The sequence below is a fragment of the Erpetoichthys calabaricus genome, chromosome 7, assembly GCF_900747795.2.
Source record: "Erpetoichthys calabaricus chromosome 7, fErpCal1.3, whole genome shotgun sequence".
NCBI classification, from domain to species: Eukaryota; Metazoa; Chordata; class Cladistia; order Polypteriformes; family Polypteridae; genus Erpetoichthys; species Erpetoichthys calabaricus.
The window spans coordinates 146,364,027-146,508,205 of NC_041400.2; the positions used below are offsets into that span (position 1 = coordinate 146,364,027).

The following is a 144,179-nucleotide window of genomic DNA, read 5'->3' on the forward strand; positions in this document are numbered from 1 at the left end:
GTTTTTTATCCAGGACACTTGCAAGCCTAGACACTCAGACTCCTCGTTGAGTCTCCTGAGAACCCCAATCAGAGCCTCCATTGACTCTATGAACATTACAGCATCATTGGCAAAGTCAAGATCTGTGAATCTCTCTCTTCACCAGCAGATGCCCCACAGCTGCTGGACCCCATGACCCCAGTCCATGCAAACATAGAACACAGTAGGAGCAAGAACACACACTAAGAGGTCAGACTGGTTTAAATGATTACTATTTATAATTTATATTAAAGACAAGGACTCTCCATCAATTAGTAAATTTATGAAATTTACAGATGACACTAAAACTGAAGGGACAGTGATAGAAGTGGCAGTAAAATCTATTCGAAATTTGGCAAAAACTTGTAAAAATGTAGTTTAATGCAGACAACTGCAAAGTGCTACACACAGGTAAATGGAAAGTCAGATGTAAATTGAAGAAGCATGACCTGGTGCAAGACAGGAAAACAGCCCATTGGAGGGGACACTTTATTGCAGACTTTATTGATACACACACAAACCTGACACACTTGCCCTTAGGATGTGGGGAGGAAACTGTAGTACACAGAGAAAAATTCACACACATGGGGTGAACATGCAAACTCTACACAGGCAGCAACGAGCCTGTAATTCGAACGCATTCCCTCTGGTGCTGTAAGGCAACAATGAAAACCCAAATACAATGTGTTGCCGCCACATGAGTAAGCCTTTTATTCACCTACTGGATGTTCAAAGCCGTTTATACTGAGTAAGGTTGAATAACGCATTTAATACATGCACTATCGTCATGCCATGTCACTTTTTAAACCGCTTGATCTATACCTGGGTCAAGGGATTGGGTGTCTGCAGCCAATTCCAGCTACCACATGGCGCTAGGCGGGAACATGGCGCAAGGCGGGCGCCAAACCATGGCAACATATTATCTAGAAAATATGGCAAAAATTCATTGAATTAAGCGTTCGCGGTTTAAAAAGAATCGATGGCGTTATCATTTCATTTACAGCACTTTCGTAACTGGTAGCCATTCCAGAAGTTAAAAAAACCACGGATTTTACAGGTAGCTGGTAAAAGAGCAGATATCGAGAAAGTACGAAGGCTCGCGGCGCGCCAATGTCATTTGTATCCAACCAATCACCTATAAGAGTTTGTTACCTCCCAGATTACGTAAGCAGTTTGACAACGAGGCGTATCACGTGATTCCTAAACCGTCATGTGACTTTGTTTTCATGATGGCGGTTTACTACACTGACCAGGGAATCGAGTTGAAGAAACGAATCTTGCAAATCGAAAACAAGTGCTCCAGCCTCAGCGAGGAAAATCAGGGTAATGCTTTGTTTGTAATGCACGTAAAACAGAGAATAGTGGCCATTTTGTTCTGTTGTAAATCTATTTAATATTGGCTAAAATGATTGTCTGTTTTCTCATATTCAAAAGACATCTGTCGTTGTTTGTTTATATTTAAGTAAACACTGAACAAAACGCGTCAGACTGCATCGGTTAATTAAGTTGTTCATTGACTTTATACTATTTGTTGTTTGCTAAATACTTAAATTTTATATGTTAATTTTGGCTTTTTTCTGTTCGAGACAGACTGTATACCCTTTTAATATTTAAGTAGCAAAGGCATACGGTTATCTCGTATAATGCTTTTCATTTTGCAGCGCGAAGCGATAGTTTTTTCAGTATGAACTCGTCTCTACTTCTTGAACGTCTTCTATAAATTCGGAATGTCTGTTTGCAGTACCGATTAACCGTGATCACCCGCAAGTACATCCTGTAGTACTTCGGACGTTGTTTGACCGTTTAGGCCATGTATGTGTGTTTTTACGTTTATATTTATATTATTTATATCCATCCATCTTCAAACCCGCTTACCGAGTGTAGCCACCCGGGAAAGCTAGAGCCTACCCCAGCCAGCAATCATCGGACGTAAATCAGGGATAATCCCAGGATAGGGCGAACTCCCCCGCACATACACGGGCCACTTTAGTAACGCATATGTATAATATAAAAACCTATATACACTAATTTCCAATTTTGTAACTTCTAGTGATATCGCTAATAAAATCTACCATAAACATTGACTTCTAAATTATAACCATATGTGTATTTAGTGCAAAATATATTATCTGCTACCGTGTTAAAAGTTATTTCGCGATTTAAAGTATTTAAAAATAACGTTTTTATTTTGAGATCCTACCAACGCTATTATTCCTAAAAACGTTAAGACAATATTCGGTATTGCATTTCACTGTCTTCCCGTTTGTCTGCTTATTTAATGGTCACGCGTTTTATCAGGTGTAATGTGCTTGCAAAACAGAAGCTCCTGACATGTCCTTCATTAAAACTGTAACCATTGTTTTCTTTCTAGTGTAGTATTTTCTATTTAAGTTTCATTTAATTATCTCCTGCATTATGTTGGCTCAGTCATATAAAGTGGTTAGTGATGTTAGCAAGTGGTTTTGTGAAGGTAGCGGTCAGAACAACATATTGTAGAGAAGCGAAGCCCAAAAATTAACACAATTAACACAATTTTCATTAACAGTAAAGCCAAAATCTGTTGTTAATCCTTTTCACCTAGTCCACAACTGAAATACAGATTATAAAAACTTGTTGGGGAAAATCATCCTTAATAAAATTAATACTGTACTTACATTTGGAAAAGAATATACTAGAAAACAAAGTGTTTTTATATAAAGAAATGCCTGTTTAACTATCCATGAACCCCAAGATGCAGTCCATATGTAAAATAGTTTTTATTAGAAAAGACAAAATGAAAGGCATCAAACTATAAACTGTAGAAGAGTCTCTAGGTTGGGGATGTTGTAAAAAGCCCAGTGTATTTATAAATAAGAATAAAGCAATTGTGGAAGCCTTGCGTCTGATGCTTGCTGGGATAGGCAGATGCATCCCAACAACCCACCTCTGGAGAAGCGGGTTTGGAAGATGGCTGGAAGAAAGCCATTTATGATCAAATGTTATCAATAGAAGTATGTATTAGTTCAGTTTCTATCTCGTAAACTTATTGAAGGCTATTCAGATATGGTTTTCCATTTTTTATCACTGGTAACTTTGACTTTCATTTATTGAGCCTTGGCAGCATTCAAAGTCATTTCTCTTAAAAAGGTCCAACATTCCATGCAACCTCAGTTACTGATTAATTTACTGTTTCAAACTGACCTTGAGAGGTTACTTTAAATTGTATTGCTGGCAAAACACATTTCCAATTGGAATGCCATGAGAGTGGCATGCTTCATCAGGAACTTGCTGTCATCTCAGCTAGTTGCACACACTTGGATGGACTTCAACATGCATTTTAACTCTCCAGCAGTTACTTCTTTGAGAACCTGTCATGTTTTAGAAGTATTAATTTCAATTAGCCACAGACAGTCCACAACCAACAACTAATAAATACTACATCAAGTGATGCAATTTTTACATCCCTTGACTTGGAATGTGGTGGTGTTGAAAGCTGTTTCAGACACCACATGTCTTATTTGGTTTAATGCATTAACTAGATGATATTGTAAAATGCTAATTAAAAATCTGTATTTTATATACTTACTAATAGGGATAACTTCATTGTACTATCTTTTATTTCAGAATAAGAGGTATTGCAAAAATTTAATATATAAGAGTGTGATATTTCTGTCTTTGGTTAAGTAAACAAAAATTTAAAAAGCTCCATATTTTCCAAACTGTTAACCAAGTCTCTGAATACATGGACATGGTGATCATTATAGTTATCACTTTTACTTTTAATGACCAACCATCTGTTAATGCAATCCATCCACTCCCTTCCGATTTTATAACCAAACATAACACTACTTAACTTCACCAATAGAATGAATAAAAAAAAAAACTAAAGGCATTGCCCCAAAATACACACATACAATTTTACACAAGAAAAAAGTAACTTGTATATAATAGTTGTAAAATTTACTTATGCCATTAAAACAGAGTTCTCAAAATGAATGGGAAATGGTTCAGGCATTAAAACACATACAAGATATCTTGTTGTATTCCTAATTAGAGATGGACACTTCTGATGAGACAGTTAATATTTTGTTATGTTGACAGTGTGCACAAATTAATCTTCTTACTACCAACAAGTTTGGAGATCATGTGTCTACTGTCCATATGTAAGTTAATCTTACTGGTCACCAGCACAATTGATGAACTGTCATTTCACTTGCCGTTAATAAAGGACACTGATTTTTAAATTGTAAACTTGTCTACTGCCTGTGTTCTTCTTTTTGACTGCTTATGTTTTGGCTTCATCTGGAGTTTAAATCAGCTACTTTCCAGAGTGAACAGTTAAAAACATTCAATTTTACCACATTAAGCAAACTCATTATGTAACAAATACATTAATTGCAGCCATTTATTGATCAAAATAAATATTGCAAACATGTTAGTTTTACTTATAGAGCACATTTAAACAACAGGTTGAACAAAGTGCTAAGCAGCTTCCATAAATACAAAATACCCCAAAATAAATAAGTAAAATATAAAAAAGTACTCTCATACAAGTTTAAAGCTAAGGCAAAAAGATGGGCTTTCAGGTGGGATTTTAAAAGTCATCAAAGTTGGTGCTGACCTAAGATTACATGCAGGATCCCAAATAAGATCAAAAGGCGCAAAACACAGAATATCTCTATTTGTTTGTCATTTAAATTAAGATAATTTATTTACCTCTATTTTAATGTCTTTCTGACATTCTAATAAAGCTTTAAGAGAATTTGTTTTGATCTGTTTCAGTGGAAGATCTATCTGTGTATCATCTGCGTAGTATTTTTTTATTGCTATCTTTTTTTTTTAAAAATGGATCTTAAGGGCAGTATGTGTAGTGAAAAAAGAATAGGCCTCAGAAAAGATCTTTGAGGGACCCTACAGGTGAGAGGGGCCAAAGAATAGGAGAGATTAGTCAGGCTGACTAAAAAGCTTCTGCCTGTGAGGTATGACCTGAACCATTCCAGAGCAGTTCCTCGAATACCCACATACTGCTGAAAATGGGCACTAAGGATGTCCTGATCAACTGTATTTAAATGCTGTTAGATCTACAAGCAACAGGACAGAAGAATTCCCAGCGTCACTTATTAATAATGGATAACTTTGAACCCTTTAAAGTGCAGACTCTGTGCTGTAGTGTGTCTTGCAAAGCAGACTAAAATCCTTCAGAAATGCCATTTTCGTTTAAAAAGGTTGGTCTGATTACTTATGTGACATAGGTTGAGAACAACATAACAAATTCTTTTAACAAGAATTTAAAAATGATAGATTGATCTTCAGTTAAGGTAATTCATTTCACCAAAAGAGCTTTAAAATGGAGATAAATGTAAAAAAAAAAAATGTGTGAAATTACAAATCTAAAGTGTCAGTAGTTTAAGGCTTTTAATAATTTGTAATAAGACCTGCCTATTAAATGTTACTTTACAGTATATGAAGTGTTTTAATAACCTGACAAAGTGACATGTTGACAAACCTGATTAAAAACTATGTTGTTACAAAGTCAGTTTTATCAAGTTTTGATAAATGAGATGTTATAAATGGAAGTATCCTGACTAATCTTCATATTACTGCTTCATGTGAACCTGGTTTGATAAGGCTGGGGTTTTGATTTTGTTAGTGTTCATTCTAAATATTACTTATTTTTCAGTTAACAAGTAGAAAATATATATTAATGAATCTGGTATTTACACATAGTAACATAAATTAGGTAATCCATGATCATCCCCTTAATCTTTATAAAGTCCATGTTGAAGTCTACCACCAGCCATGGAGCAGAAGTCCCAACTCTGTGAACAATGAAATTCAATCCTTATACTTTTTAGATCATTTGTCTTTTTTTGTTTATACTGTTTCTTGTATATTATTATTTACATTATAATTATGTTGTATTGAATTGTACTGTACTGAAAAAAGAATCAGAAGATCAATAAGAATCTAAAATGCAATTTTAAAAGTATATAAAATATTTGCAACCATTTTTTATTATTTAAACCTTGACTGAAGGTTGAGACTCTCCACATCCTTTAGGAGTGTTAGATAGCCTTATTTTAAAATGATTATGATGGTTTTCTCTTTTAACTGTTTTTATAACCAAAATCCCAGGATTATTTGTTCATGATTTAACATGCATAACTGTGTGTTATATAATTTTAAATGTCTTTAACGACTGTGTTTTATCGCAGTGCAGTATCAAGTAGTTTTAAATTGCCATCTTGTCACTAAGCTCTAAGACATAAAAGCTGTTTGTCTCTCTTCATTTTTCTCTTTTAGAAGATGATTACTTACAAAATGCCTGTGCAACAGTTAAAAAGCTAACAAACTATTACACACAAGAAGATGAAAATGTTACTCTGTCAAAACTACTACAGGATTACACACAGGTAATAAACAAATATGCAAACTGAGTTTATTTTTGCTTTTTACTTAAATTAGTAGTCATTTAATTCATCTACTGTTAAAAAAAATTTAAATATTGTTTAGTTTTCAGGGTTTTTAATAGACAGCTTTTCTATTTCCACACTTTTTACCCATTTATCCTGAAAGTCAATCTACTTTTTACGAAAAAGTAAAAGTTTGAGAAGTTAGCATTAAGGGATTTCAGTGAATTTAGTGAAGGCCTGTGTCTGTGTGCATCTGTAAAACAAAAAAAATGTACAGGTTAATTTCCATCCTGAAAAAAGAAAAAAAGTCAGAGAGACCTTTGTGGCTGTGTAGCCTTTATTACACTTGAAAGTTAAAATGTTGTCTCTAATCCTTTTTTTTTATTGTGAAATAACTTTTATTGATTTCTTTATTTTTGAGTTATATCATGAGTTTATAGGCAAAATGTTCAGGTGCTTGATATAATTGCATTTGTTAAATTTTGTTGTTTGTCAAAGCTCAAATGCACATATTGGACTTTGTTATTGAGTGTGGGAATGAATACCCTGTACATTTTTTTTCCCCTTTGCTCATGCACACTGGCCTTGTCCTTCATTAACTCCATTGAAATATCTCTTTCTTCTTACAACTATTTGTTGAGATTTGGGCCATTATTTTCTAATTAATTTTATTATTGTAATCTACTGTTTGCTCTGTTGCAATGCTATTTGCTGTCAATATTGATTAAAATTATGTTCATGAGTGTAGCAGCATCTGTGATTATGCCCTTAGCTGGACAAGCTCAGTGTCCAGGATTGGTTTCTGCCTTGCAGTTATTGTTGCCAGGATAGGATTCACCCCATTATATACATACAGTAGATACATACAAGATCTGTGCTTTTATTTGGTGTACCCAAATGGTTTTCTCAATTTTAGGTAACTTAAAGTGGGTATTATTCACATTAAACATGAAAGATATTAATGTTGTACTTTAGAGTGAAGTATTTTAATGACTGACTCTAGTCTCATAGTTGTCATTATTGTTTTCCCATTTTCAGTAATATCAGTATTTTTTGCCAACATAGTTTCACACATTCTAATAGTGTTGGCCAAGTTTAGTGATGTGTGTAAAGCATTTCATATTCTGCTTCATGGCTTCCAGTTCTGTTCTTATCTATGATATCCTATGGGACTCCAAGCAAGTAATTAACCTGTCTATGCTCCAAAGAAATGTAAACAATTTTGTTTCTTACTTATAATTGCCGCCAAAGTACAATGGCCTGGAGTGGATTTTGCTATGGAAAGTTCCTGTATAAGGTACAAGTTGGTTGATTTGCTTTAGTTTCTAAAAGGTAATTCAGCCTATACAATAAAGAACATTTTGTAAAGTCATTCACAACCCCAAGTAACTTTTCTTTTTCCCCATCTATAGTATGTCATTTTTTTCCAATCAGTGCCAATTTGTTAGAATACCTAATTTTGAATGCCATTAATCTGCTTACTTCTGAAAATTGCAAAGCTGGGATAGACTGACCATGAGGTGGCTAATGGTACATTGTTTGTATTAATAAGAAGCTCAGTAATCCATTAAAGTAATACAGCTATTTAATGGCTTAAATGGCTGGCAAAGGGGTAACATTGTAAAAAAGAAAACGGGTACAGGAATCGGTAGATGGAACACTTAATTATGAATAAACCGAGCTGGAGACAAGAGGGTATTTCTGATTGTCAGTAGATTGTAAATGGAATATGATGTTAATTTAGTTGCACAAGGTGTCATCGAAGTATCTCAAGGAGAGCAAAATAAAAAATTGTGGGTAACTGGCAACTCTCCATTTTTGAAGAACAGGTAGCACAGAAATATTTTTGGGCCATTGTTTAGCTCAGGGGTGTAGTTTTTCCAGCATCCTTCAGTTGGTTTTGTGATATGGAGTTAAAGTAATATTTACAACTGAAGTAACCTTCCTTGGGGTGTAAAGCCTACTCACTGTCAGCTTGTTTGTTAGGGCTTGGCTTGCAAAAAGCCATTTCTAATGGTTAAACAGAAGCTGATACATTACCTACTTATGCAGCTCTGGTTATGTGTGTATGCGTGTGTTTTTTATTTTTTTCACCCCCTTCTACCATCAGTGCTGCAGATAATACATTTCATTCTACATTGGTTTTAAAACTTGCTATATGTGACACAAATTAAATGATTAATTATTAAAGTGAGGTTTTGTGTGTGTCAATCAAAAATTATACTTGTAAGAATTTTAAATCTGACCGTTTCTCATTTGACCTCAATCTGTTGTCTTCTGTAGGAAGCTGAAGAAATTCTAAACAAATCAAGTTAAGCATTCTCCTTATGATGTTTCACCTTAAAAGTTACTTTAGCAGTGTAATATTTTAATAATTTAACCTGTTCATGTGCTTCTTTCAGGTTGTGCTGGATGTCACATTTTATGAGGAAAATAAACTTGTAGATCAAGAATTTCCAGAAGACATTTCCCCTCAGAAGATCCATGAATTATTACAGGAGCTTACTGAACCTGAACTGCTTGTGGGAATGCTTGCAGGAGGGCAAGATGTATGTTTAGCAGGACATCAAAATAGTGTTGTTTTGCACTCCTTAAAGCTAGTCACATGCGTTTGATAAAATATATGATGTCATTCTCTATAGTTGTATAAAACTGTATCCTATATATTAGGGATGTTGCTGAATACCAAACATATTTATTATCAAACATTAATTAACACAGTTAATTGCTTCCAAAGTTTTTATATATATATATTATAATATAAATAAATTGTTCTGTTTGTATTAATTTAATTTTATTAATTTAATGGTAATAGCTACATAAACATATAATTTCATCTAGTACTCTGCCAGTATTTAATCATGTTTTGAAAAATATCTTCTGACTAGGGGGCTTTGCTCGCCAACCTAGGTCTGCGCAACGCACCAGCCACTTCGCGTTTATGCCGCTTGTGTATGTAGATATCACTTTCACCAAACAACAAATCTTTTAATTCTTATGGATACGCCTCTTCATTGGAAAAAACACTACTTTTCCCTGATGGCAACACGAATTAGCCTATCTTCAAGTCTCCGACTTAAAATTTAAATCGAACAATATATTCGCTGTTCTGTTATTTCACCAAGTAATAATTTCCGTTTGCGCGAATGCGATCTTTACTATCATTTTTTTTGAGACTTTCGAATTTTAGTACTTTCATTATCTCTAACCTGCTCTGCATGTGTATCACGACGTTTTTGAATTCTTTACGACGTTCTACTTTGTCATCTACTCTTTGTCTTTTATTTCTGGCCCCAGGCGTGGTTAAATCTCTTGGCACAAAGTCTCAGCTTGCGGGACATGAAAGTATCTCTCTGAAAAAGTCACATTTCGTCCTAGGATTTTTTTTATTATAATAGAGAGAAATATAATGATATTTAAATTCTACTTATACTTATGTTGTGTTCGTTTATTGAATAAATATAATTTTCTCATGAAAATGCTTCATTAAATTAAACTTCCATATCTGAAATATGACTTAAGGTTGCAAAAAGTAAAAAAACAGAGACACTAGTAGTTGCAGTTTTGTTTTATAATTTAATATAAACACTAGGTGGGCCAAGCTCCCTGGTGCCCTCAGCTCCCAACCCCCAGTTGTGGCCAGAATATTAGTAAAATCTGAAAATGTAAAAAAGAAAAATTATTTATTGGAGTCAAAATCACGAAAGTCTATTAATATATAAAAGAAAAATTCATTTTTATTTAATGGAGTCAAATCATGAAATGAGAATAAAATATTTTACTCTGTTTACCGATTTGGAGTATTCCCATTAAACTGAGGTCCACTGTGCTTGATGAGTATTTATAAGAGACTAAATAAATACAGTAATCCCTCGCTATATCACGCTTCGCCTTTCGCGACTTCACTCCATCGCGGATTTTATATGTAAGCATATTTAAATATATATCGCGGATTTTTTGCTGGTGCGGATTTCTGCGGACAATGGGTCTTTTAATTTCTGGTACATGCTTCCTCAGTTGGTTTGCCCAGTTGATTTCATACAAGGGACACTATTGGCAGATGGCTGAGAAGCTACCCGGCTTACTTTTCTCTGTCTCTTGCGCTGACTTTCTCTGATCCTGACGTAGGGGGATTGAGCAGGGGGGCTGTTCGCACACCTAGACGATAAGGACGCTCGTCTAAAAATGCTGAAAGATTATCTTCACGTTGCTATCTTTTGTGCAGCTGCTTCCTGAAATGACATGCTGCACGGTGCTTCGCATACTTAAAAGCTCGAAGGGCATGTATTGATTTTTGATTGAAAAACAAACTCGGTCTCTCCTCTTCCTGCTCCTGACGGAGGGGGTGTGAGCTGCCACCTTCAACAGCTTTGTGCCGCGGTGCTTCGCATACTTAAAAGCAAACAGCCCTATTGATTTGTTTGCTTTCCTCTGTCTTTCTGACAGACTCTGCTCCTGACGCGCACTCCTTTGAAGAGGAAAATATGTTTGCATTCTTTTAATTGTGAGACGGAACTGTCATCTCTGTCTTGTGATGGAGCACAGTTTAAACATTTGAAAAAGAGACAAATGTTTGTTTGCAGTGTTTGAATAACGTTCCTGTCTCTCTGCATCCTCCTGTGTTTCTGCGCAAATCTGTGACCCAAGCATGACAATATAAAAATAACCATATAAACATATGGTTTCTACTTCGCGGATTTTCTTATTTCGCGGGTGGCTCTGGAACGCAACCCCCACGATGGAGGAGGGATTACTGTAATCCATTCATTTTTAATTGACATTGTTATAGATGATAAACTTTTTTTGTAAAGAATGACTAATTTAAATAACAGGAAATATCATGTGAAAGCAAAAGTGGTATGCAATGGGTCATTGTAACTCGACCTTCAGCTAACTAAATCACCTAAATACAACGTTGGTGTTATGAATAGATAATTTTTTTTTAATAGTTTGTTCCTGTGAAAGAAAGTTTATTCAATCAAAAATAAAAACCATGAATTTCTTGATATTTTAGTTTATAATTTAAAAATGGAATAAGAATCTGAAAATCTAAAAACATCACATTAAAGTTCGATACATTCTGAAAAGAGTGATACCAAACATATATATGTATGTTTTAAAATAAGCCCGATTTAAAGTGTGGCCAAAAAGTGACATAAAATTGTTGCACAAAATCGTTGCATTTTCAGACTTAGGATTATTTTATATAGATATATATATATATATATATAGATAGATAGATAGCTTTACATTATGTTTATAATTCTAAACACTGATCTACTCTCTATCACTATAATCACTTTTTCCTGTTTCAAAGACTGCAATAAATATTTACTCTGGACAATTATGTTTGATCAGGTTAGAGAAATAGTTTTCTCAATATTTCTGTTACTTTCCCGTATCAAACAGACTTAAGAATTAGTGCTTGGGATTGCACAATGTTGCGATAATTTTAAATACTATGTATTCAATTATGTACATTTTTTTATTCATTTTGCATTATTATGCTTTATTTTGTTTGTTTTCTTTTATCTTTTCAATAGGTGCTTGCAGTTCTTGGCAAAGAACTTTTGGAATGTCTGTATTGGAGACGAGGAGCTTTACTATACATGTACTGTTACACTCTACAACAAAGAAAGCAGTGGATTAAAAGTAATATTCCATCTTTTCTGAAGGTAAAATATGCCCAAGAAAATACGCTTTGACAAATTAGGAAAGGGGAAGTGTCTGTATTTGTTCATTTAAGTGTTCAACTAAGCAAATACTTGTTCATTTACAACATTGTTTGCATGTTGTTTTATGTATAGTTTTGTCTTGAATAAGGATTATAGTTTTCATGGGCAGAGCAGGGCATGCCCTGGTTTTCTTTTTCTGGGCACCAATCCCAACTCTTTTTGGAAAAATACAGCACCTTCTAGGCTAGCCAGAAGAGAGAAATACTTCCATCTCTGTCCTGAGATGTCAAATAGCTCTGGCAAAATATAAAAATTGTCCATGGTTACACAGTAACCTTGATCCAGCAAAACATCTATCAAAGTCAGCACCGATGACCTAGCAATGCAGTACTGATTGTATTTCTGATCGAACATTTGAACATTGTCCCTTTCCCTGTGTATAGAACATTATTCCAAATGTATTCCTTTTTAGATTCACAAAGCTCGTAAAGCTTTATGCTAAATTTTGCTCTTTTTGATGTGATGTACTGTATCCATGACAGACTGCACTTATAAGCCATGAGATTTTTATTGATGTTGACATTGTGGTCTGAAATTAAACGCTCCGAAATTTCACTATAATTGCCTGGTACATCTCCCAAACCAAATGTTCTTCATTTTGGAGCTGGATTGGTATTCTCATCAAAGTCTTCATTGTTGATAAAGTGCAGATATTTTATAATTAATGAAAACCTACACTGAGACATAATCTCTCCAAAGAATGACAGCACTTTTACAGCCTGAGTGATTCTCTGTTCTAATGCTTACACAAGACACATCTGTACAGTTGCCTGATTGACACTCTGGGCTAACGCTTTTAGCATGGTTTTTGCAGCCAGAGTAACCCTGTAGTCTAATACTAAGGAGGCTACTAAGCAAATATTTTCATCCATTATGATTCTGAAGAAGTTAGACATGTAAAATATTAATTCTACAGGTATTATGACCTACATGGTATTTGAAGATTTATTACTTTCATCTCCTGTACTAAAACAGTTCTTTAGTTTTGGGTAATTGTTCCGATTTGTCATTTTGGTTGGTTTTTCCACTTTCCCAAAGGATGCAACAGAAACATAGATGAAATTGTAAAGAAAATAAGAAAATTGTTTCAAAAATTACATTGTGCTTTCTCCATGTGTTAGCTGGGTGTTGGAATGTGAATTTCATGGATATGAGACATTTTACATTTTGGGTTGTTATTGCAGTTAAGATTGAGGTCAAGTATGTAGAGAAAATATCCTTTAGTTGGATTCAAAGGTCTACACAGCATTAAAGTGAACAGCACTCTAATCTTTCCACATTCCTGTGTTTAAATGAATGTTCCAGATATTTTTGAGAATTTTAAACATTGTCATCTCTTGTTTGTGCCCCTTTGTTTCTGTTGATTAATAAACTTTATACTTTTTTTTTATATTTTTATTTTATTAATTTTCATTGTAATCATTCCATACAAACAGATCAATTTATAACCCAACAAAATTGAAGACAAATCAAACTTTATACTTTTAACCACTTGTGTTATGTTGCACGTATATATATTAAGATAAAAATATTCACCTCTTCATTTTGTTATTATAGCTTGTATTGTTTAGCCCTGGAGTAAGTCTGTGGACTTTTTAAACAATGCATATATTTGTAATGTGGAGACAAATACTACACTGTGTTCCAGATATGGTCTAATAAACATCGTGCATATGTAAAATATTTTTGTTTGCATGTTTTATGTATTTGCAATTGTTGATACCCCTAATGTCTTAATTCATTGCTTTTACTTATTTATTTTTTTATGCCAACCAACCCTGATAGAGCTGTAGTTCAATTACGCACAAATTTACATTTACTCCTTATAAGCATATCTTTATGATATTGGAGAAAGGTGGACATGGGGGAAAATAACCAAACTCTTCACAGAAAGTGGCTGGGCTAGGAATCAAACATGGGTCTCTGGAGCTGTGAGGTGGTGGTGCTACCTACTGCAAAACCATGCCACCCAGCAGTGCATACATCGGTGTTAATATAATATTACAATAAATATAATTTCATTATAAAAAAAAAATCTTTAAAAATAGATTGACAGTGGTTGTTTGTGCATAAATAAAACTTGATTTTTACAACAATTCCTTTCACTGCTGACTTAGTCCATTATATAACTTGTGTATCTTTTATATCTTGTATAGAATTTTGATTCCACTTTTTGTGCTATGTTTTTTAGAATAGTAGAACAAGTTAATTATGTGATTTCTAACAGGGCAGTTAACAGAAAGCTTTAACCCTTCTTTTGTGACATTTTTTTTTCACTGTGTGAAGCTTAACACTTTTGTTTGGGACATTACTGTTTATAACTATTTTGTAATATACTTTATCTTGTTTATAGACAATATAATGTTGAGTTTTAATAAAAACATATTGTATTTACTGTAGTGGCTTCACGAAGGTGTCCATTTCTTGATGAGGATGCTGCAAGTGAAAAACAGTATACAGCTCAGTGATGGTGTTGTTTTTCATGATTCATCCACTGCAAAATTGCTTACAGAAGGTACAAGTTTCTGTTCATAATAATTATTACATTTGCTAGCTTTCACTGAAAGGCATATTAAAATAAAAACAAAAATTCTCAACCATGAATATTCTTTATTGCTGTGTACATGATGCAAGTGCCCCTATACTTTCGTTCTTATGAAATACTTATTTTTTCTAAGTTTAAATAATGTCAGGGAGATGTTTATTTAGCCTCTTAATATCCTTAAATTAATTATGTGAATCAATGAAGAATGTCTCCCTTTATTGTTCTATTTCTACAGAAATCTTCAACATTATTGTTGCTTTATTTATTTTATTATTTTGTGTGTCCTACCTCCTTTACCGAGTGAAGATAACAGTTTTGTAGGCTACTTTCAAGAATTAATTTATATCACCAGCAGTAAAATTTAAAATAGCATGTTTTGGTAGTCCGTTCTGAAACTGGTAACACAGGCATTCATGTGCAAATATATTTTAGATATTAATTTACTTTCATTTTCTCTTTTAAATATTAAAAGTAATATTTAGATATTAACAAATGTAGTAAAATTTTGAATAGAGTAATGAAACAAATTGTTTTTATTTTTAATTTGGACTATTTCAAAATACAGCTATAAAATACCACCTTTTATAGCTTGTAAATAAAATTTGGTCTGGTTTTCATTTTTTAGAGAAAATGATTTCACAAAGTATCTGCCAAACAATACAATACAAACGTATTGCCTGAAAACCAAAAACTGAACAAAAGAGACATGAATTGTCATGGTGGGTAGCACTGCTATATCCTTCATCCTAGGGTTGAATCCTACAGCTAGTCATTGTCTGTGTCAAGCTGGCCCATTCTCCTTGAATATATATTTTTTTTTTTGTCTGCCAAATTCCCAAAGGCATTTTACTAATGTGTGTATGAATGGGTCCAGCGATTAACTGGGTCCCTGTTCAAGCTTGTTTTCTCCTTTGCGCCCAGGCACCACCCCAAGATTTTAAGTCTGACGATATTAACTTTGTAACATAGATAACTATAGTAGTACAGTAATCCCTCGCTATATCGTGCTTCGACTTTGGCGGCTTCACTCTATCGCGGATTTTATATGTAAGCATATTTAAATATATATCGCAGATTTTTTTCTGGTTCGCGGATTTCTGCGGACAATGGGTCTTTTAATTTCTGGTACATGCTTCCTCAGTTGGTTTGCCCAGTTGATTTCATACAAGGGACGCTATTGGCAGATGGCTGAGAAGCTACCCAACCAGAGCGTGTATTACGTATTAAATAAAACTCCTCAAATATATTGTGAGCACGGGGGCTGTTCGCACCCCTAGAGGATACGGCCGTTCCTCGATATACGCTGAAAGATTACCTTCACATTGCTCTCTTTCTTGCTGGGCTTACATATGGCTGATTTGTCAAGCGATATGCTTCCAGCACGGTGCTTTGCATACTTAAAAGATCAAACAGCACATATTGATTTTTGATTGTTTGCTTTCTCGCTCTGACATTCTCTGCTCCTGACAGAGGGGGTGTGAGCAGGGGGGCTGTTCGCACCCCTAGACGATACGGACGCTCGTCTAAAAATGCTGAAAGATTACCTTCACGTTGCTCCATTCTGTGCAGCTGCTTTATCAAGCGACATGCTTCCTGCACAGTGCATTGCATACTTAAAAGCTCGAAGGGCACGTATTGATTTTTAATTGTTTGTTTGTTTTTCTCTCTCTCTCTCTCTGACATTCTCTGCTCCTAACGGAGGGGGTGTGAGCAGAGGGGCTGTTCGCACACTGACCTAGAGGATACGGACGCTCCTCTAAAAAATGCTGAAAGACTACCTTTACATTGTACCAGCAGTGCTTCGCATACTTAAAAGCCAAACAGCCCTATTGATTTTTGTTTGCTTTTTTCTCTCTCTCTCTCTGACATTCTCTGCTCCTGACGCGCACTCCTTTGAAGAGGAAGATATGTTTGCATTCTTTTAATTGTGAGACGGAACTGTCATCTCTGTCTTGTTATGGAGCACAGTTTAAACTTTTTAAAAAGAGACAAATGTTTGTTTGCAGTGTTTGAATAAAGTTCCTGTCTCTCTACAACCTCCTGTGTTTCTGTGCAAATCTGTGACCCAAGCATGACAATATAAAAATAGCCATATAAACATATGGTTTCTACTTCGCGGATTTTCACCTTTCGTGGAGGGTTCTGGAACGCAACCCCCGCGATCGAGGAGGGATTACTGTACAGTTTTTGTCTTCATTAACCAAGTGTAACCATTTTAAATCATAAATGTGAATATGTAATACGCTCATAATAATTTTCAAAGTAAACTCTTTAAAAGTTTTAGGAATGATCAACACTAGTATTAAAAATTTAACTTAAATTATGATTGCAGTATAGGTTTTCACATTGTCACCCAAAAAATGTTTCAGATCGATAATGTCTTAGACATGTTTGCTGGTGGTTTGCAGAACAATTAGAATATTTTCACTATTGTACTGTTTAAACCTAAAACTAAACTTTACATTAATATGACCTGTGAGAAACTGAGAAATGTAGTCTGTAACCAAGAATCGTGTACAGTGAACCCCCGCTATATTGCGGTTCATCGATTGTGCCCCCGCTACATCGCGGATTTATTATTATTATTACTTGGGGGCTCTGCCCCCTACTCGCTTCGCTCAACCACCACCAGGTTTGGTTTACTGGGTAAATAATTTAAAGAGATTATTTTCAAGGGAATCATTACATATGCATTATTTTCATTTTTACTTTAAAACTTTTGTAAAAACAATATTTGTCCTTTAATTCCTGGCCTGGGCGTGGTTAAATCTCTTTCTTGCAGTACTTATAACTCTGCTCGTGTTGTGAAGGGGGGGGGGGGGGGGGGGGGTCGGGGGTCTGAACGCATGCTAAAGAGATGCGATCGGTTCTGCTGGTGTCTTGGTGCTGCTGGCCAGCTGTGTGTTGTGCTTGTCGCACTTTGCATCAATCACTTAAAAGCCTATACAGCAGCTATCCTTTTGCCACTTCGCGTCTCTGCAGCTAGCGTTCTGAAGGGGGTGGGGGGATGTGAGGGCTGAACGTACACTAAGAAAGATGTGCTCAGATCATCTGATGGTTAGCTGCTGCTGGCAAGCTGCATGTTCTGCTCGTCGTTGTTTTAAGAGCTGGGAGCACCTGGAGTTTGTTTGCCAAAAGCATTCCTACAACTGCTAGGTTAGATGTCCATGAACTTGTTTTAAATTGTTTGTAAGTGGGGCATGACGTGCAAAAGTCACTGTCTCACTGGTTTTGGTTCTTAAGGTAGTAATGTCTAGTCTTGCGTATCGTCAAAGTGTCTCTCCGAGATGATCTGGTCTTGATCGCTACGCTCCTGCCACATCGCGTCTCTCCCACCCGCTCGCTTTGTGAAGGGGGCGAGCTGAACGCATGCTAAGGAGAAGTGGACGGATCAGCTACTGCCTTTGTGCTGCTTCTGCTAAGATGCCTGTTCTGCTTGTCGCTCTGCGCATCGATCATTTAAAAGCCTGTACAGCAGCTGTCCTTCTGTCTCACTGCCTTCTCGTGCGTGACGTTAAATTGTCTTTTCGCTGGATGTCGAATTGTCTTCTGAGAAGATCAAGCCTCGTCTCCCTGCCAAGATTTTTTTTTATAATAGATGTTACTCATATCCTTAGCCCAAAATCCACATATCATATGTGTTTACAAAGTGTGTTTTAATAAGTTTACATGTGTTTAAAGCGTGTGGGAGGGGTATTTTAAGGCTTAAACTATAAATAAAAAATGTTTATTTATATGGTCTTTCTATATTGCGGATTTTCACCTATCGCTGATTGGTCTGGAACGTAACTTCCGCGATAGGTGGGGATCACTGTATTCCATTTGAGTGATTCAGCTTAGTTTCAGATTAATGACATGACAAAGATTTTTGTCATGTTTGTCATAAGATTAAATGACTTTTTAGAACTTTCTCAAGAGTTGTAACTGTGACCTTAAATAATCCATATTACTAACCAAGAATGTTAAACCGGATGGACGCAGGGACATCCAGCCATGGGCCGTGGATGCAAAAGACGTACTGCGCAGGCGCCCCAAGAAATACGTACTGTGCAGGCGCCCCAAGAAATGAGGCGCCGCGACCACAGAAAAAAGGAGTCAGCACAGAAAAAAGGAGTCAAACGCCGGCGACGCACACAGCGCCGCACGAAACCCATTGCACACGAAACTAGCACACAAAAAAAAAGAAGCCGCTCGCGCCCCACAAATCCCACCCCCCCTACAATCAACGGACGGGACACACACAAAGAGGAGGATTCAACAAGCCCCTGGCACACAAAAAAAAAAGAAACCGCACCCCCGCCCCCCCCCCAACAAGCAACGGACGGGACACACACAAAGAGGAGGATTCAACAAGTCCCTGGCACACAAAAAAAAAGAAGCCGCTCGCGCCCCACCAATCCCACCACCCCCTCCAAGCAACATCCCCCCCGCCCCAGACGCCGGCAAAGCACACAGCGCCGCACGAATCCCATTGCACACGAAACGGGACGCACACAAAGAGGAGGATTCAACAAGCTCCTAGCACACCAAAAAAAAGAAGCCGTGACCGCCACACAAAACCCATTAGACACGAAACGGGACAGACTACGGACATAGCACACGAAACGTTCACAAAGACGATGATTCAGACCCACAAACACACTAACATCAATAAGAAGTGACACCCAAAGCCCCATTTCTGAAGGAACCTTCCGTATTAAACATACGTCATCTCAACACCTTCACACTATGCAGCATAGGTGGATCTCCTTACACTGAAGCACTATTAACCGTTCAACTGCAGAAAAGGCTCCATATTAACAGTGAGTGCGATCCTCCTTATTACTTATCCATATTTCTCACGCTGAAGAACAAACAAGTCATGAATACACGATCACAGGTACAAAACGATACGGCTCGGATAACGGGACCAAACACACGAACCCGCATGAAAAAACAAAATACACTGCGGCGCATACAACGCGCTTCTGAACCTCCGGAAGAAAAAATATCTCGGCTCTAAAAACGCAAAGCTCAACTAACACATTAACAGAAACGAGCGCATATGGACAGACACAATGAACGTACACGCATACAGCACGCGTCTCAAAGTGCTGCATCGAAACAGGCACAGATTCAAAACGAAACCCCTCCCGTCTCAGACATACAGAAACGGCAGCGAAGGGACAAAATAAATAAACGCAGACGTCTACACCGTGCATCTGGAATGCCGAAAAACAAGCAGGCAAGGCTTCAAAAAGAGAAAGCTCAACTGACCGACATACAAGAACGAGCAAGGCTCAATATAAACAATGCACGCAGTAGACTACAACGGGCTTCTCACACAGCACAGGCAAATCGATTACAGCTCCAAAACAACACGTCCCAAATACTACACATACAACAACGCGCCTCTCAAACGGCACAAGCAAAAGATACACGTCACGGACATCAACGACAGACACCTGCTAAACACTTGCGCCAGTTAGCTGACAACACGTTCAATAATGAGTCCACTATTCAGGAAAATTCATTGGGATTAATGAATGTCATTTGCAATCATTATCATTCACTTAACTTCCCTGAAGAAACAACTGACAATACAAGTAATGAATTTACACGTTGTTGTCAAAAGGGTCAAATTAGACTGCCTCCTTTACATTCATATCCTGAATATCTACAGAACCTTCTAACTAACGATGTACCTGAAAGTGAAAACTTTATGAACTGCATTAGATCCTACAAATCGGTATCCACTATGAACATAAACAGTGGCACTGCACATGACATCCGTCTTGCAAAACTGTTAATTATTGATGAATGTACAATGGCATCCAATCACTTACTCAACACCATTCATAAACTTCTACAAACGTTGATGAATAATATTCCCTTTGGAGGAAAGGTACTTTTATTAGGAGGAGATTTTAGACAGTGCTTAGCTATTGTTCCACATGCCATGCGCTCAGCTATTGTTCAGTGCACCTTAAAATACGCAGACAATTGACATTGCTTTCAAAAGATACAGTTAATACAAAACATGTGATGTCCAGATCCAGATCATAACAATTGGTTATTACATCTGGGAGATGGTACACTCACCAATACAGATAGACTTCACCCAGATATTAGTACAATTCCTCAAGCCTTTATCTGCGACGACTTAGTTACAGAGATATTTGGAACAGCAATCTCATTAGACCAAATGCCCCTTTTAACACAACGCGCTATATTATGTCCAAACAATATTAATGTAGAAAACATAAATACCCAAGTCATTGCATTACTTCCTGGAGAGACACAACTCTTTCTAAGCTCTGACAAAGTTGACTCTGATCACGACGATGACCATCTTCATTGACCTTACAAGTTCTGACCTGAAATTACCTTTTACACTTAAAAGGCGTGTACAAAGAAATATTCCAATAACCCTTTACACTGTGCCACACACTTTATTGTTTGCTTTCTATTTGCATCATCTACACCTTCACACTATTCTATATCTCATTCATACATCACGCTCTTTGTCATTTCCCAACACCAGGGGTTGGCGAGCGAAGCGAGCAGGGGGCGGAGCCCCCTAGTACTTTGAATAATATAGACAACAGTCTGGATATTTAAGTTGAATTGCAAGATAAATTAAAACATTTTTACAAAGATTTCTAATTTCGCTCATTGTCAATTTAGAATAACAATGATTTATTACTCTTGGAAAAATAGTTTGTTCTATATGTACATATGTTTTTAAAAATGTGAATACACGTGTTAACTGTATAGCCAGCTGGTTTTATACTGTTCACTGAATTGTCTAATGAATCAAGATATTCTGTACTTTTCCAGATGCAATTATTTAAATAGCTAATCTTAGCAATAGTCAAAGATTATTCTTGCAGATATTTTACTTTTAACTCCATAGATACCACTAGGGGGAGATTGCACTGAAAATTAAGTAACATTTCACTTACAAAAGTTGCATTAGAATATTAATGTTTTCCTTGCAGTAATTGGGGGGAAAAAAATAGCAAACAGAGTGCAATAAATTATTTTTTTTATTTCAGCACACAATATTCTGTTTATCTAGCAAAGGGATTCCCTACCAAGGGTAAAATTTACCCACATGGGGTTAATTTGCTTAAAAAAAAAGCTGAAGTTGAGAATATTTTGATTAGTTTCCAAAAATGACATGAAACTTGCTCTTTCAACAACTGCACACAGGATATTCATAATCATAGGGGAAAAGCAACAGTGTCTTACTGATTGTTCTCATCAACTCAATGTGTTTTGTTCTGGTGTAAGAGTATCTGCTAATCATTAGTTGAAAGTGAAATAGCAATATAATATGCCATTAGTCTTGTTATTTGAACTTAAAAATGTTAAAAACAGTATCTTAAAATTTCCACTTTGTTAATAGCTTTAATGGTAGAAGTATAAACTCAAATTACTGAACAAAACAACTTGGGGGTAACTTTAGAAAAGTTGCCACAGGGTGGAAAAGCTTGGGAACTCCTGATCCAACATCCCTGTCATAGTTATACATTTGCTAAAGGCTTTACTTTTTTAATTGGTCAAGTGTAAATGAATAGCTGTAATGCTAGTGTAATGCTACCATGTGTAATCCTGACTCTGATCTAGTTTATTAACACAAATCATTTTTCATCATACAATGTTCAGTATGTTGCATTTTATATTAATAAATTGATGATGTTTTCATATGCCAATAGCATAGTGTGGAGTGAAATCACAGAGGGTTTTGCTCTTTGAAGCATAATGACAACATTTTAATTGACATATCAATATAGAGTAAATAAAGTTAAAATTATTCATACTGAAAAAGAAATGAAAGAGTGAGCAGTGTTTCTCCAACCTTCTGTATTTTCACAATGGGAATTTCCTTTACTTCTTGTCTACCTTTTGCAAATACATCGAGTTCCCCTGTAGTCTTCCATTAATACCACAGTATAATTAATTACCATAAGAAGAAAAACATTATGGTTTAACATTAGAGAAGATAATAGCTCTATTTTGATATTTACTTATAAGAAAGATAATAATTATAGGGATTATTTAAAGCACAGAGATCTTTAAAATGTAGAATTGTGCATATTTAGTTGTGAACCACTAATGTTTAGGAAGTGGTAAAGGTAAGGAAAACCAAAATATAATATACAAGATACTGTGTCACCAAAAAAATCACTTTATGGAATTAAAATACTTTTCTATGCATTGTCTTTTTGTTTCATCTCTTGTTATTTATTAAACGTTGATTATACTGAAGACCGATTCAACCTTCTCAAAAATTAGCCTTGAATTGTATACCAGTGAAAATTTTCCACTATAATGTTACTTGTATGTCTAAATAAAATCTTAATTTTTATGAAAATAAAAATATAAAAATACCACAAATGAATACAAATTTAAACCAGAATTTTGTCTTGTATTGAATATAGTGTATGTTGGAGCAGTGTGGTGGTGCAGTGGTTAGCACCAATGCCTCATGGCATTTGGAAACTGGGCAAAGATTGGCATCTAATCACTTTCTGTTTGGATTTTGCCTATTCTCCCAGGATTTAGATGTATTTTCCTTTTCGTATTCAACATTTCCTTCCATATTAGAAAGACGAATGTCCTTTGATTTCATCCATCCATCCATCCTCTTCCGCTTATCCGAGGTCGGGTCGCAGGGGCAGCAGCTTGAGCAGAGATGCCCAGACTTCCCTCTCCCTGGCCACTTCTTCTAGTTCTTCCGGGAGAATCCCAAGGCGTTCCCAGGCCAGCCGGGAGACATAGTCCCTCCAGCGTGTCCTGGGTCTACCCCGGGGCCTCCTCCCGGTTGGACGTGCCCGGAACACCTCACCGGGGAGGCGTCCAGGAGGCATCCTGATCAGATGCCCGAGCCACCTCATCTGACTCCTCTCAATGCGGAGGAGCAGTGGCTCTACTCTGAGCCCCTCCCGGGTGACTGAGCTTTTCACCCTATCTTTAAGGGAGAGCCCAGACACCCTGCGGAGGAAACTCATTTCAGCCGCTTGTATTCGCGATCTCGTTCTTTCAGTCACTACCCACAGCTCATGACCATAGGTGAGGGCAGGAACATAGATCGACCGGTAAATTGAGAGCTTTGCCTTATGCACCACGCAGAGCCCGCATCACTGCGGATGCCACACTGATCCGCCTGTCGATCTCACGCTCCATTCTTCCTTCACTCGTGAACAAGACCCCGAGATACTTGAACTCCTCCACTTGAGGCAGGATCTCACTCCCAACCCTGAGAGGGCATTCCACCCTTTTTCAGCTGAGGTCTCGGATTTGGAGGTGCTGATTCCCATCCCAGCCACTTCACACTCAGCTGCGAACCGATCCAGAGAGAACTGAAGATCACGGCCTGATGAAGCAAACAGGACAACATCATCTGCAAAAAGCAGTGACCCAATCCTGAGTCCACCAAACTGGACCCCCTCAACACCCTGGCTGCGCCTAGAAATTCTGTCCATAAAAGTTATGAACAGAATCGGTGACAAAGGGCAGCCCTGGCGGAGTCCAACTCTCACTGAAAACGGGTTCGACTTACTGCCGGCAATGCGGACCAAGCTCTGACACCAATCATACAGGGACCGAACAGCCCTTATCAAGGTGTCCGGTACCCCATACTCTCGGAATACCCCCAACAGGATTCCCCGAGGGACACGGTCGAACGCCTTTTCCAAGTCCACAAAACACATGTAGACTGGTTGGGAAAATTCCCATGCACCCTCCATGACCCTACTAAGGGTGTAGAGCTGGTCCACTGTTCCACGACCAGGACGAAAACCACACTGTTCCTCCTGAATCCGAGGTTCGACGATCTGACGGACCCTCCTCTCCAGGACCCCCGAATAGACTTTTCCAGGGAGGCTGAGGAGTATGATCCCTCTGTAGTTGGAACACACCCTCCGGTCCCCCTTCTTAAAGAGGGGGACCACCACCCCAGTCTGCCAATCCAGAGGCACTGTCCCTGATGTCCATGCGATGTTGTAGAGACGTGTCAATCAAGACAGCCCTACAACATTCAGAGCCTTGAGGAACTCCGGGCGTATCTCATCCACCCCCGGGGCCCTGCCACCAAGGAGTTTTTTGACCACCTCTGTGACCTCAGGCCCAGAGATGGGGGAGCCCACCTCCGAGTCCCCAGGCTCTGCTTCCTCATTGGAAGGCATGTTAGTGCATGAGGTTGAGAGGTTCCGGCTAGATATAGTCAGGCTCACCTCGACGCACAGCTTGGACTCTGGAACCAATCTCCTTGAGAGGGGCTGGACTCTGTACCACTCTGGAGTAGCCCCCGGTGAGAGGCGCCGAGCGGGTGTGGGCATACTTATTGCCCCCCGACTTGGAGCCTGTACATTGGGGTTTACCCCGGTGGACGAGAGGGTAGCCTCCCTCCGCCTTTGGGTGGGGGGGGACGGGTCCTAACTGTTGTTTGTGCATATGCACCGAACAGCAGTTCGGAGTACCCACCCTTTTTGGAGTCCCTGGAGGGGGTGCTAGAGGGCATACCTTCTGGGGACTCCCTCGTACTGCTGGGAGACTTCAATACTCACGTGGGCAATGACAGTGAGACCTGGAATGGCGTGATTGGGAGGAATGGCCCCCCCCGATCTGAACCCGAGCGGTGTTTTGTTATTGGACTTCTGTGCTCGTCACGGATTGTCCATAACGAACACCATGTTCAAGCATAGGGGTGTTCGTATGTGCACTTGGCACCAGGACAACCTAGGCCTCAGTTCGATGATCGACTTTGTGGTCGTGTCGTCGGACTTGCGGCCATATGTCTTGGAAACTCGGGTGAAGAGAGGGGCGGAGCTATCAACTGATCACCACCTTGTGGTGAGTTGGCTTCGATGGTGGGGGAGGATGCCGGTCAGGCCTGGTAGGCCCAAACGTGTTGTGAGGGTCTGCTGGGAACGTCTGGCAGAGCCCCGTGTCAGAAGTAGCTTCAACTCCCACCTCCGTCAGAACTTCGACCACGTCCCGAGGGAGGTGGGGGACATTGAGTCCGAATGGGCCATGTTCCGTACCTCTATTGTTGAGGTGGCTGACCGGAGCTGTGGCCGTAAGGTGGTCGGTGCCTGTCGTGGCGGCAATCCCCAAACCCGTTGGTGGACACCGGCGGTGAAGGATGCTGTCAAGCTGAAGAAGGAGTCCTACCGGTCCCTTTTGTCCTGTGGGACTCTGGAGGCAGCTAATAGGTACCGGCAGGCCAAGCGGAATGCAGCTTCGGTGGTTGCTGAGGCAAAAACTCTGGCATGGGAGGAGTTTGGGGAGGCCATGGAGAACGACTTTCGGACGGCTTCGAGGAGATTCTGGTCCACCGTCCGGTGTCTCAGGAGGGGGAAGCAGTGCAGTGTCAACACTGTATATGGTGGGGATGGTGCGCTGCTGACCTCGACTCGGGACGTTGTGGGTCGGTGGGGGGAGTACTTCGAAGACCTCCTCAATCCCACTAACATGTCCTTTGATTTGTGACTCTATGTCCCTTTGTGAAGTGTGCCCTAAGATGGACTGTTTCCCTTTCTAGAGTGGGTTCCTAATTTGTACCCAACACTGCTGGAATTGACTCCAATGCTTACAACCCTTACACAAATTAAACTGGTTTAGAAAGTGAATGAATAAAGTAGCTTAAATGACAATAATAAATATTTAATTAGAGAAAATGCTTTTATTGTCAGAATGAGTATATTGAAATTCATGTTTAAAATACATTAATTTTTTTCTACACATATTGCCATCCTGATTTGAAATACTTCATGGAATACCAAGTACAAGTCTAATTAACATTCACTCACCATTAAAATCTGGAACTGAATTAAGTAGTGAGTAGTGGCACAGTAGTAGTGCTGCTGTCTTGCAATAAGGAGATCCTGGGTAATATGTAAAGGTGTACATGCTACATTTGCCAAATATTATCTAAGTACATTTTTCACATCCTGCTTTAAACATGGAGTGAAATATTAATATATCCTACTGTCATTACATAGGTTCACTTTTCTCCTTTGTGTATTTTTAAAAATTAATTGTTCTTATCTTATTTTTATAGGTGTGTTTTCTGATACACATTTGCTGACAATGATGTATATTGGTGAGATGTGCTTCTGGGCAGTGAAGTACGATGACTGTGACACAAGCACACCCGATCGCATTAAAGAAAATCTTAATTTCAGAGACATTGGCAAACAGATACTAAGTAAATATGTAACAGTTTGTGAAGGTCCACTCAAAGGACAAGGCTGGAATACAGAAAATGCTAAGGAAATACTTAATTTTTTACAGTAGTTAAAATATGCAAAAGAGACTTTTTTGGTAGTTACATAATCAACCTCCTTGTGTCTGCAATGTGGGCTTTTACATCCCTTGCAGATTATTAGGGAGGAATCTTTCTGGTTGATCATCTTTGTTTATTATATAATTTATCTGCCTTTTTTATTGTATTGGAGAAATACCAAATGGGTGTGTGTTGTAAATGCATAAAACCTTTTTGTTTTTTTTATAACTAATGGTTTGAAACTTAACTCTTTTTGCTCATTTTACATTTTTTTTCCTAACACTATATATTATTTGGAGTTAAAATTATGTATGTTAGTTTCTCTTATTCTTAATATTCATCCAGTTACCTTTTTATTTTGTAGGTTTATATACAAATTTCACTGTTTTCCTAATCAAACATGATGCATAGTTCTTACATATTACATATGTTTTTGTGTATGAACGTGTGTGTTTATTTATTTCTGTTGCAGTGAAGTTCATGGTCATTTACTGGCTCCTATTTAACATATATGGTTGCATGATTTATTGGTAATGTAATGGAATAACTTAAAGGTGTTGAAAAGGTAATAATTTTAATGAACTGAAACCATCATCTCAAATTTTCAGAAAGTGTTTCTCTTGCATCATATCTCTAATGCTTATCAGTATTAAATCATAAAGTGGACTTATGTTAAAACAAAAAGTAAGGATTGTGATTTCTTTTTTGTGTGTGTGTTTCCTTAATGACAACTCAGTTTGAGCTGTAGGCTTTGTAGATCAGTGTGTTTCTTACTCAATTCATCAGATAGTTCATTAGAACAATCTACAATCCATTTGTAGTATATTGTCATTACTCCGGAAAAACAACAACAGTAATGACAGCGTAGCACTGGGGTCTTCTGAATGGTTCTTCTTTGACAAAGTGTGTTAAACCTTTTTATCAAAATGTAGGGAATATTTTTCATTACCTGAAGATTTATAATTTGGAAAGGTTATCCTGAATTGTTTGTTTGAGCTGTCAATTATCCTTTTGACTAAAATACAGTGGTATTCTTTTGCAACAGCTAGATCAGGGAGGCAGTGACTGCAGATTTTGTTCCAGCTCAGTTTCTTATTCAAAATGCAATTAACTGCTTCTGAAACAATTACTGCTCAAACAAAATGTTTGTGCTTCCTTTTGGATTCAGTCATTAAAACTCCCAAACTTTAATTGCTCATTTTAGTATTCATTAGTTCCATTCACTTTTTTTTTTTTTGTCTTACTTAAAAATGAGATGAAAATGACAAAGGAACCAGCAGCTCACCGCATAATTTATTTCCATTTGCACCAATGTGTGTTCATCATGAAGTATCTATTTTAATAAACTATTTGGAAAGAAATTAAACAGAAACAAAGGGAATGACTGAGGATTTCTCATCTACCTTGTTCCACAAAGCATTTGAGTGATTTTCTTGGAAAAGAACAATCAACAATATAAGAATGACTTGACATGGCTTAAGAACATTAATAAGCCAGAATATTAAATAAAAAGTTCTATTATCGGCAAGAATTGGCTTCTAATTAAGCAAATGGGTTGAAATAACTTGCAGCAACTTAAGGTTTGCCAAGCTAGTTATTTTGTGTTTGAAATATCATACATAAATGGTGTCTTTTCTTTTACCAAGAAAGTTTTGGAGCAAATTCAAAATGTTTCTGTCAATATGTATGTTTTGAATTAATTTTTTGTTTAGTGATACTGGCATATAAATTTGTTTTCGCTACAAATACTAACATTGCTTACATATATATTAGTCATCTATAAGTGGTATGGATTGCTTAGTTTATTTATAAATAGAATTTTTAGTCATTCATAACTTATATACCAGTTATACCAAATCTGTGATTTATAGTTGTTTTTTTTCTTTCTTTTATGAAAAAAATAGTATTTTGGAGTCAGCCAAAAGTAAAGCAAGGATTATATAGAATCAAATGATATTTTCATTTAATTAACAGTTTTAGTACATGTTACATACATATAAATAAACAGCCTACAATAAGAACTTTAATAAATAAAACAAACTACAAATAATTTTAGTCTTAAATCCAAGAGATTTCAATGAATTGAATATTTGAAATGTATGATTTCAATGGAAAACTATTAGAAAAAATACAGAAAACTTCTTTGAAAACATTTAATTATGTAGCACAGCACTATGTGAAATACTAGGCAGTTTTTAGGCAGCTATATATAAAATAGCTTCACGTTTAATTTTAAAGTGGTTTAGGCAATTTTTTGTATGCTTTTTGTATTTTGAGCTTTGACTGTAAATTGCTGGTGTATGTTATTTTACGTTGCAAATGCTATAAAATGTTTCCGGAGCTACAGTAGACCTATATGGACAGAGGTGATCTACAGTGATTTAGTCAAGCGAGTGGTAATTTTGATTTTTTTCAGTTAAGCAAAACTGAACCCTTTCTTTGACTAAATATTTTAACAATGTTTATGTTGTACTGACAGAAAACAAGTTCTTGGAGTGTTTTTTTCTGGCAGTCTTGCCAGAGCTATGAAACTTTCTTACAATATATTGAGATGTTCAGTACAGAAGCTTCTTACAATTTCTTTGTTTTCTTTAAGTTTTACCCAGTTTAAAATATATATTATTGATATGATTTCTGTATACTCTATATCATATATAGGAAAATTGTAAATGTTTACCAAAATTATTTTGCTCCATTTCTTCTTTAAAGGTATATTGTCCTGTAATTTCTTAAACATGTAACGGAATTGCCTTTCTTTTCCAAAGAGTGTGTGCTAGTGTCCCCTGTAGTAGTTTTTAATATTAGGAATGAGTACTGCTAGATTCAATAGAAATACATTTGTGGCTTTTGCAAATCTAGGTTGCCAAGTCTTCGGAACAAATTGAAGTCTGCCTGCACAGATTGTGCCTTTTCTGCCAAGATGAAAGTTGTTATATCTTTTTTTTTTTGCTGCAGGAACAGATTTTTTTCTTGGTTGATGAACAAAACTGCACCCTACACAGAACTTAGAATGTGACCTCATCTCTGTATAGAGATGAAAATATAATCTACATAGATATGTTTTTGTTCTAATAATTTTGGTTGCCTGAGAAGAGATTTTTTTCAAATTCAGTATACTAATGTATATCAAAAAGTGCCTTAATTTTCCGAATGACCACACCCTGGAATAAGCATCTGTTTCATGGTTATTAACCATTTCCCATTTCAGTTACTACTTTTCCTGTAATGGTAGGAGGCTTAGAAATGTAGAATGTGCTCTTTTATTATAAATCGTTTTATCTTCCTTGATAGCATTAGTTGCCTTGTATTGTATTCATGTGTTTATTTATGCAATTTGTAATGTTGTTTGGTATGAAAGGTACTATATAAAATGAAAATGAATTGACCGAATTAAACTAATAGAGTACATGTATACTGTTACTATGTAATTTGCATTATTGCTATTCTTGTTGTTCATCACAATGTATTAACTTTGTCTTTAGGCGTTGCCCGATTCCATTAATTGACATTAGACTTGAAGCCACCTCAAGAAAATCACCTAACCCGCCTGTTGTTCAGTTGTGTAAAATATTTATGTAAATACTCCTTTTTAAAGCACTTTGGGATGGTGTTCACTGTAAAAACTTGGTATTTAAAATGAAGGTTTACGTTTGAAATAAAGAGAAAACCCACCCAAGTTCCATTGTTTCATCTCCTCTTCTTTAATTAAATTTCAGCGAAGAAAGGAAACAAACATCTACCACAATGGGTCAGTTACATTTCACTGAAGAGAACACCCATACTATTGTATGCTTGCAACCTCCAAAATCATTCTCCAACCTTAGTAGTATTCTCCCTATTTCTCTTTGCAATTAACCATACTTTTAATGATATTTCTGATTAAGCTTTTAAAATGTGTACTTTTGATCATTTAGTTTTGTGGAATTATGAGCATATTAAGCTAGGAACAACTGGCAATGAGACAGAAAAATTCCAGTCAAAATAAACCTCTAGGGCACATGGTTTGGGAGGCAGGTCATAATCTACCCACCATTTGCTAGATGGTTGTCCAGCTCCGTACTGTTTATTGTACAGTTTGCTAAGATGGAATCAAGTATCAGTTATTTTAGCACAAGACTTAAAGACCAAATCTAGTTCCATGGTCAGTAAGGATAACTTGGTCAAATTTCAGCAACAAATGGGTACTAAAATAGAATGCACACAATGAAAATAATTGACCAATTATTAAAAAAAAAATATATGACAGTCTCTCTCTAGCAGTTCTGTGTTTTCAGACTTTATTTTTTATTTTAGATGCTTGGGCATCTCTTTTAATTATCTTAAAATGGCTGACTGTTTCTGTCTAATTTATTAGGAAAACCTGTAAAGAAACTGTAACTAAAACATTGAAGTTGTCTGACTTTTTGGAGTCATTATCATTTTAAATAGGACCCTTATCTTACAAACCAAGCATTGCTGAAACATTCCTAAAAGGGGAGTATGGTCTTTAAATGTGCAGTCTGTGAAAACGTTTTTAACAGCTTAGGTCAACTTCTGATGTAAACAAGTACAGTAAATTTCTATCAAAACAAGGATGTCTGGTATGGTTTATCATTTCATGCTTCAGACACCCAAATAAGCAGGAGTTTGCCTCTGTCCTTAAATCAATAGATAACAAAAATGGATGAAAAACTGTGAGGTGAGTTAATCTTTGAAAGTCTGTCTTAGCAGAATAATTTAACAAAGCCCTATCACAAACTAGGGATGACCTAAAACATTAAAACCACTGACCGATGGAGTGAAAAACATTGATAATCTCATTGAAATGGCATCTGTCAAGGTACGGGACACATTAGGCAGCAAATGAACAGATCTTGAAAGTGATGTGTTGGAAGCAGGAAAAATGGGCAAGTGTAAGGATCAGAGCAGTTTTGATTGGGACCAAATTTTGATGGCTAGAAAACTGAGTCAGACCATCTCCAAAACAGTGGGTCTTGTAGGGTTTTCCCAGTATGCAGTGGTTATTTGTACCTGCTGAAAGTGGTCAAAGGAAGGAAAACCAGTGAACTGGCGACAGGGTTACAGGAACCCAAGGCTCGTTGAAGCAAGTGAGGAGCAAAGGTAGCCCATCTGGTCCGATCCCACTGTACTTCAAATTGCTGAAAAACTCAGTACTGGACATGAGAGGAATGAGTCAGAACACACAGTGCATTGCAGATTACTGCATAGCTGCAGACCATTCAGAGTGCCCATGCTGACCACAGTCCACTACTGAAAGTGCCTACAACAGGCGCAGGAACATCAGACTGGCCCATGAAGCAATGGAAGAAGGTGGCCTGGTCTGATGAATCACATTTTCTTTTAGATCATGTGGACAGCCAAGTATGTGTGTGTCATTTACCTGGAGAAGAGATGGCAGCAGGATGCACTATGGGAAGAAGGCAAGCTGGAAGTGGCAGTGTGATGCTATATGCTATGTTCTGCTGGAAAACATTAGGTCCTAGCATTTATGTGCATGTTACTTTGACACATAACCACCCACCCATCAATTGTAGCAGATATAACACAGTTTGTGATTCAAATTGGCCCAGTTTAATTAAGCAAATAAGTGTTTTCTTTCATGAACTGGCACCACATCCGTGACTCTTGAATTTCACCATGTGCTACTTGGGTAGGCTTTGACTCTCCATTATACTGACCTGTATTAAAAGCATGTGAAATGGACAGATGGACTAGGGTTATGCTTTACAATACGGTCTGTAATTTTTGCTAATTCATTTTGTATTTCTGTGTGTGACCAATTACAACAAGTTCATTCATAATGCTTTAAGCAGCAATACTGCAAAAATCGATATACAATGCATACTCATTGAAACCTTATTTATGATGGTTTTACAGTGTTTATGGTGCACTGTTTGGATTAATAGGGTTACAGGAAGCCAGGTGTCTCTTCAATCATTTAATGACATTTCACATGAGTTCATACTGGGTAATGAATGTGTGCGTACTTATTTTTCTAGGGATTACTGCATAGTCCTATATTTGATTTTACAAGCAATCTATACTCAAAACTATTGTGCAAATTTAGGAAATTGTCAAATTATCATATACTGTATAACTGTAATACTGTATGTTTAATCATAGAAGATGAACATTTTAAGACTTCTAAAAGCATTGTTTGTCACGTGGCTTAAATCATATACAGTCTTTTATGTTTAAAAGATCTCTGCAGAAAGTGACAGGATGATTAACTTGTAAAGTCTCAAATTCCAGGCTTCTCATTTCTCAGTGTACATGCCCATTCTACACATTGTATCAGGTCTTAAAATATGCCTCTTTTTCACAATCATTTTTTTCCTACACAGTAATCAGTACTATTGTAGGTGATAAAGTTGCGACACAAGAAAAGTCACATTTTCTTTGAATGTTTTTATATAGCATTGTATCAATATAAATAAATGTGGGAAAAAAACGTGAAGCAAGTCTTCCGTTTCTTTCTGTGTGTAATGGGGTAGATTTCATATTATTTCATAGCAATAGAATAACAACTACAATAATTGCTTTACATTCATGCAAGAAGACAAGGATATGTAGTCAGATAATTTCACCTTTAAACAGGAGTGGTACAAATATCAACAAGTGGATCTTCACGTTTGGAAGTTTTCTTACATCCTGTGTAGACAAAGAATGGATAATCAAGAGTTATTTTATCACGTGACCATAATAACAAATGCTGTCAGCTGAGCTGAGTGCTTGAGCTAAACCCATAAGGGAAGGAACTCCTCCACTTTTCTATAAACATGTGAAGGGGAATTAAGTTAACAAACGCAGAATAAAATGTTTGTCTCCTAAGATACAAGATGAAAAATGCACCCTAGTGTATGTTTTGCAATGAAAACACAAGGTGTTGTGGGCATTGTCTTTGGACCCTATTGTTATTTTAAGTATGGAAAAACCTGGAATGACTGAAAACATTTAAAAGAACAATTTATGTGATTGTAATTTTCTCCATATGTACTATGCAGATAAGTACACTCATAAACAACACTTTTAATATAACAGTTATACATTAACAAAAAAAAGAAATGTGAAAAATCAGGTTATCAAGGACATGAAAAGAAGGTACCAGGGACATTGGGATGTCACTGTGATGGCGGACTACTGCTGGATGATTCATAGGGATGCACCGGAAAAAGTGAACAAAGAACAGGCCACCAAAGAACGTTTTGGCTCAAAAAAAAAAAAATCATATTAAATTGATTTAAAACAGTATTAAATGCACAAATAAATTGTGGAATTCGTTAAATTTTAATTTAAGTTATTTTAAAGTACTTAGATTTATGATACAGAGTCTGATGAATGACCTGGAATGACAGTCTATGGTTATCATTTAAAGAAGTGATTTCTAAGTTTTTAGGTAACAATAAAGATTCAAATTATTTTAAAAAAGTTGTGAAAAAAATATTCATTAAGTTTAAAAAATTGAGTTGCAACATGAGTCCAAAAGTTTACTTTCTGGGGTCGCATTTGGAATTTTTCCTTGAAAATCTTGGAGCAGTGAGTAAACAAAAGAGTGAAAGATTTCATCAGGATATCAAGATCATGGAAAGAAGGTAGCAGGGATATTGGGATGTCAGTATAATGATGGACCTTGAAAAACTACAGTGCATCCGGAAAGTATTCACAGCACATCACTTTTTCCACATTTTGTTATGTTACAGCCTTATTCCAAAATGGATTAAATTCATTTGTTTCCTCAGAATTCTACACACAACACCCCATAATGACAACGTGAAAAAAGTTTACTTGAGGTTTTTGCAAATTTATTAAAAATAAAAAAACTGAGAAATCACATGTACAGAAGTATTCACAGCCTTTGCTCAATACTTTGTCGATGCACCTTTGGCAGCAATTACAGCCTTAAGTCTTTTTGAATATGATGCCACAAGCTTGGCACACCTATCCTTGGCCAGTTTCGCCCATTCCTCTTTGCAGCACCTCTCAAGCTCCATCAGGTTGGATGGGAAGCGTCGGTGCACAGCCATTTTAAGATCTCTCCAGAGATGTTCAATCGGATTCAAGTCTGGGCTCTGGCTGGGCCACTCAAGGACATTCACAGAGTTGTCCTGAAGCCACTCCTTTGATATCTTGGCTGTGTGCTTAGGGTCGTTGTCCTGCTGAAAGATGAACCGTTGCCCCAGTCTGAGGTCAAGAGCGCCCTGGAGCAGGTTTTCATCCAGGATGTCTCTGTACATTGCTGCAGTCATCTTTCCCTTTATCCTGACTAGTCTCCCAGTTCCTGCCGCTGAAAAACATCCCCACAGCATGATGCTGCCACCACCATGCTTCACTGTAGGGATGGTATTGGCCTGGTGATGAGCGGTGCCTGGTTTCCTCCAAACGTGACGCCTGGCATTCACACCAAAGAGTTCAATCTTTGTCTCATCAGACCAGAGAATTTTCTTTCTCATGGTCTGAGAGTCCTTCAGGTGCCTTTTGGCAAACTCCAGGCGGGCTGCCATGTGCCTTTTACTAAGGAGTGGCTTCCGTCTGGCCACTCTACCATACAGGCCTGATTGGTGGATTGCTGCAGAGATGGTTGTTCTTCTGGAAGGTTCTCCTCTCTCCACAGAGGACCTCTGGAGCTCTGACAGAGTGACCATTGGGTTCTTGGTCACCTCCCTGACTAAGGCCCTTCTCCCCCGATCGCTCAGTTTAGATGGCCAGCCAGCTCTAGGAAGAGTCCTGGTGGTTTCGAACTTCTTCCACTTACGAATGATGGAGGCCACTGTGCTCATTGGGACCTTCAAAGCAGCAGAAAATTTTCTGTAACCTTCCCCAGATTTGTGCCTCAAGACAATCCTATCTCGGAGGTCTACAGACAATTCCTTTGACTTCATGCTTGGTTTGTGCTCTGACATGAACTGTCAACTGTGGGACCTTATATAGACAGGTGTGTGCCTTTCCAAATCATGTCCAGTCAACTGAATTTACCACAGGTGGACTCCAATTAAGCTGCAGAAACATCTCAAGGATGATCAGGGGAAACAGGATGCACCTGAGCTCAATTTTGAGCTTCATGGCAAAGGCTGTGAATACTTATGTACATGTGCTTTCTCAATTTTTTTATTTTTAATAAATTTGCAAAAATCTCAAACTTTTTTCACGTTGTCATTATGGGGTGTTGTGTGTAGAATTCTGAGGAAAAAATGAATTTAATCCATTTTGGAATAAGGCTGTAACATAACAAAATATGGAAAAAGTGATGTGCTGTGAATACTTTCCGGATGCATTGTATACAAGTGATGAGCCACCAAATTAAGTTTTGGATGAAAATACTAAAAGGACAAACACTAAAGAAATTAAATGTAAATCTGTAAACATGTATTGTTGTTTTCTTGACATATGTTTTGAAATATTAGATTGACTAAACATTTTCATGTTAAATTGATTTGAAATAATATTGTATGCGTGAACAAATTGTGTAATTTAATACATTTTAATTCAATTTCCTTTCAGTTTTATACACTAAATGTGACGTGATGGAAACATTCTAATTATTTTTATTGTATTCATAAACGCAAACAAAAATAACGATTAAAACAATTTTTTTATGCGTTTAATTCTACGGCCCTGTGTAGTGTGAATGGAAAACTTCCTTAATCTTCGTGATTGTAGCTGAAGTAAATCTGAGTTCCGGTACTAGAGGAAAAACGGCATTAGGGAAATAAATGGTTGCTGCTTAAATTATTAGATGAATAACCAGCAACACCACTCCTTTTGGCGCATTGGTTCGCTTCTATCGCCTTTGAAAGTTCACCATTTGGGTCCCAATTGACTGAATAATCACAGCAGTCAGGTGGATTGGTGCGCTTCACGTGACGTCACCGAGGATGAGTCTATGGCCTGCGGCTCACGCGCGGTTAAGGAAATTTTTTTCGTTGTTGTAGAGCAGCAGTTAAAGATCGATACTGTTTTATGTGTGAATCGCATTTATTCTTAAAAAAGACTGATTGAGATACGTTCACTATTCTAAGTAGATATTGCTGCAGACCGGAGTAAAATGGACGTTAATATCATTTTCGACTTTAGCCAATCATATATTAAATTTGCGCACGTCAGTCACTGATCAGCCAATCGCAAATTTAAACGTCGCGGTCAATCACCGTTTTATTCAACAAATCGCCAATCGGTGTTATTTGTCATTCATCGGCCACTTTAGCCAATTGCCTTTTGGATACGTAAAAAGAAAGGTGGGTGTAATTTCTAAAGGTGGACGTGTAAGATGATTTCTAAAGGTGGACAGTCAAGATAAAGTGACTGTAAGAGACGGAGTGTATACAGTATTCATAAAATACCTCTGCGACGATAGTCTACTAGTGTCAGTATCTTACACTATAGCACTTTGTCGAGTGCATTATTAAGACTGCAGTGTATTTTTACCATAGTCATTTATGAAGTAGCGGTTCTGAAAAAATAATAATAAAAGTTTGCATATGAGATATTTATCGTTACTGAACAACGTCTGAAGAAAATTTAAATGAACATAACAATACAAATTTGTGTCCGCCTAATTTTAATGGATTGACGTGGATTTAAGTGTGGGCTCTACTTGATTAAGTCAGTCAGATTAAAACAAATGTTTGACTGTTGGTGTTTACTCGAATGTCCAAATGAAATAGCCACCTACATTTAACGGGTCACCTTAAAGACCCTAAAGGCTATGAACGTATTACAATTTTAAACGTTGAATAAACTGTCAAAGTTCCTAATATTCCATTGTAGCCCCTTCTTGCCTGCAGATCACCCACCATCTGTTCTTTGTTTGCTGATGTCAGTCAAATATTCTTCGGTCTTCATGTCTGTTCTCAATATACCAGCAGCTCTAGTGAGTTTCTTGCCTGTGAATCACGTATTTAAGTTTGTTTTTTAGCTGTATTATGATTACAGATTATTACAAATCACATACTTGACACTCTCACGTCAGGTATCAGGGAAAATAAAACGTTAAGAACGCTGGCAATAAAATTGTGACTTTAAAGAATCCATTGGCTGTCTCTGTGTTATTAATGTTAAATGTAAGAAACACAGTTATCATAGTGCTAACAGTCACCTTTCAATTATTATTTTTACAATGAAGTTTACTATGTTAAACGATCTGTGAAGAGCAAATATTATGCTTTCTAAAGACTAATAATTTTGCAGTTTTTGTGACTGTGCACCTGTTAATCAGGGTATTCAATTATTTGACTTAATTGGACCTTTATTACTTTTGGGATTTTAAATACCTCTTTAAGATCATCAAATATGTGTTTATTATAATACATATTACTTATGCAAAAGTTACATTTAGATATTAAAACATGACAGATGTTTGTTCATATCTCATTTATCCTCCATTTGACTCCATCAGGTCCTAGTGGTGTGCTGAACACGTCAGCCTGTCTTTAGGGTCTCTGAGATTGGAGGAGGCCAGGAGTCCAACTGTACAGCAGGCACTGATGGGCATCAGCATCACAACTGGTAACAAGATAGAGATGACAGATATTTGAGCTGGACATCATCCTATATGACTACCCAAGCAAACAGCATATTAATAACATACGGAATCTGTATACTCCAGTATGGCCCTGACATAACCACCTGTACAGCTGTAAACGACTCCACTTAACTGGTCATTTAGTACACACTGCACTGAGTCTGTCAAGTCATAGCCATTAAATAATTTAATCTGAACAGCTGGAAATTTATTTTGGCAATAATATTTCTGGTAAGGCATTTTTATATTGTCGTTTCTCATTGGTTTATACTGAAAATCTGGTTTACATCAATGTAGTTTTCAATAGTATGTATTATATACAGTATATAGTATATTAAAAAATTAAAGGAACACTTTGAAAGCACATGAGATCTTAATGGGAAAAAAAAACCTTGCTGGCTGTCTCTACTACTGTGGACTGATGTGTTAGGAACAAAAGGATGGCACATCGTTTGTTGGAAATGAAAACGATGAACCTACAGAGGGCTTCTTGGGACAGTCAATGGGATCAATTCCTTCATTCTCTGACCACATGAGGCCGGCCATTGTGGTGCACCAGGAGGAACTGCACTAGCATAGGGTCTGCCAGTGGGTCCAAGGATTTCATCCAGATACCTAATGGCAGTCAAGGTGCCCACTGTTGTCTAATCTGTAGAGGTCTGTGTGTCCCTCCATGGATATGCCTCCATAGACCATCACTGACCCACCACCAAACCGGTTATGCTGAACTACGCCACAGGCAGAATAACATTCTCCACGGCTTCTCCAGACCCTTTCACATCTGACACATGTGCTCAGGGTGAACCTGCTCTCATCTGTGAAAAGCACAGAGTGCCCACCAGTGGTAGACCTGCCAATTCTGGTATTCTATGGCAAATGCCAATCGAGCTCCATGGTGCTCACTAGAGGACGTCAGGCCATCTTCAGGCCACCCTCCTCAAGTCTGTTTGTGATTGTTTGGTCAGAGACATTCACACCAGTGGCCTGCCTGCTGGTGGTCATTCTATAGGCTCTGGCAGTGCTCATCCTGTTCCTCCTTGGCCAAAGGAGCAGAAACTGGTGAGTCCTGCTGATGGGTTAAGGACCTTCTACGAGGGGCCCTGTCCAGCTCTCCTGAAGTAACTGCCTGCCTGTCTCCTGGAATCTCCTCCATTCCCTTGAGACTGTGCTGGGAGACACGGCAAACCTTCTGGCAATGGCACGTGTTGATGTGCCATCCTGGAGAAGTTGGACTACCTGTGCCAGCTCTGTAGGGTCCAGGTATGGCCTCATGCAACCAGTAGCGACACTGACCGTAGCCAAATACAAAACGAGTGACAAAACAAATGAGGAAGGAAAAATGTCAGTGTCCTCCCTCCACCTGTTAAACCATTCATTCCTGTTTTGGGGGTCGTCTCATTGTTGCCCCGCCCCACCCCCCCCCAATGACCCAAAGCAGCTGAAACTGATGAACAAGCCCCACTGCTACTTAACTGACCAGATCAATAGCCCACAAGTGTCACTGACTTGATGCTGTACTCTCATTAAAAAGGGTTCCTTTCATTTTTTGAGAAGAAATATCTATCTATATATATCTATATCAGGGGTCTGCAACCTTCACTATGAAAAGAGCCATTTTGCCCCCTCTTCCTCCAAAGAAAAATAGTCTGGAGCCGCAAAACATAACACAGCTGATAAACTTTTAAAAGTTTTAATCTTTTTTAAGATTTTACATGTTACAACCACGGAATACAACAAACAGAAGTGCAGTGTGCATGTGTAGGGCTACTTTGAAATAAATTAAACTGAACTATGCAGGCCTATTTGGGTCCTTCCTATACCTGTGTAAAATTAAAATAAAAACTAGCCCACTTTAATATAAATAAAACATTTAGCTGTAGCTTAGCAGCTTTAAAAAAGTAAACATAAAATTCCATTTCAGTGTGCTGAATCAACTGAAGCACCTGAACATACAAAAAAACCTACATCAGCTCCGGGTCCGAAATGAATGTGTTTTGTTTTTCTGAAAAATAATAGCTTATTAAATGCTATTGTTGTCACCTGTTTAAAGTGACTTCTGTTTCTGAAGTTCGCTGCTGATCATCTCTATGTCGGGGCTGTACAATGTGACTTTGACCTTCACACAGGACTGCAGGCTCTCATGTGTGAGGCGGGAGCGATATTTGGACTTTATGAAGTTCATGCTTGAGAAAACTTGCTCACTTAAGTATGTTGAGCCAAAGATGGACAGGACTCCAAATGCATATTTTTTCATGTTCATATACGTTTCTGGAATGGCACTCCATGTGTCGAAAACAAATTTGTCGGGTTTGGGGAGGTTTTAAATATCACTCTATTTGTGCTCTTTAGCGAGAGTAGCCTTCTGACGGGTGACTTCTTCAAGATCCGCTGTCAGGCATTTGAACTTGGACACCCATTAATCTTTATCTGCTATGTCGTCCAGTTCAATTTCTAGATCGGGCTTACTTACTCACTCCTGTGAATGCGGATGTGTTCAGCAGGGATGGGTCGATGTCCAGGGGTGTGACAGGGAAGGAGAGAGTGTTTTTTTCCTTTCTGAACTCACTGAATCTTTCTCTAAATGCAGCTTGCATTTTCTGAACAATTTCCCGTTTGTTTTTAAAGTCGGAGAATAGATGCTCTGATATTTTTATGAACGATTCTTTCATGTATTCTCCGTCTGTGAACGGCTTACCCCTCCTTACGATCTCTTGAGCTGCCACAAAACTAGCGGCTGTAGTTGACTGTGTAGAAGTGATCCACTTTTTGAAAGTAAGTTTGCTCTGTTCAGCTTTCCGTTGCAGTTCCGAAATTGCTCTCTTTCGCTTATCTTTTCGCTTATTTTCAGTGAATGCTGAGAGCTTGTTTTGAAAATGTCTTTCAACGTTACATTTTTTGTTGTTCGATAATTTATCGCCACATATTAAGCACACCGGTAAGCCAGCGTCGTTGGCGGTGAAGGCAAATGCTTCTGTCCACGCAGAATTAAACTCTCTTAATTAGATGTTAAAATGTATAACAGTAGTAGTAGTAGTAAATAAACATATATATATATATATATATATATACAACTTAAATTAAGAAATTGCCATCATTCATTTTCATGGTTTTTATTTTTTTGTCAAGGCCAAAGGGAGCCACTACAAGGAGGCTGAAGAGCCGCATGTGGCTCCAGAGCCGCGGGTTGCCGACCCCTGATCTATATCTATATATATATATATAATGTCAAGACCTTAGAACAACAAGGTCCTAGCTGTGAGTCATGGTTTTAGAATACTGATCTTCAAAAGTTTTGACTAATTATCAGGCATATACAATCCTTTTCTTTTAATTTTGTTCCCATATGTAAAACCTGTATTTTAAGTTAAAAATGCAAGTGTTATTGAAAATGTGACTCCTAATAAAAGATAAGTAAGAACCATATTATTCTAGAGTAAGTTTGTAAGTGAACAGCAAAGCCTTGATCAGGACGCTCAGTTTCCAAGCTCTTTTATCTTGTGGGATTACTAGCAAAGTGCACACCATTTGTAACCATGTGGATACAAGTGGAGGCTCTGGTCATATCTATCAGTTCTAACAGTGTTACTACGCAAGGTGATTGGACCAGCACCACTTAAACAGAACACTCGGTATTATCACTACCAAAAACAAGATTTTATTAATAATTATTCAATATAAATTGTGCAACAATTTCAAGAAATATTTACAATTATCAATAATGATTGGTCAGTTGAATTGAAAGAAAGAATTCACAAAGATTAAATTTAACAAACAGACTGATCAAGGAATATACTGAAGTATTAAAACAACAGCATGCCCGCTTCTATATATTATATATAAATAAAACAACAATGTAAAATGCATAACAACTGTACAAAGCAGTTATAACTATTAAAGTAAAAATCCAGATGACTTCAATTGTCTAAAAACAGACAAGCAATTTCAAATATACAGAACTTAATCAACAATCTTTAACAATAACAGAAAGTGTCCTTTATTGTTTACATCAATAGTTACATTAAATATATACAACTCTATTATGCACAGTCATTTTAACACACAGAAATAAAAAAGGCAAAAGAGAAGTAAAGAAAGAGACACATTTATTTGAGTAGGGTTGAGATGTAATCCTGAGTTTAAATGCCTCAGTGGTGCTTTCCTTTTACTTCCAACTGTTGTAAAACAAGTACAGTTTGTCAAACTCTTCCCTCTCACTAAAAAAAACAAAACAAAAACAAGCACACAAATGAACAAATTCTAATCATACCAACCAGAAACACTTCTGCATTTGTCATTTGAAACCACAATTCTTGACCTTGTACAGTTTAGAATAAATGCTACATATGGCATACTTCTAAATGTAATTTTACCAATACTAAAAATGTACTAATGTATAGTTTAAATGTCACTTTAAACATATATATTCACATTTATATATATTTCGTTTATATTCTTGTCTAAATTCACAACAACTATAGGGTATTCCGTTTAACAGAATAATGGCACTGAAAAGAAAAAGAAAGGACTGTTTATTTTCCACATGACGTACCACTCACCGTATGCTGGTCCAGCCATGAACAGATTTTCTGCCACTGGCAGAGAAATCCTCTCAACTGTTTGTATAGCTTTAATAAGAGCCCATCAAAAACACAGAAAAAGAGAGGATGTTACTCATAGACACACTTTCTGTACTCATTAGAGATTTACTGAAGGCTAATTAACCTCTGGTATCAGCACATCCAGAATGATGCGAACTCTGTCAATCCTCTCAAAAGTGCCTACAGCTCTTGACAGCACTTCATCCAAGAAGTTGTAGAGGCCATCTATCAGCTCCTCATCTTCTATATAAGTCATTACCCGGTGACCTTTAGGATTTTCATAATTTTTTTAACCATTTGGACGATACCTTACGAGATACAACAGCCTGTTGTACAAGAAAATACAAGTGTTTGGCACTATAAAGTCATCATAGCTCTTTGCTGCCAGATAGATTACAATGCCAAAGTTTTACTTGTCATCTGAACTAAGTTACCAGCAAGTGATCATCTGCTCCATGGTCCTTTATTATGAACTCTAACAGTTTTTCATGATGAGTCCTCTTGTAGGCCCTGCTGATCTCTGCAGCTGCAAAAATCTGAGCCACTTGTTCTTCAGTCAGCTGCCCTGCTGCAGCCACACAGCCAGCCTGCTCTCCTACACTGTGTACACACACAAATAAATGCATCAGACTGTCACATGTAGTATTTGTCTTATGCAAGCTGTCTGGTTTTGGTCTGAACAGTTGTGTTTTCTCGGAAAAGTGGACATATTGGAAGACAGTTGAAACTGTGAGGATTACTCTGTGGATCACTACAAAAACTCCTGTTGGATGTGATCTCAATAGCTTTTCTGAATACACTAGGGGGCTCCGCCCCCTGCTCGCTTCGCTCGCCAACCCCTGGTGTTGGGAATGAGAAAGAGCGTGATGTATGAATGAGATATAGAATAGTGTGAAGGTGTAGATGATGCAGTAATGCAATGACTTGGGTAGTTATGTTTTCCACATTAATATTTTTTGGACATAATATAGTGCGTTGTGTTAAAAGGGGCATTTGGTCAAATGAGATTGCTGTTCCAAATCTGTCTGTAACTAAGTCGGCGCAGATAAAGGCTTGAGGAATTGTAATAATATCTGGGTGAAGTCTATCTGTATTGGTGAGTGTACCATCTCCCAGTTGTAATAACCAATTGTTATGATCTGGATGTGGACATCGCATGTTATGTACTAACTGTATTTTTTGAAAGCAATGCCAATTGTCTGCGTATTTTAAGGTGCACTGAACAATAGCTGAGCGCATGGAATGTGGAACAATAGCTACGCATTGTCTAAAATCTCCTCGTAATAAAAGTACCTTTCCTTCAAAGGGAAGATCACTATTCATAAACGTTTGTAGAAGTTTATGAATGGTGTGGAGTAAGTGAGTGGATGCCATTGTATATTCATCAATAATTAACAGTTTTGCAAGACGGATGTCATGTGCAGTGCCACTGTTAATGTTCATAGTGGATATCGATTTGTAGGATCTAATGCAGTTCCTAAAGATTTCACTTTCAGGTACATCGTTAGTTAGAAGCTTCTGTAGATATTCAGGATATGAATGTAAAGGAGGCAGTCTAATTTGACCGTTTTGATAACAACGTGTAAATTCATTACATGTATTGCCAGTTAAGTGAATGACAATGATTGCAAATGACATTCATTAATCTGAATGAATTTTCCTGAATAGTGGACTCATTATTGAACGCGTTGTCAGCAAACTGGCGCAATTGTTTAGCAGGTGTCTGTCGTTGATGTTCCCTCGCTGCCATTTCTGTATGTCTGAGACGGGAGGTGTTTCGTTTTGAAGCCGTGCCTGTTTCGATGCAGTACTGTGAGACGCGCGCTGCATGCGTCCACGTTCAGTGTGTCTGTCCATTTGGGTTCGTATCTGTAACTGTGTTAGTTGAGCTTTGCGTTTTTGGAGCCGAGACATTTTTTCTTCCAGAGTTTCAGAAGCGCGTTGGAGCCGACGTGTATTGTTTTTTTTCATGCGGGTTCGTGTGTTTGGTCTCGTTACTCGAGCAGTATCGGTTTGTACCCGTGATTGTGAATTCATGAATTGTTTGTTCTTCAGCGTTAGAAATATGGATAAGTAATAAGGAGGATTGCACTCACTGTTAATATGGAGCCTTTTCTGCGGTTGAACGGTTAATAGTGCCTCATTGTAATGAGATCCACCTATGCTGCATAGTGTGAATTGTGTTTGGTCCCGTTATCCAAGCCGTATCGATTCGTACCCGTGATCGTGAATTTATGACTTGTTTGTTCTTGAGCGTGATAAATATGGATAAGTAATAAGGAGGACCGCATTCACTGTTAATATGGAGCCTTTATTGTAATGAGATCCACCTATGCTGCATAGTGTGAACGTGTTGAGATGACGTATGTTTAATACGGACGGTTCATTTAGAAATGGGGCTTTGTGTGTAGATTTGTGCATATTTGCATTGTTGATTTGTTTCAGGGTGTACTGTTCCAATGCGATGTAATATTTGTCCACATATGCGAAAGCAGTATGGGCCATTGCCTTTTGGTGGCCTGATATTTACTCCGGTAGATGCAAAAGCAAATGAACTATTGTAGGATCTAATGCAGTTCATAAAGTTTTTAGTTTCAGGTACATCGTTAGTTAGAAGCTTCTGTAGATATTCAGGATATGAATGTAAAGGAGGCAGTCTAATCTGACCCTTTTGACAACAACGTGTAAATTCATTACTTGTATTGGCAGTTGTTTCTTCAGGGAAGTTAAGTGAATGACAATGATTGCAAATGACATTCATTAATCCCAATGAATTTTCCTCAATAGTGGACTCATTATCGAACGCGTTGTCAGCTAAGTGGCGCAATCGTTTAGCAGGTGTCTGCGGACGGTTCCTTTAGAAATGGGGCTTTGGGTGTCACTTCTTATTGATGTTAGTGTGTTTGTGGGTCTGAATCGTCGTTGTTGTGAACGTTTCGTGTGCCATGTCCGTAGTCTGTCCCGTTTCGTCTGTAATGGGCTTGGTGTGGCGGTCACGGCTTCTTTTTCTTGGTGTGGTACGAGCTTGTTGAATCCTCCTGTTTGTGTGCGTCCCGTTTCGTGTGCAATGGGATTCGTGAGGCGCTGTGTGCTTTGCCGGCGTCTGGGGGGTGCATGTTGCTTGGAGGGGGTGGTGGGATTGGTGGGTTGCGAGCGTCTTCTTTCTTTTTGTGTGCCAGGGGCTTGTTGAATTCCTCCTCTTTGTGTGTGTCCCGTCCGTTGCTTGGGGGGGGGGGTTTGGGGTTGCGGGTTCTTTTTTTTTGTGTGCCACGGGCTTGTTGAATCGTCCTCTTTGTGTTGCTTGTGGGGGGGGGGGGTGCTTGGAGGTGGGTGTGGGATTCGTGGGGCGCGAGCGGCTTCTTTTTTTTGTGTGCTAGTTTCGTGTGCAATGGCTGTGTGCGTCGCCTGCGTTTGACTCCTTTTTTCTGTGCTGACTCCTTTTTTCTGTGGTCACGGCTTTTCTGTGGTCGCGGCCGCCTCTCGCAGCGCCTCATTTCTTGGGGCGCCTGCGCAGTACGTCTTTTTGCGGCTACGGCCCATCGCCGGATGTCCCTGCGTCCATCCGGTTTAGCATTCTCGGTTAGTAATATGGATCCATTACTTCAGAGTATTATGATTGCACCAGTCCGGACACTGGCTAAAGTAATATGCAAGTCACAGAAAAGCTTTGAAGATATTTTTATTCTAACCATCAAAATAACCAATCTAACACTCCCCATGTGACAACGGGTCAAAAAGCTTATTACAATCCTTCATAACATGTTCAATTTTAAGGTTTTTACTCAAGTTGAACGAAGTATCAAACCACAGTGGTAGACTAAGTTCTACATTAATACCTTGGTGTGGCTGTATCAGTATATTCCTCAACGAGTTCACTGCTGCCATGATTTCTTGGTCCTGACTTTTAGACATTAAAATATTGATGTTATTCATTTAACAGAAAAAAAAAGAGTGTCAGTAAAAGTTTACCTGTATACACCAAAACACACACTGGTGTATTTAAAGTAACACTATATGAACTTATTTAGACATTAAAAAATGTAAAATTCCAAGCTTATTTAAACTATTTTCCCCTGGTTGGATGTGAGGTGTCACCTTTGATTGTCCAAGCATCCCAAAAAGGCGCGTCTCCAAAAGCAGGGTACCCGCACTCAGCAATGGTACACTCAGAACAAGTAGGCCTACCAGTATCTGTAAATTATTCTAACAAGGCACAGGTCATTTGGCACCCACTAAACCAGACCATAGGAGATGGTCACATAAAATTATGGGATAAATTGTTAACAAAACAAAAAGGAAACACTGAATATTTACCACCCATACTCAGCCTGGGTTAATGGGAAAAGTGGGATACACGTACCTCCGTAGGAAACAGTTCTGCGGTGATCTCGCAAGTGTTCATTTGCTCATATATACGAGCGTGAAGAATACAGTCGCGGATGACAGGGCACAAAAACCCATCTGAAGATTGAAGTATGGACGGAATGTCTGCGGTATTTTTGTTCGTGATATGATCCTGTTTAAAAAAATGTAAAATAACATTACAGTGTTTTAATCGAACATCTCACAAATGTAAATATGCACAGAGTTAATAGGGAACCAAACTACTGGCGGTGATCTACTAGCATTCCACTGAGCACCGGAGAGGGGGTGGGTATGGGTGAGTTGCCCGTGAAACTTGCTTTGCGTCGTTTGAACCGCTGAGTGCCGGGCCACTTCAAGCACTGAATATGCATCAATTACTATAGCGAAAATGATTATTAATACAAACGTGAATACAATATATATTAATATTTATACAAACGTACAATCACAACAACGAAACAAAAAGTTATTTGAAAAACACGAAGAAAACTTAGCAATTGCAAATTTCATACGTTTTAATTTAGAAGCAAACTTACTTCCATTGTCAGAAATAACAAACAATTCGTTTCGTCGTTTCTTCTTTGGTCTAATAGAGTTTCTTCGCTGCTGCTATTTCAAAAGAAACTCTATGAGGCGGAACCTCAAAGCGGTAGGGATCACTATCTGTGAAAAGATTGGTGGAAGTTACACTTGATAGACAACTTCAAACGTTGAGTGAGTTTTTGATTGTCATACTTTAACAACAATCTCATTCGTTGAAATTCTGAATTAGCCAATACTATCCACTTCCATTTACAGTTATCCCGCCTTCAGATCCGCCCATAATGTCTCCGGTCTGCAGCAATACCCTTCTCCACTATTCAAACAAGACTGTAGCACGACAGGTAGTTTGTTGGAAGAAAACTACAAACACTCCCACAATGCTCCACGCTGCCGTGTTTTGCTGTCAAGGAAGCGGACACGTGGAACTCGTTGCGCTGCAACAGTTACGTACGTTCATAATATTTTCTAATTACAGGGGAAGTACTTGCGGATGTTCAGTCGGTCTTCAGCTACCATTAACTGGTATAGACTGCTAGTCATATACTATTCATTCGTGGCAGTAAAGTATATGTGCTTTTGCACTCTTTTCTTGCAATAGTTATTTTTTCTCGCAAAATTGCTAAAATATTAAACTTATGGCAGTAAATGAACGGGGTGGATGGGAGTCCGTCGTCATAGAGAGCCTAAGGAGTTTCAGAGACAGATACTTACAAAGTGTCAGAAATGTCAGTCGGAGTGATCATCTGATGAAAAGGTCCAATGATGAGGCGTCCGCTACTGAAAGCCATTTGGAAAGATTACCAGTAAGTACTATAAATACCCATTTGAAATGAATATTTTGGTCTGCTCGAGAGTGAGTTGGCCATCACTACAAAATATCAATCTCATGTTTTGGTTAAGATTTACATTTCTTACAAATACTTACGTGATACCTGAACTCTCAGTTTTGGCTAACTTAAGTTTGAAATATGTGGAAATAGTCACAGTTTCGGTCAACATTATTGTCACCCTTTTATGTATATCATGTAGACAATCTCCTGGAAAAAGTAGGCATTTAAACAGTTTTGGTCAATGTACACTCATTTGTTTGGTATAGAACAGTAACAAAAAAAGAGCATGTATAGAAATAGTACTATAAAAACTGAAATGTTGCCATGGCACAATTATTGGCATCGTTTTAAGTGTTTCAGATTGGCTTGGTTAGGAGAGCTTTCCTTGCAGTGAACTTGGCCAGATTGCCAGTACTTCCCATGTTGTGATTTAACCAATGAATAACGGCTTTAATGCTTGAAAAAGCCTCTTATATGCCCAATGCCTTGTTGAATATGCCGAAGTTGTCAGCTGCCTGAGACCATTGGTAAAACTGTTATTATGAAACATAAAAATGCAAAAGGTTACAATGCCAGCATCTTTACCGATATACAGAAGTTTTTTTCCTGGGAGAAGAAACGTGTAAGTTGATCAGATATCTTTTTTTTTTTTTGTTGTGTAACTTTAGATACCCCCTCCTTGAACTGCCACCTTATCGCAGTGGAGGGGGTTTGCGTGTCCCAATGATCCTAGGAGCTCTGTTGTCTGGGGCTTTATGCCCCTAGTAGGGCCACCCAAGGCAAACTGGTCCTAGGTGAGGGATGAGACAAAGAGCGGTTCAACAAACCTCCAATGATGAATGTAACCTTTGGATGACGTTTTCCCTTGCCCGGGCGTGGGTCACCGGGGCCCCCCTCTGGAGCCAGGCCTGGAGGTGGGGCTCGATGGCGAGTGCTTGGTGGCCGGGCCTGCACCCATGGGGCTCGGCCGGGCACAGCCCGAAGAGGTAATGTGTGTCCCCCTTCCCATGGGCTCACCACCTATGGGAGGGGCCAAGGAGGTCGGGTGCAGTGTGAGTTGGGTGGTGGCCGAAGGCGGGGACCTTGGCTGTCTGATCCTCGGCTACAGAAACTGGCTCTTGGGACATGAAATGTCACCTCACTGAAGGGGAAGGAGCCTGAGCTAGTGCGTGAGGTCGGAAGGTTCCGGCTAGATATAGTCGGGCTCACCTCGACGCACAGCTTGGACTCTGGAACCAATCTCCTTGAGAGGGTTGGACTCTCTACCACTCTGGAGTTGCCCCCGGTGAGAGGCGCCGAGCGGGTGTGGGCATACTTATTGCCCCCCGACTTGGAGCCTGTTCATTGGGGTTTACCCCGGTGGACGAGAGGGTAGCCTCCCTCCGCCTTCGGGTGGGGGGATGGTCCTAACTGTTGTTTGTGCGTATTCGCCGAACAGCAGTTTGGAGTACCCACCCTTTTTGGAGTCCCTGGAGGGGGTGCCAGAGGGCATACCTTCTGGGGACTCCCTCGTTCTGCTGGGAGACTTCAGTGCTCACGTGGGCAATGACAGTGAGACCTGGAAGGGCGTGATTGGGAGGAATGGCCCCCCCGATCTGAACCCGAGCTGTGTTTTGTTATTGGACTTCTGTGCTCGTCACGGATTGTCCATAACAAACACCATGTTCAAGCATAGGGGTGTTCATATGTGCACTTGGCACCAGGACACCCTAGGCCTCAGTTCGATGATCGACTTTGTGGTTGTGTCGTCAGACTTGTGGCCACATGTCTTGGACACTCGGGTGAAGAGAGGGGCGGAGCTGTCAACTGATCACCACCTGGTGGTGAGTAGGCTTCGATGGTGGGGGAGGATGCCAGTCAGGCCTGGTAGGCCCAAACGTGTTGTGAGGGTCTGCTGGGAATGTCTGGCAGAGTCCCCTGTCAGAAGTAGCTTCAACTCCCACCTCTGGCAGAACTTCGACCATATCCCGAGGGAGGTGGGGGACATTGAGTCCGAATGGGCCATGTTCCGTGCCTCTATTGTTGAGGCGGCTGACCGGAGCTGTGGCCGTAAGGTGGTCGGTGCCTGTTGTGGCGGCAATCCCCGAACTCGTTGGTGGACACCGGCGGTGAGGGATGCCATCAAGCTGAAGAAGGAGTCCTACAGAACCTTTTTGTCCTGTGGGACTCTGGAGGCAGCTGATAGGTACTGGCAGGCCAAGCGGAATGCGGCTTTGGTGGTTGCTGAGGCAAAAACTCGGGCATGGGAGGAGTTTGGAGAGGCCATGGAGAACGACTTTCGGACGGCTTTGAGGAGATTCTGGTCCACCATCCGGCATCTCGGGAGGGGGAAGCAGTGCAGTGTCAACACTGTATATGGTGGGGATGGTGCATTGCTGATCTCGACTCGGGACATTGTAGGTCAGTGGGGGGAGTACTTCGAAGACCTCCTCAATCCCACTAACATGCCTTCCAATGAGGAAGCAGAGCCTGGGGACTTGGAGGTGGGCTCCCCCATCTCTGGGACTGAGGTCACTGAGGTGGTCAAAAAACTCCTTGGTGGCAGGGCCCTGGGGGTGGATGAGATACGCCCGGAGTTCCTCAAGGCTCTGGATGTTGTAGGACTGTCTTGGTTGACATGCCTCTGCAATATTGCATGGACATCAGGGACAGTGCCTCTGGATTGGCAGACTGGGGTGGTGGTCCCCCTCTTTAAGAAGGGAGACCGGAGGGTGTGTTCCAACTACAGAGGGATCATACTCCTCAGCCTCCCTGGAAAAGTCTATTCGGGGGTCCTGGAGAGGAGGGTCCGTCAGATCGTCGAACCTCGGATTCAGGAGGAACAGTGTGGTTTTCGTCCTGGTCGTGGAACAGTGGACCAGCTCTACACCCTTAGTAGGGTCATGGAGGGTGCATGGGAATTTTCCCAACCAGTCTACATGTGTTTTGTGGACTTGGAAAAGGCGTTCGACCGTGTCCCTCGGGGAATCCTGTTGGGGGTATTCCGAGAGTATGGGGTACCGGACACCTTGATAAGGGCTGTTCGGTCCCTGTATGATTGGTGTCAGAGCTTGGTCCGCATTGCCGGCAGTAAGTCAAACCCATTTCCAGTGAGAGTTGGACTCCACCAGGGCTGCCCTTTGTCACCGATTCTGTTCACAACTTTTATGGACAGAATTTCTAGGTGCAGCCAGGACGTTGAGGGGGTCTGGTTTGGTGGACTCAGGATTGGGTCAGTGCTTTTTGCAGATGATGTTGTCCTGTTTGCTTCATCAGGCCGTGATCTTCAGTTCTCTCTGGATCGGTTCGCAGCTGAGTGTGAAGCGGCTGGGATGGGAATCAGCACCCCCAAATCCGAGACCTCAGCTGAAAAAGGGTGGAATGCCCTCTCAGGGTTGGGAGTGAGATCCTGCCCCAAGTGGAGGAGTTCAAGTATCTCTGGATCTTGTTCACGAGTGAAGGAAGAATAGAGTGGGATATCGACAGGCGGATCAGTGCGGCATCCGCAGTGATGCGGGCTCTGCATCGGTCTGTCGTGGTGAAAAAGGAGCTGAGCCGCAAGGCAAAGCTCTCAATTTACCGGTCGATCTATGTTCCTACCCTCACCTATGGTCATGAGCTATGGGTAGTGACCGAAAGAACGAGATCACGAATACAAGCTGCTGAAATGAGTTTCCTCCGCAGGGTGTCTGGGCTTTCCCTTAAAGATAGGGTGAGAAGCTCAGTCATCCGGGAGGGGCTCAGAGTAGAGCCGCTGCTCCTCCGCATCGAGAGGAGTCAGATGAGGTGGCTCGGGCATCTGATCAGGATGCCTCCCTGTTGAGGTGTTCCAGGCACGTCTAACCGGGAGGAGGCCCCGGGGAAGACCCAGGACACGCTGGAGGGACTATGTCTCTCAGCTGGCCTGGGAATGCCTTGGGATTCTCCCGGAAGAGCTAGAAGAAGTGGCCGGGCAGAGGGAAGTCTGGGCATCTCTGCTCAAGTTGCTGCCCCTGCGACCCGATCTCGGATAAGCGGAAGAGGATGGATGGATGGATGGAACTTTAGATACCCAATTAAAATATTCTGATGATCAAAAGTTGGTACATTTCCAATTTTTCCTAAAGATATGGTACATTATATGCCTAAAGTGCATGGTTCCAAGAAAAGCCAACCACAACTTTGCTGAATATCAACTTTTACCAAAATAACATTTTGCTATATTGGTGTCTTAAAGGTTAAGTACAAATGCATCACAAACATCCTGTTGATAATTTTGTAAAGCAGATTCTTAAAAAATAACTATTGAAAATACCGTTATCCACATTGCATATTTTGTTTTAATACTTGTTCCAAAGACGCACAGACACTTTGTGGGTGCAACTTACTTATAGTGATAATTTTGACCTGTCATACAAGTTATGGAGTTTATGAGTCATTTCCATATTACCTATTAATATTAATAATATAATATTATATATATATATATTATATATAATATAATATTATTACCCAAACTATGCGACTCTTCAATTCCACCAGAGGGGGTAAACGTTGAACATTATTCAAGTTATTGTCTGTTTTTTTTTTTTACCTGCATTTTTTATTACTCTTTAATTTAATATTTTTTGCTGCTGGAATATGTGAATTTCCCCCTGGGATTAATAAAGTATCTATCTATCTATCTATCTATCTATCTATCTATCTATCTATCTATCTATCTATCTATCTATCTATCTAGCTGCTGCTGGAATATAGGGAGGCTTTGAGCTGGTTTTCAACCCCCCTCACAGTGGATGCCACAGGTCATGGTCTGGAAAAACAGTCCCACCTCTGTATAAATAAAGGCTTTGTCAAGTGATATCATAGCTGCTCCAAGAACTTTTCTTCTGGCTTAAAGTATTGAAAACGGTGTTTTAAATGACCAAGGCCTTGTGGGCTTTTTTTCCAGTATGGCAATGACTTTATCCAAGTTTTTATTTCAACAAGCTCTTTTGGAAGCTTTTGCTTGTTTTTTCACATTGTAGGCTTTCTTTTCATTATGTTTTTCCCTAAAGTGTAGAATATGAAAAATCATCATAGGTCATGACCACATAGCAGATCAATAACATCCATGATAACCCTCATGCTGTGTTTCTTTTCAGGTGTAGTGGCTGGAGATATTCCTGGTTAGAGTAACCTTTTTTTCTAGCATAACTGTATTTTGTATCATCTGCCCATATTTGTATGTCATATCTTGCACGTTTTCTGGGGATGTAGAGCATCCTCATTAATTTCTGGGACAAAGACCTGTTTTCTTGCTAATTAAATTATTCGCATGTAATGAAAGTGCAAATTCTCAGATTTTATGAAAGGGTATTTTTATACATATTGGTTTCACCGTGTATATAGTCACAGCACTTTTTACACATAGCCTCTACTTATCTTCAATGATAATTTAACTGCTAATGACAATAACAGAATCAGTTAGGAAGTGTTTAGAAATATCTGCTCAGGTTGTAGCAAATTCCTCCAAACTAATTAGACTGTGCTTTATCATACAGCAAGACAATGATCTTAGATACATTAATAAAGCAACAAAGGAGTTTTTAAAAAAATTAAAAATTAAAAAAATCATGAATAATAAAGTCAGTCACCCAATTTATATCCAATTTAGTGTGCTTTTCATGTGCTGAAGAGAAAACATGCAGGTACAAGCCACAGAAAAAAGCAGGAACTGAAAATGGCAGCAGTAGAGGCCTGGCAGAGCATTACCTGAGACAATACTCACACTTGTTGATGTATATGAATCTCAGACTTCAGGCAGTCCTTACATTCAAGGGATATACAACAAAGTACTAAACATCTTTTTCTTCCTCTTCTTTTTCTTCTTTCTGCTGCTCCTGTTAGGGGTTGCCACAGCGGATCATCTTCTTCCATATCTTTCTCTTCTCTGCATCTTGCTCTGTTACACCCATCACCTGCATGTCCTCTCGCACCACATCCATAAACCTTCTCTTAGGCCTTCCTCTTTACCTCTTCCCTGGCAGCTCTATCTTTAACATCCTCTTCCCAATATACCCAGCATGTCATCTCTGCGCATGTCCAAACCAACGCAATCTCGTCTCTCTGACTTTGTCTCCCAACCATCCCACCTGAGCCGACCCTCTAATGTACTCGTTTCTAATCCTATCCATCTTCGTTACACCCAATGCAAATCTTATCATCTTTAACTTTGCCACCTCCAGTTCTGTCTCCTGCTTTCTGGTCAGTGCCACCGTCTCCAACCCACATAACATAGCTGGTCTCACTACCGTCCTGTAGACCTTCCTTTTCACTCTTGCTGATAACTATCTGTCACAAATTACTCATGACACTCTTTTCCACCCATTCCACCCTGCCTGCACTCTCTTTTTCTCCTCTATTCCATACAAAATACTAAACATGACTACTTTAATATACACCCATTGTTATGTCCTAAACATAATGGTGTCTTGAAATGGGGGATCTATGTGTAAACAGGACTGTCGTTTCTAAACCGTGAAACCAATATATACATATAAAAGTTACCCTTTAATGAAATGTGAGAATGTACACTTTAATTATATTTAAATTGTTTATATACAGGTTTAAACTGTGGACCTTAGGGGCAAGTCAAGGAAAAATGTGTCTCTCCCAAACATGGAGGGCACTGTAATGTTGAAAGAAATATTTTCCTTTGAAAAATACCATGCATTCATCAACAGTCACAAGGGAATGGGCTGTAGAACAGGTGCAGTTGCTGAACCCATCTATCCAAAGTCTCCCTTATGGCTGCCAGCTTGTTACGCTCCCACATACATACTCTTGGCCTCCAATTTCAAAGTGTATAACACAAGAGAGAATGCAGAATGCCCCAAGAGACATTATGGCAGAGAATATTCCCCTACCAGTGTAGGTACTGCAAAGGCTATTGTGCCTCACGTTTAGAACTTCACATTTCAGTAAGAATCAGCGGCAGATTGTAGACTTTTAGGAGGATCACATCTGCATGTTTGTACTTAACAGCATACACCCCTCACTCCTCTAAGATTGCGTCTCAAGAATCATACTTTTTTTTTTTTTTTTTTTATTTATTTTATTGAAATCACACAACATTCCATACAAATAGATCAATTTTACAAAAATAGGATTGAAAACAAATCGACCCCCACCACTGAGAAAGAGAGCATGGCCAGAAGAATAAAATTTAATGCTAGTAAAAATAAGTAAATAGTTGAATTAATAAGTGAATAAAGATAAATGGAGAAGAAAAAGAAATGGGGAGAGAATCTGCTTCCTCAGTGCTTTAACAGCTTATTCTAAAATGTTATTGATTAGATCCTGTCAGGTTTTGAAAAAGTTCTGCACAGATCCTCTAAGTGAGAATTTGATTTTTTTCCAATTTCAAATAATTTATAACATCAGTTACCCACTGACTTAAAAGAGGAGAGTTAGGATTCTTCCAGTTGAGTAAGATAAGTCTACGTGCCAATAGTGTAGTAAAGGCAATTACAGTTTGTTTGTCCTTCTCCACTTTAAGCCCATCTGGGAGTACACTAAATACAGCTGTTAATGGGTTAGGAGGGATTGTGACACCAAGGCTGTCTGAAAGGTATTTAAAAATTTTGGTCCAGAATGATGTTAATTTGGTGCAGGCCCAAAACATGTGAACCAGTGAGGCTGGAACTTGATTGCAACATTCACAGGTTGGATCTTGCCCTGGAAACATTTTGGACAATTTTAAACGAGACAGATGTGCTCAATATATAATTTTGAGTTGAATTATTGTATGCTTAGTGCATATGGAGCTCGAGTGAATTCTCTGCATTGCTACCTTCCACTCCTTTTCTGAGATGTTGAGTGAGAGATCCTTTTCCCACTGTCCTCTTGAATCTTTGAAAGGGAGGGACTGTAAAATGGTTTTATATATTGCAGAAATGCTGTCTGAGTCCTTGAAACTGAGCAATATTTTTTCCAGCATAGAGGGAGGTGGGAGATGAGTAAAATTGGGCTGGTTCTGTTTAACAAAGTTTCTAATTTAAAGGTAGTGAAAGAAATGTGTTGCTGGAAAGTTAAATTTGGAGTGTAATTGTTCGTAGGATGCAAAGACATTGTCTATGTACAGATCTCTAAGTGATTTAATGCCATATGTTTTCCAGACACTGAGTGAGTGAAGCACAATTGGGTTGTTAGTATATTGGCGATAACTTGCATTTATTGGGGCAAAAAGCAAGGAATATAAAGAGGTACTGCAGGATTTTATTATTTCTATTGCGGACCAAGCCTGTGTATGTTCATCTATTTGTGTCCATGTCCAGGTTTTTATAGTTTGTATGTTTGCTGCCCAGTAATAAAATCGAAAGGTAGAGCCATGCCACCTTCTGCCTTAGGTCTTTGTAGGGTCACTCTTTGGATACGTGGATGTTTTGAATTCCAATTAGATGAGGTTATGGTTAAATCTAATTTCTTAAGAAACGATTTATTGATGAATATTGGAATGTTTTGAAATAAAAGAGAAGCTTAGGAAAGATATTCATCTTAACAAAGTTAATTCTTCCAGCTAAAGTGAGATGAAGGGTTGACCATCTATGCAAGTCTTGCTTAATTTTTTCCATACAGACGGCGAAATTTTGTTGATAAAGAGCTTTATGTTTACTTGTGATGTTTACCCCTAGATATTTAAACTGATCTGCAATAATAAAAGGGAAGGGGTCCAATCTAATATTGTGTACTTGAGAATTAACTGGAAAGAGCACAATTTTATTCAAATTAATTCTGAGACCAGAAATCTTTTGAAATTCTGTTAGTGCTGTTAGGACTGCAGGCACAGTATTTTGTGGGTCTGATATATACAGTACCACATCATCTGCATATAGAGAAATTTTCTGTTCAAGTCCTTCTCTAATAATCCCCTTTATCTCATAAGCATTTCGACAGTGAACTGCCAGTGGCTCAATGGCGATTGTAAAAAGTAGTGGTGACAAGGGGCATCCTTGTCTGGTACCACATTCTAGTTTAAAGTAGTCTGAATTAATATTGTTAATAAAAACTGAAGCTTCTGGATTGATGTACAGTAGTTTGATCCATGCACAAATGTTCGGGCCAAACCCAAATATCTCCAATGTAGTGAAAAGGTAGTTCCATTCAATCATATCAAATGCTTTTTCTGCATCCAAATATAATAATATCTCTGGGGTGTTTGACTTTGCAGGTGAATATATTACATTAAACAGGCGTCGAAGATTGGAAGCTAAGTGTAGGCCTTTAATAAATCCAGTTTGATCTTGTGATATTACCGAAGGCAGCACTTTCTCCATCCTTCTAGCTAGGACTTTGGAGAGTATCTTAACATCATTATTCAGAAGTGAAATTGGTCTGTATGATGCACATTGTAATAAGTCCTTATTTTCTTTAGGAAAGATGGTGATCAATGCTTGGCGAAAAGTTTGAGGTAGAATTTTATTGTCTCTAGCTTCTGTGAATGTTGCTAATACAATCATATGAAAAAGTTTGGGAACACCTCTTAATTCTTTGGATTTTTTTTTGTCATTGGCTGAGCTGAAGTAGCAACTTCCTTTTAATATATGACATACCTTATGGAAACAGTAGTATTTCAGCAGTGACATTATGTTTATTGGATTAACAGAAAGTATGCAATATGCATCATAACAGAATTAGACGGGTGCATAAATTTGGGTACCCCAACAGAGATATTACATCAATATTTAGTTGAGCCTCCTTTTGCAAATATAACAGCCTCTAGACACCTCCTATAGCCTTTGATGAGTGTCTGGATTCTGGATGGAGGTATTTTTGACCATTCTTCCATACAAAATCTCTCCAGTGCAGTTAAATTTGATGGCTGCCGAGCATGGACAGCCTGCTTCAAATCATCCCATAGATTTTCGATGATATTCAAGTCAGGGGACTGTGACGGCCATTCCAGAACATTGTACTTCTCCCTCTGCATGAGTGCCTTTGTAGATTTTGAACATTTGTTATGGGTCATTGTCTTGTTGGAATATCCAACCCCTGCGTAACAACTTTGTGACTGATGCTTGAACATTATCCTGAAGAATTTGTTAATATTGGGTTGAATTCATCTGACCCTCGACTTTACCAAGGGCCCCAGTTCCTGAATTAGCCACACAACCCCACAGCATGATGGAACCTCTACCAAATTTGACAGTAGGTAGCAGGTGTTTTTCTTGGAATGTGGTGTTCTTCTTCCGCCATGCAAAGTGCTTTTTGTTATGACCAAATAACTTAATTTTTTGCCTCATCAGTCCAAAGCACTTTGTTCCAAAATGAATCTGGCTTTGTCTAAATGAGCATTTGCATACAACAAGCGACTCTGTTTATGGTGTGAGTGCAGATAGGGCTTCTTTCTCATCACCCTGCCATACAGATGTTCCTAGTGCAAATTGCGCTGAATTGTAGAACAATGTACAGATACATCATCTGCAGCAAGATGTTCTTACAGGTCTTTGGAGGTGATCTGCGGGTTGTCTGTAACCATTCTCACAATCCTGCACATAAGCCGCTCCTGTATTTTTCTTGGCCTGCCAGACCTGGGTTTAACAGCAACTGTGCCTGTGGCCTTCCATTTCCTGATTCCATTCCTTACAGTTGAAACTGACAGTTTAAACCTCTGAGATAGCTTTTTGTAGCTTTCCCCTAAACCATGAGACTGAACAATCTTTGTTTTCAGATCTTTTGAGAGTTGCTTTGAGGATCCCATGCTGTCACTCTTCAGAGGAGAGTCAAAGGGAAGCACAACTCACAGTTGACCACCTTAAATACCTTTTCTCATGATTAGACACACCTGTCTATGAAGTTCAAGGCTTAAAGAGCTAATCCAACCAATTTGGTGTTGCAAGTAATCAGTATCGAGCAGTTACATGCATTCAAATCAAAATTACAAGGGGACCGAAATTTTTGCATAGGCAGTTTTTCACATTTGATTAAATTTCATACAACTACATACTGCTTCACTAAAAATCTTTGTTCGGAAAACACCCCAGTACTCAGATGTTCCTAGGAAATGAAAGACATACCACTGTTATCTTTTTTTGTTGAAAGTAGAGTAAATTATTATGCAGGCTGAGAGGGGTTCCCAAACTTTTTCATATGACTGTAAAAGGGGAGCTAGCTGAGTGGAGAATTTCTTATAAAATTCGGCAGGGTTGCCATCAGGGCCTGCTGCTTTCCCACTCTGAAGTGACTTTATAGCATCTAGTAATTCTGATAGTGCCAACAGTTTATCCAGTTCCTCTGCACTAAGTATCTATTTGTGGTATCTGTAATGCATCCAGAAATTAATTAGATTGTGTGTTGTCTTCTTTAAACTCAGTGGAATAGAAGGATTTATAGTAGTCTCTAAGTGTGTGCATTGTGAACTTCTTGCTTGTGGATGTGTTGAGCTCAGAGCTTATTAGCTTTCTCTCCATGTTCATAGTAATGATGTCTTGATTTAAAATGAGTTGTTCAGTTTCTTTAGTTGTTAAGTGGTTGAGTTCTGAATGCAGAGCCTGCCTTTTCCTATGAAGAGCCTCACTTGGACCCCTGATTTGTTCTTGATCTATTCTAGTAATTTCGCTGGTTAGCTTTAATACCTTCTTGGTTTCCAATTTATTTCTGTAGGAAAGATATGAGATAATTTGTCCTCTTAAGAAGGCCTTCAGGGTTTCCCAGAGTATTCCTGCAGAGACCTCTGAGGATGTATTTGTCTCTAGAAAAAAACTGATTTGTTTTGATATAAATTCTGTACAGTTCTTGTCTGCTAATAAAAACGGGTTAAGATGCCATCTGCAAGATGAGTATGTGGGGCATAATGATTTTAGCTGCAAGATCAGAGGGGCATGGTCGGAAATAATAATAGTGTAATACTTGCAAGATTTAATCGTAGGCAAGAAATGGCTATCTACAAACAAATAATCAGTTCTTGAGTAGCAATGATGCACTGGTAAGCAGAAGGAATACAGTATGTTCTTGAGTTTGGGTTTAGAAATCTTCAGGGGTCTGATAAGGTGTGCTCAGTTACAAACTGTGTAATTGTCTTTGCAGTGTTAGATGTCATCACCCCTGTGACAGGAGACCTATCTAGGTCTGGATTTAAAACACAATTAAAGTCCCCACCCTTTATCATTTTCTGAGTTTTCACATTGGGAATGGATGCAAATACATTTTGGATGAAGTCCCTGTCATCCACATTGGGTGCATAAACATTTATCAAAATCACTTTACAATTAAATAAATTACCCATGACAATCATGTATCTCACTTCAGGATCAGATACTACATCTGATACTACAAATGAGACTGTTCTATGGATAAGAATTCCCACACCTCTAGTTTTTTTTGTAAAGCTGGAATGGAACATTTGGCCAGTCCAGTCTTTTTGCAGCCGGAACTGATCCTTGCTTAATAAGTGGGTCTCCTGTAAAAATACTGTTTTAGCGTTTAGACCTTCTAGGTGAGAGAATACTTTCTTTCTCTTTAATTTGTAATTCAGGTCTTTAACATTCCAGCTCACAAAGTTAACTATCCCATCTTGGAGACATTGATTCTGAATTTTTGATGTCATTTTGTAGTCTTAACTGAAAGTGAGACAGCTTTGACCTTAATTTCCAATTTTACCAGGGGTTATTACCATGCAGTCTATTGTTATGTTGGTAATTATAATTATAAGGATTAAAAGGATAGATTAGAGATAGCTTGCTCTCTTTCTCTCCCCCCCTAGTCCCCCCACCCCCCCCATTTTGCCTCCCCATGTGAGGCTAGACCCCACTTCACAAAGACCCAGTCCTCTGACATACCTAGAGATAAAGCACGTCCAAAACAAAACAAGCCTCCCAGTAGCAGCTTATGAGGATTAAAATTGAGATATCTATTGCCAATACAGTCTAAAGTTACTAATTTAATTTCTTCCACACATACATACATAAATGCGTATAATTGTAATTAAAAAATAAACAGAAAGTGGCAGAGAAGAGAAAAGGATGTATAATTACGGTATCAGTATCATTGCAAGTGGATCAGACAGCTGGTAATATCTTCTTTGAGATGCCATGACAGGGTGTGACTCACAAGCGTATTTCAGGAAAGTGTCGGGGTCAGCTTTTTTAACTCTTTATCTGCTTCCTCCGTAGTGGTAAAGATGCAATGTTTGCCTTGAATATCCACTTTCAGTTTGGCAGGATACAAGAGGCTGTATCTGATATTGGCTTCCTGTAAGCGATGTTTAATGTTGTAAAAAGCGGCCCGTTTAGCAGTTGTTGAGGGTGAGAAATTAGTGAAAATATGAATGAGGTTATTTTCAAATATAATCTCTTGTTTCTGTCTGAGAAGTGACATTACATTAAATTTAGATTGTAATTTCTCGAAGTGCACAACAAAAGGCCTAGGTTTAGAGGTGTTTGATCCCCGTATGTGGTAAGCTGCTGCTATCTCGGTGTCTGATTTAAAGTCCTCTCCAATTATTTTTGAGAATAGTTCAGCTACGAATTTCACTGGGTTTGGACTTTCACAATTGTCAGATAGACCTTTGATTCTAATATTATTCCTTAATGTCTCCGAGTTTTTTGCATTCAGAATTCGCAGCTGTTGCTTTTCCATCGGCGGTGGATGCCAGATGTTCGGCTGTTTCAATTCAAGTCGTAAATGTTTGCTTAATGTCTTTCAACTGATCACCAAGTGCTCTGTTTTTCCTCAAACTTTGATGCATTTTCCTGAATGTGCTCCTCAGTTTTTTCCAGCATACACGTTTCTCCAAGTCTTTATTATCCTGCCGCAGCTACTGCAGCTGCACTCGCAGCTTCTCGTTTGTCTTCTCGCTTGTCTCGGGTTGGGTAAATACACGATACCTCGGGATAATAAGAAATAAGAGAAAAAATAACACCGCTGCTAACGGAACTCTGCCTCAGATATCCATCTCCCGCAACGGACGAGACCAAAAAAAAATTTATAGAATCATACTTTCTATAGAAGTTGATATACAGAGCTCAAAGGTTGATTTTATGTCAGTGGTATATCTGATGGAGTTTGAAGCCGTTTTGATTGTATTCATAGTACTAAGTAGGCTCAGTCTTTCAGATGTGGGGGCAAGACCATAGCAGATTTCCATTTTTGAAAGCTATGGTGTCTGTTATAGTTATATAAATGACAGTTTATCTATAGGACTTGGAAATATCAGAAGGGGCATCTTCAAGGGAATTATTTTCATCAGATTAGGATCCTTCACAGTCTGTTTTTTGCGAACTGTTTAAGCTGTTGTCAGGTTTCATGCGATTTGTGAATGAATAACCTTTTTTTTTGTGCATCTACAAATTCTCTATTGGATTGATGTCTGGACAGTGACTCAGCCACTCCAGGATATTAACATTGTTGTTTATAAGCCATCCCTGTGCAGTTTTGGTTTTATACTTAAAGAGTCGTTGTCTTGCTGGAAAACAGAACTTCTCAGGTCCATGTTTCATTCAGATAGCATCAGGTTTTCTTCCAGGAGCTCTGTATTTTGCTGCATTTATTTTAACCATTACCCTCAGAAGCATTCTGAGTGCTGCCACCACCATGGTTCATAGTAGGGGTGGTGTGTGGTGGTGTGTTCTGATGATTTTCACAGAGTTGCTTGGAGTATTCTGTTTTTTTCATTCATGTTCAGGTTAGGTCATGATGCTAACTCCTCACAAGCAGCACCATCCAAATAAGGTGCATTTAGGCTACAGTCATATGAAACCCCTTAACTTAATAATCTTCTTCTTCTTTCGGCTACTTGTGTAATTTTCTAAAATCAGTTGGCTGTACCAATTACGATTTACATGAGTCATATTAAAGGTATTGTACTTATGCAAATAATTATTTTGCGTTATATTTTGTAATTAATTTAGACCACGTTACAGAGATTTGTTTTTACTTTAACATTAAAGAGTCTCTTTCTGTTGATCAGTGTCAAAAATGCCAAACGAAATCTTCCAACCAGTGAATACTTTTCATATGCATTGTAATATATGAAGCATTAATATATATAATTTATATACCAAGCAGTTATTAAAAATGCTTGAGGTATCTAGTTCACTGTTTTTGTAAGGGAGGTGATGTGTATAGTTATCGTAAAAGAATTTTGTATTATGCATCAATTTTTAAAATTTTAAGTTGGGATTTTTTTTAATGTATGAGTCCAATGTTAGCAGACATATTTAAAACTGATAACTTTTCCCACACAATTGTGTCTTTATATTTTCTTTTAATCCTGTACATACTACACTTAAAGTTATTGCATCTGATCAGAATATTTACATAATAGATAAGTAGCACTGGGCCACAATTATTTGTTCCACCTTAAGTTGTTTTTGTAATATTAAAACTTGTTTTCCAGCAGAATGTTTAAAATACAGATGGCAACAGCATCACGTTGATCAATTTTTAAATCTTTTACTCTTCTGTTATTTATTATTAATTTTAAAAAAACTCATGTAAATTATTAAATACCCTTAAAAATAAACAATTCTGTTAATCTTACAGAACATATGACTAAACTCCAGATTTGTAAAAACTTCTAAATTTTACAGTGTTTTACATTTTCGTATTCACCTTAATAAAAGGATGTGTCTGTATGTCTGTCTTTGTGTCCATCTGGTTGCAATGTTTCTCATTCCAAAAGGTTGAGCATCACAAACGTTTGTATTAATAAAATACATTGCATTTGTAATTCCAACAGATGGTACATCATAAACATTAACAATGCTTTTACAAATCCTATACCAAATAGCATATAACAGAATCACTGTTGCACTGCAGATGTTAAAGGTGAGGTCTATATTGATTACTTAGATTTCAATCCAACTTAGACGGGTAGCACAGCTAGTATATTCTAAAATGAATGTGTTTGTCAGGCACATCATATGAGATACCCAGCATGATTACATGTTTCATATCCATTATGCTGCTTGTATATTCTATTTAGTGGCAGCAATTGTGACCAATACATCAAGATATAATTTTTAGGAGAATGTAAAATGTTGCTGTATAAACAAACATTGTCTGAATTTTGTTTCAGATTGACTTGCACCTGTATATAATGTCTTTCCTTTCACCTCAAGATCTTTGTCGTCTGAGCTGTACAAGCCATTACTGGAACAGTACTGTTCATGATCCTTTACTGTGGCGATATTTCCTTTTAAGAGACATTCCTTTATGGTCATCTGTTAATCATAATTCACTACCTGACTTGGAAGTATTAACTAAAACTTCATCTGAATTGTTGGAAAATGCAAACCATGACTACATGTCACAGTAAGTACGTGATAGAGATTTTTTTTTTCTTTTTAAGAGAATATGCTGGTAACAAATTTTGTAGGCATATACACAGAATTTATTAAATTTCCATTTTCAGATTGGTCAGTGCTTTCTTTACAGATCCAGTGTCTGGGTTTGAATACTGAACAAGTCTTTCACTGTGTGGAGTTTACATATGCTCTCTGTGTATGTGTAGGGTTTTCTCCTGGTACTCCAGTTTTTGTTCTATAATCCTAAAATTCTAAGTTGGTCCACTGTTGGCTGCTGGTGAGTTTGATTAGTTATTGCAGTAGACTGGTATCTTATCAAGAGCTGATCTCTGCCTTGGGCCCCATGATGCTACCATAGGCTGTGGTCCCCCTATTAACACTGAATTGTAGGTTTTATATAATTCAATGTTAACCTAAAAACACAAACTCAAAAAGGTAATTTGCTGAAATGTATATATTAATCAAGGGTTATACTGATTGCAAATTTTCCATTAGTACCAACTTATATAAACTGTTATGATTTAGAAGGTGGTTTTATACCGAGAAATACATTTCTTGAGAATAAAACATTGCCCACAGATGTTAACATATATCATGTTTTTTGAAACAAAAATTAATTAAAAATAAATGTGTGAATTATAGTTTTTAAAAATATTCACTCCAGTAAAGTAGTGACTGTTTTATTTTCTAACGACAACTTTTCCAGTAGGGCGGCACAGTGGCAGCACAGCTGCCTCGCAGTAAGGAGACCCGGGTTCGCTTCCCAGGTCCTCCCTGTGTGGAGTTTGCATGTTCTCCCCGTGTCTGCGTGGGTTTCCTCCGGGTGCTCCGGTTTCCTCCCACGATCCAAAGACATGCAGGTTAGGTGTATTGGCGATCCTCAATTGTCCTTAGTGTGTGTGCTTGGTGTGTATGTGTGTCCTGTGGTGGGTTGGCATCCTGCCCGGGATTGGTTTCAGCCCTGTGCTGGCTGGGATTGGCTCCAGCAGACCCCCGTGACCCTGTGTTAGGATATAGTGGGTTGGAGAATGACTGACTGACCTTTTCCAGTATAGTAGGGGGCTGAAGTATATCCTAGCAGCATAGGATGGAGGTGGAGCACACTTATATACTCACAACTCACTCAATGTAATTTTCACATCTTGGCATGATGAAACAAACTGGAGTATCTGGGGGCCAGTTGTTTGCATTTTACTCTTGCACACACCCACACTCATTGGTCAATTTAGAATCAAATATCCTAACACCTATTTCTATAAGAATTTTAGAGAAAATCTCCTGTCTTGCACAAGCAGATCATAAAAAATTCACACAGGCAGCAAGTGGTCTAAGATTCAAACCATGAACTCTGAAGCTGTGAGGTAGCAGTGCTAAGCACTGTACCACCATGATGGCCACACTTGAAGGTGTTGCTGTAATTATATGAAAATATGAACTGGTTATCTGACAATTCTGGCAGATACTCTGTCAGATAGCCAGTTCATCATGTATAATGTTATAATAAGAAAAGCTGAAATTGCACTAGTTGGAATAGTTTTAAAATCGTAGCCAGCTTGCAGGAAACACAGACTCATCCAGGATATCTTTTTAAAAGGTAGGGAAAGTAAATGTGTGCCAGAGTGAGTTGCCAGAAAATGGTTAAAGAAATAGTAGGGTTGAAGATGGCTAATTTATCAGGAATACTGCTAAAAATGCAGACAGATCCTTGTACTGTATGATACCTCTTATCATTGTGCACTAAATGCTTCCTAAAGCTAATATGTAATTACTTCAGTAAATGTACTTTTTACTATTGCACTAAGTGTTGCCTCACTTCCCCAGCCTGTCATTTTTGGAATTGGTTTTGCATCATGAGATTGCACCCTGCTAAAACACATGAAAAAATCTTAAAACTAAAAGAATAGACAATGAAATACTTTTGTTCTCTATTGTTTTTAAGCACATTTTTCACTGTTTGTTAGTCCTCCCACCATATTGCAGATTTAAAAAAAAGTATTTAATATTCTGATCCATTGTAGGTCAAACAGGGTGAAGAATAAGCATGACTGTATTAAAGGTTATTTTCAATTTAATGTTGAACAGTACCATTCCATGCTGAGTTTAAAAAATTGAAGACACTGAAGTAACCATAAATAGGTCCAAAAAATTTCTGGTTGTGAACAAGTTCCATCTGAAGTTAGAACAGTAAAGTCAAGTCATCCTGAGCAGAGAAATGTGAAGTGTTAAGCTGTCATAGAGAGCAACATGATCAATGGTGTCAAGTTATTTGTTGATGTGAAAGCTAAAGGACAGGACAGAGTGTTATTTTAGTTTCTGGCATGCTTTTCTTGGGCAATCTTTGTTTTCATTATACAGTATTTCTGTTTTCACTGTCATTCTGCTGACCAACAAATATAGGTTATATATGGAAATAAAGCTGATATTTATTGACAACTGTCTAAAATAATAAAGGAAACAAATAATGCTACAAAATGAGAAAAGATTTTACGAAATCATGAAATTTGTAGTTGTTGCTAAATGCACTAACCTCTTTGCAGTTACAGTTATTTTTAAACTTATATAGTTACTAATTATTTTTCTTAAAAAAGTATGTTTGCAGTTCTTTCTGATTGTTGGGGTTAAAGCTGTTTGAAATTGGGGCTTCACACCAGAAGCTAAAGGCTGTGCATGTCTTCAAGCCTTTGTCAGTAGGTCTTTTTGGATTGCACAGTGAAATTAGCAAGGCATACTTTTACTGCATGATGGGTTGTACTGTAGCATAACTATGTTTACCAGTATTGTGATACATTTGTAATTGTGGAGAGCAGTGTTTGCTTTTAAAATCTATTTTAATTATATTTTAATACCTAATTTGTAACATTGTAATGTTTGTGTATTTTTGTAGATATTTAAAAAGTTGCCCAGAGTGCAGAAGGTATGGAAAACCTAACAGACCTGTATATGGTGCAGTTACATCTTTCTTACATTCCCTGGTGGTAAACACAGAGCCCAGGTTTGCTATGTTTGGACCAGGTTTGGAGCAGTTGGATGTTTCTCTGCTGACAAAGATGATGTATTCTCCAGAAGTGCTACCAGTTGCAGGCCTGCCTCAAAGACAAATAAATGGTAAACAGGACTTTACATATATTTTTGTGACCTAACAAATATACTATACAAATAAAAAACAGGTTTTTAGTTTAAATTTAGTGATACATACAAATATTCAAAATGCTATCTAAATGAAATAAATTTTCATTTAATAACAACTTACTGCTCAGTGCTAAGGAACATTGACGTTTTTTTAACTTTTTAACCAGGGCATCAAAAAGAGGAACCTGCATTTTAAATCTTTTCCACATCCGTCACTGTGTTCAGAGACTAATGACAAATGTAAAAGGAAAAATGATTGTTCAAGTGTTACAAAAAATGTATATGTTTAATACCAGTTAGCAGTATTAAGATAATAATCTGGAAGATAAAAACCACTTGTTCCCAAGCAGTTGATGACTCACCAGGGATCATATTTAGAAAACTAGCACCTGGTAGTATTTTGGAATTCCATCCTAGCATTTATAAAAACACTTGGTTGGTATTATACATCCAGGTGCCTTGGAAGGGCTGGTAGAATAAAGTCCTTATTGGCAAGAAGAATGAAGTGGTGTTTGCCAGAAGCTATTGGAACTGGATGTTTTGGTCAGCCTTTGAGCACTCACAAAATCCACATTTTTGTCATTAGAAGGCAGTTACATACAAAAATAATTATATCTACTATAGTATATAGAAGTGGATTTTGATCCTGAAGCACAGTCTTGCTGACACTGACCTCGATGCACTTGTTAAAATTAGAGGCATAGTGAAAACTACTAAGTGGAAAGATATTATGTAACAAAACTTGGCTGCTTCTGTCAAAAAACAAACAAAGCTTGTTTGTGGGTCAGATCTTCCACATTATGTCGATAATAAATTAATCTTAAGGTCAACAAAGAAGTGGCTGACTAAAAGAAAGTGGTAATCCCAAGCACAATAACAAACCTCTTATAAATTAAAAGAGTAGTCCATATATTTAATCTTTTTGGTACTAGGGATTAGGAATAGTCCAAGATTGCTCCCAGAATTTATGCTTGTCTTTGTACCAATAATTTTGAATCCAAGTTATTGATACAAAGAAATCTTATTCATTTTAAATCTTTCAGTTTTGGAAAAAGTTACATTCTAATCAGAGATTGTTTTTCCACTCTTGTGATAAGTATGTTGTTCATTTCATATGGCTTTTATTTTTCATGTTAAGCAAGGTTGCCAATAATTATTGGGCTCTAAAATTGACAATTACAGTTATAACCAATTTCTTTAATTGCTTATTGAACTTTTCTGTGTAGTTCATGAAATGGAATTACACTTAGTGATGTGGAATTTTATAATCAGCGTTTTGAATATATTGTGATTTAGTTCTTTTTTGTAGGAATTGGTTCAGGAATCAGTTTCATGTTTAAGAACCAGCAAAAGCTTAATATAATCACTCTCTACTCTGCTGTTAGGTGAGTATTTATTAAAAGATTATCTTAATGGAAATATCATAAAAATAATGTATTACTTAAAATGTGTTGCTAGCACTTATTTTTATTATTTATATTTAATTATGATAACCAAAGCTTCTGTATGTATTATATCATTCATTTTAATCAGTCAGACTAGATGTATTTTGTCTTCACAGTTTTGAATATTGCGTAACACTTCTTTAAAGAAATTTGTACCACTAAATAAAAGCAAACTGTATCTCATTTATTACATTACATAGCCAGAAATTCATTTAACAAGGCAGTTGTTCAGAAAGCAAGCATAATACAATGAGCAGAATGTGCCACAGTTTAAACAATGTTATATATTAGATTATAGTAGAGTAGATAAGAGTGGATCTTCATTGGAGATAAGAATGTAGAAATAGAAAACTTTAGTTGATAGTCATTTTAAGACATTTCCAGGAATTAGCTGTTTGTCAAGAGCAGTGCATTAGGGAAAAATGTTGGATTCTGGGGATCCCAGTTTTCCCAAAATTCAGGCACCATCCTTAAGAAGTTATTTCTATTTTTATTCCAAATATGTTTATAAACTTTTTTTACCAAACAGTTTTTTTCTGATGTGGGCTTCTCTTACTTCCTGTCATTTTACTTTTCCCTTTATTAGGAAAGAAAGGGAGCGTGCTCGAACAGAACAGAACAATATTCAGAATCCAGCTTTCCTTCAGGGTGATGAAAGAGCCACAGAGAACTGTACAAGGAGGTACACAGTTATCCCTCTTGTGGAAAATGTCTGCAATGTGGTAGATGGTTTCATTTATGTTGCCAATGCTGAGTCAAACAGAAGTAAGAAAAATCTTAAATTAATTTCACAATAATTTTTAAGTTTTTTATTACCTGTGTTAGTGTTGATATATGGTTTTGCTTTTCATACTTTTATAACAGTGACAAGTTTGTGCATAGTTAACAAATGAAATGACAAAAAATGTACTTGCTAGGCTTATTATGTTCAAAGTCTAATCCTTAGTATGTTAATTGGTTTAGTGGTTGGAGCTGAATTGCACAGGAGTTATCTTTTCCAAAATCTTGCTATCTTTTCTAAGGGTTGGCTTTAACTTTTATTTTTATTTTTTAAAGTCGACTTTGTCACCGTCTTAAATTGAACATGTGCTACTGACACACTCTCTTAACACAAGCTAGAAAAATTAACATTGGCAAGAAATTACCGTGATGTGTCTGTAAGGATACAAATAGGTTTAATTCAATGTGCAAGTAATGAGTTCATGGTTGTAATGGAAAATTAACTTGAACAGATGGTATTCGTGTTCCTGTTGCTAGTGCTTGGGTGATGTCACATCATGTAAATACTCAGCTGCTCCCTGGTAGTTAAAATAGTACTAACATATTATAATATTTTCAAACCTGCTCAATCCAATTCATAGTTGCAAGAAGCCAAAGTCTATTCTTGTAGTGTGTATGTGTGTGTATGTAATATATATAAAGTATATATACAGTCATTTAAAACATTGCTGCCTTGCAAATAAATAAATAAATAAATCTTGATAATTAACTTACAGGTAGTACTTCCCTAATTGAGGCAGCATGCAGAAGAATTATGCCTTTCATAAGCTGTCCTGTAATGCATTATATAAACAAAATACAATGATAAATGTTATTTTTGCTTGATTAAGAAATTCTATGGATAACTAAGAAAACACTAACAAGTTTTTTTGAGGAGCTTGAGCAGTTTAATCGAGGAGAGCTTGTGTGAAATAAAGTTTCATTTAAAGTTTGAGCTATTTCTTCATTAAGCACTGTTTAATGGTATATGTATTTTTGTTTCACTTTAGTAATGCATACTATGTTTCTAGTTGTCATTACAAAACCCCTTTAATGCTTCTGCATATTAATAGTGTATAGTGTTTACACACTAACAGTTTATAACCAAGATTTAGTAATGTGCTTTGGCCTGGTGCATACTGAAAAATACTTCTGGTGTTTTTCTGACTGGTTCCTTGTTTCAATGTTTATTTGCCTTATTCCTTATTTATGTTTCATTTCCCATAACCTTATATTAAAGTAAAATGTATTTCAGCAATGGGAAAACCTAATCTGCAGTACTACAGCATGCCATGAATGCAGTTCTACTAGACAGTGTGCCATTTAGTCTGTTACCACAACCTTTTGAATGTAAGAACAGATAATTAAGTGGATACAACTAAATATACGGACAAACCCTGCCTGATGTATTATGACTGTGAAAGTCACTTAACTGCTGCACAACTTGCATGATTGCTAGATTAAAAAAATGTAATAAAGCAAAGCATTCTTTCAGCTTCTATAGTATATACATGTAGAGAGAAGACAGAACAGCTTTTGACTACTTCCTGCTGCAGACATGTTAGATAACTGAGCAAAAAGGAACACCTTCTACTTTTGTTTTTCTCATTTATAAAATGTGTTTGACAAACTTGTTATTCTTGTTGGATTCTAGGTCATGAACGTGAAAATGAATTTGAGCAGATCCAGGCAATGTTATGTCAACCTTATGCCACTTCAAACCGGCCTTTACTGGTTCTGTCTTGTATTTCAAGAGCAGGAGTAAATAAAATTCCTAGTATTTACATGGCACATCAATTACATTTAAATAAACTTTCATTTCCTTGGTTGGTAAGTATGCCTTCAAATCTGAGACATAATCCAATTTGACTATTCCTGCAGTCAGGAAAATATAGGTGGCTCCTAACATTAAGTTCAATAGTTATTCTTTTCTAAAGTTTTTGTTTTGACTACAAAAATGATAAGTATTATTTCATAACTCTTAAGTATACCGTACATTTATACAGTACATAATAGTGGACTTCTGTACAGTATTGTTATTCTGTTATTCACATCATGACTTTAGACTTAAATTATATCAATTTTCTCACCATGAGTTTCTGTTTAAAAAATTGTTTAGAAGTGGAGCTTGTACTGGGAGTTGTAGACAGAAATCAGCATTCAAATCTACATGGGATGTAGGAGTGCTACAGAGCACTTTTACTTATACAGCTGCATTCAGACATCTAGGCTAGTTTAGAATGTGCAATAAAATAGCCATGTTTTTAAAAATGATTACCAGGTGAAACCAATGTGCATATAGGGAGAATATGGGGGGAATAGAACGCATTTCTTTGTGGGTGTGAGGGAGCTCCAGTAAAGCACAAAGTGAATAACGTACTGTATTAAATGAATAGGATTTTTTCTCTGCTGCATGTTAAATTATTACAATAATGATACTTTAAAGTTATTCTATACAATAAATAAATAAATAACTTTTTCATATATTTTTTCAGGTTCAAGATACTGAAGCTGAAACACTAATTGGACTTCTTGATGGGATTGAATGGTTATTACGAGAATCAGGAATGAATGTCTAGAAGTAAAGGAGCATACAAACTGAATTGTACAGCCTAGAAAACCTTTGAACATTTGTACACTTTGTTATATTTTTTAAACTGTAAATTGACAGTTGCACATCTATATTATGTGTTAATAATTCACTAGTCTAAAGTTTTGTAACATATATGATATATTGTCGATAACATACTTAGCTTTTTTATTTCAATATTTTATTGACCTTGAAGGTCTTTACTGCAATAAGCCACTTTAAAATGAATGAATGGATGGATTATTTATATTCTTCTTCATAAATTGGAACAGGTGGTTTTAGAAAGTTATTAGTATATTTTACAAGTTCATATGCTCACCTAAAATTAAGTTCCTTTATCTAGTGGTTTATTGTTAGCCCACACACACAAACATACAGTAGGTGTTAAAGAATGAAATGAAATGAAAATTAAAATGTTTTAAGAAATGTAGCGATTATTTTGACCTAATGTCAGTTTAATTTCTTGAAGTATCTGTTGTGTAACAAGAAAGTGGTCAGGTCTCTTGACGGTGGCTGAGGTCTTGGCTCCCCAGCTGGGCATAGAAGGCCTCATTTAGAGGAAAAAGCTACAAATTCTTAATGGCTTAATACATTTCAACATGACAGCACTCAGATTTTAGAACAACGTACCATTCAGACGTAAAGCAAACAGCAGGCTGCTCTCTTTATCATCCTCTTCAAATATTACAGTACCTGCACGACTTAGTCCAATAGAGGATCTAGTTCTTTCAGATGCCACTTCTTTCTTCTTTTCTCTCTGTAAATAGTATATTCTGGTAGGGTTTTGATTACACGCTTGGCCTTCAGTTCTGTGTTGTTTTTAATTTGACTCTTGAATGTTTGCATTTGAAAGGGGCCTTGTCTCACAACTCCGTTTCTGTTAAAACTATTTCAAGGACAAGCTACAATCCTTTTATGTAAATACTAGCTAATGTTGTTTAATGTTGTTTGTAAAAACAAGAAAATTTTGGAAAGAAAACACAAGCGATACACCACCAATTAAAGTGCATAATAACATACAGTGATCTATTGAGTATATTTGCTGCACATTACAGGAGAATGGATTCTGAACAGAAAGCAATCTATGATAAACTTAATAGCGGTTGTTAACAAGAGTTTAATAAAACACATTACCACACTACATAATGTTTCCTGGGTAAGTAATTTTATAAAAGGTGTTGCTTAAAGTGTAATCTCCCAGAGACAATAAATAATGAATCACTTTCCAAAATCTGAGAAAATGCACTGTTTTAAATTCACTGTAGTTAAAAGAAAAAGATACACAGGGCAAAATTTGGGGTTCCAAAGTAATTCATTGTCTCTTTTCTGACCAAGTGGGATTTGTGTTCAAAATTTTGTTGAGATTGGACCATTACTATGTATAAAGAACAAACACACCATTGAACTCTACCTGTATATATTCAGTGTTTCCCAAACGCGGTCCTGGGGACCCCCTGTTGCTGCAGGTTTTTGTTCCAACCAGATTCCTAATTAGTGACAACGCCTGATAGCACTGATCTCATTTAATTAGCTGGTATTTTTTTTCTTTTATTCAACATTCAGAAAAGCATAGCAGCATGATTTTTACATTTATAAGACATTTAGAAATATTTCTGCTTTTGCTATAGATTTAAATGCTTAACTCTCTTTTGTTGATTTCATTATACTTTGCCCTTTCTCTGTACAGTTTTTCCCCCTTCATTGTATCTTAATAATGACAATTTAAAATGAGCAGATCAGACACCCAGGCAAACAGCACTGAATAATCAAAGGCTGCAACTACTTTAGAGTCAGACCCACTAATTAGTAAATAATGGATTAATTAAACAATTAGAAGACCTAGAAAAGTAGAATGAAAATCAAGATGAAAATACTGTTAAAAAGAAAAAAATACATTATTCCTAAATAACTGCTTGGCACATTTTAATTTTTTTTTTTTTTTTTTAGCAAACTTAGTTTTCTAATTTCTATATTGTTCCCAAAACACAGAACTTGGGAAATAACACATCACTTAATTAGCCCAGGAGTCCAATCAAAAACAGAAGCTGGTTGGAACAAAAACCTGCACCCACAGGGGGTCCCCTGGACCAAGTTTGGGAAACACTCTGTATTAGATGTACAGTGATTTGCGAAAGTTTTCATCTCAGTGTTTATTCTGTTTTGTCACATTATGACCTAGAATTAAAATGGAATTTTGGAGGGTTAGCACTATTTGATTTACACAACTGCCTACCACTTTGAAGGTGCAGAATTTAATATATAATAAGATAAAAAAAAACAGAAATCATGAGTGTGCATAGGTATTCAACACCCAAAGTCAATATAGGGTGGTCCAGATCTAATTATGCAATTTTCATTACGCTATAACTTAAGTGTATTACATAGAGAATTCACAGCACCTGCCCTGCACATAGAGATTTCACTTAAAATTCTTTTTGTTGCCGATAGATGGCAGCACCTGCCCTGTATTCCAAAATGATGGGGAGACGGTTGTCAGTCGAACAGTTGCATAATTAGATCTGGGCCACCCTGTACTTTGTAGAGCTTCCTTTTACTGTAATTCCAGCTCTAAGTGTCTTGGGGAATGTTTGTGTTTCTTTCCTCAAGGTAAAATGGCTCCATCTCTTCCAAGTTAGATGGGTTGCGTTGGTGTACAGCAGCCTTCAAGTCATACCACAGATTTTCAATTGGATTGATGTCTGGGTTTTGTGTAAACCATTCCAAAACATTAAAAAGTGTCCCTTTAAATCACTCTAGTGCAACTTTAGCAGAATGTTTAGGGTCATTGACCTGCTGGAAGGTAAATTTTTGCCCCTTCTCTGGCAGAGTGAAACACGTTTTTTTTCTATTTAGTGCCATCCATCTTCCTTCACTCATGACCAGTTTTGCTTGGCCCTGCTGATGAAAGACGTTCCCATGCTTCACTGTGGGGAATGGTGTTCTCGGGTTGATGGGAAGTGTTGGGTTTGCGCCACACGTGGTGTTTCCAATGATGACAAAAAAGTTCAATTTTAGTTTCATCTGACCAGAGCCTCCATTTTTTTTTTCTTTTTGTGGAGTCCACCACATGCTGTTGGACAAACTCAAAACTTGTTTTCTCACCTTTTCTGGCCACTCTTCCATAAAGCTCCACTTTGTGGAGTGTACAGCTTAAAGTACTCCTGTGGACAGATACTCCTATCTCCCCTGTGGATCTCTGCAGCTTTTTCAGTGTTATCCTTGAAGTCTTTGCTGCGTCTCTGATTAATGCCCTTCTTGCCCTGTTTGTTAGTGTTAGTGGGTGTCCTTCTCGTCAGGTTTGTAGCAATGCCATATTCCTTCCATTTGTTATAATGGTGCTCCTTGGGAAATTCAAAGTGTGGAATATTTTTTTATATCCCAACCCTGATCTATTCTTTTCCACAACTTTGTCTCTAACCTGTTTGGAGTGCTCCTTGGTTTTCATGTTGCTTGCTAAGTGGTGTTGCAGAGTCAGGGGCCTTTCAGAATAGGTCTGTTTATACAGACACTACTGTATATGACACTTTAATTGCACACAAGTGGACCCTAATTAACTGTGTGATTTTTGAAGTTAATTGTTTGGACGATATCTTATTAGGGCTTTCATAGCAAAGGGGATACATACAGTGCATCCGGAAAGTATTCACAGCGCATCACTTTTTTCACATTTTGTTATGTTACAGCCTTATTCCAAAATTGATTAAATTATTTTTTTCCTCAGAATTCTACACACAACACCCCATAATGACAACGTGAAAAAAGTTTGAGATTTTTGCAAATTTATTAAAAATGAAAAAACAGAAATCACATGTACATAAGTATTCACAGCCTTTGCCATGAAGCTCAAAATTGAGCTCAGGTGCATCCTGTTTCCCCTGATCATCCTTGAGATGTTTCTGCAGCTTAATTGGAGTCCACCTGTGGTAAATTCAGTTGATTGGACATGATTTGGAAAGGCACACACCTGTCTATATAAGGTCCCACAGTTGACCGTTCATGTCAGAGCACAAACCAAGCATGAAGTCAAAGAAATTGTCTGTAGACCTCTGAGACAGGATTGTCTCGAGGCACAAATCTGGGGAAGGTTACAGAAAAATTTCTGCTGCTTTGAGGGTCCCAATGAGCACAGTGGCCTCCATCATCCGTAAGTGGAAGAGGTTCGAAACCATCAGGACTCTTCCTAGAGCTGGCCGGCCATCTAAACTCAGCGATCGGGGGAGAAGGGCCTTAGTCAGGGAGGTGACCAAGAACCCGATGGTCACTCTGTCAGAGGTCCTCTGTGGAGAGAGGAGAACCTTCCAGAAGGACAACCATCTCTGCAGCAATCCACCCCACCAATCAGGCCTGTATGGTAGAGTGGCCAGACGGAAGCCACTCCTTAGTAAAAGGCACATGGCAGCCCGCCTGGAGTTTGCCAAAAGGCACCTGAAGGATTCTCAGACCATGAGAAAGAAAATTCTCTGGTCTGATGAGACAAAGATTGAACTCTTTGGTGTGAATGCCAGGCGTCACATTTGGAGGAAACCAGGCACCGCTCATCACCAGGCCAATACCATCCCTACAGTGAAGCATGGTGGTGGCAGCATCATGCTGTGGGGATGTTTTTCAGCGGAAGGGACTGGGAGACTAGTCAGGATAAAGGGAAAGATGACTGCAGCAATGTACAGAGACATCCTGGATGAAAACCTGCTCCAGAGCGCTCTTGACCTCAGACTGGGGCGACGGTTCATCTTTCAGCAGGACAATGACCCTAAGCACACAGCCAAGATATCAAAGGAGTGGCTTCAGGACAACTCTGTGAATGTCCTTGAGTGGCCCAGCCAGAGCCCAGACTTGAATCCGATTGAACATCTCTGGAGAGATCTTAAAATTGCTGTTCACCGACACTTCAATCCAACCTGATGGAGCTTGAGAGGTGCTGCAAAGAGGAATGGGCGAAACTGGCTAAGGATAGGTGTGCCAAGCTTGTGGCATCATATTCAAAAAGACTTGAGGCTGTAATTGCTGCCAAAGGTGCATCGACAAAGTATTGAGCAAAGGCTGTGAATACTTATGTACATGTGCTTTCTCAGTTTTTTTATTTTTAATAAATTTGCAAAAACCTCAAGTAAACTTTTTTCACGTTGTCATTATGGGGTGTTGTGTGTAGAATGAATTTAATCCATTTTGGAATAAAGCTGTAACATAACAAAAGGTGGAAAAAGTGATGCGCTGTGAATACTTTCCGGATGCACTGTACATATGCACTCACAACTTTTCAGTTTGTACTTACTTATGTATACAAGAAAATTTATTTTCATTCCACTTAAATAATTTGAACTACATTGTTAAGTCCGTTACATAAAATCTAAATGAAAATCCATTTTAATTCCAGATTATAACGTGACAAAACAGAACAAACACCGTGGGGGTTGAGTGCTTTTGCAAAGCACTGTGTGTGCTTTGTCAGTCAGTCAGTCATTCTCCAACCCGCTATTATCCTAACACAGGGTCACGGGGGTCTGCTGAGGCAATCCCAGCCAACACAATTTGGAATCGCCAATGCACCTAACCTGCATGTCTTTGGACTGTGGGAGGAAACCCACGCAGGCACGGGAAGAACATGCAAAGTCCATGCAGGGAGGACCTGGGAAGTGAACCCGGGTCTCCTAGCTGCAAGGCAGCAGCATTCCCCACTGCGCCACCGTGCTGCCCCGCTGTAAAGTCTGACAATCCAATTTGTAAACCCACTTTTTCAAATCCAGGACTATGGTGGGTAGGAGGTGCATAGCCCTGTCTTGTCAACACTGAGTTAAAAAGAGAGGACTATAGTATAATATGGTCTTTTGGTGTTTTTATATTTTACATTTCATGATGTGGTGAAACTATGTATTATTTTAATCCTTGTCCTTAAACAAGGCTGAAACATCTTACATTTCCCAACATGTATATTATGACACACAGGTGTCAAAGAGATACAGTATAAATTCAATTTAGATTTTAGGATTAATATTTTTGTATTGGTACTGTTTATTTTGCTAAAGACTGCTAATATATTACAAATGCATTAGATTTTTGTAAAAGGTACAGCCCTCCATAGTTACAGCAATGTTTACTAGTAACACTAAATTCATTCAGTAGACTTGAAGCTGTATCAGTTGTATGTTGGTATTACGCTGAAGAAGAACAAAGATGTTTTTGAATAAAGAAGCGACAGAAATTCTTCAGACCTAGGGTTTTAAACATGAGAAACCTGCTGGCACACAGCCAAGCATGTTAAGCAAAAGGTAAGAGCTTTTGCTTCATTCTTTGACCATACTTGGTAAGCTGGTAAGGGCCAAATATTTTCTCTCACCTAAATTCCTCAAGTTAATATTTTCTTTTATGCTGTTAACTTAATTTGTCAGAGACTTGGAAGTCTGCAGTCTCATACTATGTGAATTTGACTTTAAAAATCAAGGAATTGGACACTGATGTTTTTCACCCAAGAAGAATTTATTGAGAGCATTGTGTCTTCTAAGGTGAGTTTTGTTTCTTGTTCATTAAAAACAAATTCTTGAAATTCCTCAAGTAAATGTATTGCTAGCATCACAGACCTGCCAACATTCAAATATTTGGATAACAATGTGTTTTGTCATTTGTACATTGTCTGGCAATTCAGTTTCAATTTGTTGCAGTTACAGTTGGAAGCCCCCATAATAATTTTGGAATTGGTAATGTTGGGGGGTTTGATGTATTGACATTGAACAAGTCATTGAATTAATACACAGGTGTCGAACTCCGGTCCTTGAGGGCCGCGGTGGCTGCATGTTTTCATTCTAACCATCTTCTTCATTAGTGAGCCGTTTTTACTGCTAATTAACTTCTTTTGCTTTAATTTTAATTAACTTGACTCAGGCCCCTTAATTGTCTCTTTTTCCTTAATTAGTAGCCAAACAATAATGAAACATCAAACAAGCCACCATATGACAGAAAAAACTGAAAAATCAACAGATTTGGAAATGTCTGCTGTGGCAGAATGAGAGCAGCAACAAGCCATGGAATTAAATAACAGGCTTAATTAACATCAAGAATCAGCTTCTCATTAAGAGACTGGTTGGAGTGAAATTGGTTGGAGTTTGAAATCCCAGTTTAGCTGGTCATCTGTTGGCTTGTTTCATGTCTCATTTCTGTTTGGCTGCCATTTAATGAAGAAACAAATCAATTCAGAGGACTGAATCCTTAAAAACAGGGCTATTAAAATGAAGGGAAAAGGAGTTAATTAGCAGTGAAAACTGGTCGCTGATTAAGAAAAGGGTTAGAATGAAAATCTGTAGCCACTGCAGCCCTCCAGGCCTGGAGTTTGCACCCCTGAATTAATAAGATCATTTGGGACTTGGGAGCACAGAATATTGTAAGAGATGGCTGGCAGCTCAACCCAGCTGGGACGCCCCTGAGATTGAATAATGGGGCTAGGCAGTTTTTAGAGGACACTGCCTCCCCCAAGATGTTAAATGGCAGCTCCCCTGGACTGCAGCGGTGCCCCAGATTCCCACAGGGGATTATGGGACATAGAGTTTGGCAACACAGCCCTGCTGGGTACCATGGGTGCTGCCAGGGGATGCTGTGGGAAGATGGTAGGAGAATAAATTCTCACTTAGCCCGGAAGTACTAATGGATCATGAGGACGGAAGTCTCAAAGTACATCCGGGCCGATTAAAGAACTTAAGTTCTCCTTCTGACCCAGAAGTGCTAGCAAGTCATGCGAGAGGAAGATCAGAAGCACTTCCGGGTCAAGGACTATTTGAAGGACTGCTGAAGACCCAGCAAGCGAGCTGGAGTCGTGAGGAGGTGGACAACGCTTGCTGGGAGGTGTGGAGGAAGAGAAAAAGAGAATTGCTGATTATTGTGCTTTGTCATATACTTGCCTGGATTATTATGGCTGTGGTGCTTGGGGAGCACTGTTTAAAGAAGAAAATAAAGAGATCTTCTTAGTGCTTTTACTTGATGTACTGAGTCTCTGTCTGTTGGGTTTTTAAAGGAGCAATGGTAGCACCTAACGTTCACAATATGTAGTACAGGAAATCATTTAACTACTCTATGAATGATCAGACTGTAAATACTGAGTGAAGCTGGATAAATGTATGTGTAGCTGTATACCAACATGATCTTCTAATGGACATAATAGGCATGGTGTTTGGAAAATATAGGAGCAGTCTCATTGTAGGAGATTAAGACATTTGATGTATTAGAGGGGACTGATTCAACTCCAGGATACAAAGCTTCAATTAATAAAACGCCAGATTTACACCAGGACTGCTAAGCAGACTTTAGGAATCTGCAGTGCCAGTTTTCTAAGTAAATCAACATTTACATTCTACCCAGTGATGACTGTTGTCCCATCGACAGTTGGTTTCCACATTGTAGGCAGTACTGCCCGCGTAGACAGTGGCCCCACATGAACCCTGAATGGGATAAAACAGGAAGGAAAATGGATAGGTATGTTTTATTCTTTTCTCTGCCCCAGAATGGTACTGAAAGGATTTTGAGTAGGGAGCATTTTATTTATTGTAATGCAGTTGTATATAAGTTTTGACTCTCAGTAGTGGCTCCGAGGTTCAAAAATTGGCCTGGGGTTGTCTGATATTGCACAGTTCCCTTCACCCCTCATTCAAAAGATAACAAAATGAAATTGGGTACGGTGCGTCCTAATCTATGAATTACCCTACTCTACCTTTTTTGGCAGTTTGTTTCATAGTCAGCTTCATACGACTGTTGCTGAAATGTGTTTCAGGTATCCACTCTCTACTGTTAATATTTTGTAAATAGTCTTTATAGGTCCTGTCTTCTTCATAATACAGTATATAGCATGAATATGGTATGAAACACATAAACATAAACATATGTGGAAGGTGTCAATGGCAAACTACTGTTTTCTTTTCTGTCTCTGAATGAGAAGACTCACCTATTCTGTCCAGTGGGGAGCTTTAGCTTCACAAATGTACCTTGTTAAGTGTTGGGTAATAAAAAGTAAAAAGGCAGTTCCACCTACAGTACTGCCTCAAAAGCCAGAATGACAGCAAAAAAAATCACAGCACAAATAATAATTTTTTACTTATTTTGAAATTAAATAACAATTCCACGGTTTGGTGGCAACTGGGCGAAAGTCAACTCGGCGAAAAGACAACCCAGCGAAAAGACTAACAGGCGAAATACAACTCGGCAACATCCTTTACCAGTTAGGTAATAGTAAGGTTCAAAGAGATTTTTAATGATATTTAAATGACAATGTGATGTAAAATGTTGAAAATAAATTTATATAATTGACGAACAAACTTTATTCTGCAGATGGAACAAACTCTATCTTACATTATCTTCTGCAACCAAAATTGCTAATCCTTTATATAAATTGTATTGATTGTAATCGTATGATAATGATATTTAGAATACAAAAAGTGTTAAAACAAAATTCTCATAGATAATAGATAGGTCCAAAGAAATCTAATTACAGTATTTCAGTGACAATATGGGCTAGTTTTACAAATTCGGTCGAATTGTTCTGCAAACACCTTAGTATATAATTTCATTTCGCTGAGTTGTCTTTTCGCCGAGTTGTCTTTTTGCCGAGTTGACTGTCGCCCAGTTGCAACCGAACGCAATTCCACATACAATCAATGTAGGACACTGCCAGTAAAACCCTATTGAGTATGCAGAATGAATCCAGTTGCAGTAGTTGGAATGCTTTTTCTCCTTCTGTTAGCTGAGGTGTTTGCTCTTTTGCTGTTATCTTCTCCAGGTGTTGTTGGAGTGTGGAGAGGTTTGGAAGGTGGGAGGTTAGGGAGAGCTGCAATTTAAAAGTTCAGGTTTGAGCAGATGAGCAGCATCTCTCCTGGCAGAGCCTGATAAATGTTTTCTCGCAGACTGGGACCGCATAGTATTGAAAACCAAAAAGCAAGAGTATATAAAAAAGAAAATGGAAGCAATTTAACATTAGGCACAGGAAATAAAATATATACTGTATGTGAAAGAACATTTCATAAGCAGGTTATGTTTATGAGGCCAAAGCTTACATTAAAGAAACAGATCGCAGTGATGGTTGATTGAACTTCATTGCTGCCTACACGCTTCCATCAAATTGATCTTTCATTCTGTCTTCCTCATCTCCTCTGCTCCCATCTATGCTCCCTCACACCTTGAGCCACCAGATATTAGGGTGTAAGTTGTAGAAGCTCTCCAACATGGGATCTGGTCTGGCTTCACCAGCTTCTTTGCTTTTAGCCATTTCTCACACAGCAACATGGAGAAGGTCAGGTTCAGGCTTGCTTTGCAAGTGTTCACATACTTTCTCCAGTGACACCTTATTTCCTTGGTGTTGTAATTTACAGCAGTTACCTGAGGCTCATTCACCTATTATTCCTCCTATTCAAATCAGATCTTTGCCACAAACCAATCCTAAATTTTGGAGTTTCTCTTCTGATTCTGCCATATTTTGAGTTTCTTAGCTTTCTCTTTTGCTTCAGTACCGCCAATGTTTAGGTTTACTTTTGAGGATTTGTAACTCAATCCCTTGCTCTAATTTTAGCTTTGTCACTGTGCTGTTTAAACTGTGTAATCTACTAATTTTGACCACATCATTGCTTGTTCCAGATTTGCCTTTTTGCAAATTTTTGTATATTTTTCTAACTATGCTGCTGATTGTTATCACAACATTTGATGTTCATTGTATTCAGATTAACCCACACTTTCATTATCAAATCGACTTAGGCTAGTTCAGAGTTGCAGGTGGTGGAATCTATCCCAGTAGAACTGAGCACAGGGCATCATTAAACTGAGTGTCAGTCCATTGTAGAGAACACTTATAACTGGCCCATAAGGTTACCTGAATGTCTGACTTGCCCGTCTATGGGATGTGGGACAAAATACCAAAGTATCTAACAACCTTGCATTCAGACCCAGAACATGTGTATTGCACACAGACAGTGACTGAGGACTCTGGAGCAGTGAGGAAGAAACACAAATGAGTGCAGCCCTAATTCAGGGTACTCAGAAAACAAATAAACATGCAAGAGTGGCGTTTAGGGGTGGCAAGTGGGGCAACCACCCAAGGCCCCATGCCTAAGTGTGTCCTGTTTGAGAGGATTTGTCAAGTTATATTCTCCAGTTATATTTTGATAAAGTCCGCACATTATCTTGCAAAAAATTAGCTGAATGCTGTAATGAGAAAATCCGGTGTATGTTAACATTATTTTTATTAAATTTGCGCGCAAGTTTATACATTCCACACATACTGGTAACAGCATTTGATGTAACGCGTGGGGTTGGTCAGCCGTAGGCCCCGCACACCCCTAAGTCCGCCACTGTAAACGTGACACAGGTGGAAGATGAAGAATTTGGGGAAAAGATTCCTTTGAAACTAAGTAAATGTTAAAAAAAAAGATTCAGTCAAAAGAATCGTAATGTTCTGGGAAATGTTTCTGTTAGAATAAGACACAGCCGTCAAAGTACTGCTAAACTACTTGGGCATTTGGAATCACATCATCCAGAGACAGAGCATCTTGGCAAGTGTTTCCTTCTGGCCCAGGTACAGGACGCACAATACTTGAATACCTTCTTGATTATAGTGTGCAGATGAGCAGTGGTGTCTCACTGCCTCGGAGTCCTTGGTTCAAATCCTCTTAATATCTCTAAGATGTTTGCAGATTCTCCTTGTGTCTGCGTATGTTTTCCCTGCATACTCTCACTTTCCTCCTACCGTTCACAAATCTGCCAGTTAGGCTAACTGATGACCTTAACATGGTACAGTTTCTCCCAATGAACTTGGCCTAATCATAGTGAGTGCTTGAGTGAAAATCAGGACTCTTGAGGTTTACCATCATATACATGGAGAAAAAAGAATCACCTTCTGGCATTACTGGAGCAGGTTAAAGACACTGATGGTGAGCCAGATCTACTTGTCTGACCCAAAGCTGCTGGTTTCAATATGTTTGCATGTTTCAGTACTGCATGCATTATCATTCTTGCTACCGGGGACCCCAAATGACCAATTTAAATTCTAACGAGCAGCTCAATTAAATATAACTTTCTGTATTTACCTTGGATCTTTCTTATTCTAATTGCTTTTTTACATAGATTTACAGTACAGCAAAAGTTATGTATAGGGTATGAATATTCCCCTTTAGACACATGAGCACCATTTTTGTAATTCTTAGTGCACAGAGGCCTATTCATCATGTTTATTTTCTTCTTTGCATCCTTCTCTTACAAGGTGCCACACTGGGGTGTGATGTTCATCTACCACTAACATAATTAATTTCTGAAAAGTTTGTTTTTTTTAACCTTAAACATTCCTAAACATATTCCTTTAAAAAACAATTAAGAAATAGCATACACCTGGTCAGGGCCGGATTTATATGAAAACAGGCCCTAGGCTATTCCACTTATGAGGCCCTTTCACCTTCCATTTTTAAGTTTGTAAATTACATGAGAGATAATAAAATTTTGCTAACAATTTGAATGTAGGCCCCTCTTGATCTTGAGGCCCTAGGCTGAAGCCTAGTTAGCCTATAGGAAAATCCGGCCCTGCACCTGGTATTGTAAATGAGTGCAGCTAATTGAGCTCCAAAATGAACGTTTACAACAGGGGTCTCAAACTCCAGTCCTGGAGGGCCCCAGTGGCTGCAGGTTTTCATTCTTACCATTTTCTTAATTAGTAACCTGTTTATGCCACTAATTAACTTCTTTTAATTAATTTTAATTGACTTGTACTTCAAGACTCAGACCCCTTGTTTCTTTTTCCTTAACTACAAGCCAAACAATAATGAGATACAAAATGAGCCAAAACATGAGCAGCAAACTGTGACCATCATACAATATCTGAAAATAAAGAAAGGTGAAGGTCTCAGGAATGCTGATCTGCTCAGGTCTCCAGAATATTTTAACGGTGTCCTTAGAAAAAGAGAAAATCAACAATTTTGGAAATGTATGCTATTATATCCACACGCAATGGAATTAAAGAACGGGATTAATTAACAACAAGAGTCAGCGCCTAATTAAGCAACCGGTTGGAGCTGAAGGCCCTGACTTAGTTGGTCTTCTGTTGGCTCACTCACTTCACATTTCACTTCTGTTTGGGTGTCATGTAAGGAAAGAAATGAAGCAATTCAGAGGAACGATCAGAGGAATGATTAGGGGAACAAATCTTAAAAAACAAATCAATTAAAATAAAAGGGAAAGCAGTTAATTAGCATCAAAAATTGGTCACCAATTAAGAATTGGGTTAGAATGAAAACCTGTAGCCACACCAGGACTGGAGTTTGAGACCATTGGTTTACAATATGGAAATTGTGACAAAATGATTACACTGGTCTACAAAAAAAATATTTTTTGTTGGCTTCTGGGAACTTCAGAGCAGCTCTTTATTAAGTTGTTTACGCTGATTTCATATATGAAATCGGAATTAAGCTAACACATCAGGTTTTTGAAATTCACATCATTGATGTTTTGACACTTTTGAATATCAATATAATATATCAACATGATATCTGGAGTATGGACTATGTCCCACCAAATTTGTTTTGATGTGTTTATTCTGAAAACATACCAGAAGACGATACCAGAGACACGTTAAAGCATATTTATGTCAATTTACCTCAATATAAAAGTGAGGTCACCGTGCCCAAAAATGCTGGAGGCCCTTTCTTTTGCGCTTGTACTGCACATCTGTCTCTCTTTGCAACAACCAACAGTAGTCACCCATCATGCTCAGAGTGAATTTTTCCCGATATCAGTTTTCCATCACGTTTATATCTTGATGAAATCTTTCCCCATGCTCATCTCTGACATCGCTTAGATTTGGTGGAAAAAAGTCGAGATGAGAATGTAAAAAATACATCTTCAGTGACATTCTGGCTCCTGTAAGCTGATATACTTTCAGCATATTCTCCACAAGCTCAGTATAATTCTCGGCTCTGGGACTGCCAAGAAAATTCTGGACAACCTGCACGAATGAGGGTGCTGATTCAGTGGACTTCAGTTTCCTTTTGAACTCAAGCATCAGTTCATGTATTTCAGGGCCAACAAAAACACCTTTCTTAATTTTGACTTCACTTTTCTCGAGACCAAACTTATTTCTTAAATGCTGAAACGCATCGCCTTTACTGTCCAGTCACCCTAGTTGTCCAAGACCTGGAACATCATAACTAAAAAAATGGGACGTGCTGGACGAAAACGGTTTTCACATTCGGAGTCAGCAAGTGAAATTTGTTAAAATACAGGTGAAAGAATCCCAGTAGCAAAATGCTTGTTGACCAGTGATAGGTAGTTTGCCTTTGTGTATGCCAAACCCAAATATGTGACATCATCTACTGTATACCTAAAAAAAAAAACCCTAACAGACTTTTTTCTTTGTCACAATAAGGTAAAAAGAAGGTCCTGTGCAGTTCAGTTAAATGCAAAACAAATTTACTGCTCTGCCAGAATTTATTACAGAGAAAATGATTTTCACAAGCAGCAGAGGGCGCTGTTGTTCTAGTATTTAATGCGCGTATTGTGAATCTGTTTTTCATAACATTAGTTTTTTTCATGGTACCTGCACCTTTATTATTTTTATGGTTATTTTTATTGTTTTTGACATTTTGATAATGTATTAAACCCAACCTAGGCTAGGGGCGTGTAACTATCCATACACTTGCATCTCCCATGGGTGATGGGAGCACTGCAAACTGCAAAGTTGACGTCATATCACCTTTGATTGGGAGTTTTGGTTCCAGAGCCAATGCTGTGTGTAGAGGTTAGTCAAACCATGTCGAGTCTGTATTTTACAATGTCCTGAACAAGTTCCAGCTCTTTCCATGTCAGAGAAGTTATGTTCCACATCCCAAGACCTAGTTTGCTTCAGTCCATCCCACTCTTGACAGTCACCCAACAAGTACTGCACTGAACTCTCATCCTCTGCCTTGTGGGTCATACTGTAAGTAAACATGGTGACACCATGCAATGTTTTTAGAGCTCCCTTCGACTAGGCTATAAGGGTCACTTCACTACCAGGCATTCACCAGTGAACACCACTCTTACGCCAGTCTCTGGGAATGGTTCACAGCCCCTTTGTAGTTCTACTGGAAACCTTCAGCTTTCAAGTGGGGAATGACTGAGATACCTTGAGGAGTGTGATTGGGAGGAATGGCCTGCCTGATTTAAGTCTGAGCTGTACATTTTTACACGATTTCAATGCACATCAGATTGTCTATAACAAACAGCATTTTGAACACAATGTTGATAACTGGTGTCCTTGTTACCAGAATATTTTGGGTCAAAGGCCAATCATCTTATGTCTATAACAAACAGCATTTTGAACACAATGTTGATAACTGGTGTCCTTGTTATCAGAATATTTTGGGTCAAAGGCCAATCATCTTATCTGTTTTTCAGCCATATGTTCCAGACACTTGGGTAAAGAGATACTGAGCTGTGAACTGATCACCGATTAATGGTGTGTTAGCTCAAATACACGGTGCGTCAACATCACCACGACAGTCTGCCACAGTGTGTGTGATGTAAATTTTGTCAGCAGTAATGGTGTGTAGACACTTGTGATGGTGACCATCTTCCTCCAGAATTTTGTGCCTGTTCCGGCTTGTGCAGTCTGTGTGCGTTGACTGTACATGGGCTCATTCGAGAAGAGGTTGTATTGAAGCATTCATCGCTACCCACACCTATACAATTCTACATTAAAAGCACACAGAGATAGCCAAACTTGCACTAATTAATGGCGAGAAACCACCCAGACCCTGTGCAAAGATGAAAGTTTATTGCTGGCAGAAATGGAAATATCTGTGAGATCGATATGTAAAGACAGAGAAAAAAACTTAAGGGGAAAAGCAGGAGCTTTCCTACAATGGTACAGTGTTGTTCACTTTACAGTTGAACTACAAACAGACCAGGGGGTGCATCTACTGGACGTGTCTGCAGCTGTTTACGACATGGTATAAACTGGCCTTAAGGAGGGTTCTTTAGGTACAACTACCGGATAGCTCTGTTCAGGATGAGTTCAAATGAAACACCTGGACAGTGCCTTGGAACAGGCAGACTGAGATAATGGTCCTTGTTTTTAACTTGATGGTGTGATTCAATCACCAAGAATCACCTTTGGCCTACTTGCAGAAGCTTTTTCAATGGTAGTGTAACAGGGACCTCAATCAGAATCTCCAAATCAGGAGGAACAACGCGTTTCCAATCCTGGCCATGAAACAATTGACCAATACTTTGTCCTTGCTTTGATACTTGAAGAATCATGGGGATTTGCCCATCCTGTCTATATGTGATTTAAGGGCTTGGGAAAAGCTTATGCCTGTGTACCCAGTTTTATCTTCTGGGATGTACTTCAAGAGTGTTGAGTTCTAAAGCCAGTGATGAGTTCCAGTTTGTGGATTGAGAGCTGAACTCACATACCTGGTGCTGAGAGAAGACCATTGGACACTTTGAAGCATGTGCCCTGTCTTCTTTCTTTTTAAGATGTTCATAGATATCAATATGCAGTTAAATTTGAGAATTTATTCAACTTGGCAACCTAAAGGTTGCACATCTTTCTTTGCTCTAGGCAGATGATGTCCTCATGGCCTGACGAGACTCTGATCTCCAGTGTCTGCTGGAATCGCTCAGATGCTGTGTACGGGGTTAGAATGAGTACTTCTAAATCTAAGTTTCTAAGTTCATGGTCATCTCCTGAAGATTAGTGGTTTTTCCATGTAGGGAATGCATAAGTAGTTGTCCTCAATGGAGGAGTTCAAGTACATTGGGGTCTTGTTCATATGTAAGGGTGATTATAAACTTCATTAACCAACTGGTGCAGCTTCAGTTTAATGAATGCTACCGTGGACTGTGGTAGGAGCCAATCTGTTCATAAAGATATTAATTTACTTCTCAGTCTACTTCCCCTTTTTCACCTATGGTCACAAACTAGTAAAAACTGAAAGAATGAGACCACTAGGAGATGCTGTAAAGACGTTTCTGTGTAGAACTGCCTGGCTAACTCTCTGTGGCAGGGTGAAGAGCTCGACAACATGGGAGGACATCGGAGGACAACTGCTGCTTCTCAGAATAGACAAATGCCAGCTGAGGTGGTTTGGGGATGTAGTTAATATGCCCCCCATGGATGCCTACCGGGTACAGCCCCCTGGAAGAAGACCGATGAGCATCCCCAGGATATACAGCATATATATATATATATATATATATATATATATATATATATTGCCTAGGAGACAACTAAAGGGCATAAATACATGTGATTCCATGCCAGACCAGGGGGTGGCGAAGTGCACTAATTTTCCCTCTCGATCTTTTGCAGACTGTTCTAGGGAAATCCCGCCCGGCTCTGGGGCAGCCAATGACGTCACTTCCGGTTCCGCTATGGATGACATCACTTCCTTTGCTGGCTTTTAAAGCCGCTATCTTCTCTCAAGAGAATCAGTTGTTTTGGACTCAGTTGAATGAACATGTCTTTGTTTAAAAATCAGTTTTGCAGCCGGGAACAATTATACGGGTGGCTGCCCCAAACCTTCTCAACATTGTATGGTCGTTTTTGTGACAATATATTTATATATATATATATATATATATATATATATATATATATATATATATATATATATATATATAATATATATATATATATATATATATATATATATATATATATATATATACTGTATATATATATATATATATATATATATATATATAGCATGACTGCTGAGGAGTGTCATGATGGCCTGGAGGAAGTTACTGGTTCTGTGGAGGTCTGGTCAGCATGAAAAAACAGAATTAAAATAATTGTGTTATTATGATATGATAAAAGCTGTCTTTTAATGGTGCATAACAATAAAAAATAAAAACAAATGTTGCTACTCTTTATTCATATTATAATTTAAAAGTATTTAAATATTGTGCTGAATAAATAATTTAAGCAGATGATGAAGTAATTGGAAAACAAAATGTCATTTTTTTGTGTATATAGTAATATAGTCTAAAGCCCTATTTGGACAGGGTTAGTTTTACACCAGGATAAAGTAATTATTAGAGCACCTCCTTAATTTAGTTCCATCCAAATCGCTCATGTCAGTAACTTTATGATGGACTACAAATTCACACCTCAGCAAAGATTACATAGCCTGTTACCCTCTATAAAAAGTCCATTAAAAACCATCCCATGTGAATTTCCCCTTGAGATTAATAAAGTATCTATCTATCTATCTATCTATCTATCTATCTATCTATCTATCTATCTATCTATCTATCTATCTATCTATCTATCTATCTATCTATCTATCTATCTAGGTTCAACTAGTCCCAGGTGAATCGACATGTCTGTAAAATTCCATCATTGGAGCGATTACAGAGCTCCTCAAGTAACAACTACTTTATCACACCTCATAGCGTAAAACTAATTCTGTCTGAACTGGGCTAAAACCTACACTCTTCTGCAATCATAAATCTTAGCTTAAGGAAACTTCCAGAAGGCAGAGAACAATAAAATGTAAGGTTGCCATTATAGAACACTTAGGTTTATAATACTTTAGTTTATAATAACCAATTTGAGAACTTTCTCTGTGGGTTTGCATGTTCTCTGCATGTTTATTTATTTATGTCATTTAATTGATTGTAAGGCTTAAATTGTCAAATGTTAAGTGTGGAATTAAACCACACAAAAAGATGCTATTTGAAAGCATCAGCCGGGGGGTTTAGTGTGCCTCTTTTGGGGAAAGGATGCGGATGTGACACAGACACTTCCCTTCTTCTTTACCTGCTTGTCACTACCCGACTTGTGCCATTGCATGCACGCCCTGAACGTCCACACATGCATACACCTGATCATCCTTCATGCCCTCCCTGATTTTACGACGAGTTACCCTCGATTTGCATCGCACATGCACCCCCTGCCCAATTTGCGTCCCAGTTCTCACACATGCGTACAGATGCAAAACAGATCATGGTAACTGTGAGATGGATTACGCTATAGAGTATGCATGACTGAAAGTTTTGTGCATGTGCAACGCAAATTGGGCAGAAAGCACAGATCGGGTACCGACATTGTCTTCAGCCAAGAGCACAACAATTAGAAAGAACAGTGACTCTCGCTTTGGTCCCCCTTCAGCGCCTTAAATATGACCTGCTAACAGCTGTTGTCATGGAAGTGATGCACCAGTGTCACCCGTTGCTATAAACTCCATCTTTAGCCTATAAAGATTATTAAATCGGGCTGGCATTTGGCACCCCAGCTCTTTTTAACTTATTCTTCACAACAGACTGGCAAATCATCTATTTGTATTTGATAAAAGCTAACAATGTCAGCTGTAATGGCCAACAGCAGCCTGGTGTAGAAAAATAAAGTAAGCATGGATTAATTAATTACATGCAGTTTTGTAAGCTGCATTTAAATGAGCTCAACGTTAGGCTATGGTAATATTGCAGCGCAAAAGTGAATTATAAAACAAACCAGAATGACAAGCCATTTAAAAATCATGCAGTGTATTATATTTTATATGATATTAAGGGAACATAGTATGAAAGTTGTCATTATAATATATATTTGGAAGTTATGGTACATTTGCTTAAAGGTATTTTTAACAGAGCACCGGTAAGCGACTTGCTCAGGATCACACGGTGGGCTGGGATACACAGTGCTCAACGTATAAATGGAGTCTGCACATTCTTCTTCTTCTGTTTTTGTTCAAGTTCTTCAGTTTTCACCCCTCATCCCAACTTTATGGTTTAAGGGTTAGGTGGAAGCTTTTTCTGCTTTTTTTGAAGTAAATGTGTCATGGTCCACTTAACTTGCAGGGGCTCAAATATTTCAGCCATCTTTATGGAGTTACGTTATCATTCAGAGCAATAAGGAATTAAAAAGTAATGAAAATAAAAAAATCAGCAAAAGCAGGCCACATATATAACTGTGCCATACCTCATGGTGGTCTTCAGTCTGTGTTGCACATACATCAGTAGTTACCAGGTGGTACATACATGATCACATGTCAGAAGAAGAATATTTTTGTACAATGAGTGGTTTTCTTTTTCTCTTAGTCAAAAAAAACAAACAGGTAAATAATGAAAGTAAAAAAAAAAGCCAATAGATAAAGGAGCAATAGGCACCATTTGTCGAGACCAAGGTGATAAGTGAAAAGGCAAATAATCCATCCATCCATCCATTTTCCAACCCACTGAATCCAAACACAGGGTCACGGGGGTCTGCTGGAGCCAATCCCAGCCAGCACAGGGTGCAAGGCAGGAACCAATCCTGGGCAGGGTGCCAACCCACCGCAGGGCACACACACACGCACGCACTAGGGACAATTTAGAATCGCCAATGCACCTAACCTGCATGTTTTTGGACTGTGGGAGGAAACCCACGCAGGGACACCGGGAGAACATGCAAACTCCATGCAGGGAAGACCTGGGAAGCAAACACCGGTCTCCTTACTGCGAGGCAGCAGTGCTACTACTGCACCACCATGCCGAAAGGCAAATAATCTTCCTGATTAATTCTGTTACATGTTACAGGACCCGTCTGCAAATGTTTTGGTTGGTATCTCATCCACATACAATACTGTGACACAGGACTGCCTGCTTCCTTTGAAAATTAATGTGTTCTGGAGTCATTGGTTTCTAATCAGCATGCAGTGGTACTTCTTGATAGCTGATAACAATGTCCTTTTTTTAACCAATGAAAGTGTGTTTACACTATTGATAATATAAGGAAATTGGTATGCACCATTGTTTAATCGATTGTAATGTTGATCTAAGTAGAGACTGAAACAGTTATATACCTTTGGGAAGTGGGTGGTGTTGGGACGGTGCGAAGAGAGAGAGAGTGCAAGCAGAAGGGACGGAGCGAGTCCAGAGGATTGTGTGAGAGGGCAAATGGTGCAGAAGGGGAGACGGTCCACCGAGAATGGTGTTCAGATCACTCACACTGAGCACAGGGACTCACAGACAAACAAATTTTAGGCTTCCTAATTTTTATTTCATATCAAACCACAATATTATTCATAAACTAGCTGTCTCCTGCGGCTCTGCCCACATAGTAGTGAAACAGGAGAAAGTTTAAAAATAAATAAATAAATCAATAAACAAACAGGTATCGTTAGTTAAGAAGAGGCAAGGTCCACTCCAACACATGGTGAGAGGTACACAGACTTGAACAGAGGCTGGCGCGTGAGTGAGAAGGGCCCTGCCCGGCTCACCACTTGTGATGTCAGGCTTCTGTCTCCCCTTGGGTTGCAGTCTCTGTCTCAGATTTGCACAAATAAATCAGAACCGCAAGCAAACCACGATACTTAGTGTGATGAGAGAAGTTGCAAAATCAACCAGAATGTTCAAGCAAATTATAGAAAAGAACAAGATCTAAATCCATTAAGTACTTCTCTCGTGAAATACATATAAACTGACAGACAGATGTTGGATTTTATCTACTCTCTATATATAAAATCCTAAGCCTAAAAGTGCAACGATTTTGTGCAACGATTTATGTGACTTTTTATGTCACGTTTTTTGTCACACTTTAAATCTGGCTTATTTTAAAACCTACATATATATGTTTGGTATCATTCTTTTCAGAATTGATCAAACTTTAATGTGATGTTGTTAGATTTTCAGATTCTTATTCCGTTTTTAAATTATAAACTAAAAAATATCCCACGAGACGAGAATTTGTGCCAAGAGATTTAACCATGCCCGGGGCTGGAAATAAAAGACAAAGAGTAGATGACAAAGACAGCTGCTGTACAGGATTTTAAATGTTTGAAGCGCCGCGCGAGATGCAGATCAAGCTGATTGAGCAAAGAGGAGGTTAAAAAAAAAACTGTATTTGTTTCCCATTGTATCACCATTTAAGTGGGGGTTTTGGAGGAGCGACTGCGTCCCCTTGGGGTCCGTTCAGCCCCCCTCTTCACAACACGAGCGGCAGAGATGCAAAGTGGCTGGTGCGTAGCGCAGGCCAGGGGGGTTGGTGAGCGGAGCTAGCAGGGGGTAAGCCCCCTAGTATATATATAGAAATTAAAAAATATACAGTAGTGTTCAAAGGTTTGATTTAAGAGTACAGCCAAGGCCTTACTAGTGTTGTCAATGGCTGTTACTGCTTGAAATGTCTGATTTTTAATTAATTTCACATATAACCACAAAGCCCCATTTTGAGCAGCCAAAAACTAAAAGACAAAACAATCTGCAATATCTTTATGGGAATAAAGAAGTGTCACCTTTTGCCTCATAAGAATTTAGTACTTAACAATTTAAGACCAAATAATGGTGGTGCTTTAAAGTATTTCAATTCCCATCGGGGGGTGGGCCAAAGAAAACAATTTTGAGAACCCCAGCCCTAGGGCATGGGCGTTAGAGTATCCAAGCAGACGTTCAACACGCTCAGTCTTTACTTGTAATATTCATGAAGAAAATCTAATTGCTACATATTCTTTCCAGTAATGAGTACTAGAAAGAATGTAAATCCCACTGATAATACACCAGCGAAGAGCTGCAGACCCTGCGGCTGTGCAGCTCTAACATTCTCTCTGTGGCACTCAAGTAAATGAGAGCCTTCCTGACTTCACAGGCAGCAAAACCATAAAGCTGGTAATGTTCAAATTAAAACATGGAATAAAGTAAAATGGCCTGGCATCATCAGGATTTCTTCCGAAAATGTGAAAATGTATTAGGTTTTGTTTTTGATGATGCATACTAGTATGTCCATTAATCTATCTCTCTTCTGAGCTCAATAATCACAAGAATGTAAAACTATTATTGTAATGCTAATATTTTTTCTTAAAAAATAAGTTTTCAACTAATGCTTCTGTGTCAGTGTGGAAAGGTCTGCAGGAAACCATTCTCCATCATTGCTAAGAACAATCAACTGGCTGACAACCTGAATGGCTTTTACTGCAGGTTTGATAAGCCCAAGGTCACATCCCACACACCTCCAGCTCTCCCAGTATACAAACAATTGTGACCTTCTCTCACACATCCCATTCAACCCGTACTAAATATCTGTGAAGAAGATGTGTGCTGGCTCTTCAAGAGACAAAACACCAAGAAAGTCCAGACAGTCTCATCATCAGAAAATCTGTGTTGATCATCTAGCCCCTGTCTTTACACTGATTTTCAACAAGCCATTAGTGCTATGCAAAGTTCTCTTATGCTTCAAACAAGCCAAAATCATACCTTTCCCGAAATAATCCCACATAACCTGACTGAATGACTATAGGCCTGTTGCTTTGACATCTGTCATTATTAAAACCTTTGAGAGACTGGCATTAGCTCACCTGAAGGACATCACAGTTCCCTGTTTTGGTTTGTCCAGCAAGCAAACAGTTCAGTGGGTGATGCAGTCAATATGGGTCTGCATTACATCCTGTAACATCTTGAAAAGCCAGGGACCCATGCAAGGATTCTGTTTGTGGACTTCATCTCACTGTTTAACACAATCATCCTGGGATTTCTCCACTCTAAACTCGCCCCACTTTCTGTCCCTGCTCCCATCACTTAGCGGATTACCAATTTCCTAATAAATTGGAAACAGAAGGGTAAAACTGGGGAAACTGACCCTTAGCTTCCACACCATCAGCACTGGGGCCCCCCATGGATATGTATTCTCCCCACTGTTCTTCTCCCTCTATACTAACAACTGCACCTCTAAGGACCCCTCTGTCAAGCTCCTCAAATATGCAAATGACACATCCATTATTGTACTCATCAAGAATGGTAATGAATCTGCAAACAGAAAGGAGGTTGAGCAGTTGGTGTGCTGAGAACAATCTGGAGCTGAGCATGGTCAGAACTGTGGAGAAGACAGTGGACGTCAGGAGTGGCCCCCACTATTTCCTCCCCTTTCCATACTTAACAATAAGATGTCAGTTGTGGACCCTTTTATGTTTCTGGGCTCTATAATCACCTGGGGCTTGACATGGAAGACCAACATAGATTCCATCATAAAAAGGCACAGCAGATGTTCTTCCTGCGACAGCTGATGGAGTTCAAATCAACAAGAGGCGTTGCTGATTCAGTTCCACACAGCAATCATAGATAATTTTCTCAGCTCTTCCATTACAGTGTGATTTGGATCAGCAAGTAAAAAGACAAGAACAGGCTACAGCCAATTGTCAGGTCTGCTGTAAAGATCATTGGCACCAGTCTTCCCACCTTATAGGACCCAGCGTCATGAAGTGGATAGGGAAAATCATCACCGAGCCCTATTATCCAGGTCACAACCTTTCTGAACTTCTCCCATCTGCCAGAGCAGGTTAGAGATAATGGAAGTAGGAAAATTTGAAAATCTACAAAAATTAGAATAAAGATCTCATTAGCACAAACATTCTGAAAATATTACTTGGGGAAATAACCGAACAGCAAAAAGAGATATAATATTCAGGCGCTGTACAGGCTTTTAAACGTTCGAAGCTCCGCATGAAATGCAGATCACGCGGCACACAGCAGCAGCAGGAGTAAGCCAACAGCTTCTTGAGCAAAGAGGAGGTGCAAAAAAACACCTGTTACTTGTTTCCCAATGTATCACCATTTAAGAGGGGTTTCGGAGCAGCAGCCACGTCACCTTGTTGTACGCTCAGCCACCTTCTTCACAACAGCGCCTACTGCTGGTTTTGGGAAAGGTAGGCAAGCGAAGTGCAGATCACACGTGAGGGCAGCAGCAGCACACCAGCAGCTGCTCGAGCAAAGAGGAGTTAAAAAAATTTATTTGTTTCCCATTGTATCATCAAATTTTTAAAAAAATGTATTTGTTTCCCATTGTATCATCAAATTTTTAAAAAAATGTATTTGTTTCCCATTGTATCATCGAATTTTTTATAAAATGTATTTGTTTCCCATTGTATCAGCGTTTAAGATGGATTTTGGAGAGGCAGCCGCTGACAAGGGGGAAAGGTGTTGGCGAGTGAAGTGTGCAGGGGGCAAAGCCCCCTAGTCTATACATATAATTAAGTGTATACTGTACTGCATATTTCAGTATTTTCTGCACTACCTTGCACTTTGTATGCATTTTTTACATTGTATGACTTGTGTTTATCTCAGGCGTGTACTTATGGATTGTGCCTATGTCCGTCATGTACCTATACAGGGAGAATCACCAAAAATCCAGTCAAATTCCTCGTACTTGTGCATGCTTGGCCAATAAATGTAATTCACATTCTGATTTTTCACTTTGACATTTATCAGTCATCTTCAAGCATGCTGAGTTTATGAAAATGTGCACATTCTCTTTCAAATCACATTTTTTATTTTAGCTCATAAATACTCGTCCTCCCCAGGACATTAATGGATCTTCGTAAGGAACTGGAATGATTACAACAAATTCATACAATTTTGATGGCAGCATCTTTAAAGAAATGGTAGTGCAACCTTGATAAAAAACAACAACCTGGGTATAAGAAATGGATCAATGAAAAAAAATCAATGTCTTACCTCACTGGGTGCCATTTGTTGTGAGGTAGAACACTTGTCACTTTATAGAGGGTCACATATTGGTGATGCAAAAATGAAGACAGATATGACAAACTTATAAATGCTCCAGCGTGCAGTTATTAGTGTTTTAAATTACAATTCAAGGTAGAATGTTGTGACGGACGACCGGAGCACTTGCCCGGCCTGGGACGCCTCTGTATTAGAAGTACCGGAGATGAGACTGTGTTCTGGGCTTGCTGTACAGCCATGAGTTAGGAGTTTGGACGCTCCACTCTGCTGGGTCACGTGACCACCACCAGAGGGCGCTTGGACTTTGTTGGAGCCCTGTGTTGCAGCACTTCCCAGTAGTGCGTCCAGAAGCCAGTCAATGAGCACCTGGAGCACTTCCGGGTGCCTTATAAAAGGAGTCAGCAGCCACTACTCCAGAGGCCAGAGTCGGGTAGAAGAGGATGAAACTTGCAGGAGGAGGAGTGGAGGTGTGTAAAGATGAAAGGAAGAAAAGAACCTGGGGCTCTTTACTGAACAGCTGTGCTGTAAGGCCAGGTTAATACTTAACGCAATACGACGCATGTTCCAGATGACGCTACTGCTACGCAAGCGCTGTACTGTTTATACTTGCAAGCACACTTTACGTAAATCTGGAAGATTCCACCAGGTGGCAGTGCGAGATATCATCATGGTGAGAAAATGTGTTGTGAATTGCCTGAAACATCCATTAAATTCCAAGGACACTTTGCCACAATATATCTGAAAAGTATGTTTAATGATTACAGCTATCAATCCAGGGATTTGCCCATTCCAGCAAGCATTGGGCACGAGAAAGAAACAAAATCCCTGGACAGGGCATCAGCTCATCGCAAGGTGAACACAAGCACACACATACACTAGCGTAATTTTAGCATCACCAAATCCCCAAAACTTCATGTCTTTGGAAGGAAATTGGAGTACACTGTGGAAACCCACCAGGAAAACATGCAAACTGCAAAATGCTACCGCTCTGCCACCGTGCCTGCACAACATGTGTCATTATTATCAGTATTCATTATTTAAATTAAGTTAATGACTTATCTGTAAAATGTAACATACTAGGGGGCTCTGCCCCCTGCTCACTTCACTCGCCAACCCCTGTGCAGGCCCTACGTGCTAGTCATTTCCCGGATCTGCTGCTTGCAATGAATCGTGCTGTGCTTTTGGATAAACACGAATATCAACTCTGTCTTTGATATCTCCGTCTTTCAAAACTATTCTCACTTTCAATTTGTCACATGTTGGTATATTATATATTTAAGCGTGATCTTTTGGATTCATATAGAAATCCAAGAAAACATCTTTGTTTGTTTTTTCAGATTAATTTTGTGTAAAGTGCGATACTTTTGGACGTATGGATTTGTACCCATTATTGGCTGTGAAATTTCTAATACGTCCGATCGTTTAACTCTTTCGATTCTATGTTGCATCGCTTCTCCGTGATCATAAATATAAACCTGACCGAATTGTGGTTTCTTTGAAATTAAACTTTAATTAAAGCTTTAATTGTTCGGGACCACAGATTCTCATAGCGTATGGTCCTGAATCGTGTAAATCTATGTTTTGAGCATTGTATGATGTGAACGCAAACAGATTATTGTAGATTTGGATATTTTGCCTGTAGTGTTTGTGGATTTTACTTTCACCGAATAACAAATGTTTTATTTCTCACAGATACGCCTCTTCATTGGGAAGAAACACCACCTTTTCCTGATGCCAACATGAATTAGACGATCTACAAGTCTCAGACTTAAACTTTAAAGCCGAACAATATCTACATACTTCTGTCATATCACCTATGTCCATATATTCGATCTTTTTTTGCTGTTCTGTTATTTCACCAAGTAATAATTTCCGCTTGTTAATGCTAATTCAATCTTTACTATCAGTCTTTTGAGACTTTTGAATTTTAGTACTTTCTTAATGTCTAACTTTGGGGCGGAGTGGTGGCTCTGAGGCTAAGGATCTGCGCTGATATCCCGAAGGTTGCCGGTTCAAATCCCCGTCACTGCCAAAAGAGATCCTGCTCTGCTGGGCCCTTCAGCAAGGCCCTTAACCTGTAATTGCTCCAGGGGCACTGTACAATGGCTGACCCTGCGCTCTGACCCCAAGGGGTATGCGAAAACTAACAAATTCCTAATACAAGAAATTGTATAAGGCGAAATAAAGAACAAAAAAAAAAAAAAAAACCTACTCTGCATGTGTATCATGCCAACATTTTTGAACCTCTTTTCAACGTTCTATTTTGTCTTCTACTCTTTGTCTTTTATTTCCGCCCCTGCTTGGACCTTTTAGGTTTTCAATTCCACTTGGTCCGGGCTGATTATAAGTGGTTAAATCTCTTGGCACAAAGTCTTGTCTCATGGGACTTGAAATTATCTCTCTGAAAAAGTCTAGTCTCGGTCCCTGGATTTTTTTTAATATAATAGAGTGGCATACTTTAATGCATTCCATCATAAAAGTGACATCAAGTATAAATCTAAGGATTCTAAATATGCAGAGAGCTGGAATATCATAAATGTAATGTGTTCTGTGTGTGGTGATTGCTGCTGTCAATTCAGGAGAAAGCCCCAGAAGCATGCAGCAATTAACAACTGGGTCAGTTTTAAGATGACGTTCATGAATGTCTACTTTAATGATAAAGTAAAGTACGAGATTAAAGTTAAACAATTTAGATCAGCTAACATCACATTATAATGTGACCTAGAGATGCTCTGGACACAGTGGCTCCCCTTAAAACAAAAGTGATCAAAGCACATAGAAACTCTCCCTGGTTTAATGGAAACACTCAAGCTCTTAAATTAGAGTATTGAAAACTGGAGTGCAGATGGAGAACAACAAAGCTACATGTCTTTCAAATTGCATGGACAGAGAATGTTAATAACTATAAAAAAGCTCTCTTTAAAGCTTGCTCAGAATACTATTCTACAATAAGAGATAGCAATAATAAAAATCCTCGGGTACTGTTTAGAACAGTGGCTAAATTAACAAATGGAAATTCAGATCTACACTGCAAAATACCAACAGATATTAGCAGTACAGACTTTATGAACTTCTTCAATTAGAAAATTAAAAATATAAGATCCCAGATCTCAGCATCACAGTACAAACCAAATTCTAGCTTAGCAGACCCTGTCTCACATTGTATTCAGCACTTTAGTAATTTTAATCCTGTAACTGAGCAGGAAGTCTTAACTTTAATTTCTAAAATGAAGCCCACTACTTGTTCCCCAGATCCAGTGCCAACAAAACTAGTAAAAAGTGCAATGGATGTTCTTGCAGCGCCTATTCTAAACATTATCAGTAGTTCATTATTGCATGGCACAGTACCTGATGCGCTAAAAGTGTCAGTCATTAAAACATTACTTAAAAAGTCAGACCTAGACCCACACATACTAAATAATTATAGACCTATTTCAAATTTACCCTTTCTCTCTAAAATACTAGAAAAAGTAGTCGCCAATCAGCTTCAGTCACACCTTGCACATTACAATTTATTTGAGAAATTCCCGTCTGGTTTCCGCACTGGTCATAGTACAGAAACAGCACTAATGCGGGTTGTAAATGATATCCTCTGATGAAGGAAACTCCACTGTAATTATGTTGTTGGACTTAAGTGCAGCATTTGACACCATTGACCATTCTATTTTACTGCACAGTCTAGAAAATGATGTGGGCTTGCAGGCACCATGCTCACTTGGTTAAGTTCTTATTTATCAAATCGATTCCAATATGTACAGAAATGTGCTGACAGTACTCCATCATTATACACAGAAGTTCAATATGGTGTCCCGCAGGACTCAGTACTGGGACCTTTATTGTTTTTAATTTACATGCTTCCACTTGGATCTCTCATTAGGAAACATAATGTTAATTTTCACTCGTATGCAGATGACACCCAGACATACCTTTCATTTAGATCAAATGAAGTTTCTCCAATGTTGTGTTTAATTAGTTGTGTTAGTGAATTAAAGGAGTGGATGAATGAGAACTACTTGTCTTTAAATACAGATAAAACAGATGTTAATTGTTGGAGGGAATGACGCTGATCACAACAATATTTTGTCATCATTTAGCTCAGTTGGAATCCCCATTAATTTCACTGAATCAGCCCGCAATCTAGGAGTTATCTTTGATTCTAGCATGTCATTTAAAGTGCATATTACAAAGTTGTCCAAATCATGTTTCTTCCATCTTAAAAATGTTAGGAAATTAAGGTGCTTTCTAAATAAACAGGATTCTGAGAAGTTAATTCATGCATTTATTTCTAGTAGGATTGACTACTGCAATGTTGTGTTCACTGGATGTTCAAACTGTTCTCTATACAGCCTCCAGTTAATCCAAAATGCTGCTGCAAGAATTATTACAAGAACAAGAAAATACGAACACCTAACTCCAGTTCTTAAATCCTTACACTGGCTCCTGGTTAAGTTTAGGGCAGATTTCAAAATCCTCCTTTTAACATATAAAGAATTAAATGGCCAAGGTCCAGCTTGTCTGAACTTATCATGACTTAAACCTGAGCGCACATTAAGATCTCAAAATACCAGTCTGCTTATGATTCCAAGGATTAAAAAAATAACAATGGGAGGTTGAGCTTTTAGTTACAGGGCCCCTAAACTGTGGAATGGTCTGCCTGCTACTATAAGAGATGCCCCTTCAGTCTCAGCTTTTAAATCCCGGCTGAAGACTCACTACTTCAGTTTAGCATATCCTGACTAGAGCTGCTTATTAACTGTACAGACTGCATCTCTGTTGTTAGTCATTAGCACTAAAATGTAAGTAACAGGATAGTTACAATTTGTTATTAACTCTCCCCTATTCTGTTTCTCTTCTCTGTACTCAAATGTAGCACTTGGTGCCACGGCCCACCTGCCAAGTTGTTTTGCCTGCCTAAGGTAAAGTCATCCCTGATGGAGGATCACAGGAATGGTGGGAAAGAGGGGTCCTTTCATCGGATTGGCTGGCCCAGCGCTGACTCAGCTGTGGAATGGCCAAATGGGGGAGGCCGCTTGATGGCTGAGGTCTCCAGGACTCTAAACAAATCCAAATCATATTATTTGATATCATCTACTGTTAAATTCTGCTCCATACTTGTAAAAGTTTTATTTTTATACTGCATTGAGGATTTATTCTGTTCTGTGTATTGTATTTTATCGACCCCCTTCTTTTTGACACCCACTGCACGCCCAACCTACCTGGAAATGGGTCTCTTGAAGGTTTCTTACATTTTTTCCCTACAAGGGTTTTTTTTTGGGAGTTTTTCCTTGTCTTCTTAGAGAGTCAAGGCTGGGGGGGGGGGCTGTCAAGAGGCAGGGCCTGTTAAAGCCCATCGCGACACTTCTTGTGTGATTTTGGGCTATACAAAAATAAACTGTATTGTATTGTATTGTATCAAGACTCGAGGGGCAAGATTGCAAATTGTAGTCAAGAAAACACATGGGCTTCAGAAACCAAAATAAATAAATAAAGAGCCACAAAACATAAAACCCTTCCCAAATTATGGATAGATTAGAACAGACTGATTTAAACTTTAATTAGTCATTTGAATGCATCCTGGAATACAATGTTAAGGAAATGGCCAATGCAGAGCACACAATATGTCTAAAGTATAACCAACGAGCAGAGAAAAGAAATGTGAAATAAAAGTAAACTTTTAAACTGAGGCTCAAATCCAGTTTAAATACAATAATTGGATGCTGTGGGTATTAAAACCACTGAAATTATACCAAGAATATATTTTTGCCTTGTCATAAACATTCTCAAGTCATAAAAATAATGATATACTAATGAAAAATATATACATAATATTGATCTAAAATGCAAAGACATGGAGTCCAGAGAGTGTAAAATCCATTACAGCCAAGACGTAAACAGAAAATCAGATAACATGACTAATGGATAACACTCCCTCACCTAAGCCACTGCCTTTGTAAAGATTATCATGGAGGAGAACTCATCTGAGAACAGCACAGTGAGTGAGAGGGAAGTTCCTGGCTGCATAGAAGGGAGTCTGCAGTATTCTTTCTGGACATTAGCATTGTGAAGTAAACAGAATCACCGCCCCTAAAGACAAAAGAAAAATCATAGGAGGTCCCAGAAAATGAAGCTACCGATGGGCAACACAAAAAGTACAAAAAGAAACTAAGCAATAAGTACTGACTAACTAAAATCTCCTTGATATCCCACTGGCAATATGCTCATTTGTTTCTGTTTTTTTTTTCCATAAACTTGAACAAAGAACTATTCCTGCTATCACTCCTCAATAGCTGCTGGTGAATGATGTCACGCGCCGTCACAAGCAGCTAACCAATGACAGAAAAGACCCATCGTTACCGCAACAAAAACAGCTGTGGCCACTCAGAAACAATGCAAAATGCTGGTGACCATAACAAAAACCATAACCCAAAATGAAAACACAAAAATGTCACAAATGAAATGAAATTAATTAGAAATAGCCTGAAACAAATAGTGCAATGGACTGGTGCCCTTTCCAGGGTTTCCTCCTGCTTTGTGAGCTACACTAGCTGAGACAGCCTACAGCACACCCTGCGACCCTGGCCTGGCTTAAATGGGGTAGTAAACGACTTGACGTGACTTGTATAAATATAACTTAATTGTCTCAAACGTGGAAATCATGACAGCTGACTGGCATCAGGCAAGCTGGTTAAGAGACAGTCAGAGTTCTCTTAACTAGAGTTAAGAACAGGCAGTCAGGAAGACAATGAAGGACCCTGGGCTCATTGGTTTAACTCTTTTTGGAGGGTGTCGACAAAAGTCGCCATCAGGGGGTAGAAAGGAGAAACAGCTTTTAAATGGTGATAAAAGTGACCTACAGTGGTTCAGTTGGTTTTAGCTACTAGAGAGTAGCAAAGAATTTGAAATAAGTAGAGGCTTGTGAACTTCAGGTGTCCACTCTCCTTACAGCATGTCATCAAATATTAGGTGAGACTGTAGCAGTGGACATTAAAAACAATGTCACCAGGGCAATGCGTATTGCAAACAGGGCGACTTACAACAAATGGAATGGATTACTTTGAACAGCATTATTTTTTTAGGATCTTCTCATGATAGAGTGTATAAAGTGTTCATTTTCAGACACTTCTTTGTTGTATGTTTTGCACAATTTTAATATAATAAAAAGAATCATGACGTCTTTCTCAAAAAGTGAATTTTACTCAAAAAACTAAAAGAAAAAAAGAAAATAGACTATAGGTTGCTCCCTGTTAGTTATTAAACTGAGCCAGGATGTGAGCTGAGGCAAGATGGTAGACTTGCCAAAGATTCTGAGAGAGACATTGATTTAACGTTTTGAAACCACAAATATCAAGAAGTGATGCCATAGAGGAATGAACTAAATGGGGCAGTCGGATGTTTGTGGGAAATAGCTGTGGTTGAGTTCTTCTTTTATTCACCCTTCTATTGTCTTGTTCATAATAGGATTATTCCCATTTTCAATAATCTGGAGGTCCTTTGTAGGGTCTTTATGCAGGCTAGAGCAAATCCTTTATTTAAAGAAAAATTGTATTGATTTTCTATTAAAAAGAAGCTGTACATTCTCACTAGTAATTTATATTTTTATTTTGTAACATCTAGCTACCCAAAAAACAAACCTGAAATATTCATTGACTACTCCAGTATGCCTATAAGTGATTTCTTCTACCTTGGATGACTATGTCATTCTGAGAAAACATTTTGTACAATGCATGCACGTTGTGTTTTTATTCCATTTGAATGGATTTGTTTTTTATACTAACCAAATGTTACCTTCTAAAACAGTATGTCTAGGCCTGGAGCTAGGAGCCTGGACTAGGAAGTTCTGAAACGAGCCTGTGTCCTGCAGTCCTGAACTCGCAACCTCGTGACATTGATGCTTAAAGCTGCTAGAAGTGGAGATACCAGCCCTCTCTTGGCCGTCTGTAGGTTCATTCTCATTAGTCTGGGATAGGTTTCTGCATGACGGTCTTTTGTTCCTGTCTCTTTTTTTACTTTTCTTTTCGCCGCACCACTGGGCTCTTGTTTTATAACCGTCATCGTAAAACATCACGTGTACGACCCCATAATAGTGACGTGTGAGGCACCTGCTCTGATCAGGCTCCACTCGTTTTCTTCTTTTAAATTCTCTCTCTTTTAATTCCTGTATGATCAGATTAGTTTGTAATCGCGGGGAAGATGATTGCTGAATGCGCTTGTATTGGTGAAAATATATACTTTTCCTGTAATCGGGCATTTTTTCTCTCGTATATGCCAAGGTTCCTCTGCAAGCAGGGCATGAGGGTGGAGAGGCGGAAAACCTCCTTAGCACGAGTCACACTGTGCGTACATTTAACCAGGCAGTATGTAAAAGTAGCCTACTCTCGGCTTAAATATATATAATACTTTTGTGAGAAGACGTCACAATTACATACCTAAAAATACTCTCCTGTTCTGTGATTATTTCCTTGACGCGTTGCCAGAATTTAACACATCCATCCATCCATCTATCGATTTGTCTCAGCCCTCTTATCCAAAGCAGGGTCGCGGTGAAGCTGCTGCCTCTCTTCCATCGTGTGATCGCACACATAGACACACACCGATCGATCCAAGCTGTACGTCATTTAAGTGTGGAAGGAAATCGGGGCACCCGGTGGGAACCCCACCCGAATACACGGGGGAAAATTATACACACTCCGCACACGGACTTGAACTCTGGTGTGCTTGTTATGAGGCACTGCGCCACCATGCTTCCCCAATTTCACACATATACTCTAATATTTCCATCAGGCGATGTTATACTTTGAAATGTACCAAAGTGTGGCGACTTTAGATATTTCTTACACGCGATCTACGAAATATCGGCAAATGCTGCAACGAAGTATATTAATTTAAAAAAGTACATGCGTTATACGAAAGAACAGCAAAGAAACCTAATTAAAAAAAAAACGAATGGCATTCAAGTGCACTGAACGTCAACGTCACTTCCATTAATAACCGAAGGCGGAGCTTTTAAACCTACGTCACCGTCACCTTTAGCCAGACTCTTTTGACAGGGTGAGAACTCAAGTCACAGTGATGGTCACACATATTAGAGTCCCCTCTATTCTTCCTCCAGACTTCACTAACTGAAATGCCTATTGTAAAAAAATGGCTTTTAAAATCAAGAAATTAGATGCCATTTGAGGTTATTTTCTAATATTGCTGTTTAATATCAACCAAATATACTGTTTACCGCTCTTTCTTATAAGTTCTGCTGGTCTCAGTCAACATTCCTTAATTTTTCTCTGTGGCATCCCTTCCAGTGTAGTTTCCTAGCTGTGTTCATTGTTGCACAGTGTATTGTGTGTTTTTTAAGAATATTAATAATTATATTATCATAAAAGGGTTTCATGCTAGACTGAAGTGTTTTAAGCAAAGTAGAGATAACGGTGCTGCTCGGCAGTCTTACTAATTGCAATGCATTTTGTACAATTCCCAGCAAAAGCAAAGAGAGAAACAAATGACACATGCCCCATTACGGCTTTGTGACTCTATGCTTCTCAATATGTGATGCAGTCACTGTGGTGGGCTCGATGCTTAAAAAAAGAAGAATTTAAGGACCCAAAAGCTTACTATCACAGACAAGCACCCCACCCACACTGAGCCCCATGTCACTTGGCTGCTAGTTAGAGCTCTTCAGAGTGGCCTTTCCTCTAATCTTATCATTTTTAAATTTGCTTATATTAACAAAACATGAAATTACAGTTTGAGCTGGCGGCTTTAATAGTTACAGTCGGAAGCGAAGGAGGTCAGAACATTCATATTAAAATTCAAAAAACACAGCGCCGTGGGAGAAAACACTCCGAGAATAGGTGCAGCGAGCAGGTCAATGACACTGCATCAGTAAACAGCCATTGGCACCTTCTCAGCGGCAGCAGGAAATTCATTTAGTCAGCCAAGTAGCAGAGGTGAGCCTTTAAGTATTTTTCAGGATCATTATAAATAACAATTTCAAACATTTAGTGTGTGTTTATTTCTTATAAAACTGTTTTCTCATTAGTAAACCTTAAGTCATATTCTTTTATTTTTAGTGCTTTAATTTAGGCAGTGAAGGTCAACAGATATAAAGCATAAAAAAAACTGTGAAAAACACAGAGAAAGAATTAAAAAAATCAACTTTATGTTGAATTGATGTATTTTTTGAGTGTTGTTCACCAGCATTGTGGTCAGGTAAGGAAAGTTTAAATGAACAATGAAATGTACGTAGTAGCACCCCTGTCTCTACCCTCTTCTCTTTACTTATAAACCCTTGATTTCCATTGATTTCTCATCTTTCTCCTCTCCGTTTATCCCTTTCATGGGACACCATAAGGTTTTGTTCTTTAGAAACCCAAACTACCAGCACACCCAGTTCAAAATTCTACCCAGACTCTATCCTACGGCCCACAAGTGCTTTCTGCCAATTATGTTCCTTTGGTTTACCTGCCGCTACTCTCCACACGTTCTGGCACTGTCCTCCGTCTTTTTTTGGGGGCACACGTATGCCACCTACTGTCTTCCATTCTTTCCTGCAGTATTACTCTGTTACCTCAAACCTTTCTTCTTTTAGACCTTTCTAGGCTTCATCTCAAACTTCTTGAACGGAAGTTATTCTGTCCGGGTACCCTGCCAGCCAAACTAATCACTGCCACCCGCTGGAAGACACCAGAATGCGTCACTCTTGACAACTGGCAGTCCACCTACAATTTAATAACCGCTGCTTCTAGTTAATCTTGGTCAGCTGTGGCTCAGTTGTATAAATCTCGTCCTGTAACTCATTGATTTTTGATTGATTGGATGGGAGAGGGTGGGAGTGGGTGTGTCGGCTGACTGCGATGTTATGCCGATTTATTTATTGATATATCATATCAATTTGTCTTTACTTAATAAAAAGTAGATCACAAAAAAAAAGAAACATAGCAGCACCCAATCTTGTCAGTTAATAAAGCACACATATTTAAGTCAGGCAATATGTGATTTCAACAAATCATCAGACATGACAGGTTAACATCAGGGAAAAGTCAGCTTTAAATTGAATCAGTCGTGTTAAAGAGTGTTCAGTGAAAAAGTAATAACGCCAGCCAATTCTTTCTCAGCTTTAAACAAGAGAATTGGTTTAAGTCCTGAGAAAGAAATGACAGGTCAGAAGTGGCTCATTTTGATGAGATCAAGCTACACCAGGGAGTCCTAAGGTAAATCCAGAAATGGAAAGACAGACACTTACGTAAATCCAGCTCAAAAGGAACAGTGCAAGTGCAAGTGTCCATGTATTCATGGCATGTCATATTACTAATTCATATGAGACCTTACTCCCTGCCTTTAAGGTAAGCAAAAGTTAAACCTTTATCAGAGCATTCAAGTTTATTTGGTAAGCAATCTAGTCTAGCAAAAATGTGGGGTCCCATTAGTATCAGTTTGTTTTGCAACACAAAAAGCCATTACCGTAAAAATTCTGTATGCTGGATGTTTGGAAATCATTTTGTATTGTTTTGTGTTTTTTCCATTGTTTCATAATTTTATCATAATGCTAACGTCGTGATGACGTCATTTTGGTATTTTTTTACTGCGATTGTCACCATTTTGCTGGTGGTCTTGCATGGCAGCCATGTTGTTCACTGTAACCATGTGATGTAGAGGTCATGTGACAGTCTGTGTCATCTTGCTCTGCCTATAAAAGATGCCAGTGCTCACAAGTCTCTGAATTTCTGCCTCCTAGTGTTGGAGCTTCGCAATTTTGTCTATCTGTTGTCACAGATGTGCGAGTAGGAGGCAGCTGAAGGGCTTAAGTAATGGTAATACCACATCCGACCAGGGGGTGGCAGGGTGCACTAACTGTCTTTCTCAGTTCCCTGCAGACCGTTCCCGAGAAATTCTGCCAGGTTCCGGCCCCCTCAATGATGTCACTTCCGGTTCCAGCCCCCTTGATGACGACTCTTTCGGGTCCAGCCCCCTCGATGATGTCACTTCCTATATGGGCCTTTAAAGCCGCCATCTTACCACCAAGAAATCAGTTCTGTTTCGGACTCAGTATTGCGAACATCTCTGTCAAGTTAAAAACCTTTTGCAGCCAGGGATATTATACGGGTGGATGCCCCAAACCTTTTTATGATGTCTGGTCTGTGTTTTTATCACACTGTATACTTGTATATGATTGAGATAACAATAAAGTTCACTTTGACTTTGACTTGGTGGTCAGTTCAGAAAAAAAAACAAAAACTTCATGTCAATGTTCATTAGGGAAACTGATCTTTAACCACACTTTAACTGTTGGTTTTTGGTCCTCTTTAGGGTTTTTATTTTCTTGTGTTTTCACCAAGTACTTGTTTTACCTCTTTGGCATCTTCTGACCATTATTTAAAAATACTCTGAAAAAGTTTAAATAAATAACAAAAAAAAACACACCAAGATATTCATAACAATTAGTTCTTCATCACCCTTAGCTAATACATAATCTTCTGCTACACAGTATATTGTACAGTTTGCTAAATAAGAGATAAAGACGTTCTCTACCTGATTCATGTTTACTCCAAATGGTTGATCAGGGATCAATCCAAATGGAGTAGGTCAAGGCCAACTGATTGATGGATAGTAGGATGGCCAACCATTAAGCTATTTATCACAGATGCCATTTGCCAGAACTTCCACCAGCAAATCTCAGTTTTAGTGAAGTTTATATGCACTTACCTATTGTATATAAACATCCTGGTCCTCATCAAGCTTCTCCATTTTGTGTGTTCTCCAAAATAACATCAAGTCTGGAATTGGAGGTCCCCCAAGTCCTACTGTCCACCACACTACTTGTTAATTTATTCCACGTATCTATGGTTCTTTGCATGAAGAATAACTAGCAATATTTGTGCAAAATCTGCCTTTAGCAAGTTTCCAAACGTGTCCCCTAACAATTTGTGACAGCTTAGTGCTAGAATGCTGAAGAGCACAGGTGCTGAAAACAGCTCCGCCACTCCCTTGACCAGATGACTTTGACAAATTGCTACTGTGTAAGGGAAATATTTGAGTTATTTCTAGCCTTTTTCTTTTTTTGTGATTCCATTTTTTTGTATTTTGATAATCCCATTTTCTTTCTTCTGTGATATTTTTGTGTCTTTCTGTTAATCAGTGAAATGTGGATGATACTGCTATGCCTATGACTTATGTTACCATTTCTGATGTTCATTCTGATGTTGGAGGTTCTTTGTTCTTTGATCCCAAGGAGTGGTCCGACATGACGGCCTACTCTTCGGTTTTTCACCATTTATGTAGATGGTGAACTGTTCAACAACTCTAGCCGGATGCAAGTGAAAACATTGGGTACCATTTGATATGCTTGGCTTTAGTGGGAGTTGCTGGCAGGATTGAGTAAATTTGAGGAAAAATTGAGGAATTGAAGTCTATTCAAGATTAGAAGATGTGATAGTCTGCTTGTCAAGAAGGAAGATCATTTGTGTAAAAAGGATTAGTGGTGGGACACATCATTTGATAGATATTGGAAGCAGTAGATAATTTAAATTTGGAAGTAATAATTGTAAAAGGCTGTGGTGGGCTGGCGCCCTGCCCGGGGTTTGTTTCCTGCCTTTGCGCCCTGTGTTGGCTGGGATTGGCTCCAGCAGACCCCCGTGACCCTGTAGTTAGGATATAGCGGGGTGGATAATGGATGGATAATCGTAAAAGGCAAACTCTGAAAATGCATATAAGCAATTTGTTGTGGATTCCATTACTTTTGTTTCCTTTTCAACAGGTTCATACTTTTTTCTGAGCATTTTGTGTTTTTTCTTTAGTAACTTGTTATGTGCATGTGCATGGGAAACAGCTAAAAGGACCAAAAGAAGGCAATTCCACACCAAGCCAGGGGGTGGTGGGGCTCAGTAAACCAATTTGTTTTATTCCTACAGACCAAACATGGAAATTCTGCCTGAACCCGATGATGTTGCTTCCTGTTCTGGCTATGATGACATCACTTCTGCTAACCTGCCTTAAATACCAGTCAACATCTGCTTGTGAACTCAGTTCTGTTTTGGACACAACTGTACTACCAATTTTCAATTCTTTGCAGCATTATTCAAGTATATGGGTGGCTGCCCCAAACGTTTTCCTGTGTCAAGGTGTTTCTTTCACAAACTCAAATTAATATGTATTTGGTTTCAATTGTGCTCTTATTTAGTTTCAAGACAAATAAAATCTGTATATCTTTTGTATTGTTATGTTTTGGTTATTTCATGCCACCGTCTTGGTTTTCAATCGATTCCACTGCAACCTTCAGGACTGCATTTTTTGCTGCTAGGTACCGGGATCTTAAGACTTTTTGTACATGTTTGACAGATTATTTTCTGGCTCTATTTTTCTGCATGTCATTATTGAGTTTTTTTTACACCAATGAATCTAATGAAATCATTTGTGTTTTGATTCAATGATTTATCTAAAATTCATTTTCAATTTGGGCCATTTTCCTCTGCCATTTTATTTTTTTACTACAGCTGCACTAAATTGTCAGTTTTTGTCCAGTCAGGGGCGTGGCCTCAGAGGTCACATGCCTGTCACTCCTTACTCTTGCTTTTGTGAATTTCCCCTTGGGATTAATAAAGTATCTATCTATCTATCTATCTATCTATCTATCTATCTATCTATCTATCTATCTATCTATCTATCTATCTATCTATCTATCTATCTATCTCAACAAGATAAAAAGGTCATTCCAGGATCACATCCCTTCCCAATTACTCGGATTAATTTTGTTAATTTGTGGTCAATTCTTCACTGATTTTGAACTCTGCAGTCCTTTTCGATCTTGTTCTTGTCTCATAGTTTTTGGCTTTGGTAATTGGTGGGTTTTGGTTCTCCTGGTTGAGATCCTTCTTTGTTTATGCTTTTTTCTCTACGTCTATTCTTCCAGTTGTTCTCATTTTTCTCATCCTGCAGAATACTAGGCTTGCACTACCCAGTATCACTAGCGCAATGCTATTTAAGCTGTCAACATGCTGATGGCTTCATCAAAGATTGTGAATACTTCAAAAACATCTGCAAGTGATTCTGTATAGAACTTTACTCTACTACAACATCTGGCTAGGTTTTTTTTACTTTGAATGTTTCTACATTTTCTTCTGTCCTTCCAATTTTGACACTGCTGGTTTCCTGGTTAATTCTGTTCTGGTCTCTTTTCCTTTGCCCTTGTGGCCTGTTAACATCATCATCCTCTGGTAGAACAGCACCGCAGCCTGATGTTTATTATAGCAGTCTAGTGTGTTACACAATGCAATATGCCACTGTCTGAGAGAAGAACACATTTGAAAGCTGTTTTCAATAAATGAAATAAGTGCTCTTTCTTCATCACACGTGAAGCATCATTTCTATAACTTGCTTGATACGGGTTTAATATGATTAAGTTAATGGAGGCAACAGTGGCAAAATGGGATGGTAATCAGTGATAATTGTGTGCACCTCTCAGGTGTTTCTATGGCAACTAACTTCACTTATTTTTAGCCTAAGGGTGTCTAATTCATGTGGGTGAACTTAAAAAAAAATCATAGTTCAGCTCTGAAACCAAGAAATCTTAGACAAGTCATTGGCTGCTGGCACCGTCTCAGTTAGTGGAGTACAAACGTATGTATGTGTCAATAACTCTGATGAGATAGCGAGCTGATTTAGTTGTTCTTTTAAACTTTAGTCTGAATCCTCTCATCCTCATTACAAACCTTCTCTTTTTCAGTTTGAAACTGGTCATTTTATGGATTGTGTTTTTAATCTTGAGTGGAAATTGCTCATTTTTCTGCAACAGAAGTTTCACACGTTCAAAGTAAAAATGATGTTGTCACACACAATAAGTGTGTGTGGATTAGCAACCACAAAGGTCAAATGACCATGTTAGTAAGATCAGTTCTACTGCCAGATGCATGATACGATAAATAGCAAATACAAAATCTATGAAAATGAAAGCCTGTTTCTGCCATGCTATGAAAATAAATCAAAAGTCATTCAATAAGTATGACTTAGTATGTCATTATTATGACATTCTTTCACCTCCAAGCTTGAGTTCCTTCTCTGTCCCCATTGGGCCCACCATTAATCCTGCCTTTATTTAATTGCTAATTCAGGATCTGAAGATCAGGGGCCTCATGTATAAATGGTGCATACGCACAGAAATGTTGCGTAAGAACATTTCCACGTTCAAATCGTGATGTATAAAACCTAAACTTGGCGTAAAGCCACTCACATTTCCACGGTACCTCATACCCTGTTGTACGCAAGTTCTCCGCTCGGTTTTGCAGACTGGCGGCACCCAGCGTCAAAGCAGTGCTACTGTTCCTGTGTTGTTTATCATTCTTTTTCAGATCCACGTCCCTGACACGGCTTTATAAATACACTGAAATTAACCGCATATTGTTTATTAGTTTAATGCATCTGATTGTAAATAACCTCTAACAATATAATGGTCCACGGAATGGTCAAACTATTCCAAATACCATAACTGCTTTAACGTTGCTACTCTCACTGCACCTTCTTCTTCTTCTTTCAGCTGCTCCCATTAAGGGTTGCCACAGCAGATCATCTTTTTCCATATTACTCTCACTGCGCCACTCGAACTGCTTCTCACACAGCAAACACTTCAAACCTTTCCTGTACGGACTTCGCGGTTCAGAAAGAGTTTCATCCCAAGAGCTCTAAACGCACTCAATCAGTCCATCAACTGCTCCTTGTAGAACTGTTTGGACTTATAAGTACAATCACCTCACTGTAAACTTGCACTACAGTTATAATATTGCACAACCTGAGCCACTTTATAAAGCGTGTATTTACATATGATGACAATATCATTTTTAAGATGAAATGCAACAAAATATGTTTATTATATTATACAGATAAAAGCACTGTATGCTTCACTGGGAGAGGCATGAACGATAGAATAATTAAACATGTACTACGAAGATATTTAAATGTTACTTAAAAGTTTTGAAGAATCGGCGTTATAAGCTTACAGATGGCTTAATGTCTATTACAGAGCTGATTGTGTGGCAATCGGTTACTTGGAGAAAGAAAAGGAAGGACAGGAATTGGAGGTTAGTATGTTTGAAAGAGACAGTACTGCAGGGGCGGCCTTAGGCATGTGCAAACTGTACACCTGCACAGGGCCGCCAAATCCCAGGGGCCACCACGCCAATATATCTTGAATATAAAACAGAAAGAGAAAATAACGACACAGCTAAAAACACAGCGGCAAATTTCGGTAAAAGTTAAACGCTTGTGTCATGAGCACAAGGCGGCTATGCAGTGTCCGCAACGGACATGGCCATCCGCCATGCATAAGATACCATATTGACATTGGCGGGTGAATTGGCCACCACGAGCCTAGAGCCACCCCTGAGTACTGCTGCAATAAATTATTTCATCGAAGGTCATGCACAATCACTGTGCCACCATGTTCCCATGTTTAATAACGTGCTTTAACTCCTATCATCATGAAAATGATATCACGTATACATCTCAGTATTTTAGTTATTCAGAGAGCTGTAATATCACAAATGTAATGGATTCTGTGTCCTGTCGGAGGAAGAGAAAGCCGATTTAAGAAGCACGTAGTGATTCACACACATAGAGCACATAGAAGAACACATACAAAACAAAGCATTTAACGTGCTACTTTAATTACGATGTGATTTGAGAAACTGGTTAATTAAACGATTTTAAGATGAAGTTTATGATGTTCTACTTTAATGACAAAATAAACTACGTAATTAAAGTGGAAATTTCGAGATTGAAGTTGACATTTCGTGCTTTTTCCCCAGTGTGTGCCTTTTTTTCTCTGTACCCTAATAAGCTTTCATATGACACTCAGATGGTGGGCTACGTCTCGCCTTTTCACGGCAACTTTGATATCTGACAACTTTTTTATTTTGGGCACTGTGCGACTTTGTGAACTTGAGCTTTCGAGTTTCTCCGACACGCTGTCGATAAGCTTCCTTTTTTTGTTTATATCACTGTTTAAACCAACAAATAGTAAGTTTTTCCTTGCCTACACTTGGTATTCGCTGAAATTCTTCCATTTTCCCTCTTGCTTTTCCCATTGTCTTTTCACAGAACACTGAGCTTAAGGGCTATTTATATTGATTTGCATATTCAAAGAGGCGTAATTCTGGGAGGAGTTGGGGCGGGACAGCAGGCGCGTGCATGAGCGTTACTTTTCACGCTGATCGGGATTTATGTAGCAGAAAAATGTGGAAGTTTTCGTACGCACAGATTCCTGCATCTGGATTTTTCTGTGCGTACACACATTTTGGCTTTTGTGCTTAAGTCATGTTATAGTGCGAATTCTACGCATGGCGTTATGCATGAGGCCCCAGAAGAGTACAATGTCAGTCAGTTTGAAGCATTCAAAATGATGGATGATTTGGTATGGGTCAGGTGTCACAGGAAGGAGCTGTTGTGCCAGGACTCCAAACTGTAACAAATCCAAACAGGTCAAATATTAAAAATAGGTAGCACATTTTTTTAAACCAAATAACCACAAGGAATCAAACAACAATGACAACAACATTTATTTATATAGCACATTTTCATACAAATAATGTAGCTCAAAGTGCTATACATGATGAAGAAAGAGAAAAAAAACCAAAATAAGAATTAAAATAAGAGAACACTAATTAACATAGAATAAGAGCAAGGTCCGATGGCCAGGGAGGACAGAAAAAACAAAAAAGAACTCCAGATGGCTGGAGAAAAAATAAAATCTGCAGGGGTTCCAGGCCACGAGACCGCCCAGTCCCTTCTAGGCATTCTACCTAACATAAATGACCTCAATCAGTCCTCATTGCATTCAGGGTTCTCATGGAAGGACTTGATGATGACGGTCACGTGGACTTCTGGTCTTTAATCCATCAATGGAGGGACAGCACGGTGCTTTGATCAGGTGGTGGTGGCGCAGATCGCCACCACAGAAAACCGGAAAAAGAACAGAAGAGAGAGTAGGGGTTAGTACGGATTTTGGAGCCACCATGAATAATAATGATAATTAATTGAATATACAGAGCATCAGGATTAAACTAAGATGAAGCTATGAGAAAGCCATATTAAAGTAATGTGTTTTCAGCTGTGTTTTCAAGTGCTCCACTGTATTAGCCTGGCGAATTCCTATTGGGAAGCTATTCCAGATTTTAGGTGCATAACAGCAGAAGGCCGCCTCACCACTTCTTTTGTTTAACTCTTGGAATTCTAAGCAGACACTCATTTGAAGATCTAAGGTTACGATTTGGAGTGTAAGGTTACATTCCGAAATATAAGATTGAGCGAGATTATTTAAGGCTTTATAAACCAAAAGCAGTATTTTAAAGTCAATTCTGAATGACACAGGTAACCAATGTAGTGACATCAAAACTGGAGAAATGTGCTTGGATTATCTTTTCCTAGTTAAGATTCTAGCAGCTGCATTCTGCACTCGTTGCAATCGATTGATGTCAAAGAACATAATGAAAACACAATGTACCAAAGCAAACCAAATTGCAAACATAACTCTACCTTGTCTCTAGGCCTATCACATTGCGTATTGTACCTTTCTGTACTCATGGCTTATCCTCTTTGCCCAGCCTTAAAGTACACCCAGATTCTCTCTTTCATCTCCCATCAAACACTCCATTTTTTGCTCTTTCTCTGTTCCTGGGTTGTTCTAAACTCTCCACCTGCTTACATGTTTAGTGCAACCCTGCTTTAGACAAAGTCCTAGTGCCATTTATGGGTTATCCTACTTCTGCTAGTGGGGAACAAAGCTTAGACTCTCTCTAGTTGATCCTGCACCCAAACCTTCTGTTGTCATACTAATGTTGGATCTCCAAGACAGTCTTTCAATTCCTAATCCCCTATGTGGACAATACATCTCCACTTGACAGAATATGTCCTCTTGCAGATAGATGGGAGAGTACTGGTCACTTGCCAGTCCTGCTGGCCTGATCTTCCGAATGGCCAGACCGGTCCAAACTACCCCAGCTAGTGACCACATGCTACCTCAGTCAAAGGAGGAAAATTTTAAAAGGAAAGGACCAGAAGATGAAACGCAGACAGAATAATGAGCCAAAAGTCAACAATGAAAAGTCAGCCCTATCTTTTAACAAAGCCCTAACAGTAACCAGAATCGTTGTCATGAAATCGTACTAAAGAAGTTATTTAACGATAAGACAAAAATGAAAAGCAAAGCACACAATAACAAGAAGATTTATTTATATCCACTAAACACAGATAAGGAGGAAATGCACAGCACTACTTTTATGCCATTGTGTAACTGATGTTATGCATTGTCCATTCCTGGCTATCCTTGCTGAGCAACACAACCACAACAACATTTATTTCTACAGCACATTTTCATACACAAGATGTATCTCAAAATGGTTTACAAGATGTCAAAGAAATAGTTACAAGAAAATAAAATTAAAACTAGATAAAAATAGTAATGAAAAAATAACATACTGTATATACATCAATAAGCACTTACATAAAACAGACATAGAATTAGTAGAGAAGTAGAGTCCTTGCATACAGTAGCTTTTTTTTTATGTCTCTAAAGTTGACAAAGTCAGATGGCCGAGGAGGACAGGAAAAAAATAATTGGACGTCAATGTCAGTAGGCTTTGCGCCCTAGGAACCAAGTTACCCAAACTATTCTATAACATTTCATTGGTGGTAATTATTTACTGCTCTGATGCTGATCTGATCAAAAAATAGGTCATTACAATAGCAATTGAGGAGAAGAATTCACAGTTAATTGCAGAATTACGGTATTTGAGGGTTCCGTTTGAGTGTCTCTATCTCTTGCATAATTTGGCTCAAAAACTAATTGGCACATCCTTATTTCATAACAGGCTTAAGTTTCGAGTTTGGTATTTTTCCATCTAGCTCAAGAAACTGACACACACACAGATAGACACACACTCATCATCAAGATATTGATGTTTTTGGTATCAGGGTACCCTAAATCATCAAGATCCATCAAAAACCGGTGATCGAAATTTTTGACAAATCTAAAGCTTTTGCTCCTCCCCCATAGACAATCATTTATGGTAGGGGAGGACACAAAGCAAAAAAAAAAAAGAGAAGCTGGAGAAAGACAACAAAATCTGCATGGGTTCTAAGGCCAAATTCTACCTAATATAAATGTTCTTAAGGAGTCCCTTATTGTTTTTTAGGCTTTGACTTAACAAGATTTGATGCAGTGGGTCTCATGGCAAATTGGGATATCTGCTTTAATATGAGCATCAGAGGCAGCAGCACATTGTTTTGATAAGTTGGTAATGGCAAAACTAGAACAGAAGGCAATGAAAGTATAGATTAATTATGACTACAAATTCATTGAAGAATATGATAATTCTATGCATGTGTCGGCTATAAAGACCAGGACTAAAATGTAGCTATGAAAAAAAACCACTTAAAAAGTGGCTTACTAGGAGTTTTTTAAAAGTGATCCATGGTGTTAGTCTGGCATATCTCTATTGGTAGTGTATAACAGGCAAAAGCCTCCCTCACCAGAACTTTTATACTTAACTCTTAGAGAGACCATAATTAGAAGATCTAAGGTTATGACTGGAAATGTATGGGGACATGCACTCCAAAAGGAACGAGAAAGAAACAAGATTATTTAGTGCTTTATATACCACTAGTATTATTTTAAAAATATTTCTAAAGGACACTGGCAGCCAATGTAATGACGCTAAGACTGGTGTGATGTGCTCAGATTTTCTTTTTCTAGTTAAGATTCTTGCTGCTCCATTCTGAACTAACGGCCACCAACTGATGTCTTTCTTAGGTAGTCCAGTTAGGAGTGCATTGCAGTAATCTTGTTATCTAAAAGTGTCAATTAATTTCTCAGCACTGTTCAATGTTATAAGAGGTCTAAGTTTTACAATGTTCCTTAAATGAAAAAGTACAATCCTCTTGGTATGGTTAATGTGTGATTTAAAGTTTAGCTCAGAGTCCATGATTATACCTAAATTCTTTACCTCAGTCTTGACTTTCAATGCAATGGGATCGAGTTAATTCCTAAGCCCTTCACTTTTTCCATTTTTGTAAACAACTAAGATTTCTGTTTTTTCCTTATTAAGCTTGAGTAAATTACTACTCTCCCATTCAGAAATATAAGTATGACATTGAATCTGAGAGCCCAGAATGTCAGTGTCATCAGGTGGTAGAGATGAGTAAGCACTTAACAATATGAAACTAAAGGATTTGCCAAATATGTATGTGAATAGTGTGGCAGATTACCGGGGGGCTTGCTCCACCAGGACACCCCTGTGATGGAAGGACCAGGAGAAACAATATATTGGGGCAATACTTCCCCCAGAACACAAGGGGGCGACCCCCATGGAGTATGTCAGGAAGATCAGCCCTGTCGGGGCCCGTAATCACCACCAGTGTGCGCCTGGACGCTTGCAGAGCCCTGCGCGACTGCATTTCTGCCACACTCGGAAGTGCTGCCAGAAGGTCCAAAGGTGCCTGGAGTACTTCTGGGTGTCCACGCTCCACTTCTGCCACAATCGGGAGTGCTGCCGGAAAGTAATAGGAGAGCACCTGGAATACCTTCGGGTGCAATATAAAAGAGGCCGCCTCACTCCATTCAAGGAGCCAGAGTCAGGAGGAAGGAAGGTGAAGATTGCTGGGAGACTAGTGGAGGTGGCTAAGAAACAGAGAAGGAAGAAAGAGAAAGAAGGGACTGAGCATTGTGTGCTGGTACTTAGTGTTGTGGATTGTAAATTAACGATGTGTTGTGTGGCAAACTCGGGTCTGCCTGCTTCTGTGTCAGGTTAGGGTGGCTGTATGCACCCTGGTGGTCCACAATAGATAAACAGTAATGACAGTATAGAAAAATATTAATGATCATTAACTTTGTGAAAGTAATCAAAATCTTCAAACAAATGCTAGATTCATATTTTTCAATGCACAATAATACAAAAAGAGACAAAATAACAGTAATATGTTATGTCTCAGACAACTCAAAAATAAAACCAATTCATGGCAGCTCCCTGTCAGCCAAAGTGTGCTGCCTACTCTTAATGTCCCTTAATGTAGTTAACATCGATCTCCTACGTATGAGTGTCAGGTATCTCAGCCACATGGTGGAGTGGCTGTCTTCTTATGGCTAAGAAGTGACAAGACTGATTTGTTCAAAATTAATAAAGTGGAGCCCAGCTGTTGTTTTTAAATACATTTTTCTGCAAGCCACACAAATGGAAGTTTGTTAAATTCAAAAGTTACAAGGGTTTTCTTCAAACAGAGAACTGTAGATGCATGGAAAAAATGACCAGGTAGCATGGGAGGCAGTGGACTGTTTTGACAACTCATTGTGATATTAGAGAAATGATGTGAATAGGATCGATGAGCTTTGCTAGGTTGAATGGCCTATTGCCTTGAGCATGGGAAAGGCGCTATATAAATAAAATGTATTATTATTATTATTGTAGTCAAATGTTTTCTAATGTTCTAATGTTACTTTAGGGAAGTTAGATGAATAGGATTAACTTGCTTTGCTGGATTGAATGGCCTGATCTCTTATTATAATAAGCTTTTATCATGCCAGAACTAAGTACATTTCTGCCCAACTACATCTCTCTCCAATACCTGTGTTGGCACCAATAACAATTGCCTTTCCTAGATTGCCTCCTGATAGGTCCTACACTCTAATGCTAACATCTGCAGAACATCTCTGGGGGTCTTGTGTAGGATGTATGACATTCCTGTGGCAACTTGGAGCCAACCTTATGCTTAATGGCATCTTGCCAGCCTGGCAGACATCTTTAAGGGCACAATTAGAGAGGAATAGGTGGGTATAATGGGGCTCAAAAAAGTTTTAGATAAAATCCTTAATTATTTAATAAATACTTACATAAGCTGAACGAAAAAATATCCCAAAAAAAGAAAAAGAAAAAAACAAACTTGCTACCGGCAGTAAATTGATTGGTAAAATTTGCTGAACCAATTTGAAGAGGAACAGTCTCCAAGGTGATAAGATCATGGCAACTGCAGATCCTTGGTAAACAGATCATCAGTAAGTAAAGCAAGGGACATAATCAGCCGCACGCAATCAGGATCACGTTACAGGAGATGGTGGTCTGCTGAAGCAGATAAACACAGCAAAGAAGAAAAAAAAAGCTTCACTGAGTACCTTTCACTGGCAAATTGGTACATTTTTAAAATCTTTATCTAATAAGAATGTTGTTGTGTGTCATTTATGGATATAATCAGGATTATCACAAATAGGCAAAAGGGATCAATAAAACACAATGTAGCATTAAATATCAATTTGCAAACTGGAAAGCTGCTTGAAATAAATGATCTCATAAGCAGAATTAAGTTAAATGTGGTGTAAGTAGAGAAAATCCCATTGTTCACAGATTAGCCACTATAGACAAGTGTGTAAGAGCTCTCACTCTGCCATATTGTTCTACACTAATGAAAACGATAATAAAACAAGTTCCAAAATATTTTCTTTTTAAATTATTTCCATAAAAGATTAAAAGTATCATATCTAATCTAGGATGATGCAGTGGCTTTCTTGGCTGCTTTACATCTCCTGAGTCCCAGGCTCAGATCGTGAGCCAATTGCTTTTGCACACTCTGCTCGCGTCTGTTTGTGCTTTTCTCCCAAATCTTAAAGATATGAACATTAAGTGGATTGGTGGCTCCAAACTCTGACTCAGAAGGAGTGAATGCTCATTTTTGTGTGTGATTGTGCCCTGTGATGGACTGCACCCTGGCTGGAGTTTATAGCTGTCTTATTTTCAACGTTACTAGGAAAGTCTCAGTTCTCTACAACCCTAAACTGGATAAGAGGATTAGGAAATAGATGGATGGAGAAGTAGTTTAGCTAAGCTCATACTTTGTCTCCCTGGGCATTACTCTACTTTTCCAGTTGGTCGATTTGCACCCTCATATGATCAAATTCAATAAACACACTGGTGTGGGGGGAGAGCTGCAGGTAAAATTGGTTTTGCATCCTTGTGACTGTTGGGTGTATGCCACATGTATCAAGTTTGTCCCACACTTATGGCTGTCATTACCTGCTATCAAATGAATAGACAAGAGTCCAAAAAAGGTTTGGGGAAGCCTCCCGCATACTTGAAACTTGGCTGCAAAATAGTAAATTAGTTACACAATTGCGTACAGATTCGAGTCCAGAACAGAAGTGATTTGAAGAAGGTAGAAATGGCGGTTTTATGGAAAGGCAGAGGAAGTGATGTCATCAGGGTCAGGGCCGGAAGTGACATCATTGGGGTTGGGATAGAAGTGACATCATTGGAGTCAGGACCAGAAGTGAAGTCATCAGGGTTAGGTGGAATTTCCCGTAACTGGTCTGCCGAGGAAATAGAGAAAGGATTACTGCACTCTGCTGCCCCCTGGTGTGGTGGGGAATTACCCTCATTTGAGCCCTTTAGCTACCTCCCATATGCACATGTGTGGTACCACATATGGATGTACATATGTTACTAAAGCTGTGTTTAAACCCTCTCCAGATAAAAACAAAATGAAAATCACCACAGCTGACATCTTGTATCCAGAAAGAACATCTTGCTGAGCTGTACAACATTGCCTCAGCTTCTGAAACCTCTGTGAAACAGAGAAACAGGAAGGTACAATGTTTTCTCTCAGCTCAGATGGCTCAGTGCTGCACAAACAGTACATTAAGTTAAACAGCAGGATACGAGGACTCAAACTCTGAATGTTTTACAAACTGCCTCTTAAGCTAATTTCAGAGACCAAAGGAGTGTATTGCTCATCCCATTGCAAATATAACTCCTTGTACAAGTATAACTCACAGTGTCTTCGTTCACATCTAGGATTGTCTTTGTGGAGTCTGCATGTTTTCCCTGTGTTAGTATGTGTTCTTCTCTTAGTACTTCAGTTTCCCTTCTGTTATGATTCTGGCTCCATGAAACAGCAAAGGGGTGAGGCCTCTTGAAGCCATGAAACAGATCTCACCTAAGGCAAGACTGACTCAGGAAAATGAGAGGCTTAAGGCTCAATTAGGCCTCAAACAGGAAATAATCCTTACATTTAAAGAAAGAAAAAAATCTTCAAAATGTTTCATCAGTGGGAGAACCGTTTAACTGCAGAGACAAGTCCCATAGGGATTCTTCATAAAATTAAGATTTCTTAACAAAAAGTAAAAGAAACAAATGCTTAAAAAGATCATCCAAAAAGATTTGCATAAAAAAGGAAATCCACAGTAACCAAGTCCCAAAACATAAATACAAGTCAAAAACATTAAACAGAGGCAAAAATGTGAAAAAAGTCAGTAAACACAAATACTAGCAATAGCAAAAGAAGAAAAAAGCTCACCAAACCATTAGCACATACAAAATGTACAACAGAGGGACTGCAAATCCCATCAGTCTTTTTAGTGCTGGAGGCATGCTTTCAACAGTGATTGACAGATGGCCCCACCTCTTGGGGAACCACCCATAAAATACATGGAACATAAAGGCAATTAAAGAAACAGTACATAAATATTTTTAAAAACAACAAAAACAATAATACATTAAACATATTGACAAAATGACAAATGAACAGAACATTATAACTGAAATAATAATAACAAATAATTCAAATTTAAAGCGATCGAAAAACACAAGGAACAGGAACATAAATATAAATCAGTGAACATAAAATCTCAAACTCGTTAAAGATGGTTAGGTCAATAATTGTATTTGGTTCAATTCAGTTTATTTTTGTGTAGCGCTCTTCACTGAAAGGCACACACTTCACAAGTAAATACAAATACCAACTTTACAATTTACTAACTACATACTGAGCATCCATTAAGGCAGAGATTTGTGTAAAAATGCAGAAAAACAATGTGGGTTGAAACCGCTTGACATAAACGGAGGCCAGCAATATCTGTCCATTAATTAATTGTTTAAGTATGAAATATGATCGCCTGGCAGTGAAGAAGAGGAAAAGAAAAACTCCAGTCAGCAGTATCCCAGTGGAAAATAAACCTCTGGGAGTCCAATATGTGATACTAAATTTGTTGGCTTGAGACCATGGATGTAGGTGTGAGTGTGAGTATACCATGCGATGGAATGGTGCCATTTGCTTTTGGGACTCCGGAACCTTCACGTGGAAGAAGTGGCTATGAAAATATTGCAGCAAGTTATATTAGCTTGAGAAAGTAAATAAACATGACAGAGCAGCTGGTTGCTTGAATGCCATGAACTTGCCATAATAAACTAACACCAGGAACCAAAATAAGATCAATGACCTGGATCCATTAGAACCAAAAACTTGTACCTTTACATCCTGGGTATTTTGAATTGGGTTGAAAAGGGTCATAATTTTTAATTTGTGTAATGTGCTAACATAGGGATATAGGATTATGGAGAGAGGATGCAGCTTTCAAGTGAATAAACTGTGAAAGGATGACTGTATTGTAGAACTTATAAGGGAAGGCTGGCATTATTATTGATTGTGTGTATTTAGATAGATAGATAGATAGATAGATAGATAGATAGATAGATAGATAGATAGATAGATAGATAGATAGATAGATAGATAGATAGATAGATAGATAGATAGATACTTTATTAATCCCAAGGGGAAATTCACATACTCCAGCAGCAGCATACTAATAAAAAACAATATTAAATTAAAGAGTGATAACAATGCAGGTATGCAGGCAAACAATAACTTTGAATAATGTTAACATTTACCACCCCGGGTGGAATTGAAGAGTCGCATAGTGTGGGGGAGGAACGAGCTCAGTCTGTCAGTGGAGCAGGAAAGTGACAGCAGTCTGTCGCTGAAGCTGCTCCTCTGTCTGGAGATGATACTGTTCAGTGGATGCAGTGGATTCTCTGTGATTGATAGGAGCCTGCTCAGTGCCCATCGCTCTGCCACGGATGTCAAACTGTCCAGCTCCATGCCTACAATAGAGCCTGCCTTCCTCACCAGTTTGTCCAGTCGTGAGGCATCCTTCTTCTTTATGCTGCCTCCCCAGCACACCACCGCATAGAACAGGGTACTCGCCACAACCGTCTGATAGATCATCTGCAGAATCTTATTGCAGATGTTGAAGGACGCCAGCCTTCTAAGGAAGTATAGTCGGCTCTGTCCTTTCTTACACAGAGCGTCAGTATTGGCAGTCCAGTCCAATTTATCATCCAGCTGCACTCCCAGGTATTTATAGGTTTGCACCCTCTGTACACAGTCACCTCTGAAGATCACAGGGTCCATGAGGGGCCTGGGCCTCCTAAAATCCACCACCAGCTTCTTGGTTTTGCTGATGTTCAGGTGTTGGTAGTTTGAGTCGCACCATTTAACAAAGTCTTTGATTAGGTCCCTATACTCCTCCTGCCCACTCCTGATGCAGTCCACAATAGCAGTGTCATCAGCGAACTTTTGCATGTGGCAGGACTCTGAGTTGTATTGGAAGTCCGATGTATATAGGCTGAACAGGACCGGAGAAAGTACAGTCCCCTGTGGCGCTCCTGTGTTGCTGACCACAATGTCAGACCTGCAGTTCCCGAGATGCACATACTGAGGTCTGTCTGTAAGATAGTCCACGATCCATGCTACCAGGTATGAATCTACTCCCATCTCTGTCAGCTTGTCCCTGAGGAGCAGAGGTTGGATGATGTTGAAGGTGTTAGAGAAGTCCAGAAACATAATTTTTACAGCACCCCTGTCTCTGTCCAAGTGGGAGGGGAATCGGTGTAGCATGTAGATGATGGCATCCTCCGCTCCCACCTTCTCCTGGTATGCGAACTGCAGAGGGTCAAGGGCGTGGTGTACCTGTGGCCTCAGGTGGTGAAGCAGCAGCCGCTCTATGGTTTTCATCACATGCGACGTCAGAGCGACAGGCCGGAAGTCATTCAGCTCACTAGGATGTGATTCCTTTGGGACTGGGGTGATGCAAGATGTTTTCCAAAGCCTCAGGACTCTCCCCAGTTCCAAGCTCAGGTTGAAGATGCGCTGTAGAGGACTCCCCAGCTCCAACGCACAGGCCTTCAGCAGTCGTGGCGATACACCATCTGGACCCGCTGCTTTGCTGGCACAAAGTCTCCTCAGCTCTCTGCTTACCTGGGCTGCTGTAATTGTGGGTTGGTGTAAACTCTCTCCTATGCTGGTATCAGCAGAAGGATGGGTGGAGGGTGCAGTACTCTGAGGTGAGAGTGGGTTAGGGTGGTTAAACCTGTTAAAAAAGTTGTTCATCTGATTTGCTCTCTCCACATCTCTCTCGATGGTGGCACCCCGCTTCGAGCTGCAGCCAGTAATGATCTTCATCCCATCCCACACTTCCTTCATGCTGTTATTCTGCAACCTGCTCCAGCTTTCTCCTGTACTGCTCCTTCGCCACCCTGAGCTGGACTCTGAGTTCCTTCTGCACGCGCTTGAGCTCATGCGCCTTTAAAAGCCCTTTTCTTCTGGTTCAAAAGGCCCTTGATGTCACTTGTAATCCATGGCTTGTTGTTAGCATAGCAGCGTACTGTTCTTACTGGAACTACAATGTCCATACAGAAGTTGATATAGTCAGTAGTGCAGTCAACAACCTCCTCAATGTTCTCACTATGTGACCCCTGCAGGATATCCCAGTCTGTAGTTCCAAAGCAGTCTCTCAGAGCCTGCTCTGCCTAAGGGGACCACTTCCTGAATGAGCGTGTGGTTGTAGGTAGCTCCCTTACTCTGGGTTTGTAGTGAGGCTGAAGCAGAACCAGGTTATGATCTGCTTTCCCAAGCGCAGGCAGAGGGGTGGCACTGTATGCGTCTTTAACGTTTGCATACAGTAAGTCAATAGTCCTATTCCCCAGGTGTTACAATCCACATACTGGGAGAAGGCAGGTAATGTTTTGTCCAGCGTCACATGGTTAAAGACTCCAGTGATTAGCACAAACGCCTGGGGTGCTGTGTTTGCAGTTTAGCAACAGCGAAATGGATGATGTCACATGCTACCTCCACGTCCGCCCGAGGAGGGATGTAAACAACAACAACAATGACATGCACTTTAAAGTAACGCCTCACCTGGATTATGAAGATAAAAACCCGTCTGAACTATCTGATGAGAAGCTTGTTGTATGGACTGTGATTTGAATTGTTCAGGTCATAGGTTTTCAGCTGCTTTACCTTCAGTGTTTGATATGCCTGTTTTTGTACAAATAAACATAAGTTTAGATTGAAGTAAAGTTTGTTGTTATCTCACTGAAACTGCTTTGCTGTCTATTGACACTGAAAGTCAAAACCTCTATAGATTGAGGGGCCGAGAGTCTTCTCCAGGTGCTATGGAATCCTAATCCAAGTCATAAATGTTGAGAGGTTTAATAATATAACAAGTTGCACTTTTAATGACTTGAATGGTCTTTCAGTATAAAAGGGTGTGATATGAAATAACAGCTGTACTTTCGCACTACAAGTGTCTGTGATGGAAAATGAGAATAAATTGTGCACATACCACCCCAACACACTTTTTCTCTGTATGGAATGTAAACACTTGTTACATTACAGCCATAAATGCAAGTCATCAGACATCATTCTACATTCTTAAAACTAAATGTGCCAAAGTGGTTCTTCAGAGTGATGCCATAGGGTAGGGATGTCCAACTCCGGTCCTGGTGAGCCTCAGTGGCTGCAGATTTTCATTCTAACCATCTTTTTAGTTAGTGAGCCATTTTTGCTGTTGGCGTTTAATTGGCGTGACTCAGACCCCTTAGTCGTTTCTTTTTCCTTAATGAGCAGCCAAACAATATTGAGACACAAAAAAAGCTGCCACAGGACCAGCTAACCTGAAAATAAAGAAAGGTGAAGGTCTGCTCAGGTCACCAAAACATCTTGATGGTGGTCTTAGAAAAAAACAGAAAATCAACAGACTGCTGTGGCAGAATGAGAGCAGCAACAAGTCACGATATTCAATAACGGCTTTAATTAACAGCAAGAATTGGGTTCTCATTAAGAGACTGGTTGTGGTGAAACTGGCTGGAGTTTGATGTTTCAATTTAGTTGGTCATCTTTTGGCTCATTTCACTTCTCCTTTCTGTTTGGCTGCCATTTATTCTGATTCTGATTCTGATTTAATGAATTGACTGAATCCTTAAAAACAGGGCAATTACAATGAAGGGAAAATTAGTTAATTAGCAGTGAAAACTGGTTACTGATTAGGAAAAGGGTTAGAATGAAAACCTGCAGCCACTGCAGCCCACCAGGAGCAGAGTTGGACACCCCTACCAAATGGTTCCCAAAAGACCCATCCACATGAAGGTTCCAGAAAGAACCTTTATTTATTTAGATCCATAACAGGCTTCACATGGTAAATAACCATAAATAGATGGTCACAAATTTGTGAAATACCAATGGATTCCTGATTAAAAGAACTCTTGCTGCATACAATACCACAGGCTAAGTTCAGGTTTTCTTGATCTGTTAGTGTCCTGCTAAGTAGCCTACCAAACATAAAAGATTTCAGGTGTTTTTATCTACATATTAGGAAGTTTTTCAAGGCTCAAAGAACCAACTTCATATGTAGAGAATCCTCCCCAGAATTAAATAGTCTTTTGTCAAGCAATAGTTCTATGAGGAACCACACAGCCCAATAAAGAACCATAATATGCCATTAATGAACCCATATTTTTACATATGGATATGAAGCTACAGTATATGAAAAAAACAAAAGTGTATTTTTTAACATTATGGAGCAATTACTGTATACAAAAAATAAGAGTTAATCATAAACCTTAAGAATTACATACACATCCAGTTCTTTATGTATATACTAACAATTAAAAGCAGATATGTATTTCCATTTACAAATTCTCACATTTCTAATGATGCAGTTTGAACAGCCTTGCCACACCACAAGCTTCTGAAAATCAAAACAGCACACTTGTGTATTGTATTGTTGATATAATAAAATAAAGTTTATATCATTTTAAAGAATTTTGATAACTTTTGGAATGTTATTAACGTGCCAATCATGTGTAGGATGGATGACTAAAAAAATCACTAAAACGTTACACTGCAATGTTTCATCTTGGATTTTGAAGTTTTTTTCTAGTACATTACATATTGTAATAGTAAAGCAGATACACCAAAAAATTGTTCTTAGTCTGTCCCCACATCATTTGTTCAGTAAAATGGATAGGGGAAAACAGCTGTGGTAATCTCCAGCCACAATGTAACAGAGGGTGACAGAGCATCTCCCACTTCAGGGATGAAAAAGTAGGATTAGACTCTAGATTCGTTTTTTTAGATGAGTGATAGAAGATAACGCAGTGGTTGAGATACAAGAGTCAAAATTCATTGTCGACAACAACTTAAAGGCTGGCAACATGGGATCACAAGACAATCTACAGAGGACTCAAGCTATTAGAGATGAGCTGGGGATCTCAAAAGAAGAAGTTCAATTTGCTAAGTATTCAGATTTAGGAAATTAGCAGGCATCCATGTTTAGAGGCTTTTGAGAGAAGAAGAAAGCTTGTTATAATTCAAATGCAATTATTGCTGTGGTGCTTTTGAGGACACCATAGAAGAAAACCATACTACAAATTAAACCATTTGCAAACACAAGCATTTCAGCTTTGGGTTTTAAACCATTAAGTACATCATGTTCAGCAAATTTAATAAATACCCAATAAAGCTAATCCATCCATCCATCCTCTTCTGCTTATCCGAGATTGGGTCGCAGGGGTAGCAGCTTGAGCAGAGATGCCCAGACTTCCCTCTCCCCGGCCACTTCTTCTAGCTCTTCTGGGAGAATCCCGAGGCGTTCCCAGGCCAGCCGGGAGACATAGTCCCTCCAGCGTGTCCTGGGTCTTCTCCGGGGCCTCCTCCCGGTTAGACGTGCCTGGAACACCTCACCAGGGAGGTGTCCAGGAGGCATCCTGATCAGGTGCCGAGCCACCTCATCTGACTCCTCTCGATGAGGAGGAGCAGTGGCTCTACTCTGAGCTCCTCCTGGGTGACCGAGCTTCTCACCCTATCTTTAAGGGAAATCCCAGACACCCTGTGGAGGAAACTCATTTCAGCTGCTTGTATTCACAATCTCGTTCTTTTGGTCACTACCCATAGCTCATGACCAAAGGTGAGGGTAGGAACATAGATCGACTGGTAAATTGAGAGCTTTGCCTTACGGCTCAGCTTCTTTTTCACCACGACAGACCGATGCAGAGCCTGCATCACTGTGGATGCCGCACCAATCCGCCTGTTGATCTCCCGCTCAATCACTCATGAACAAGACCCAGAGATACTTGAACTCCTCCACGTGGGGCAGGATCTCGCTCCCAATACTAAAAGAGCATTCCACCCTTTTCCGGCTGAGAACCATTGTCTCGGATTTGGAGGTGCTAATTCCCATCCCAGCTGCTTCACACTTTGCTGCGAACCGATCCAGAGAGACCTGAAGATCAAGGCCTGACGAAGCAAACAGGACAACATCATCTTCAAAAAGCAGTGACCCAATCCTGAATCCACCAAACCGGACCCCATCTACTCCCTGGCTGCGCCTAGAAATTCTGTCCATAAAAGTTATGAACAGAATCGGTGACAAAGGGCAGCCCTGGCGGAGTCCAACTCTCACTGGAAACGGGTTCGACTTACTGCTGGCAATGCAGACCAAGCTCTGACACCAGCTGTACAGGGACCGAACAGCCTTTATAGACTTGTTGGGCAAACTCCCATGCACCCTCCAGGACTCTGCCAAGGGTGTAGAGCTAGTCCACTGTTCCACGACTAGGACGAAAACCACACTGTTCCTCCTGAATCCGAGGTTTGACTATCTGACGGACCCTCTTCTCCAGGGCCCCCGAATAGACTTTTTCAGGGAGGATGAGGAGTGTGATACCTCTGTAGTTGGAACACACCCTCCGGTCCCCTTCTTAAAGAGGGGGACCACCACCCCGGTCTCCCAATCCAGAGACACTGTCCCTGATGTCCATGCGACGTTGCAGAAGCGTGTCAACCAAGACAGTCCTACAACAGCTAGAGCCTTGCATACAGTGATGTATAATTTCCTGCATTTAGATCTTACAAATTGCCAAAAGGTTGTGCACCACTGTAAACAGTCCAGGGTAACCTGGCAACCAGTCTGAAGTCAGGACTGAGGGAACTGAGCAGCAGAGGTTTGGATGAGACTGTCACTCAGACCTCCTGCTTTCAATGATTGCAGGGACTGCCTCTGAAGTGGACTTCTAAAGCACCATAGCTTTTCTATGGGCCACCTTTCTGGGACAAACTGCAAATTTAAGGGCTCATTCACTTGCGCTACTCATTAGATTATTACTTACTATCATTTTCAAAGAAATTGAGAGACAGCAAGGAGGTCAAGAAGTTTTTTTTCCTCTTAAAAATAAAGTCTTTCATCTCCAAGTATCACAGTAGTGTTTTGCGTAACGTGTAGACGATTTCCAAATTTAAGGTCATAACCATAAGCAGACTCGATACAAGTAAGTACTTGTTTTCCGGTGTACAAGCAGTAGCATTACCAGACACTAATTGGAGTATTTTCTCATAATTGTATAGCAGGAACAGGAAGCTGGTGAAGTCTTCTGCTTTTAGTGCTTCACTCTGAGATCTAACTGCCTGCCATTACAGTCTTTGGTGCACCTCTGAGTCAGATTCCAGGGCTCTTTTAACAATTTTTTGAAGGAAAAATATGCGTTTTTGCCAGCATAAACATTGGAAAAGACAGCCAGCTCACATCTATTCCAGTTAAGTTTATGATATAAAACTATGAGGTCATCTGCACATTTTCTAAACAAAATAACTTTGTTACTTTCACATTTAAAGAGGTAAAATATTTGAAATCCCAGGGATTTCTTTCCAAATGAAATGAATCGAATGAATTTTAATTATATGACATAATAAAGTTAAAACTGTCAGATCACATTAATTCAATTCTGAGCTCAAGGGCTAGAGTCTGTCCTGGCAGCATCCCAGATGAGGCACCAGGATGTCTCATACACACACACACACTCGCTTGGCCAAATCAGCTAATATCCACATCTTTAAGGTTGTCACCCCAGCGCGCTTAGGGAGCCGCGGAAGGACCCAAACTGTTACGTGAAATCGTATGCTGGAAGGGAATGGCAGAGTACTAACCTCTCTCTCTTTGTTTCAGCAGAAAAAAGGACACACCACCGCCATGACTCCACCGCAAGTAACTAACCTACTTCCGCATTCTCTCTGTTGACTCCTGATGATGTCAACGTCCCAGAAACCCTCTTGATACCTTCCCAGCAGCCTTCACTCCTCATTTCCGGTCCGTCTCCATAAAGACTCCCCCATTCCGCCATATTGTTGTCTAATGTCTATTGTCTTGTACAATAACCTGACCTGCAAAATTATCTTTACAGTATACGGGGCCGGAAAACCCCAACCCTTTATGCTTTGTTGTGTCTTTCTTTTACAAGGTATAAACCAGGAGAAAGTAAGCACACAAAGACAGCAACTGGGTGCGGAAAACCTTCACATCTTCTAAAACTCTGTGATGGCCAGTGCAATTTTCTATGCTCTGGTGTGCTGGTCCACTAACATCACTTCAAAGCAGGCCCACCAAATCAACAGGTTAATTAAAAGGGGCAGGTTCAGTTATAGAACGCACTCTGGACCCCCCAAAGGTAGTAGCAAAGGGGAGAATTAAATCAAAACTGAGTGCCATTATGAACGATGCTGCACATCCTCTTCCTGACACGCTGACACTGAGGACTTTCAGCCAATGAAATATTCAGCAGAAGTGTGTCAAGAAACACTACTGGAGCTCCTTATACCAACAGCAATACATCTACATAATGCCTCACCATCACTGTGACAGCAACGTCAGAACATTTCTTTCTTTTGATATTTTTTACTTTGCAGTCATTCTGGTGTGTGTTCATACTGAACTGTGTGTGTATATTTATTTATTTACTTATCTACCTATTTATGTATTTATTTAAAGAGCTTCTATAAAAAGCTAAATTTGGGCCTGGAGTTAAATAAAGTTCTATCTACCTATCTGTCTGTGAGACATCAGTGCCAATCACTATACTAGCAAGCCACCCATCATGTAACATTAAAGTGTAAGATGCTAAAAAATAAACATTCTGAAAATTGTTTCTGGAACTGGGATTTACTTTGTCATAAATTTTAATCTGAGTTCCTTCGATGAGTCAGCTTCTATGTATTTTCTAGCTTTGTTTTGCATAGACATTTTGAACTTGTGGTCACCGAGTGAAGAAGGGTCAACAAATATCGGAAGACTTTGAGGTACCAACACAGCCCTCCCCATTAACTAAAAAATGCAAAAACAAAATCAACCCTTAATGTCGTGAAAAATGATAAACAAAGACAAGTGCCATGCAGCCAAGTGGCCTCCAATTGTTTGGCTGTGCCGTTGGGTCCTTAAACTTGGAGCTCCTCTCTCTAGGCCGTCTCCGTGATCTATTAACGCCTCATTCCAGATGGTCATCTCTTTGAAGCTCTGGGACCGGAAGAGGTGGGGTCAGTTGCTCAAAACTGTGGAGGAAGAAAATGACAAGGCTATTAGGAACAGTGACCCCTTTCTGCCTGGGGTGGTATTACATACCTAAGAAGAAATGGGATAGTGATCCTCAGATGCGCATGTGTGAGAAGCTTTCGAACTTTTTCTTTTTTTGTGCTGTGTAACTCATTATTAGTTTTATTCATGTTTTATCTCAATCTGTGCTTTTAGATTTTTATCTGTTTTATGTAGTACTAGGGTGTTGTACCGTGTTAGCCATTGTGAATGTAGTGAAAAGTCAAGCAAAATGACACCTTTTATTTGCTAACTAAAAAGATTACAATATGCAAGCTTTTGAGGCAACTCAGGCCCCTTCTTCAGGCAAGATGTAATACAGAAACTGGAGTTCCCTGTGTTTATATACACACTCTAGGACAAGAAACAACATTGGTAAATCTTTAAGTGAGAAATCTTAAATGTCAAAAATTAATAGACTCCTTCAGGCTAGGGTTCATTTAACAAGAGAGAAGAACAATATATGGTCAAGATCTTTGGATAAGATAACTGTCCAACAAAGTCTTTTGAAGTTTCTAATGAGTTTTTCAATACAATGTGGATCTGTAGTACAATACTTTTGTAATCCTGATATCAAATCTCTAAAAGGTTGATATCAAAATTTAAAAAACTGATGTAGAGAAAAGCCAAGCAAAATGACACCTTTTATTGGCTAACTAAAAAGATTACAATATGCAAGCTTTCGAGGCAACTCAGGCCCCTTCTTCAGGCAAGATGTAAACTTGCCTGAAGAAGGGGCCTGAGTTGCCTCGAAAGCTTGCATATTGTAATCTTTTTAGTTAGCCAATAAAAGGTGCCATTTTGCTTGGCTTTTCTCTACATTCATAATGGCTAACACGGTACAACACCCTAGTACTAAAAACTGATGTCAAATTTTGAAAAGTCAAATTGTATGTCTGTTTATTAGCTTGAGTTATTACGTACTGCAGACTGAAATTGAATACAAACGTGTGCTGTGTGACTAACTGCAGAGTATCCGTCTGCTTTTCGCTGCCAGTACTCAATTACATCTTCATAATGAATTAGCAAGAAGCACAGTAGCACTGACATCTTTTTTTATCTCACAAACATGGAAGCCCAGAAGCTCCCACAAATTGTCTGTAGAAGATGTAGATGCTGCTGCGGATGATAATGATGAGGCTCGGGCTGAGATTGATGGCCGTGGTTCCATTTGAATGACTGCTATAAATGCACATCACTTACTTGTTCGCAGTATACTTTAAATATACAATTTATATCAACTATAATTAGTTATGTGAGATATTAAAAAGGCTTATTGTGAGGGGCTGTGTACACAGTGTCTGGTGATGGGATGTACGCTCTGATGTGAGGTCCCTCTCAGCCTCTTTGATGTGGCTGGGACTACCAAATATAAAAATCTTGAAATCTTGGGTCCGGTACTGGGGATTTGTTATTTATTATTAATTTTAATAACATTAGAAAGGTTTCATGGTTGTGTCCTTTTCTTTCACATACTGTAATGGAGACCCTTTTCCATGCTTTTGTCAACTCACAATTTGATTATTGTAACGCAGTGTTGTGTGGGATCCCTGCACGGAGCCTAACCAGACTGCAGTATGTCTAACATTCATCAGTAAGGGTTGTTACACATTTAAAACCTTGGGAGCATATCACTCATGCGCTTCAAAAGTGACATTCTATGCTGCTAACTGTCCCACTATGGCTGATTGAGTTTTTAGAGTATCGGGACAATGGTATTGGAATGTGTGCCTTTGGAGCTTCACATTCTGTTTTTAAATCTAAATTTAAGGCGTATCTTTTTAATATTGCTTTTTGTTTATTTTGTTAAATATGTATGCATATTGGACTGTTTCACAATAAGTTTTAATATTTTATACTAATGTAGTGTCCTTAAATATTTTGAAAGTCTCTTTTAAATGAAATGTATTATTATTATTTTTATTATTATTATTATTATTTCCGTCTTTAAAGACAGGATACACAGACCTCAAGTGGCTGTAATTATATTTTCCTGTTTTACATTTTTTTCTGATTTTTCTGATGCGTTTTCATCCCTTTTATGTTTTTATTTTAGATTTTTGAATTTGGGGAACCTGATAAATTGTTGCATTAAGAAATCTCTCTATATATAAAATCCCACATCTGTCTGTCTGTTCACTTTTCACGAGAGAACTACTTAATGGATTTAGATCGTGTTTTTTCATAATTTGCTTGAACATTCTGGTTTATTTTGCGACTTCTCTCATTGCGCTAAGTATTATAGTTCGGTTGCGGCACCAATTTATTTATGAGAATCCGAAAGACAGGCTTCGAGCCGAGGGGAGGGGAGTGAGACCTCAGGAGTATGGAGCCGGATGGGGCCATCCTCACTCACGTGCCAGCCTCCGTTCGAGTCGCTCTACTTCTCGCCACATGTTGGAGTGTACCTTGCCTCTGCTTAGTTAGCCATACCTGTTTGTTCAGCAGACATTATCATCTACAGATTGTTTAAGAGTAACGTTTGACATTTTTGAGAGAGAGATCACCCCTATGTGTGTTTTAGAGGGTAGCTGGTCATTGGCAGTGATATCACGGTCACGTGAGGGACGCACTGAACATAATCAGATAAAGTGACAACGTTTGACGTTGGAGAGTACCCACCTTCTGCTTGGCCAGAGATACCTTGCCAAATTTTTACATTTTTGGCAAAGAGATCACAGCTACATTGCCGCTCCGATAGCAAAACCAAAAATATTGTATATCAAGAAGCCCTTGGATACGAAAACTATCAATTTAAATTCTTCTCAATAATTATTACATTTTTTTCTAACTGATTTTTAAAGTTTGTCCTATTTCACTACTACGCTGGCTGAGCCACGGGCGACAGCTAGTTATTTAATATACTGCAGTTGTTATTTTCTTGCAATTTTTATTTCCTGGTGCCATTCTGTATATCATGGGGGCCATGATATACGTGATCACTGCCATTTTGCAAAGTGCTTGCCCTAACATTGCTAGGGAAAGGCCAGGAAGCTTGTGATGAGGGACATCACCGGTAAAGGTCATTGCAACTTATATCCTGCTGTCCGAGTTTACAGAGAAACAACAAACAGTTGGTGAGTGTGTATTAGTGTTTGATTTCTGGTTACCAATTTTTGTGCAACATATTTCTATTATAATTTAGAGTTGTGATTCTTGGCTTGATGACAGATCAGTTTCATTTTTCAGTTTTGAAACACGCAAGTCTTTTAGTTAATGTGTTGTGGCCACTAGAGGACAAACCCAGAACACAAGTGCAGTCACACAGACAAAAAGCTTCAATAAAAGCAGTTGATTTAAATCCAGCACTTTATACAGGTTTCGATTCCCCTTCAATAGACTTTCTTCCACATTAAATCCTCCATCTCTCCTCCATGCAAGTTTTGTCCACCTTTTACCCGACTCTGGCTCACCTGGATGAGGCCGGATGGCTCGTTTTATCTCAGGACCAGGAGTGTTTCCGGTGTCAAATGATTACAGCCTGGCAGCACTTCTGGGTCAGGCGGAACCTCCTTCGAGGTGTGCATCTTTCTTATAGCTCCCTCTGGTGGCACCCACACACCCCGACAGAGTTGTTCTCTGAGACTACATGTCCGAAGATGGCCCTGCGGGTGCGTGAATGGAAGCTCTGCCAGAGGGAGGCTGCCACCTAGCATACTGGGGGGATTTAGACACCCAGAGGATTTTCTGGTTCTTTCGTTTTAACACAGCCAGGAAAAGTACTGAAAACAAATCCACCTGTGGCTTCCCATCCAGCTAAGGAACCTTCCCCTCTCCTGGTTGGGATGTCTGTCCATCCCATATGGTGCTTACAGTGTCTTCCTCTAGTTTCTTATTAAAAAATACTGCCAGTTCTGTCATTTAGCAGAGAATAGATAAGATGTATTATTGCAACATGTCTTTAACTTTTGATGGATATTGTAAGTGCCACAAGGGATGGACGAGCATCCCGACCAGGAGAGGGGATAGATAGATAGATAGATAGATAGATAGATAGATAGATAGATAGATAGATAGATAGATAGATAGATAGATAGATAGATAGATAGATAGATAGATAGATAGATAGATAGATAGATAGATAGATAGATAGATACTTTATTAATCCCAAGGGGAAATTCACATACTTCAGCAGCAGCATACTGATAAAGAACAATATTAAATTAAAGAGTGATAACAATGCAGGTATACAGACAGACAATAACTTTGCATAATTTTAACGTTTACCCCCCCCCCCCCAGGTGGAATTGAAGAGTCGCATAGTGTTGGGGAGGAACAATCTCCTCAGTCTGTCAGTGGAGCAGGACAGTGACAGCAGTCTGTCGCTGAAGCTGCTCCTCTGTCTGGAGATGATACTGTTTATATATTAAATATAATATTAACATTAACAATAACATTAGATAGTGCCATAGAGAGAGAGAGAAAGATGACATACTCGAACAAGACTCTCCAAGTACATGGATGGACATCCCAGCCAAAGGAGAAGATTCCTTACCCGGACAGGAAGTTCCAGGCAGATGGACAGGCGTCTTGACCAGACATATTTGTAGTACCTTATCTGGCCAGGATGAAAGGGAAGGACAGAGAGGGACTGGCTCTAAGGGATAGTCGTTCCCCCAGAATGCTAGATGGCAGCAGTCCTCGATATTGGTGCCCCAAATGCCAGGAATTGTAGTCTGGCAACGCAGCCCTGCTGGGGTCCGTGGATACAACAAGAGGGCAGTGTATAGAGATACTTTCCCTGCTATTCAGGACTTCCGAATAACCCGGAAGTGCTTTGAAAGGGCAAAAGCTCCTGGCATCGGAAGTACTCCCGGGTCCTAAATAAACGGGACTGCACTGCCTTGGCCAGGCGAGTTGGAGCTGGGAAGGCAATACTCGACTGGAGGAGGGCAGTGTGGTAGAGCAAAGAGAGGAGCTTGATTGTTTTGTGCTTGATATTACAAGACATTTATAGTAAACACCCTTTATTTGCACCTGGGACTGTCTTGTGTGTTTGTGTTTAGCGTTTGGGGCTCACTGGTGCCCCCTAAGCTTCACAGTATGTACTGTAAGTGGAAATTATTCCAGGCTGGAGATTGAGGTCTAGTGTGTGATTCTTTCATAGCATCTCTCAAAATTATTTGTCAACTTAACTTTTAAATAAACTTCACATAATCAGACTGTCTTTGCTCGGGTGGCAGTCCCTTCAGGACTGTGAGGGTCTCTTCTACTTAGAGGGCTGCTTCCATTTCAGCTCAGCAAAATAATATAATATAACCAAATGCAACAGAATGATCATTTAATATGTTATTACTTCATTAATTCATAGTAATGTTTTATGGTCTTTTGTGGATTTAATTTTCTTTCCAAAATCTGCATACCTATTTTAAGGCAAAATGCAGAGTTAAGGCTTCAGTCATTCTCTCTTTGTCTAGTGAGTTTTAATGAGGCCAGAAGAAAGAAAAAAATTACAGGAAATAAATAGGTCAATACTAAAGGTATTATTATTATTATGATATGCCAAAAGTTAGAATGTATTGGTAACCAAACCAAATACAGTGATCCCTCGCTATATCACGCTTCGCCTTTAGCGGCTTCACTCCATCGCGGATTTTATATGTAAGCATATTTAAATATATATCGCGGATTTTTCGCTGCTTTGCGGGTTTCTGCGGACAATGGGTCTTTTAATTTCTGGTACATGCTTCCTCAGTTGGTTTGCCCAGTTGATTTCATACAAGGGACGCTATTGGCAGATGGCTGAGAAGCTAGATTGCTTACTTTTCTCTCTCTCTTGCGCTGACTATCTGTGATCCTGACATATGGGGATTGAGCAGGGGGGCTGTTCGCACACCTAGATGATACGGACGCTCGTTTAAAAATGCTGAAAGATTATCTTCACGTTGCTATCTTTTGTGCAGCTGCTTCCTGAAACGACATGCTGCACGGTGCTTCGCATACTTAAAAGCTCGAAGGGCACGTATTGATTTTTGACTGAAAAACAAACTCTGTCTCTCTCTCTCTCTCTCTCTCTCTCTCTCTCTCTCTCTCTCCCTGCTCCTGACGGAGGGGGTGTGAGCTGCCGCCTTCAACAGCTTTATGCCGCGGTGCTTCGCATACTTAAAAGCCAAACAGCCCTATTGATTTGTTTGCTAGAGATTGTTTTCTCTATCTATGTGACATTCTGTGCTCCTGACACGCACTCCTTTGAAGAGGAAGATATGTTTGCATTCTTTTAATTGTGAGACAGAACTGTCATCTCTGTCTTGTCATGGAGCACAGTTTAAACTTTTGAAAAAGAGACAAATGTTTGTTTGCAGTGTTTGAATAACGTTCCTGTCTCTCTACAACCTCCTGTGTTTCTGCGCAAATCTGTGACCCAAGCATGACAATATAAAAATAACCATATAAACATATGGTTTCTACTTCGCGGATTTTCTTATTTCGCGGGTGGCTCTGGAACGCAACCCCCGCGATGGAGGAGGGATTACTGTACCAAGGTCAGTAGTAATAACAACAGTAGAACAGTAATATCTGTCAGAACTTCTTCCACGGCCCCGACATTTAAATCCCATTTAAAGGCTCACCATTTTCCCGAGCTTCTGGAGACACAGAATAATCTTTTTGCTTATGGTTTGGCTTTGGAGTCGTTATGATTTTTATGGTTTAGGGTCTGGAGACCTATTGTTGTATTGTATTAGTTAGTTTAGTATTATTTTATATTTATGCTGTAGTTTCATTTGTGTTTGAATTTGTACAGCACTTTGGTTGCGGCCGTTTGCTGTTTTTAAATGTGCTTTATAAATAAATTTGATTTGATTTGATAACAGTAGTGATAATGCAAAAGGGGAAAATTTCTGAGAAGTGTGTGGGGGTTAAGGGGAGCCCATAGTGAAGCGAATATATCGGGGGAGGAGGGTGGTTGCTTAATTGTGTTAATTTATTTAATGATCTTAATTTATTTTAGTCAATCCATTGTTTTTAGGTTGTGCCTATGTGAAAGCGTGCAACAGTTTAATTAGATGATTTCTCGTAAAAGCAGCAGCGTGGTAATCGGCAGGCACCAGCTGGGTGGTAAGCAGAATAATAGAGGAGTGTGTTAGCGCTAGAAAAGAGTTGCTTTTATTTTTGTGAGGAGGGGAGATCACAGAGAGGTTTTGCTGTCTAGATGGGGTGATGGAAAGGGCAGTTTCAGATGGGATGACTGTTCAAACAGAGAGCCAGGCTGAGCATTGAGAGGAGGTTCCTTGGTGTGGCCATATTATGTTTGTCTGCTGTGAAGTGGAGTATGTGAGATAGAGAGGGACCACCAGAGCAGGGAGAAGTCAGAAGGTTCAAGACACAAGAGCAAGGTGCCCTGGAGACCTATGGATAATTGTTGGCGGTGCAGTTAGGGTCTGTGAGATGGACTGGGAAGATGGCGGGCTGCGTCATGAGAGAAGCAAGGAACAGCGACATCCATAGAAGGGCAAGGCCCCCTGGGAATTGCAGAAACCTGTAGCAATGCATCTCGGTGTGCGTGATGGACCAGGGTCTGTGACAGTGAATTCTCTTGGAGTCCTGACAAGGCCTCAACTAGCTAGAACAGAATGTAAAGGATATTAGCTCTCGACCATTGTGATTTTAATTATTTATTGGAATTATTTTATTTGTTTATCTACACCCCAAGATCCGGCTTTATTCTAATGGCACAGATTTTGTGGTTGGGATTATTTATTGACCTATTTATTGATATTTGGACATGTGCTGTTTTACACTTTTTGCATGTTTAATGCTCTGTATTTTAAAAACTGGCAACCTTCTGATTTTAAAGTCTTCCTTATCTGTTCACTCACCCTGGTCCATCGTTGGTGCACGACTATTGATAAAAGAAGGTGTCCATAGCTGCAGGTCTGGAGCACCACAAAGCCATGGGGTTTGTTTCACATTACTAAAAGTCCTGTTTGCCACATAGTACAATCCACCTGTTGTCAATAGTTCATTTTTTTTCTATGCTATCCATTAATAATAATTATTTTCATTTATATGGTACTTTTCTCACTATTCAAAGCGCTGTTCATAGTGAGTGGGGAGCTACTTCAACTACAACTAATGTCTAATAATAATAATAATAATTATTTGCATTTATATGTGTAACATCCACCTGCGACGGTTGCCATTTTTCCCCCAGTTAGCTGAGACATAGCCAATTAGACAGAGGGGATGATTAAGGGGTGTCATGCGTGTGCACATAGGGGACAGCTGAAGGGCTCTAGTGACTGCAGTTGCTCAGCCGCTCCAGGGTTGGCACTGTATTCTAATGCCTTTCTCACTTCCTCCTTCTATTGACCGGTTGATTGACAGAACACCTCTGATATCACCTGGACCCGCCTCTTCCTGTCAGCAGGGCCCAAAACTGGAAGCTCCGCCATCTTGGGACAGTTCTGTCTTGAATAATTGCATGTTGTTTTGTTATTTTTGCTGAACCAACTCTTTCTTGTTCTTGTATTTTTCTTTTACAGGGGGTAGAATGAGCAGGCCATGAGGGGCAATCTAGCCCTAGGGATACACTCTGCTCTTTACCATGAATACCCAGAGACCTTTAATGTCCACAGAGAGTCAGGATCTCGATTTTACGTTTCATCTGAAGGATGGTGTCATTTTTACAGCACAGTGTCCCCATCATTGGCATTGGGATTTACATTCAGACCACAGCGTAAGCCCTCACAAACACCTCTCCCAGCAGCAAACCAAGCTTTTCCTAGATGGTGTTCCATCCCAGTGTTGGACGGGCCCCAACATGCTTAGCTTCATGTGAATAATCCATTCTGAAGTGCATGTGGTATGACTGCTGGTTATAAAAGGACATTGCATCAAACTCGCACCAATGGTTAGTGTTCATGTTCACGTTTCAGTGCCTAGTGTTCCACCGATTGTCATGAAACTGGACTGTCAGAGTGTGTAATTTTCCTGTGTATGGTGCCATTACAGTGAGATAGGGGTCAACCTCAAAACAATTTTTGGCACATCCAATCTGGCTGTTTCAGTGATTCACAAAGCTTCTTTTGGCCCACCACTACATTCAGCCTTTGAAATGCTTGCAAGCAGCTGCCTTCCCACCCGGCCTGTGAATAGTTCTCTGCTGGCTGCTACAATACCAAGTAACGGGCACTAAGTGATTTATAATACCTTCACATTTTATTTTTTATGGACTTGGCACAATTTTCTGGCTTTTAGGGTGTCCAAAGAGTTAGTTGGGGGCTTCTAATGGCAACAATTGCACCAGAATAAAGCTTAAAAGCAACTCCTTCTTTCTGAGCA

General features: G+C 39.0%; 3 protein-coding genes and 1 long non-coding RNA gene across 5 annotated transcripts; 2 read left to right on the forward strand and 2 right to left on the reverse strand.

Moving 5' to 3' along the window:
• Positions 1 to 1,173: 1,173 nt before the first annotated feature.
• Positions 1,174 to 30,606, forward strand: rimoc1 (rab7a interacting mon1-ccz1 complex subunit 1). The gene is made up of 6 exons (XM_028805520.2): positions 1,174 to 1,341; positions 6,301 to 6,410; positions 8,813 to 8,959; positions 11,954 to 12,085; positions 14,546 to 14,660; positions 26,740 to 30,606. The coding sequence occupies exons 1-6, from the start codon at positions 1,245 to 1,247 to the stop codon at positions 26,973 to 26,975; spliced, it is 837 nt and encodes a 278-aa protein (XP_028661353.1). The 5' UTR covers positions 1,174 to 1,244; the 3' UTR covers positions 26,976 to 30,606.
• An 11,508-nt stretch (positions 30,607 to 42,114) lies between these two features.
• Positions 42,115 to 47,420, reverse strand: LOC127528772 (uncharacterized). The gene is made up of 2 exons (XM_051929613.1): positions 43,515 to 47,420; positions 42,115 to 43,406 (listed from the first exon to the last, which is right to left on the reverse strand). Exon 1 carries the CDS (start codon positions 44,716 to 44,718, stop codon positions 43,732 to 43,734), a length of 987 nt encoding a protein of 328 aa, XP_051785573.1. The 5' UTR covers positions 44,719 to 47,420; the 3' UTR covers positions 42,115 to 43,406; positions 43,515 to 43,731.
• LOC127528773 (uncharacterized) lies at positions 42,115 to 48,244 on the reverse strand. The gene is made up of 3 exons (XR_007935387.1): positions 47,982 to 48,244; positions 47,441 to 47,596; positions 42,115 to 42,696 (listed from the first exon to the last, which is right to left on the reverse strand). It is a non-coding gene; the product is annotated as an uncharacterized LOC127528773 (long non-coding RNA).
• A 74-nt stretch (positions 48,245 to 48,318) lies between these two features.
• fbxo4 (F-box protein 4) lies at positions 48,319 to 74,216 on the forward strand. 2 transcript variants are annotated; one of them, XM_028805521.2, is made up of 7 exons: positions 48,319 to 48,791; positions 64,834 to 65,069; positions 67,947 to 68,167; positions 69,501 to 69,576; positions 70,223 to 70,401; positions 72,050 to 72,225; positions 72,891 to 74,216. In XM_028805521.2, the coding sequence occupies exons 1-7, from the start codon at positions 48,624 to 48,626 to the stop codon at positions 72,972 to 72,974; spliced, it is 1,140 nt and encodes a 379-aa protein (XP_028661354.1). In that variant the 5' UTR covers positions 48,319 to 48,623; the 3' UTR covers positions 72,975 to 74,216. The 2 variants fall into 2 exon arrangements, with proteins under 2 accessions (XP_028661354.1, XP_028661355.1); XM_028805522.2 differs by having other exon boundaries at positions 48,645 to 48,791; positions 64,877 to 65,069.
• The last annotated feature ends 69,963 nt before the right edge of the window (positions 74,217 to 144,179 follow it).

Coding starts and splice junctions, on each gene's coding strand:
- rimoc1 (XM_028805520.2), top strand. CDS start 1,245: ATGATGGCGGTTTACTACACTGACCAGGGAATCGAGTTGAAGAAACGA. Junction 1,342..6,300: donor CCTCAGCGAGGAAAATCAGG/GTAATGCTTTGT, acceptor TTTCTCTTTTAG/AAGATGATTACTTACAAAAT. Junction 6,411..8,812: donor TACTACAGGATTACACACAG/GTAATAAACAAA, acceptor TGCTTCTTTCAG/GTTGTGCTGGATGTCACATT.
- LOC127528772 (XM_051929613.1), bottom strand. CDS start 44,718: ATGTCATTTGCAATCATTGTCATTCACTTAACTGGCAATACATGTAAT.
- fbxo4 (XM_028805521.2), top strand. CDS start 48,624: ATGGCAGTAAATGAACGGGGTGGATGGGAGTCCGTCGTCATAGAGAGC. Junction 69,577..70,222: donor ACTCTCTACTCTGCTGTTAG/GTGAGTATTTAT, acceptor TCCCTTTATTAG/GAAAGAAAGGGAGCGTGCTC. Junction 72,226..72,890: donor AACTTTCATTTCCTTGGTTG/GTAAGTATGCCT, acceptor ATATTTTTTCAG/GTTCAAGATACTGAAGCTGA.